We start from the raw sequence: 144,179 nt of genomic DNA on the forward strand, positions 1-144,179 counted from the left end.
CCCCATCTGGTACTGACTAGGTACTTTTTTCCAGCACCACGGTGCTGAGTATGAACAACACCGCTACTACCAGTTCTTTCTAAGTAGTGAAAGGGATATTCTGGTGCATCTCTAATTCTACAAAATCACATTCAACTACCTTCTTATGCTGTGCTTTTTGTTATTTTGCTTAAAACAAGCATTCTCGCAATGATCTTGTATACCTTCCCCCAGATGTCATCGTTCACTCCATGATTAAAAGCTTTCACTTTTCGACTTTATCTTCCTTATTAGGTTTTCTAAATTTTTTTTGTCGATTTGTATTCTTAATTGTAATAACTTCTTATTAAATCTATATCCTCCTATCGTCTTTGTGCAGCTTCTCTTCCTCGTGTGATTTTCCTTTGGGCTCTAACACAGTCTTTTTTTTTGGTGATTTGATCTCCATTTTCTCCTATTTAAGGTCCTCTCGCGTAATCGTGTTATATTTTTGCTAGGTTCTTTGCCGTTTTTCATTCATCGTCTCAAAGAATAATCCCTCCCTTTCTTGTAACATACCAACTTAACTAGAACCCAATAAGGTTGATCCGTAACGTTGTTTAGCATACTTTGTATAAATTACAAAGAGATATTTTTTGGGTCCTGTTATTTTACACATTTTTGTGGTGATGTTTCTTTTGCAAAGTTGTGTGGTGCCATATCCCGCTGATCGGTGGTACTTGATGTTACATGAATGAAGAGATCTGTATCGAACATTGTTTAAACAGGACGTTGACAGGATGTTGTAAGACCTTCAACTAGAATTAAGGAAACTACAAAATAATTTTAAGTCGATTGCACCTCTACCATTACTCACCACATTAACCACATATCTTAATAAGCGAGGTATTAGGATCATAAAATAACAATATGTAGTTGTAAAAGTAAATAAATTATGAATATCAAGTGAGAATAGTTACAAAGTTAAAATGATTAAATAATAAGCATATCAAGTGTTGATTTAGTATGATTTATTATTCGGAATTTGGCAACTTATTTACGATATTTTATTAGTATTTATTTTTTATACATACACATTACTTATTAGTACAAAAATTTTATAATATTACTATTTTTTAACACATTTTAAATAAAATTATAATTGCTTCGATAAATTTTTAAAAAATTACATTTTAATACTGCCTACAAACTACAACATTTAATTTTATTACGATTATAAACCTATTGTTTATTTGGTATTTTAGACACTTATAGTTGGTTAAATTAATCTGATTTAATAAAGCGGTTTTAAGCTTCAATTAATTGACCAACTATAAAAATCTATCCATAAATCTTAATAATACATTTCACCAAACCTCTCTAATTTATTCCGATTATATACACTTATCTTTGGTATTTTTTCCTTTTTTGGAATACATAATGGTCCCAATTAATTTTAATAATTAATTATATTTCAAAGTAAACTAAACAATATAATTATAGTATAATTTATTATTAATTTGCGGCAACTAAACTAACATCGCTGTCAAATATCACATAAAGAAAATAAAATCAAATTTTATTTCGATACATCACCGGCACGATATTTTGATTGTCCGTCTTTTCTTTTAGTCCATCTCCATCTAGAAATAAAACAATTTTTATTAGAAAAAGTAAACCAATGCAGTCTCAACACCGAAATACCTATAAAACAGTAAAAAGTTTTCTTTTGTGTTGTGTTTCTTGTCTGTATTAACGTTTTTAGTATTTATGTCAGCGATGTTAGTAAAATGCCATGCAACAATTAAATGGAATAAGAAAAATTGTTATATTTTTTAACTTACAAAGCTTACTGAATACTTACTCATATATTATAATGTTTTTTTTTGAGGAAAGATTTGAAAGAGATTTGAAGAAAATATATGTGTGCGCGTTTTAATTCATTTTATATTTATTAATGTTAACATGCATAACAGGAAAGAGTGGTAGAAAAAAAGATGGTAAAAGAGACATTTTTTATAAAAAGACATTTAAAACACACCGACATTTCATTTATAAAAAGAACTAAATGTGCTCACTATTTATTCAATAAAATAATGAAGTATTTTCAATAAAATCAAATTTTATTGAAAACACGATATTTTAATGGCATGCTTTTCTTAAATTATTTAAAAAAAAATTATCAATTTTAATAATTTTTTTGTAAAAAAACAACTTTCATATTAATAACAAATACATTTAACATTAACATCGAAAGACACAACAACATTTCAATTTTTTGCGTATCGTGAACGAAGCAACGTTTCTTTATATCAAAAGAATTTATTTAAAAAAATTATTTTATCTAATTTTGTATTTTTCTTTTTTTTTAATTTTCATTGTACGACACATGTATTTTCCACTTTTCGCCACGTGATGACCGAATTCGCGGTCGTTCCGTTGCTGTCGCCCATACTACACGTTTTCGTACGCATAATCATCAGATCTGTCCTAATGCTAGGTCTTCGTACGTTTGGGGTCACGACACCGCAGGCATCACTTAATCGTCGTTTCACTGACAACGTGTACCTTTTCGAATGGTGTGATGGTTGGGGCGGTGGTAAAGGACACGGTGAACCGAAACTTGCGCTCACACGTTTATGATGATTCGGTGCCATCTCTAACGGTAGATTAGCCACGATGAAGAGTTGATAAAAAACCTCGTCAATTTTTAGGTTTTTTTTTGATGATGCTTCCACGAATACGCACGATGAATCTTGAGTTTCACAATATGCTTGAACTTCTTCTACAGTTACAGTCCTAATAAAAATAAAATATAAATCATTTTTATTAAATCAATACATTTTGCCTTTCTAATATGTTTTAACTTATAATTATTGTGAAAACGCAAATAGCTCATTTATTATTAATAAATAGAAGGTCGTATTATCCATTCTATTAACCCCTAATAGTTAGGGAGTAGGTCGACTTGCCAGTTGCTCTGTATAAAGAAACAAGAGTATAATTAATTAATGCATAATAGTTGTTTATTGATTACAGATACAATATATGATTTTGTTACTTGTTATCACATGAATAACATGCCAGGCCTAGATCCCAAGAGAGAAAAAGATGTCAGGAGGCAATGGGAATCTGGATCAGCAAAAAGAAAAAGTAAAGCTGAAAGAGCTGTAACAAACCAGATTTTAAGTTCAGGCATGATGATGAACTTTCTCAATCAAGCTGCATCTGGTAGCATAGAATCATATGAATCGATTACTTCGACTTCTAAAAAGCATAGAGTCACTTCCGAGACTCCGATGAATTTGGAAAGTACTTCAGACGCTCTGAATACGGATTCCGAAATACAAATAGGATCAAATTCTAACCAATCAAAATCTGACGATGTAATTCCTGTGTTGAAATTGAGCAATACAATTCACGATCACGAGAAACAGATTGAGATAAATTCTCCGCCAGTTAGTAGCAACACGTGTGGATGTTTCCCATAACGGATTCTGAGCGTAGTGATATAGTTCAAAGCGGCCCCACACAGCAGTTAAATACCAGTGATGAAGATTATCCCCAAGATGATGATCATAGGCACTTTTCTAATTATCATTTCTCAAGAAAACTAAATAATGGTGAAAGTCAACATCGTCGCTGGTTGGTTTATTCAAATTCTCAAAATAAAGTTTTCTGTTTTCTATGCAGACTATTTGGCAAACTCAAATAGTATAGGGAGGGTGCAGTGACTGGAAACATTTCGGTAATATTTTACATAGACATGAGAATACCAATGAACATATGACCTCTACGTTCCAATGGATAAAATTAGAGAAAGAAATAAAGCACGGAAAACCAAGAAAACGAAAAGTTTATTCTTGAATCTCAAAAATTGGCGGAATTTGTTTGAAAGATTAATTGATATCATCAATTTCTTAGCCTCTCATAATCTGGCATTTAGAGGTCACAGACAATCTTTCAAGACAGACAATGGCACCAGAAACTTTGGTAACTTCATAGACTTATTTAAATTGATATCTAAATTTGACAATACGTTACGAGACAAACAACTTACACGCCATTATCTAAGCCACGATATTCAAAATTAATTGATCATATTGATGTCAAAACAGTTATCGAAGAAGTGATTCGTAAGGTAAAAGAGGCAAAATATTATTCTTTTTTGCTCGACTGCACTAGAGACAGTAGTAAAGTTGAACAAATGTCAGTTATCTTAAGGTATTGTAATACATCAACTGGCACAATAGAAGAAAACATTATTGGATTTTTTGCTGTCACTGAGACGGCTGGAGAGTATTTAACAAATGCAATACTGGAAGATCTAAAAAAAAAACTGTCGTGGCCAAGGATACGATAATGGGCATTTTTTACACCTTGCGGTTGTCATAGCTGGAATTTGCTGTTGGTAGACGCAGCTAATTCTTCTGTGGAAGCAAAAATATTTTTTTGGTTTTATTCCGAAAATTTATTTACTATTTTCAAGTTCTAGCAAACGCTGGGATTTCATCAAAGGCAAATTAAAGTTTACTATGAAGCCTTTATCAGACACAAGGTGGGAGAGCAGAATCGAGTCAGTGAAAGCCATATAATTGCAATTTGATGATGAATGCATTGAAAGCTTAAAAAATCAAACGGAACAATCAGACACACCCAGTGATTGTGATTCGGTTTTAAACGTAATGCTCAGTTTAGAATTTATCATGTCATTACATGTATGGTATGAGATATTATCGCGTGTTAATGTCATAAGCAAATTATAGCAATCTGTACAAGTCCATTTAAGCATTGCTCTTGAACATTTGCGTACATTTTATGCCTGGGTCAAAGAATATCGACAAACTGGATTCGAAAAATGCTTGTCTAACGCTCTTCAATATATTGAGAAAAGCAGTTATGATTTGCCAAAAGTCTTTAAAAATAAAAGGGTAGTTAAAAAGAAAAGGGCGTTCGATTATGAAGGCAGCGATCAACCTATACAGTTAACCAGTTAACCTTAACAACCTTACGAGCTATATGAAGAATTACTAGCAATGATCCCAAATTTACCCAACTTCATTAAAGATGTGAAACTTCTGCTCCAACACATAATTGAAAATAGCTTGAAAGAAATTTACCCAAATAATTACATTGTCATTTTAATTTTGTTAATAATACCCTTAAGTACAGCCTCTGCTGAAAGGAGCTTTTCAAAATTAAAACTAATAAAAAATTATTTAAGAAGTACAATAGATCAAAAGACTTTCAGCTTTGGCAGTTTTATCTATTGACGCAGATATAGCATCTAAGTTGAATTACGACACAATTATTAAGGAATTCAGTAAAGTTAACAGCAGGAAGTTTCCATTCCTTTAATTTTTTTTTTTATTTTTTCAGAGGGCCTCGCAAAATTACCTTGCCCACATAAAATTTGGATCTTGCCCCGCCACTTTATTAATAAGATTATCACGAAAGATAGGTACCCATTACCTGTTATTGAGGACCAACTAGACAGATTGCAAAAATGAGAGATATTCAGTACGCTAGATCTGAAGAATGGTTTTTCCATGTCCCCGTTGAGGAAGGAAGTAGAAAATTTACATCCTTTGTAACTCCTGCTGGTTAATATCAATTTCTTCGAACACCATTTGGTCTTTGCAATTCACCGGCCATATTCCAAAGGTTTATTAACAATACCTTCAAAGATTTGATAAGGGATAGAATGATTCTGACATACATGGATGACATTATAATTTTAGCTGAAAACGAGATGAAGGCTCTGGAAAGATTGAAAAATGTATTAAAGGTTGCTGAAGATCACGGATTAAAGATTAATTGGAAAAAATGCCAATTCTTGAAGTCAGAAATAGAGTATTTGGGTTACGAAATAATTAATGGAAGCATTCGACCATCTCCGAGCAAAATAGAAGCTGTAACCAAATTTCCAGATCCTAGAAATCTGAAGCAGCTCCAATCATTTTTGGGCGTTGCTGGTTATTTTCGAAAATTCGTCAAAAATTATTCGCTGAAAGAATATATATTAATGAAAGAGGAGATCACCTATTCTGTTTTGGAAGAATTCAGAGAGAAACTTTTGAAAGATTAAAGACCATCTTATCAGACCGTCCTGTCCTTAAAATTTATTAAAATGATGCTAAAACTGAATTACATTGTGATGCATCTAAGTTTGGATTTGGTGCAATACTGATGCAAGAAAGCGAAGATGACAAAAAATTACATCCTGTGTATTGTATGAGTCGGAAGACAACACCTGCTCAACAAAAGTATTCCAGTTACGAGTTGGAAGTACTAGCTATTATTGAAGGCATCAAAAGGTTTAGAGTTTATTTATTAGGCATTAACTTTGAAATTGTTACAGATTGTTCAGCATTTACTAAAACATTAGAGAAAAAAGAAAGAGTTATGTACCAGAATTGCAAGATGGGCACTTTTACTGGAGGAATTTCAATATATCATTCGTCATCAACCAGGACACGTATGAAGCATGTTGATGCTCTCAGTCGTTACCCAGTGATGTTAACCTCCATCAAAGGTACAAGAGATCGAATCGAAAATGCTCAAAGATCCGACGATACGCTGAAACAAATTTTTGATTTACTTGAAAATGGTCCATACGAGAACTATGCTATTGAAGATAAAGTGTTGTACAAGTATGAAAATGGTCAACGATTACTAGTGGTACCAAAAACCCTACAATACGAGATCATCAAGAAATGTCACGACGATAATGGACACTTACGTTTAAAGAAAACGATGGACATCTTTAAGCAAGAATTTTGGGTATCAAAACTTAGAAGGAAAATAGAGAATTGAAGAGAAAAGCAGGTAATCCTGAAGGTTTTCTAAATTCAATCGAAAAAGGATCTACGCCGCTAGATACTTATCATATTGATCACCTTGGTCCTTTAGTTGTTGTTCAGCGTTACATTTTGTATATTTTTTATAGAATTAAAACTAGAACTAACAGTAACTAGAAACTTTCTAATTCTAGATCTAGTGATAGTTCCAGTTTTAATTGTTATTCAGCTTTAGACAATGTAAGCTCATATACTGGAACGTTCATATAAACCAATTAAATAATATAAAAAATTTTAATCTCAAAAGATGAGTGATAAATCGAAAAATAAAAATGTTGACAACGAGATACACTTTTGTTGGCGATGTTTTTCGATAGTAATTGAGTTAACTGTGAACTTTTTGTTCCCAAATTGGGTGAAATGAAATATCTGTGGCAATCTGTAGAGTTTTCGGGTCAAAGCTTCGTACTTCGTAGTGAAGCTTATGCTTCTTGTATTTACTTGTGTTCATATTTTCTCATGTATGTCTAATATCTATATGCTTAAAGTTGCTTTGTATGCAGAGATGGGTAAATATTACGCTATTACATTTCAGTGAATTTCGAGGAAATATACCTATTCCTATGTTTAATGTAAATAGGAATTTACAGACGTTCAAAAAATATATTTTTTTTATTAAAAATAAAATAGAAAAATTGTGTTATTAAGTTATAAAGCTTTTCATGCTCACAATGTTCAGCACGAAAATATTAACAAAAGGTTCAGGAAAACGTGCAACTGACAGTAATCTGAACTATAACAAGATCCTCTAAAAAGCAACATTCTCCTCACAAATTATCCATGGTCCATAGTGTATCCATAGACATAAACTATATAAATAGTAACAATTTTTTTTAATTCACTTTCAATTTTGGCTCTTTTCAAAATACATCTTCGGATAACATCGATCCATTTAAGTTGGTTTAAGATGGATACAAGTCGAAATTCCAATGTCAGCTATCTGGAGATGTAATAAGGGATGGGTGAAACGTATTTGTGACATTCGTAGTAAATCGTGCCGTCACATGACCCCCCGTGAGAATTTTCCCCTCAACCCCATCTGCTCAACGCAAGTTTGAAAAAAAACTTTAAAAAAATCTTTTACAGTTAAAAAGAAGATGCAAGTTTTCCGAAAGTTATATTTGTAAGAAAGAAACATCTCTTTATTCATTTTTTCTTATTAACTCCTCGTTTCGTTCTCTTTGTCGTTTGCTTTCGTACTCGGAAACTTTTTAACGCGAGGACGGCTATATTTGAGATGGAACCACAAAGTTAACTTGCTTTCATTAAATAGGGTTTCAACGTAACGTTTGAAGGTTACGTATAATTACGTGGGGTGTATACGTCTACTTGAAAGGTAAAGGATAAACAAACATTATTTTGAAGTTCGAAAGTAATATTACGGTAAGGCTGAGATGTTTAAACAGGCTAAATTAGCTGGAACTAAGTATAGGATGAGAGAATGCCAAAGATTATTAGTACTGCAATTAGGTGTAAGAAAAACATATACTTTGAATTTGTTCATAACTTATGTACCTGTTTTTAAGTGTTAGAGTAAAAGATAACAACTGGGATTTCTTTTTATATAAATGATTTTAAAGTTGTTCTTTCTCATTGCAGGATGTTCATAACTTCAATGCAATCAATAATTTAACAAGTTTGCAATGTAACACAATGTAGGAATGTACTTGATGAAAGATTAATATTGGTGAGAAAAGAAGCGTCTAAATGCTGATTTAAGAAAATCGATTTCACCGTCTTGCCCACAAACGATTTCAGTTACTATTTATCAACTTTCCAAGAGGTTGAAGCCAAGATTATAATTTCTGCAATTGTAATCTTCTACCATAATTACACCTAGAAGATAATAAGTTACTAAAGTATTAGTTACTCAATCAGTTTCATGGCGATTACACAAATAATTTGGGTTTTATCATCTATAGTCTCGATTACTCAAAAATGTTCTATGAAGAAAAGATCTAACTCTAAATACATTTCCAACAATATCTAGCAATTCAAAAAGAAGCAACAACAGTTTGCTTTATCTACCTCCGTTGTGACATTGTGGTTAGATATGGCATAAACATTTTCTGACTTTTGCTGTACTTTTTAGATTAAACCAGAAGAACAACCGAATGTGGTACTTTTTCCTGCTTTTAGTCCAATTGTGGTAAATAACTTCAATTTCTGCATTTTGTCATCATTGAAACTCGGTACAGCTTCTATTGCACCAAATTTTAGGCTTATAAGGTAGGAAGTCTTGCAAAACTTACTTTTGAAATGTATATCCAAATCATATTGATGGTAAAATCACGGATGAAGAAGACAGCCCGAAACACCGTAGTACCTCACTTTACTGACAGGAGACTACGACAAAGCACTGAAGATGTCAGGTGAGATCTTGGCGAAACGTTTGCCCCTTACCAAAGGGAACCAACAGGAAGAACGGATAAAATCTCGGATCGACCACAACAACAACTCATTGACATTTTGTATTCTGGGCTTCAAAATTATTTTCAATAACTCTAGTCTAGATAAATTGATGATGAATGGTTTGATAAATATCGTTACGTTTTTGGGGTAAATGAAAATATTTGGACCGATTAGATTTATCTTTCGGATAAAACTAAAAACGAGATGGAGAATCTCTACAGAATGTGTATTTCTCCTTATTGCCAGGTTATAATAGTTGTGCAATTGCTTCATCGTAGTTTGCATCAAACTATTTCTGCAACCTAGGGTAGTCCTATCTGGTAGCTTTTCAGTCTTTTCCTTGACTTTTCTCAATCTGGCCCCATCTTTTTCTGAATATAATCAACACCCTCAACTTTTTTTATGTCTAACTCTTCACCATAGGACTCTTCATCATATACTGTTTGATATGCGTTGGACTCACAAACCAACTCAACCCAAGTGCTTAGACAAAATATCATTATCGACAATTTTTCCAGTCATCAGAAAAGACAGAGTTTTTCTCTATATCTTCTTTTTGCTTTATAGACTTTTTCAGATATAGTTCCAAGATTAAATAATGAAGCTTTCTTCATATTTGTTAAGAGAAACCTCGATACTAGAGTCGAGGTTGTCTAGGTTGAAGGCCAGATAGCACTACTGTGCATTGATTCCTAAATAAAGCTTTTTGCACATACTTGATGACTAGAATAGAGGTTGTTATAAGTATACACATACCTAGACTTATATTGATGTATAGGAATACGTCGATCTCTTAACATTACAGTTGCAAATCTGTACGTTATTAAAGATCAATTAATATTGCAATTAAATATCATTACATCGATGTTAATGATATAATCATTTGTACAGAATAAAATATATCGATCAAAATATATAGAACTTACTTGAAAATTGACGACCTCAAGAAGGCTAGGAGAATCAACACTACCATTAAGGATTTTATGGAATGTTAAAGCATCACCATGTTAAAGATAAGAAGTTGAAGGAGGCACAGGCTGATACGTAATTAATGTAAGCGATGTTGCTGTTAAAACATAAATACTTTAGGAATTTCTTTTGAATAATTTCAATTCTGGATATATATGTTTGTTATTGAGGATTCCAAACGGAGCTGCAGAAGCTTAGAACGCTATGCACATATGCAAAATACAATGTTCTTATAGCATAAATATTTGAAAAATTTTGCGTGACTCATATCGAAGCCAAGCAAACGCCAAGCCTTAGCAACAGCTCCATCAACGTGACCCTCAAACGTTAGTTTGACATCAAATGTGACGCCTAAATCCCTGACCTGAGTCACTCTAGGTATGGTATCATCACCTAGGCTATAATCGTATCTGATCGTGTCTACCTTCCTTGTAAAAGAAATAACATTACATTTTTCATGGTTCAGTGTTAAGTAATTTGAGCTGCAATAAATACGTAGCGCATCAACGTCGCGTTGTAGCCTCGAACAATCCAAAGGTGAAGAAACTAGTGTAAAATTTTTTAAATCATCAGCATACATCAAGCAATGAGGGTGTTTAATTATTGAAAAAATATCATTGATATAAATATTAAATAGAAGAGGTCCTAAGTGACTCCTTTGCAGTACACCGGAGGTAACAATCATGCTGTCCGAAAAATGACCATTGATATTCACTTTTAGAGTCCTTCCACGTGTATAGGAGGTGTATGTGATCTTTTTCGATCTTCTATCAAGTTCAAGCCTATACCATGTCATTACTTGTTCCTCCAAGTAAGTCATGCATTTTGTTCAAGACGTCAGTTTACACAGTGGGCTGAGGTGTCTATATTGAAAGGTTTTTTTCTTCACCATGTCCATCTTTACCTATATATTTATTGTAATGTTATTTGCAATTCGTCCAAATCTGTTCAATGGGATTGAATTCACAATGATATGGAGGTAATCGAATAACTTAGTGACACCACTCATTGGCTTAGGGACGTCTTAGACGTCTGAGGGGCAATGAGTCTTTTCTGCGTCCTTAAACCGCACCTTCGTACTGTATACAGTAGTTGCCAAAACCTCACGAGCTTCAGATGGTCTTACTTCATTAAGAATATTCGCACTTAAATTTTTTTTAATTTGATGTAAATAATTATGTTCATCGACATTACCATTGCTTTTTTATTCAGCACTCTCGTGGTATATAAAATAACTTTCTGAAAGCCTAACTGGTAAAAAATAAGGTTTGCGGTTAGATTTTTAGATATTTAAATAGTATGGATCAATATTTTATGAATATGTACTTTAAAAGATTTGGGGGTTAGGGTCGAACATCACCATGCTAAAATGTCTTATCCACCTGCTGTAACATCGCTTCCCAAACTCTAACCCATAAATAATTCCCACCTTAATGGCACCCTAAACTTGTTACTGCTGCAGCTTTACTCCGTGCTTCTGCAGCTTGCGCTAATTACATAAAAGTGTAATTGGGCTCTTAACGAATTTTTCTTTCGAAAATTATGAAAATAAGTGCACCATTTTGTCATTAACTAAAAACATCTTTTTTGGTTATTCTATTTTAATATAAAAAAAATAAAATAAAAAGTTCTCGATCGTTTTTCATGGCTTCTTGAGTAAAGATGGATTTTATGGAGGAAAGAAAATCTTGGATCGATTGAAAATGTAACCAATTTTAACCGAAATCTAAATTGTTTTCGTGTCCACCACGAATATAAAAATGTAATAAAATTTTTTATTAAATAATGAAACAAAAAGATTTAATTAAATTTTATAGTTTCATCATCGTTCACGAAAATTCTCATTTAAGATCGGAAATAACCGGAACCATAAATCTGCAAATGACATGGAAAAACTCATCAACTTCCGAAATTTTGACAGTAAATACCAAGGAAGACTATGTGATATACTCATTTGTCGTAATAGCGTCTGTGGCGATCATTAAAGGGACGATGAAACCATGAAACAGAGCGGTATTTTCGCGTGCAAGAGATTACCAAGTTTAACGGGGCGTTCTCACTAAACGCTTATCCACACTGTCCTGGAAAACTTACTTCATCTCCTTGTCGCATTTATTGCCTGCAAGGACCATCGGCACCCGAGGCACGACCTTCTTGCGCGTCAAACCGCTATTTGATGCAGCTCCCGCACTTTGCTTCGTCTCCAGAATCTGTTCTCTTAAACGAATCGCCTCCTCGAACGTTTCCCTGCTATCCATGCTAAACACTATTACGAAAAGATCACCTGTAAATAAAATATTATTAAGATTTTTTGTGTTGATAAAGAAATTTTATAAAGAAATTAATATTATTAATTAATAATGAACAGAGTTGAATGTGCTGAAATTCGTGAGATTTCGATGCAACTCACGCATACTTTTATTGGTTTAACTGCAATAACTTCTGCTTCTCTGAAAATATGTAAATGTTACTACCAAAGTTATCTTGTTTGAGAACTTGTTCTCAACTCCTTAAAACTTAATAACTAGTGAAGACGCTTGGGGATTTAGCACATAAAAAATATATACGCGAATTTATTGCTGAAATGACGCATAATTGAGCTCTATATTAAAAAATAAAACCTGTTTTTTTGTATAAAAACTTCTCGACAAATTTAACAAATGTATTCTATCGAATTTCAGGCGAACGACCCTCGAACTCTGATATTTTATTATTCAGTGGCTTGCGAGTTCTTCAAATCCCGTGTTTATTTTCGTTTCTAGTAAACCGCACAAAATCTAAAACTTTAAAATGAACTTGTTAACTATTAAATGGAAAGGATTATTTTACAGTTACACCAAAAAATAAAATGTTTTAATAGGAATATATATGTTAATGTAAAACAGTAACTTTATTAATAAAGTAAGTAATTAGTGAATGTCAACATTCTCGAGCTAGTAACAGTAGAACTAGAAAGATTCGGGTTTAGCCGTCTTAAGAGACGTGCGGCTATTCAGGAATGTTTCTAGTTCTAGGTCTAGTGTTGGTTCTACTTCTAATTCAACAAAAATATACAACAATCTAGAACTGAATCACAACTAAAACTAGAACTAACACTAGATCCAGAACTAGAACGTTTCGGGTTTAGCCGTACGTCTTTAAGACGGCTAAACCCGAATCTTTCTAGTTCTGGATCTAATGTCAGTTCTAATGGTAGTGTTGGTTCTAGTTTTAGTTGTTATTCAACGTTTTGATTGTTGTATATTTTCCATTGAGATAAAACTAGAGCCGTGCACTATTAGCCATGCGTCTGAAGACGCACGGCTAATCCCGAATATTTCTAGTTCTAGGTCTAGTGTTAGTTCTAGTTTTAGTTGTTCTTCGATGCTAGATTGTTGTATATTTTTCTTCAATTATAAGTAGAATCAACACTAAATCTACAACTAGAAACATTCGGATTAGCCGTCTTAAGAGATGCACGGCTAAACCCGAATGTTTCTAGCTCTAGGTTTAGTGTTAGTTCTAATGCTAGTGTTAGTTTTTGTCTTAGTTGTTATTCAGCGTTAAATTGTTGTACATTTTTCATTGAAGTGAAACTACAACTAACACTAGATCCAGAACTAGAAAGATTAGGGTTTAGCCGTCTTAAGAGATACACGGCTAAACCCAAATGTTTCTAGTTCTAGTGTTAGTTCTAGTTTTAGTTGTTATTCACGCTGGATTATAGTTTTAGTTATTCAGCGTTAGGTTGTGGTATACTTTTCATTGAACTAAAACTAGATTCTATCCTTAGAACTAGAATCATTCGAATTTAGCCGTCTTAAACACCACAGCAATCAAACAGTTTAAAGTGTAAATTAAAATGTTATGATATAAAGGATCTTTCTTCCCCGTATTAATCGAAGTTCTGTATTTCATTTTTGTTTCTCAATAACAATTTATTTTATTAAACAACACGTTTCTGCCATATATGAAATCCTATGTGGACTTTCATAAAAATAAGGGGACTTGTTTGGGTATAAATTTTGAATTCGGCGAAACGCGTTAATTTAATTAGGGGTATTGTCACTTTTCCATTTTGATTTTAAATATTTAGTAAAATAATTTTCTGAAAATGTTTTATAACTCAACATTATTGAACTAAAATTAAAAATTGATAATGACGATAAATGAATGAAGTTTTCAATTTAAAGTGAGGTTAGTTTCCAACAGTTATTGGTAATTTAACTTTTACAACTGAACGTATTCACCAAGTTTTCAACGTTGCACAAATTTCAACATCATTTACTCGTTGTTACCAACTCATTACTTTCGATCAATTGATCTAGTTTGATTAAAACTTATTGTTCTCGTTTCCTCAAAGAAAACTACCTATTTACTTATGTGTGTTGGGGAATTTACTGTCTTTTATTTCTTCCGAGAATTGCGTTACTTTTTTTTTCTTTTGGTACTTCTAAAACCTTTTGGTATTGGAGCTTTGATTCTTTCTTGAACTTCTTAGGATTGTTTTATTTTTAAACGAGGGTGTATTTGCTCTTCTAGTTTTAAGTGGAATGAATTTTACACAAGTATGCATGGTGTTTTCATTACTTGTTGCTCATTCACAGGCTCGGTTTATCTGTTAAGAATTATTTTTGATTTATGTGTAATTTTATTTTATAAACAAAAAAGATTCTTGATATCCGTCCGTGTTATTCGAAATAGTTTTTCAAACCCTTGAATCAAGGCCAAAGTTTGCCCAATCATATTAATTTGTAGATATCAATATGATTGAAATGGGCAAAAGTGATTCTAAGATTATGTTTTAACTTAGGATAAAAATGCGTATTTCTTGTTTACTCTTGATCTTGATTCATCTTTCATTATCTTTTATAAATGATGTGCAAAATCAATTTTTCGAAGATATCGGAAGACGATAAACATAAATCCAGAAAAGGTTACGTAATCCAGAAAAAAAGAGCAAACTTTACTGTCTTTTTAGTTATTTCTTCAATCTATATATAAAAGGTCGAATCCTACAGAATGAGAATGATACCCAAAAATCCCAATATCAAACATTTTACCACCCCATTTTCTTGTATTAACCACCCCCGATTGATGGCAAGTTATTGTATCCTATTGTTCCCTTCTTCTTATATAGTGTTCGTCGAAACTTGAAAGAATTCTCGTCGGATATCTTAAATCCGTCGTAGCGCTCAGAAAATGACGACGTACGACGTTGGAACAAAGCGATTTCTGCGCTCGTTGCGATAGCTATTAAAGATTCGCCACGGGAACTTGGAAAGTTCCTCTCGCAAAACCGACCGAATGCAGATTTAGTTCAGACGTCATCACCGTCATTATTATTTCGATCTCAACCGTCTTTTCGAGTTCGTGTCGTACTGCGAAGATCAATTCGGTCGAAACGCGCTCTCATAAATAAGACGACGCGCGGCTCTTTATAATGCGAGCTGAACGTGGAAGGTCGTGATTTTCAACCCGTGACCCACCCAGCCGTTCACCGGTAATGAAATTTTAAGCATAAAAGCTCCAATAATAATTCGTAATAAATTAGTTGATATCTTAAATGATTTTGAGATGAAATGTTATAAAAAAAAAATAAAACAATAATGCATTTATAGGCTTCGTTAAGGAAATTGGATAGTTATTACGTCCTGGTTTTCCATTAAAAGTAATTTCTTTTCGATATTTCATTTTACTCGACGCAGAGTAGCCATAAAATTACAATAAAATCCATTGGAGCCTAATAAAGTCGTAGTCTGGAGGTTGGATATAAAAAATCGGGTCGTTAAGGGAAATTATTCGTTTAGTTTTTTTTTGAGATGAAGAAATCTTCAGTTGCTTTCTACGAATTGGTCTTATTTACGGCTATTTTTGGAGAAAGTGGAACATCCTATCTATTAGGGGAGAGATGGAGTAGCATCTGTTGCCTGGAGAAACCTAATATATCCCATTTGATTTCGAGAGGTTACTCGTTTGAAGTAAATCCGCATTCTGGGGATTTCTATTTTTATTATTTACAATAGTACAGTAAAACGTCGATATAACGGATTAATATGGGGAAGGGAGTGTGTTATAGCTAAAAGTTCGTTGTATGAAAAATTAAGCCGCCTTAAAACATATACGGCTAAACCCGAATGTTTCTATTTCTATGTCTAGTGTTAGTTCTAGTATTAGTACAATGAAAAATATACAACAATATATCTAACGCCGAATAACAACTAAAACTAGAACTAACACTAGCACTAGAACTAACACTACACCTAGAACTAGAAACATTCGAGTTTAGCCGTCTTAAGAGACGTACGGCTTACCCAAATGTTTCTAGTTGTAGGTCTAGTATTAGTTTTAGTTTTAGTTCAATGAAAAAGTAAAACAATCTAACGCTGAATAACAACTAAAACTAGAACTAACATTAATATTAGAACTAACACTAAACTTAGTACTGAGCTTTAGAACTAGAAACATTCGGGTTTAGCAGTGCATCTCATAGACGGCTAGTGTTAGTTCTACTTTTAGTTTAATAAAAATATACAATAATCTAGCGCCGAATAACATCTAAAACTAGAACTAACACTAGACCTAGAAAGTTTCGCGTTAATCCGTGCGTCTTCAGACTTGGATTATCAATTGATGGTGATGCGGCTTTCATTGGTCAAGGAGTAGTTGCTGAAACTTTAGCCTTAAGCAATATTGAAGGTTATAAGCTGGATAGCATTGTGCATATTGTCATTAATATTGTCATTTTATTGCACTGACATAGCCAAAACAATAGAAGCCCCAGTGTTTCATGTAAATGGACATAAACCCGGAAGCTGTGAGTTTTGCTGCAAGTCTGGCGATGAAACATAGTCAGAAATTTAAACAGGACCTAGTAATTGACAAATATGGTCATAATGAAGGCGATGAACCGAATTTCACTCAGCCACTCATGTATAAAGTGATATGAAAACATAAATCTCCTGAAACATTGTATGAAGAAAAAATGTCTGCAGAAAAAGTATTAGATGGCGATGAAGTAAATAAATTACGCAGTGAATTCAGGGGAAAATTAGATACAACTCTTGCTGAATCAGTGACTTACACTCCACAAAAAGCTGACTGGTTCGGTGGAGGTGCTCAAAATTAAGAAAAGCAAGGTTGAACGATTTCAGCGAATATTATACGGATTCTGGTGTCTCGCCTAGTGAGCTGAAAAAAATTGGGTATGTATATGAATAGCAACATCTCAAGCAGCTTTAACTTGAACAATAGGGAGGCAATTAATTGGAGGCGGCTCAAACCTGCACCACTTGCACCCCATGCCTCACTGTCCCTATTTGCATATTTATCCAATTCAATCCCTGTTTTATAACAATTGTATAACATTTGTTATTTATTGTTAAGCCACGCTCAACACGTTACTTCTGATTGCCTAATTTTTATTAATTTTACATTCTCCGCTTTGAACTCGCTCGGTGGCTACTACTGCCTTAAGTTTCTAGTTGAGTTACTCCTCTGTACTTGTTCCAACCTGCTTTGCAACCTCAGTTTGCATCTTTGTATACCGAATGTTTGCTACAAAACGAGGAAAGACGTAGAAAGTTCTGTAAGTGCGAGTGGAACAGAGATTTGAGTTTGGAGGCGGCTCAAACCTGCACCACTCGCACCCCATGCCCCACTGTCCCAATCTGGTTCATACTTGTCCAATTCATTCCCTGTTTTATAAGAATTTTATAACTTCATTTTACAAATTTGCTTTGCCGCGATTAACACATTGCTTCCGTTTATCTGGTCTATTGTTCGATTTGCTGCTTACTCTTGAACTTGCTCGATAACCACTGATAATTTTAAGTTTTCAAATTTAAATTGCTCCTATCCAGGTCTACTTTACCCACCTATTTTAAAACCTCAAAATTATCAATGTATGCCGAACGAACTTATCCCATCATCCATGTAATTGAATTAATTTGTTCATTCGGAGTTTGAGAATGTTTGTCTTGTTGTTTTAATTTGAAGTAAGTTTGCTTTGATTGTTTCATTTTAATTAACAATAGTTGCATTTAGATTGAAGAACGATGTAGGTAACTTTGTAGGGTCTACCGAAGGCGGGCAAGGTCCCGAAACCATGTCTAGACAATAAAATAGAAAATTAGTCACCTTAGTATGAGTTTTTCTAATTATATACATTCTGTTTAACAATAAGGTTAGAAAAATACTTGATGGCAGAATAGACAGTATAAATTTCAATAGTAGGAAGTGCGCTAATTAGGGCAAGACTCTGACAGTGGCACTTTTTCCCACCGTCATTCAAGGCTTGTTGATCCGATAACAGAAGAAGCGTTTATTCCGATAAACAATATAAACAAGGAACAGGCTCACTTGAGGTCATAGATAGCGCTTTAATAAAATATGCTGTAATGGACTTTGAATAGGAAGAACAATTCGTTGATTTTGCAAATGATGCGCAAATTATGATTGACCACTTTATCGCATCTTCAAAAACAAAGTGGTTCCGATGAAGCGGTCTAGTTTTGCTGCTGCTTCATGGTTATGAAGGGCAAGGATCTGAGCAAAGCTCCGCACGTATAGAGAGATTTTTGCAACTCTGCGCAGAAGATAACATGCAAGTGGGTAGTTGTTCAACCTCAGCAAATGATTTTCGCTTTACGCAGACAAATGCATAGAGACTGTCGTAAGCCTCTGGTGTTTACACCTAAATCGCTACTGCGTCATAGAAGAGCAGTTTCTAACCTATCTGACTTTGAAGGAAAATTCCCCACGGTGATTCCAGAATGTTGAACAGGTTTAATTTCGAATGATAAAATATGTAAAGTTGTAATATAATATAATACGACATAATTGAAGTATGTAAAGCACAAAAAATAAACGATATAGGAGTAATACATTTAGAACAATTCTATCCATTTCCTGCCGCTAAACTAAGCAGTGAACTTGAAAAGTACAAAAACGCTGAAATTATATAGTGTCAAGAAGAACCAAAAAATATGGGAGGTTGGTTTTTGCTCAACCCATTAGGAGAAGAAGTGTTGTCCAATCTCGATATTCAAGCAAGAAGACCTAAGTATATCACAAGCAAGTTTTGCTGCATCTCCTGCTTTGTCCGTTATATCCGAAGTCCGTTCTAACGAGGTTTTACTGTAATAGGTTATCGGTGATCATTAGCAGGATTATTGCAAAAGTGTTATCTTAAAGAGCTAGTTATTAGAAGGAAACTCTTGAAACTAGAAGGCTAATCATCCCGTTTAATTGCACCCGGTGCAATTAAACCGTACTGCAGTGAACATTACAAGGCGACTATAGAGAAGGAAGTGGTACGACCAAGCTAGGAAATTCTCGTATTTCACTGGCTGATTTATGTGCCCAATTTCGTTCAGTGTACGGCCTAGATATCCCGTAGGATATCTAAATTTTCTTCGCCGTTATTACAAACGTTGGCTACATTTTTGACCGATAAATTTTATTTTTCGTTTTCGCGGTCACAAGATTTATGTGTTTGACGAATTCAACTGGAATTATTGAATTCTAAAATTCTCGAGAATACATTCCATTCAAATAATTGTATAAACAAACATTTAATTGAAATTGTATTGAAATACTTTCGTGAAATGATTGAAATTCTATTACCAACAAATCATATTAAATTAAAAGTGTGAAAGCGGTGGTTAACATGTTAACATATTAAATTGTTTGGGGGTAAATTCGTGTAAGTTATGGAAAATTTATTAACATTTCAGGAATTTCCTGCATATTTAGTGGCATAATATGACAGCAAATACCGAATCTCAACTATGCAATACCTTAAAGGTAACTCTAAATAATTTATTTCTTTGTGTGCAACATAACATTTCTAATTTGAAAATAGATTTTAATTGCACAAATCCGATTAACTAATTATTTAATTATGCACGTTTGAAGCGAATCCCGTGCATGTGACGTATAATTTCCAGCCTCGACTAATTAGGACACCCATTCACGATGCGAGCCTTGCATCCTTATCTGGTCTTTTAATTTCGCATTTGGGGAGAAGCGAACTACAAAAAGGGTTCTTAATTAAAAGTGGAGTATCATTCATAACCTAAAGGATTTTATTCTCTACGTTTACCGACTACATTTTGGGACGTTCATAGAATGGAACGAGGATACGTCCGTATTCACACTATTTCTATTCATACAATCGCGTGAAACACATCCCCCCAACCCTAAAGGGCAACGTCATTAGTAGCGAAACGTGTGGTTTAATCAACGTTCGACAAACGGGCGCTGTTTGTCGTTTATTATGCAAATTTTGGTTTGTTTTTTGATGGTCCAATTTATTTTGATCAACGTTTTCAATTCCGAAATGTTATCTAAATAGAGATTACTGAATTATGTTTACCCTATTTTATAGTTTATTCGTTATAATTTATTGATTGAATTGAAATTTGTTACCTGTTAAAAATGAAAGTCTTCTCATTGCAGGAAATGGGTGATTTCCTGATGTATCCAGTATATCTAATTGGTGTATTTCCCCTCTAATCCTATACAATTTCCGGTGGAAATCTTCAATTGTGGGTGTGTAACTTTCTTGGAATTTGCCACCGAGAAATCTAGCTACCAAGCAAGTTTTTCCTACTCTAGCGGAACCTGAAACAAAAAATATGCTTGTAATAAATAATTGAACCCTTTTCAATTTAACATAACTTGACATCGGCTTTGATTAACATGATTGCAAATCTGGAACTCCATCAAAGTCTAAGCGCGATGGTAACTAGTTCCTAGTCCCTATTCGCTGTGGCTCGAACATATTAAACTCGATAAATTATTCGGTTTCCGGTCGCTACCTCCTCGACTATTGCCATGCAATTATTCGTCATCGCAATTATAGCGCCGAGAGCATGCTAATTGCCACGGAGGATGTCAATGGAAATACATCATTTACAGATCTAAACTGGTTCTTGAAAGGTCTGAGTCGTTGATAGAGGTTACCTTTGTGCATCCAGTTATACGTAAATTTACGGATATACACGTGCCTCTGCAACTAACTCGAGTAACATGCCTCTAGAGATCTTGATTTAACTAATTAATTAAATTGCCCCATATGATTACTGCATCAAGATCACGTATCAATGAATGGTAATTATTATTGAATAAAACTCAATTAAGTATTTATTACCAAATTACTAACTACCTCTATGTGTTAACGAAGCATTTCATTTCGCTTGTGTAATTGGGTAATTCCGACGAAATCAATTCGACGGTAAATGTGAGTATAGAAATCAATATATATAGAGAGAGAGAACAAAATTTAATTAAGCCAACAAAAAATAATTACAACAAGAATAAAAGAAGAAAAAAAATAAAGGCTACGGTCGATAGCCAAAAAGGGCTATCATATTTGATATCATATTTGATCGCGTTTTTTCTTGGCCTATATTTTCCACCGAAGTTTTGCATCCTGTGTCATGCCAAAGGTTTTAGCTCTGTCAGAATATGATGTAAAGTTTATGTGGGTAGTTCATTCATCTTCACTCGCCTAATTTTATTTGGTTTACAGCACTCTTTAGCTTTTGAGTCGTTTCTCTAACAATACAGTGGTCGTTTCGGTATATCACTGGTATACATGGGTATAACAGAATAACTATTTATAATTTTCGGAAATGATAGTGTTATACTGAAATAAACAATTTTTATTAAAAACTAGTGTCAGGATATTTCTCGGTGTCAAAATAAACTATAAATTTTTAATAACAATCTCAGTTACAACAGGAAGAGGTTAAGTTAAGGAATATTTTCGTATTACCATTTTCCATGCACAAGTTGTAACGATTTGCAATCGAATAGCTGAGGACGTTCATAAATATATAATACATGGTGAACGTGTAGGACAAGAAATCGGTCCCCTCTTCCGATCCATCTGTTTGGAAATTGTGCATTTAGATAGTTTCGGCAATTTAATCCAAAGTGTGCTGGTGCGCAATCATGCTGGAAAACAATATTTCTTTGAATATTAAGTGGGATATTTTCAATTCTTTGCAATTCTGGTAGAGCTGTTCGAGAAAAATGGAAAAAACAGAACGGCTGGGAATTCGGAAATACGCACGATTTCGACTATAGAGCCATAGAAGTAGAAGAGGATTTGTACAAGTTTAAGTTGTACCGTATTTCAACTAAACTGATTTGGACATGAAAAAAGTGATTAAATATAAATAAGTTAGTTACACCAGCAATATCTTCTATATACATCTAACGGTGCAGGTAGTAAATATAGTCCCACTACATAATGGTCAACAATCCTAGCCCTGAATAATTTTCATACATCATTTCTGAAAATTAAGAATAGTTATTCTGTGACACCCTGTACAAAATTGGACCAAGTGCGCTGCCCTGAGATACTCCAGCTTTTATAACATAAGCTTCTTGTTTGGCTCTGAAGTATAAAGTCACTAATATAACTAAATAATTTTATAAAGTCACTATATTCCATAGGAAGTAGTTTTGTGATTTTTTAACTGTCCTTCATGCCAAACTTTATCGAATTCTTTCTTCGTACTTATGTTATACTTGATATCTTGGCCAAAAAGTCAAGGCCCTTCAATTCAGAGATCGATATCTTCGCAACCGTTTGATGAAAGAATTAGCTGTAAAGTTTGTTACCACACTGAACATTTCTACGTAGCACGTGTGAATTTTCGGCTCCGCAGTTTTCTTTTTATCGCAAGTTAAATGAGAAAAGTTCCGATTTCTGAGAGTATCGGCAACTTTGCCCACTTTACAATTTTCTTTTTTAAAAACTATATGACGAAAAAATTTCAATTCAAATACGGGTTCCGTCTAATCGGAAAAAATGGTGCTGGTGTGTGTTCTATATAGACTGGACGTCGGGTTTTTTATTTTTTTTGTATAAGTAAAATAATAATGTATATTATTACATACATAGTCCGCTTCAAAACACATGTTGGATGAGTTAGTTTTCTTAACAAAAATCAATCACCCCGGGAAAGAATGTTGGGTAAGGTTAATTTTGTTTATGAGCATCTTAAGTTAAAAAATTTTGAAAAATGTTATGATCGTTTCGAAATGCCAGGTAGTAACAACGATGCGCTCCTTTTTCTCAATCCTATATTAAGTACTACAGAAATGTTCAATGATTACAACAAACTTTACCGCTATTTTTGTCATCAAACGATTGCGAAGATATATATCTATCTTTAAATAATATTACGAAAAGAAGGGGCGATCTGTGTAATATGGGGAAAAAAGTTATTAATATTTTTTAAACGTATAATGACTATTAACGCTGCCAAAATCGGTTGAGTGGATTTTAAATGAGAGATAGTACCCCTTCTAATTTTAGTATACGTGCGATACATTGATGGAAACCTCTACAAAGTGAATATTAATTTGCATTTACCACATGTCGATAGCAGATGTCGCTTTTAAAATACAAGGGAATAAATACTTTTCCCTTAATTTCCTACCCTCATTACTGGGCCCAGGGATTTTTATCGCACGCATAAAAAATACATAAACCTTATTTCCGTTCATGAAAATGAATGTGAAAATTAGCTGACATGAACACCCAATTTTGGAATGATTAAAGAATTTACTTCTACAGGGTGATTCATAAGTAATGGGCCAAATTGTAAATGTACGTTCAGGAGGCCAAAATAATAATATTTTCATTAACAATAATGGGTCTTAGTCTGCTCCTTACTGAGATACAGGATGTTAAAGCGAAAAAGATAAAATAGATTTTTGTTAATAGATCAGCTACTTTTCTACATAATGACTCATAGTTGACTTATAGTTTTTGTAAGGGTAAACAATAATGTGTGAGAGGATTTGAGTTAACTCGTAGATGTCGCCACATGCGCCATATGAATTAGATGAAATCAGCTACAAATTTTTTATCGCTCATTATTTTACAACATACTTGTTTAATTTGGATAGCCCCATCATTTCTGTAGAAAAAAGCTATACTTCTTTGATCTTGAAAATATTACCGATTTTCGAGATATTTGAATTTTACTAATTCACTACACTACATTTCACGGTGGTCGACGTAGCATTAATCTGTTAAGACACAAGCATGGCATGGAATGTTGACATTTACCTAACCGTAATTGATAATTGATAACAATATTAAACTGAAACCATAAAAAAATTACGTAATAAAACAATTTATTGTACGCCAGTTAATAAAACGAAATACAACATTAGAACAGACTTGAACTAAGACCACTTACGACAACTGTTATCAAAACCTACATGTTAATGTTGTGCGAAGTTAAATTAAATTTAAGCTTAATTATGAGCTACTGCAAAAGGTTTTCAACATGACCACCACCAGCATTTATACACGCATTTAACCGTTTGGTTAAGGATTGTCTGACTTTAAAAAATGTAGCAGGATTATTTCGTATTGAATTGGCTGCATCTTGAATTCTATTCCATAACTCGTCTCGTGCATTTATAGTAGGTTCAGCATAGACCATTGATTTCATGTAACCCCACACATAAAAATCAAGTGGATTAAAATCGGGACTGCGAGGTGGCCACTGAAATTCACTACCACGTCCAATCCAACGGTGAGGGAATGTTTCATTCAGATGTAACTATAAGTCAACTATGAGTCATTATGTAGAAAAGTAGCTGATCTATTAACAAAAATCTATTTTATTTTTTTCGCTTTAACATCCTGTATCTCAGTAAGGAGCAGACTAAGACCCATTATTGTTAATGAAAATATTATTATTTTGGCCTCCTGAACGTACATTTACAATTTGGCCCATTACTTATGAATCACCCTGTATATTCGACTTTTTATATTCAACCTTGCTATGTTTGTGGTAAGTTGAAAATTTTAGCACATATTGTCAACTTGAAACAACAATATCTAATTTTTTTTTCATATAAAATGTGTCATGGACATCATCTCATCTTTGTAAAATATGTTATTTGTATTCACATGTACAGTGTGTTAATTAATTATCGTACCCGACGTCAACATTGCAAGTATGCAACTAATATCACAGTATAGGTATTGAAATACACGATTTGCGTATTTGATTGCATACTTGCAATGATGACGTCGGGTACGATAATTAATTAACACACTGTATGGTTTCAACGAGTATTGTTATGCGTGGATCAATAAGTTATTAACCAACTCCACTACCAGATACAGAGTTGCGAACCTATGCCAGCCAAATATCGGTAGATTTAAACATAAAGTCAGAAATTGTTGTTTAATACAAAGACGGTTGAATCTAAGAGGACTGCTACGTTCTGGCCCGTTCGTGACGTCACGCATGGGTAGGCAACTACTATATCACACTTTGAATTAGCAAATGCTTAATTTATTCTATTCGTGTTTTGTAATGTTGTTAGTTTGGGAGTTAATAAGGTTCATAATATAAAAGATCGAGTTTAGGCAGTGCGTCTCTTAAAACGGTTAATCACGAATGTTTCTAATTCTAGGTTTAAGTTCTACTTTTAGTTCAATAAAAATATACAACAATCTAATTTCTAATTCTAGGTCTAATGTTAGTACTAGTTTTAGTCCAATGAAAAATATACCACAATCTAACGCTGAATAACAACTAAAACTAGAATTAACACTAGCATTAGAACTAACAGTAGACCTAGAGCTAGAACATTATTATGTTAAACCATCATCTAAAAAACATTGTATAATCGCAATTTAAAGAAGTGTACTATAATAGATTAGAAATGTAGAATAAAACAGAAAGCTCACGAAAATCGGTAGATGAAGTTGTATATCGGAAGTCTATCTTCTATATCGGAAGATCTATCGATAAATTGGTTTGGCGGTTGGCAACGCTGACCACATATCAAATGAAGCGAATCCATCAGAGTTAATTGAAGCATCACTAGTCGCCGTTTGCACATATGAACCTTTAGAATTTAGTGTAGTGTACAATCGTATTCTAATTACTTAATTGCACTTGAACCACATGGTTCATATATTAAAACTATATAGCGTAAAGTACAAATACTAAGAGCACTGATTGTATTACGTCTAGATATGAGAATAAGTTGTTTTCGTTAACAAGTATCGTTTTTAAATTTTTTTATTGTATAAAAGAGCGATATAGAATGTATTATTAAAGCAATTTTGTTTATCAGAATGCTTTACATCAATGTAAATTTCTTATTATACTCGTTATTCGAGGCGCTCTAGGAATCTTTACGACCAATGTAATTCTTGGAACGTGATTCGTGGAGCGTTTTCTTTTGAATCATGGACCGTTTTCTATTGTGCAGTGATCTTTTTGTATGCTTGTTATTAAAGAATTTATAACCTACTCAGTTATATCTCACCATTACTATTAGTTGCAAAAAAGATAAGATTTAGTAGCAACCCTTATTAATTTATATTTGATATTTCATTCGATAACCGCAAATAATATGAGCCTCATATTTTATATTTTATTATCGACTGATTAATCCAGACATTTGGAATTTCATTTCGATCTGAAACGAACGATCGAACGCGTTCGTACGCATACAGGCGAGCACACTGTCGGCGATAATTAGGGTTTGAGTGGGTGCGCAGGCACGAAGGCGAAGAAAATTCAATTATTGAACGCGACTTCCTATACGTTTTCGTTTTTTTCTTTATTTGCCATTGTGAACGTTAAGGGGAAAGAAATAAAATGGTACAAAAGAAAAGGTTAACACTATCCATACTATTAAACACTTAAATTGTAAAGAAATAATTACATACTTTCAAATCATAAAAATCCTTATAAAATGGACCTAGGTTTCAAAGTAAATCAAAGGTCTTTTTAAAAAGGACTCCGATAGTGGTTGCAAAAAGGTATTGTTCTAGAACAATTTTACTGGGAATGACTGATTACAGACGGGTCATTATATTCTTCACAAAACCACTCTCTTTTATTTCATTTTATGCTTGTGAGTATGTATATTTTTCTTTTAGTGGAACGGATTATATTTAGATTTAGTTATTTTGTACAGCTGGCGAAAGCTCTTTTGCCGTCGAATTAGTCGCATTTCGTGTTCCAATTTAGCACTCGACACTGTTACAAACTGTAACTCGTCGGTGGTACCATAGTTTTAATTACTATTTTAATTAAATCTTTTGTTGGATACCTCACTACGAATCAAGTTCCGGTTTTAGTAGCAGCAACGTCCTTTACGTAGACGCGTTGGCTTGACTAATTCGGTTTAGTTCCGGATTTACAAACCCCAAAGTAGCTGTTAACTGTTGACGTAGACATAATCAATATCCAATTATTTAATTCAACAATTTCCAAATAACAAATAAAAAGTATTCGATTAAATAAATATAGCAACAAAAAAAAACAATTTGTTTTAGTTTACATATATATCCGCATAGATAAAACCTTGTCATCTGAAAAATTGAATTTTGTGATTGAACACGTACGGCGCAAAGTAGGTGAAGCGTAAAAACAAAATTTAGATTAAATTTTAGATTTTTCACGGTGCCAAGAAAGAACGATAATATTTTTACGCTACGCTTTATCCGGATGACCATAAAGCACAACACTGGTGTGAATCATATCGGGTTGGTTAGTGGCAATTTCGTCCGAACAAACCTCATCACGGCTAATTCGGATTATCACTAGAATTTAATACCAACAATGCTTTTAATAGGTGCACGGTAAATGGAACACAAAACCACTGCGGAGAAAATTACAAAACAACAGGTACAATTTGAAACATAAACACATATAAATATTATAAACAAGACGAGCGATGTAAAAAGGTGGATTAAACTTTTAGAAAAACATAAATTATCTATTTGATCATTCAAAAGTTAGATATACACTTACATCGTATTTTTTAAGAGTAATTATCTCAAAAGCGGCATATTTTAAAGAATTTACGCAAATTTACGTTAAAATAGCCAATAAATTATTTTATATTTTCTCCAATTGCGTGATGCAGTTATAAATCACCGTGGTGTATTGTTAAACATCTCGTGTCTACTATCTCTTCCGAGAGATTGATCAAAATAAGGTCACGCGCCTGAATGGGTTGGACCTTCAGACTGGTTAAAAAAGGAAATAAAAAGCGAGACTGCATTGTATGAGGTATTAGTTACTTTGAAGTGGTTAGATAATGTTTCGAAAGTATTAGTTGTCTGTATTGATTTCGAATTAATAAATGCAGCCAATAGTAATTTATTTAAGAGAAAACAGCTCGTCAGAAACTAAAGGAATAAGATTACGTTATCAAGCTGCATTCTCTCTGAGAAAGAAGCAAGTTGTACTCGACAAGGAAAAGAATTCCTCATTACAAAATAGTAATTGCCAAGCAATATCAGTGCATTGAATATGAGTAGAAAGTGCAGCAAATATCAGAAAATGATTTTTCCTGAAGTAAAACAAAACTACCATGATTTCTTAGGTCAAGGATTCTTTAAAAAATAGCAGATCTATGTCAAAGTCATGTTGTAAAAGAGAAAATCTTCAGCTTTAATTCCATAGGAAATAATTTATCCATTTTATAAAAACCTTTCCATGATTGTTAAGTTTTCATGTGCATTTTAATATTTTATGGTTAAGTTGATAACGTAGAGAAAACGTTTTAAAGGATTAAAGAAATGTTTTATACCTTGTTTAAAAAGAAATTTTTCAGTTCAAATTTACTTATTAAAGTCATAAAAGATAGCACCTGAGTAGCGACCCGTAGTTCGTCATTGATAGAACCACAACATATCGAATTTATTTTGGGTAGGTGTACTACAATAACGATGTTAAACAGGAACCTACTGTTCGAGTCTTCATGCTTGATACTTCGACTAATTTAGACAAATTTAGCTCTCGGGTGAAATGTCGGTGCACTGGAATGATGCTTTTGAGTGGTGCTTTTATCAAAAGTTGCCATGACGCAGATTACGTAACTTTTGATCAAGTCTATAGAGAAAACATTGTAGCACTTTCTGAACCTAATGTATTTATTAATAGCGATTCATTTGGATAGCAATTCATGAACTCATAAATGTGGATACAGAATCAACTTATCAAAGAAACAAATGCTCCCACTCGGTGCTACGTAAAGGACTTTATCGTTGGTGAAGAGCCTTTTGTTACATACAGAAAGGTCTAAGGAATGACTGATAAATTGGCTGGTCAGGGCATGAGTGGGGGCACTAGTGCCGAATTGTTGTCTCTAGTAGATATATATTTACCAGCCCCAGTGGATGTTCCTGCTAAGTTGACAAGTTAGCGCTTCAAAACCGGGACGCCTTGGCTAAAAAATAACACCAACAGAAGGGTTGTTAGGTTGAAGGGCCTTTAGGTTCGAGGTTGAGCATAGGGCCAAAGACCCAACCTCGCAAAAAAGTTCTGGTACGAACAGCTCAATGAATGAAACCGGTTAGTCTTTTTGAAACTGACATAATTCGCGAAATAAAGATGCGACATTGTATTACAACTCGAAACTTTTAAACTTAGAACGTCTACACCATATTACGGCCAGGCTCAATGTGGCCAAAGAATGCAATAAATATGGAAAAGCTTACCATAAATAAAAGAGATTTTTCGCTGTATTTCACTGAGAACAAGGAAAATGCGGAGTTGAATTCATAATAACCAAAAGAATTCGCGAATCAGTTTTGGAATTCTGAGTATGACGGAAAACCCAAGGAATGAATAGTGATCTGATAAAGAGTGTGGAGAGGCTATCAGATAAAAAAGACAAGCCGACCAAAAACGTTTCAATAGAACACCAGAGCAAATAGACACAACTATAACCGAAGAAGAAATACGGCGTCTAGAATCTTTAGAAGAAAGAAGTGAGGGATTTAAGGTACCAGAAAAGTTATTGTCAAAACAGTTTTTAGGCATGAGATGGGAAAATGAAAAGGAACATATTTTTGCGCAAAGGAATGACATTTTACAGCAAAGTAAAAAGTATTTTGAGAGTGCTCTCAATGGAGAGACCCGAAGCAGCAAATATAAAAAGTATAATTGGAATCCTCAGATATTACAAGGCACCAGGAAATGCTATATATTATAACGTCAGAGCTCACATTTGGGGAGAAGTATTGTGGAGGACAATATATGAACTAATAATATCGATATGGAGCAAAGATAGATTCTGTGTCTTAAATGTGTCTTATGCAATAGGCTAATAGTCGAGAATACCTAGCTAATCAGGGGCGAGTATCAGTCTCGCTTTCACCTTAACCACTCAAGTTCTGATCAGATATTCGCCTTACGAGAAACACAAGGAAAAGCCTTAGAAAACAACATAGATTTATAAATATTATAGGTAGACTTTAAACAAGCCTTCAATAGTGTTAGGAAGCGAGAAATATTAAATGACCTCCTCACACCGACTGAAATGACAACACTGTTTAATATGGTACTGGAAGCAGCCATCACAAAATTAGTTGGATATTAGCATTGGGTATATTGGTGTGAAAACATCGCAAGTATGTACCAATGACGCCGGTGACATCGCAATTATCAGTGGAAATGTAACAGAAAACTTTACCATATTGGTCAGCGAACCGCAGAAAAGAGGGTTGGAAATAAACGAAAACAAGACTAAATACATGACACCACAATGGTACACAGCAAGGAACAACTATTCAGGTTTAAAAAATCCGTTACATGTTTAAAAGAGTACGACAGTTCCCCTACCAAATTTTTTTTCAAATTTGAATTTTGTATTATATTATACACATAAGACCTCGCTTTAATCAGCAAAAATTTTACATTCCTCCTTTAGAGATTAACTGTGGTCGCTTACAGCCGATGCGCTGCTGTTTGTGTTTACCAGCTTCGAGTTGATATGATATTAATTGAAGCACCTGGGCCGCAAGCGAATTCTGCTTAATCGGATAAAATCAACTGAGGATTGATTCCTGGTTTGGAATCAATTATTTAGTCAAGGTATTACCAACCCTAAATAACCAAGATTTCTGTAGAACTAAAACTCTCTAGATGTTTGTGCATGATTTTGCTTGTCTTTAGAGATATGATCGAAAAATGGGAAATTTGAAAAGGTTAGAACACATTCCTGGTGGCATTTCAAAAATGATTGTCTTCAAAAATGGTGCCCCTATGTTAATCTAGCGTTGGTTTCTATCATAGTAAAACATTTATAGTAAAGTGCCCTATAATTGTTATTTCGATAAAGCAAAAGTTAGAAATTATTTTAATAATTAAATTGATTTAATTTTAGGCTCTTTTAACCGATTGTGTAAACAAAAACAATATATCCGTTACGTTTGTCAACAGGAACAAAAACCTCTGAAATAATTCATACACATGAACTCTGTATTTTTATTACAGTCATGTATATACCGCCGCATTCATAACTTCGCGTATATCTTCCTTGTTTACACGAAAATAAAACTTTGAATTTATACTTCGCCTATGAAAATAAAACATTTTATGTACACACAATGTTGTTCACTGTAAATAAAGTGACAGACATAAAAATCAATCTTAATACATTCGGAACTAATTCCAATCAGCCCTGTTTAATAACAAACATCAAAAAGTTAGTTTTATACCCCATTACAACCATTAAACTCAACGCCACAATTTACTAACAGGACTCTAAACGATAGATGCATCCATTAGTTCGATAAAAGCAATTACCCGGGAAATAACTACCATAACAGCTGTGATGTAACATATACACAGCAAATTTTGCAACCCTCACTAAAAAAATAAAATTCATACGAATAAACTACCCGAATTCATAAGTATATCTTTTAAAATTCAGAACGTGTTTGTCTTTTCTAACTAGATCCCTAAAGCCCGCAAGAAAAATCAGCATCCCATAACATTACCATATAAAACCACTATCGTTGTTCTCATTTAACAGAGACACTCGTAACACGTCTCCTTTAATATAACACGCGATTATTAACTTCAATAAAAACTAATTAAAACGATAACATAGTGAAGCCATGCATAAAATGACCATTACGAAATATGGGATTCGATTTTCCTTGCAAACTAAGCGGAAGTAAAAACAAACAAGAATTTATTCAAACGAGAATTTATACATAAAAGCGTCGAGTATATTACTTTTAGATATGAATTTAAGTTTGCTCGTCGTTGATAGTCTCTAACGTTGTAGCGCGTTTTGTGAAATTCGTACTGAATACGGTAAGTGAATTAGAAACTATATCAAAGGTAAATATACAGGCGAGTATCTTGTTACCCGGAGATATATTATTATGTTAAAGTTAGATGTTGAAGTTGTTATGCGTTGGGAAACTAAATGATGAACTTTATAGTGTGAACTTGAATTTATGGAAAAGGTAATGACATAAATTGTTGAAGAACATTATGCGAAAACGATTCTTATTGACAGACAAGATTAACAATCCTTCCTTATATCAACCTTCTAAAACTTGTTTAAACCTGCAATCCATCACGAACGTCAACCCATCAAAAACTATTTGGGGTAATTTCAAAACTATTCTATTAACTTTAGAACAAAGCTTTCCACTCCAACATTTACATAATCGAGATTTTTACACACTGAAAATGAATGAGTGCCTTTGTCTCTTCAGTACGACGAAAATAACAGCTTAGAACCATTTCAAAACTTCACCTTCTTACTAATTAGATACTTTAAACGATTTAATTACTCAACTTCGGAATGAACCGCGGCACTTGAAAGTATCAATTAAGCTTTACTAAGTTACTTTATTGCGACGAGCGAACAACTTCATCTCTTCGACCTTTTCATCTTCGCATTTATTGCCACGCTTAGTTTCAAACTTGTAAAAGGATTATTTCGTATATTACAAATTTAAATAAAATACAAAAAAATATTTTTAACGAAATAAGAGTCTTTAGTTAAATTTGTTCTCGTAATTGTTAGTAAACTCGAGATTAACAATGCGACTAAATCCTGTACAAATTGATGGATGAGGGACCCATTTAGCTCAACCATTAATCTTGCCTTCCTATTAATTACATCCTAATGAAAGGATTAAATCGAAGTATCGTTTCCGGTTTGGGAAGGATCGTTAAACTATTTGTTTTTGTCGGTGTAAAAATACTACGGTAAATACAAGCTATTTCTATTTAAAAAAAGACGAATTTAGTTGAAGTCATATTTATTTTATAGCGATGCTCTAGAGAATTCAGCTTATTTTCAGTACTACGTCTAATACTTCCTCTGAAATCCCCTTTAGGATTGCATTTTCAGGCTGGAGAAGTGGAAGAAAAGTCGATTATTCTCGACATGAAACAGAGCAATGTTTTGTCCGATAATTCCGTTAAATAAGGGTGAGTGGGATTTACCAGGTCCACAATTTCCAATGGGGTTAACATATTTTTTTTTATTTGTATAATTGTGGAAGTAAGGATTAGGTGTACATAATAAGATTGAAAGATGAAATTAGTGAAATAATTATAATGTTGGACGATAGCAAAACGGTTGAATATAAATCAATTATTAATGAAAGGGTTTAGGAACAAATAATTTTCGAATTTTTGGTGAAATGCAGAAGATGTGTGAAGAAGATGCAGAAGACTGTGGAAGTCGTTTAACATAACTCCATATCAGTGTACGCGATTTTTAGTATTCTAACTGAAAAAATTCTTCGTTTTGTACCTTTGAAGACTATGGGATATATCACACTGACATACTAGTCTCAGTTGGACTGCAAATTAGAAAATATACATGTATAACGAAGTCTGCATATGATACAGTGCGAGACAGAAACGTAACTTAGTGGTACATAACCGCTACATAAATGTTTTGCTAACTTCTACCACATATGTCAGAATCAGAACAAAGTCTGGGTTAAACCCTGATTTCTGACAGTGTCAGAAAGAGGAATTTGGACAAAATTCAGTGCAACACTGTCGTGCAAATTAGACAATCTGCTTAGAAGAGATCTAAAGTCAACCACAATGGACTTCGTTTTCATCGGGTATAAGAGTACATTGCTGTTCGTTGCTGTGTTCCATTATAGTGTCATGTATTTAGTCCTGTCTTTATTTATTTCTAACAATTTCTTCAGCGCTTCGCAGGCCAATATGGCAATGTTTTCTCACACACCTTCACTGATAACTGTTAAGTCATCGACATAGGAGCATACTTGCAATGTTTTACCACCAATATATCCAACGCCATCTAACCTTTTAATGGCTGCATCCAGCACTAGATTGAACAGTGTAAGCTCATCATCCTGTCGCAATAAATATAGATTAGTTTTCCGTCAACTCTCACTGCAGCCATGACACCAGCTAAGTTGCTTCCATTCATCTGTCATATTTCAACGGTATTCCTAATAGGAGGAAGTTATTCAATATTCTAGGTTAACACACGGTTACTATCTATCTTCCATAAATCGTTTCTTTTTTTTTCTATACCAATATTATCATTTCTGTACATATTCGTAATTATGTCAATATTTCCTAAAACTGTCTAAAAAGTTACAAAAGATTTACAGATATGTAAGGATTTCCATGGATTTCTAAAAGATTTGTAGCCATCGATTATTTCTGTAAAATATTAGGAATGTTTCATAAATATCCAAGGATTTCTATTGATTTAATGAGTTTTCTATGCCTCCTAGAAGATTTGTAGCGATTTTCAACAATTATGAAAGAGTCTTCTGACTATGCTCACAGTTATCAGTGGTTATTTATTATTTCCTAGCCTATACAACTACATATTTCTAAGCTCTTTCATGTATTTGTATCAAGTTTGGAGAAATTCTGAGCACATCAAGTCATTATTAGTGGAGATCAGGATAATTTTCGAAAGTATTTAATATTTATAATTATTTAAAGTGATAGCAACATATTCCAAGACTTAAGGAATTTTAACAATTTCCAAGGAATGCCCAGAAATTTATTAATGCCCGAATTTCCATCGATTTTCGGATGACTCATACATTTCACAAATATCTAGAATCTAAAGCATTCCATATAATTACCTATCATCTCCATAAAATATTAAGAAATTTTTATGGATACCCTGGGATTCGTTTGACCATTTCTCAACATATTTTAGGGATTTCTAATCAGTAGCTACGTTATACAAGAAAATTTAAGCTCTTTATGGATTTATATAAGATGTGCAAAAAGTTCTGAACACATCAACTGATTATTAGTGTATTTTCAGACAATTTTCAATGGTTTCTTAGTGCATTACCACGACTATTCAAGAATCCTAACAACTTACAGATATATTAATATGTTTCCAAGGTATCGCAAGGATTTTTAACGTTTTCAAGAAATTAAGATTTGCACCAATTTTTAGTTATTTCCAAGAATTCTCTGGCTATTGCTTAGAATTTTCAGGAATTCCTAATTATTTCCTCAGTTATACAGAGTTTATTCTGGCATGTATATAACCTTTGTTATTAAACATTTATTACTTATTTAACCTTAATATCCTTGGAAATAATCATAAAACTTTGAAAAATATTAGCAGAACCTGACTAATTTTTAGACGCCGGTCATGGAAACTCTAAAAAATCCACTATATCACTATTCGAACTCAAAAACGACAAAATGAATGGAAATAAAATAATGTTTCGGTAGTAAATAAATATTGTGTATTCTAAATCTATATTCCGAATCTCTTGTGTACGTCAGCTTCCGAGATAAAGCATCAAACGATTTTCGCAAAGCACAGGAAACGCTTAAGGCGCCAGAAGTAAAAGGAACTCGTTCTAAAGATGAAAAAGAAGGTGCGATAAAGGTTAGAATGATGATTTGGATGACAGAAAACAGAAAGTACACCAAATTGTAGAGAATTTTGAACCTTAATTAAACCTTAAGAGACATCGAAGGGTTATTCTCACAAATATATTACTAAGTATTGAAAATGTGTATTTCCAATCAACTTTTATAAATATTTTATCTGTTGTAACAACCGTAGCAAATTGAATTCAGGTAAGATTTTATGACGCCATTCGTTACCATGGACAAGGGAACACACAAAAACAGTCGTTTAACGTTTTAGGATTTTACCACCCCAAAAGTATTTCTATAACAGAAACGATTTTCCGTTATCCTAATACTCAAAGAAGTGTTAAACATGAAAGGAGAAAGAAATAGACGAAAAAACCCTAAAGATTTACAATAAATCTCAAGAATTTGATTATTACAATAAAGTGAATTTAGTTAGTAGATTATCCTTTAAGTGGATAATTTTACCCCTGTACAAATACATTAATTCGAGTTATGTTTACGTTATCAATACAGATTTCTGCGATTGATATTAAACACTCGAAGCGACGTTGACACTTCAGTGTTCAAACCATGACAGGCAATCGAGAGGTCATTAAAGTGCAATCAATACCTACACCAGTTTCAACGGAGAACGCCAACGTTGTCAATCGATTAAACCATAATCTTCTCAAGAACGGTGCATAGTAATATCAATTTATTAACAGTGCATATCAAAGCGTTTGAGTTAATTGAACCGAGTCTCTTTCATATTTCATGCGGAAAAAATATTTCAAGAAACAGTTTTCGGTTTACGTTAAAATGTAAAACATTCACGCCCTCCTCTATTTCATTATTCATTCATGGTTTCCACAAGAACATCCCGAACCCCGATGTTTGGGTTATATTCTATTCAAGAATATAACTTTGAGTGTATCGTATTTCGGATCGAATACATATTCGTCTCGTGACCTAAAAAACTTCGTTTTAAAACTTCGCTCGAAAGATTTTTTTGTCTGATCCGAAAATCCCTGGAACCTTTGTAATTTTAATAAAATTAAATATAAATAGAAACCTTACTATAATCCACCACTTCAATTTTAGATCATAATTATCAGACGCTAATTGAATTTTTAATTAAATGTAGTTTTAATTAGCACTCCCCGAATTATCGAGTGGTCAATCGAAGTCGGTCGTACTTCGAATAAAGTTTGCGGAGAAAAACCATCGAGAATATTCCGTTCATTAAGAGCCTAGTTAATGGGATCGTTTCAAAACAAAAAGAAAAAGAACGTTTTCTTTAGTTAGCTTTTATATAGCTTAAAAATGCAGACTTCGTATATAAGATGAATTATTCAACACGTATTTTGAGCAATAAAACTATTTTGAGTAAAAGACTCAATTTAAAGTAGATAACCAATGTTCAATTTCGATTAGAACGCACAAAACTCGTTTCGTCGTAAATCGCACATACAGTCGATTGACATCGTTATAACAGTATTCAGGAAGGTACGTGACGCGGTTTTGTAAAACACAAGAGAATTCTCCGTTAACCCAAAATCGATGGAACGCAATGTCCTGTTCGGAAATGAACAACGCGTCGTTAATGTTGTATTCGTAAATTAGTAACGATTTTTTTTAATAACTAATACTAATAGTATTATACTGGATGTATGGTTGTATTGATCTTTTTTAGAGTAGATGTCCAGAAATTTCAATTGATATTGTCTCTCCAAACAAGAGTAAATTAGCATTCAGCAGAAAGGGCACATGTATGAGCCTCTTTCCTCGTGAAATATTCATGAAATTCTGCTTTTGCTAGTATCAGCAGTTCTATTGAAGCAGTATAATCCCCAAACGCGAGAGCTTAAGTAAATAAGTGATAGCGTTTACGGGTGCGTAAATAAATCCACTTCAACAAGTGTATAATAGTAATGTTTAAGCAGATATAATCGTGTAATATATGCACTGAAACGTAGACACATCCTTTTATATCCTTTTTTTTATTTTTATTTCAATAGAACGCTCGTTTCCGAGTTCCAAAAAATCGAAACTATTTACCAGCGAGTTGATGTGACAAAATAGAAATGTCGTTGAAACTGCATTTCATGAAATATGGATCAGTGAAGCGTATCGATTACTTTGGGGCAAAAGTTATTTCTATAGCTTTGTGTAAGGGTTAAAATCAGTCAATCTATCCCTTTAAATAAAATTGAAGAATTAAATGTTTCAAATAATTTGGAACAAGGTTTATTTTGAAAACTTACGAAAAACATACATCATAACTTTTTCGGGGAAAAAGTGGGAAATGTTGTGAAATTTATTGCTTTATTACTTGAGATAAACGTAGAACAGTACCGAAAATTTATTATCAGACTTGAGGGAGAAGAAAGGATAATATTAAGGAAAAAAGTTATTTATTTAGGAAACGTATTCTACAAACAAAACTTTTTGTCAAATTATTTTTATTTCAGATCGTTCTATTTGTCTAATAATATATGCCTAAATACAGAGAACGCTTTAAACAAAATTTCTTGATATATTTTTTTTTCAATATTGTTAAGAATTTTAAAGTAGAAATTGAAAACTCTTTATATCATCAAAAATGAATCAAATGCATTTTTTATACCCAGTTTCAAAAAAATCCTTGGATGCATCTCATCTCTACCGTTCTTAGCTTCTGCTTTGTTCTTTGTGTTTCACCTCTAGTCCCTATTCCCTAAATTAGCACTCGCCGAACTATCGCAAAGTCAAAATATACAAGATTTTGACATTACTTTCTGCCTCCTTGTATGGGCTTGGCGATCGCTTGAAATTTTGACTCCAAGGTAATTGAAGGTCATCACCTGTTCTATGACTTTGCCTTCCAGCTCTATGTTTTAGTGTTGTCTGTAAAATCCTAAGATTGTTTTTGTATTGGGTACCTATCATCTTCATTCTCTTCTCATCGTTTGCATAGCAAGTTATGTTTATCTTACCGTTTTGTATTTTGCACCCATACAGAGGTTTGACCTTTTCTGATAAATCTGATAATCTTTTGCATAATTAGGATGAAGAGGATCAGGCGTAGTAAATTCCCTGGGACACCGCGTTTCCCTCAGTGGCATAGTTGTGTACTTTAATTTTTGTTTTGTTGTCTGTGTTTATCTACTCAACCCGTATTATAGTGTAAGATACTTTTCTGGAGTTTAGTATATCGAGTACGTCCTACAATTGCTGGACATTACAATTTTATTGCACTTCTATTCTGTCGGAATCCCAGTTATTTGTCAGAAATTTCTGTTATTGCCTGGAACATTTTGTGTAAGAGGCCTAAAGTTATGCCTCGATAATTTTATTACTTCTGCTTACTTCCTTCTTTGAGTATTGGAATTGAATTGTCTTCCACTCCTGTAGTATCGCATATGTTGGCATAAGTTTCTTAAAGAGTTTCTCTATTTGACTCGTCCAGTTCTCGCCTTCACATTTAAGTAATTCGCCTCATATTCCATTAAATCCCGTTTTTTTTCTGTTTTTTAACTTTTATTGTCAATCATATATATACTGAACCTAACATTCTCCTGTGAAGCGAGGAGGCTCCTGACAAACATATCTTCAAGAAGGTTTTTGGAGCCGCTTTCAAAATAACTTCCTTCTTGACTTTTACATTGGCGATGTTTTTGTGAGTTACCTTTGATTGAATTACATTTTCTAGAACTATCATTACCGGATGTGGCAGTGATATAATCAACAGTTGTTATGCTGCTCTCTTCCGGAATCAGTTCGAGCTAAAAGTAAATCAGGAACAACGACTGGGAGAGGAGATTCGGGTTGATGGAGATAGAGGAGGGATCAAAATTTCGCCTTGCCGTTGCATATTAGTAGGTAATCCCGACAGATAATCGTTCTTTTTGATTTTCTTTGCTATCATGTTCCAGGATATGATGTGCCAAGTGAACAGTCTTATCAAGTTTTTCCTTATCTTATTCCTTATCTTTGCCATAGTCGTCTTATTCTAATCAGTCCATTGTCTTTTGAACATATTTAGGTTTTTTCTGGATTGCTAACCTTTCCACCACAACACCTACTCTGTCGACTCGGGCTTGGGACTGGCTATGGTAATTACTGGGACACTTGATCTACACTGCGCTTTCTTAGGTGGTGTGATGGATATATACCTTAACAACACTTTGTAAGGAATTGTAACTTTTTTATTCAATTTTTTTATCAAATCGTTCAATTTGTCAAAATGAACCCAGAGTTATATGTTATATTTTCTCAAATTTGGTTCAAAATCATTTACTACACACAAAACAAATAGTTTTACTTTTTTGGTTTCATGGGAAGATACTGCTTTAAGTAGTACCGAACCTTGGTAGAACACAACCTTGGTATGTGTACATCCTTTCAAACTTCAAGTGGTCAATATTTGTCGTAAATTTATAGATACGATCACCAACATACCAACAGTCAACAATGATGTAATGCTTTCACATCATTTTTGTGTTATCTACAAAATCAATGTTAGATACTGTCAAAGCTATATTGGCTCATAGGTTTTTTAATTTGAGATATCTCTATGTTATTCGATCAGTATCAATAAAGAATAACGTACACTAGATAAATGGATAAAATATCTAATAAACTGGAAAAACATATCAAGTTTTATTCAAAACCAAGTTTTTATTTTTCTGCGTATCATACATGAAACAAATAATTAATTTTTGTTTAAACAAACTTTTTTTTATCTCTAACAGTTGAAATAGTCGTTAAATGATACACACTACATTTGCAGCAATTATCATTTTACTTTGTACATAGTAAATCGATTTCTAATTTGTATCATATCTGATGCAATGAGTGGTGTAGGGTTAATTAATATCGGACACCTATAATATTGATTAAAATCGATTCAATTATCGACGGGTTGGTTTGCCTAAAGCAAACGTGTAAGCTTAATGTAGTTTGCAAGTGACTTCACTTTGTAGGTTTAATAGGTACTATACTTAAACCTACTTAAATCGATTATAAGTCAAAATCGAAATTTGATGGAGATTATTTATAATAAAGCTAGGTTGTTCAGTAATATAACCGATAAACACTTCAAATATAGTTCTTATCATTGTCTATGTACGAAGTTATGAATTCTCAATATCTTAAAACTGAAGAATTTCGATATGGAAATCAGCTATAACTCAAGAACTAAAAGTGATAAGATAGTGAATGAAAATAATTCATGAAAATAATTTACAATGATAACATAGATTACAAACAACGTTGATTGGAGGTCATTCAACTCATCCCAAAACACATCCCAAAACTCTTTAGCTTTACAGCTATGCGTTGATTTGCTTACAAAAGTTTTCCAGTAGAGTGGAGACGATGCGATCCAATTTATGACCTCCATTAAATCAGACCAAGCAAAGGCCTTGGGTTGAATGATCAAGGGTTCACTCGTGAGTACGAAGAATGATTTTTTTGATATGTTTCAATTCCCAAAATGGTTGAGGTAGAAGTTTATTTATGGTTCAATCAATAATGACAATTGATACGTTACAGAAGATAAACTGGTACAAAATCAAATGCTACTGTCTTATTCCAACAGCTCGACATTCGGTCAATAATCAATACTTCCAGGTGATGTTTAGCTATCATAAAGCACAAGATCATTAATTGCAAATATTTAGAAGTATCAATATTCGGTGATTCGGTGATGATTTGATGTCAGGATGGTTTCTACAGGATGTTGTCGACCATGCTCTAGGAATCTATTAAAGCTGTTATTCTATGGCATCTTCCAAATCAGATCTTCGATATCATTTTTTGGAATCGGAAAATGTATTTGATTGCTAAAGTGTTCTTTTCCAAAAAATGTACGACTTTACTTAACCTTCGCTAATTACAAGGAATGCAAGATTGAAGTTTTTGAAAAATTCTAAAGAAGTTTTCGCTGATTTTCAGTTATTTGATGAGCTAATTTCGGAAATGATCCCCATATCCATTGCGCAACGATATTTTGTTAATTATCGAATTTTTGCAACACTCTGAATTTCTTTGTAGTATATGAAGCTAAATGTCTCTTATTCTGATATTCATTGTGTAAGAGTATCGAATAATTTTGCGTACAACTTGCACCGGCCAGATCATAAAACTGAGTATAAAATTATAATTGCAGAAGGAACAAGAACCTTGAGTTTAGTTAACTTGAGAGATACAACGAATTTGTCAGGTTTTTAACTATCAGAGGAGCAGACTATCAGCATGGGTTATTGCCCATGTATTACTTGGTGTAACAAAACAGCGTTATTTTATTATGGCTAAAAGAAAATTTTCCTCCTAGCTCTATTTCTCGTGCAATATTCTTCGAAAGGTTGTTAGGCTGAATATCATCAGTTATCAAAAATATTTTTGTATTTTGGCGATCAGAATTTCTTTTGTTATTTGCAACTAACTCAAATGTTCTCTCCTGCTTTCCATAAATTGCAAAGAGATTTATTGACTTTAAATCATTACAAGAGCTCGTTGCTCAGCAGTAAATAAGTTAAAATAAGGAAAGTAATACTGACGTTTCCAAAAGCTTGACATTATTCATCTGTTTAGAACAAAGCGTATAAATTAGGATAAATGTGGTGAAATACAAAGTGATAAAACTGATATATTACCTGTTGTTAATCTACCAGTCAGCACATGTCACCACCAGTCCAGCTCCACTGTTTTACTTGAATGAGAACGCTGGGACTAAATGGGTGAACCATTTATGCGGTACAATTTTAAAGACGTTCTATTAATCAATTTATCATCTTTTAGCATCTTTTTAATAAATTGAAATTATTTAATTTAAAATATAAAAGTAAATAAATAAGCAGCATCATCTGCATAACGACCAATTTTAAAAGCAACGCATTTTTATGGAGACCTTTTTATATCCCAAAAATATTGTAATACGAAAACGCTTCAGGAACCCTATTTTTTTTTTCGTAGCACCGTTAACGGATAAAAATATTCAACAGTTTATTAAATTAAACTTTATACAATAAGGATTATATTTTTATATTATATGCGAAAATTATTTATTTATTCACATAAAATTTAAACGAATTAAACCATAAAACGCAGAAACATAACATATACACACTGTACGGGAGCTGTACAAAGGAGTAAATATGGATTTATATTGGGTTAGTTTAGGGGTCGGGTAGAAATAGACTTCCGCAACGCTGCACTTTACGGTTGAGTGGAAACAAAACTTGGATTCGAACAAAGGTAACGGCGAAACCTAAATGTTAGGACGAAAATCAGAAATCACCGAAATCGATTTAAATTCGACGTTAACACGGTGGCATTAACCTTTCCCTTGACGAGCCAGCCACTCACTCAATCAACCACTCATTTGTCAAGCCCAATTTTATTGTTAATTTATGCTTATCACTAAAACCATGTCCGAATGATTTATGATAGAGTGGACAAATAACTAAATTAAAAAAAAATCTTTTTATGGATTTATCACACTCAATCACAAATTGGACGGTTTATATTTCTTTACATACTTGAGAAGTGAGATGAAATTTTTTAATTTAAAGTCTTTATGAAAAGAAGCGTTTATTAAATTTTCTCAAAGGTTTTCTGTAGGATTCTTTGTAGTATATTTTACGTGAGCAAAATGAAAATACAGGAAAACCTCGTTATAACGAACTAATGCGGGGAGGGGAGTGTCCCTTATATGACAAATTTTGAATACAAAATACATTCTACACAGTTGTGTTCAGTCTATCTGGCTTTATACAGTGCTAGCGTAAAGTAACCCCCCCCCCTGCTTAACTTCTGAACAGATTGAGATATCAATATGAACAAAAAAACGTCAGTTTCTATATTTTATCAGCACAAATATTTTCTTATGGAAAATTTTGCTATCACTTTTAGTTTTTCCGGAAAATGGAACAGCTTTTTTTTTAAATGGAACACCCAGTATATTATGGTATCTTTCGAAAGAATAAAACAATACGAATTCAACGATACCTCACAATCAAATATCGGTTTATTAGTTTTTTACATAAAAATTAAACAAAATGCGGAATTTCGCCGGAAAAACCAACGTATCTTCGTTGACTACCTGTCGAGATACAATGAACCAGATAAATGGTGGACGGTCAGTTAAAGGTCGGTCTACGCTTGGGTTAAGCAGGGTTAAAATCAGCAATTCTTTTAGAATGTTTTTATGAAACAATCAATACAAGGAAAAGATAAAAAGAAAGTTCTTTTTTAAACTTCTAAGAAAAAATTGTCATAACAACAATTTTAAAGTTTGTAGGTACTTTGAAATTTTGTATTTAAGGCAGCATGCAAATATTTTCCTTCATTTCTATCTTTGAATTCTACCCGACCAAGTATAACCAAAGAAAGGCGAGATCAAAATGGCTAGAAGGAGTTTAGAGCACAAAATCGAAGCAATTTTAATATTCGCTCGTGCTGACAGAAATCTGCATGAAACAGAGCAACAATTTAAAGGACGATTTTCTGAACATCCAATTAGTCGAAAATATTTAAGAGAACTTGTGAATTAGTTTTTGGAAACTGGAAGCGTCGAAGACCGCAAAAGAACTGGTCGTCAGGTATTAACAGAAGTAGTTAATTCGCCCATGATGTCGTCTGCTGCTATCGCATCAACGTGTGATGTGTTAAATATTTCCGCGTCGTTGTTGGACGACGTAGAAATACTTAAAGAAGAATAAATGTCATCCATTTTAAATAAAAATGGTTCATGAATTAACAGAAGATGACCCTGATATAGAAGAACAGAATTTTGTGAGCTAATGACAAATATGATTGAACGAAATCGATTATACTTGAAACATATTTGTTTCAGTGATGAATGTACTTTCTTTTTGGGTGGAAAATTGAACCGGCGTGATGTTAATCCACATGAATATCGTGAAGTTATCACTCAATTTCTCTAGAAAGTAAATGTTTTTTTTCAAGACTTTTGCAAATTGTACAACAGAATCCTGACGATTTTGAAATGGAATTAGTGTTTCATCAAGATGGAGCACCTCCACATTATACGCCAATATTACGAAATTATCTTGATAAAAATTTTAATGGACAGCAAGATCACCAGATCTGACACCTTTAGATTTCTTTTTATGGGGTTAGTTAAAATCCAAGGTATATGAAATTCCGTTGGGTAGTATTGAGGATTTAAAATTATTGACGTCTGCCAAAATATTGATCATCACATGTTAAGCCGTGTGAGAGAGGAAACACTACAAAGATGGTACCACTGCCTAGAAGTTCAGGGTAATCATATCGAAGAATTTACTTAATAGTTGATTCTTAATAAATAAAAAATTCTTTTATTATTCAATAACAACACTAAGCCAATTTTTCAACCGTTACCTATACTAGCAAAATCTTTAATAAGAAAATTTCATTTCTTATATTGACTTTTTTTCTTTATAAATATTTTTTGATAAAATATGATTTATTCATAAATTTAATATACTTCCACCCAACTTTTATTTCATTTCTAAAAAAAATAAGTAATTGAAGTTGCAATTTTAAATCCGTCTTAGCTCGAGCGTATACCGACCGTTAACCTACCGTCCACCATTTACCTGGCCGATTGCATTTCTATAGGTAGTCGACGAAGATACGTTGGTTTTTCCGGCGAAATTCCGCGTTTTGTTTAATTTTTATGCGAAAAACTAATAACCCGATATTTGATTGTGAGGTACCGTTGTATTCGTATTGTTTTCATCTTTCGGAAGATACCATAATATACTGGGTGTTCCATTTAAAATAACAAAGATGATCTATTTTCCGGAAAAACTAAAAGTGATAGCAAAATTTTACATAAGAAAATATTTATGCTGATAAAATGTAGAAACTGACGTTTTTTTGTTCATATTGATATCTCAATCTGTTCGGAAGTTAAACAGGGGGGGGGGTTACTTTACGCTAGCATTGTATTTATATTAAGGAGCGTAGAATTTAAGAGGACTGCAAAATCCCAGGAACAGGTGTACAGTTCGAAGGCCCGTTCGTGACGCCACGAACACAACTGCTATTTCACACTTTAAATTAGCAAATGCTTAATATATTCTATTCGTGTTTTGTAATGTTGTTAGTTTGAGACTTAAGGTTCATAATATAAAATAAAGATGTTGATCGAGTTTAGACCTAGAACTAGAGACATTAGGGGTGCGTTACTTAAGTCGGCTAAACCAGAACGTTTTAACCGAACTTTTAGTTCAATAAAACTATACAACAATCTAACGCTGAATAACGACTAATACTAGACCTAGAATGTCTAGAGTTTAGACCATCTTATTGGTTGGGATATAGAAGAAGTGCTTAAGCTAAAACACGGATACAAGATGGGAAAAGACGAACTAAAAGTTTTATGCTACATGGTCGACGCATCATTGATTGTAGATGCAGAGAATGGACTACAATGGTTACTGCAGGTTTTTAGAAAACAGACGGAAAAAGTCCACCTGGAGATAAATGTTACCAAAAGAAAAACCATGGTAGTTGCTATAGAACCGCGCAGATGTAAACTAGGATTGAACGACCACATGATAGAGTAAGAAATACACTTATTTGGGCGAAAGCATATTTTTTTATGGAGAACTCAAGAACAACGAGAGATAACAGATCAACAAGTCACCCAACAATGACAACCAATAGAGAACCAGTAGAGGCCAATAGAGAATATACAAAGCCTGCGTCAAGCAATAGGATTGGAAACTAATGGCACTAATGGCATCAGAGAAGAAGCAAGGAAATTCTGGCGGAATACGGTTCGTGTGGTTCGTGCGCACGCGCAGGAGACTCTGGAACAAACACGTTTCACTAATACAAAGGAATAGACTGTCAAGAATTGACAGAGATTGCAGACCTGCATCCTAAAGGCCATCAGGATAATCTCCAAATAGATGAAAGAATAGCAGGTCGTCCGCATTACTAGATATGGAGGCAAAACAGAATGGCTTTAAGTTCTACTTTTAGTGTAATAAAAATATACAATGATCTAGCGCTAAATAATAATAAAATTAAAACTAGAAGTAACACTAGACCAAGAACTAGAATGTTCTAGAGTCTGAAAACGCACGGCTAAACTCGAAACTTTCTAGTTCTACGTCTAGTGTTAGTTCTAGTTTTAACTCAATCAAAAATATACAACAGTCTAACGCTGAATAACAATTAAAACTAGAACTAATACTTGCACTAGAACTAACACTACACCTAGAACTAGAAACATTCGGGTTTAGCGGTCTTAAGAGATCTACGGCTAAACCCCAATGATTTAAGTTCTAGGTCTATTGTTAGTTTTACTTGTTGTTCAATAGAAATACAATACCCTTGCGCTGAATAACAATTAAAACTGGAACTACGCTCCTTGATTTATATAACATATAGACAACTCGTGGAATACCTCGAGTTTATCTATGAACATAGAATAGAACAACTTGGGGAATAACCCGAGTTGTATTCTATCTATAAGCTATATACTGATGTATTAAATAGATAAGATTAATAGTATGACAAAAATATTTTGTCCGTTATATCCGAAGTATATTAATAATGTAAAGAAAACTTATAATAATGACATTATCGATAACACATGCTCTACCTTTATTACTGCAACATGTTTGTTTTATAATATAATACTATTCCATGTACATGCTGTGCTCATAACAGTGGTTTATCGATTATTATTTCGCTTTTGTGCTTTAACTTGATATTATTATAAATATATTGATGTTAGTTTGTTGGAAAGCCTTCAAACTAATCTGATAAATAAAATCGAAATAAGCAAAACAAAAATTTTTGTTCAATCAGCAACTATAAGATAAATTAACAATAACAATCGGATGAATATATCGTGCTTAATAGTATCTACCTACTATTGGTTATAAATTTTCTCGAGTTGTTTTAAACTTACTTTGTTTTAAAAATATTCATGATATATTTCTGCGCTATCGGACTCTATGGAAACGGTATGAGAACAAAAGCTAAATTCGAACAAAGGGTGTACCGCAAGAGAGAAAAGCGTTGTTCTGGACAGGCACATCGAAATTTATAAATACGTTCATATTCTCACCCGGGTTTAATTCGAAAACTTTTAATATACGATGTTAAATTACGTCCAATCGATATTAAAATTAATGGTTAAAGTTTAAATTATTATTATTTTTGATTACGTTGTTATTATTGCATTATATCTCGCACCCTCAATCGCTCTCCGTCACCCCACCAATAAACCGTTTCAATATAATGTAAATGTATCAAGTTTCGTCGTTACTCGAATAGGGTTCCTTTTCCGCCAAAAGCTTTTTTATTAACCCTTATTGCGACCTGTCTGCCCGAATCGCCGCCGCACTTATCCGTTTCATTGCCATGAAACAATATTTTATATAGCGGCTGGAAAATGAAAGGCTTTATGTTCTTCGTCGGCAGACGAAGTCTTATTTCTGTTTTTATTTGATCTTAAATTCAGTTGAGAGGAATTACATACAAAGTCTAAATCAATTTAGTATTATCTTTTTAATGTAAAATCACTTATTTGTAAACTTATCTGAAAATGTAATTCCTAGTCCGTGTTGCTAATTGATAGGATAATTATTGCGCAATTTAATTTGATTAATTAAATTCAAGTCAAGCGTTCTTAGTGAATTTTAGCTTCGTCTTATCAAAGGTTGTTTGTTTCGCTAATATTTAATCGATACTCGATGTAACACTCGAATATTAAGTTTGGATCTTATGCTCGTTTATTTTAATTAATTTCGTAACATATTAAAGCATATAGGTACCTCTTCGGATAAGTTTTCATCTTGGCTTGGTAACTGAAACCTTTATATCTTTATTTCTTGTTACTTTGGTTTTTATAGACTGGTTTCTAAAGCCGGTTCCTCGAACTGCTCCATAATGCGTGTAGAATTCTCAACAATCTTCCAGAAATGAGTTTTCATCGTAGACATTACATGGCCGCATAATGACAATTGGGTAATTTAGTAAAAAGTGATCGCATGTCGAAGCTAAATAATTTGGAAAATTTTGACAACAGCAAAAATAACATATCAGCGAATATGTAACCCACACCAAAGGAAGGAGAAGGTCTAACAGAACAATTCACGGAGCTGTATAGTAAAATACTGCAGGATATACAGATTCAACCGTATCACAATTCCACTCTTTAAGAAAAGAACATCCTCAGGCAAAAATTACCGCGGAATTTCCCTCCTAGACGCTAAAAAAACAAATCGACGGTCGACGTGACACTTCTGCTTTATACATTTGACGAAAGTGATCCACAGAATACGACTGCCAACTTAATACAAACAATATCACCACAATTAAAACAAAGACACTGTAGAATTACCCTTGAATGAGGATGTGAGGCAAAATAACAGCCGCTTAACTGCTCTTCGCCATCTTAATAAACAGGATATAGAACAAGTATGTAAGCTAAAAGACGGATATAAGATGAGAAAAGACGAACTAAAAATCTTATGCTACACGGTCGACGCAACATTGATTGTAGCCACAGAGAATAGACTACAATGACTACTATAAGCTTTTAAAATACTAATATACATAATATCGCTACAAATAGAAAATATACAAAGCGTGCGTCAAGCAATAGGATTGGAAAATGGGGTCAGAGAAGAAGCAAGGAAATTCGGGCAGAATACGGAAAGTGTGGTAAGATAGACGCAAAGGCGCAGGAGATCTGGAACAAAGACATTTCACTAATGCAAAGGAATAGAATTGACAGATTGCAGACCAGCATCCTGAAGGCCATCAGGATAATCTCCAAATAGATGAAAAGATAGCAGGTCGTCCGCATCACTAGATATGGAGGCAAAACAGAATGGCTACAATACGTTTCCATAAAAAAAAGAGTTTTGAATCTTCCAAATGTTTCGTAAGATGTAGGTGAGTTATTGTGATTATGAATTTTTGACTCCTGCTTACAGAAACAGGATTTTCTTTTCCTGTGTTTGAATATCTTTTCCATTTTGTTAACTATTTTATCCGTTTTAATTCTCCTGTTAGTGTTTAAATCATGTAGAATATTCATATTATCCTCATATCATATTTTGACGAATTTAATAATATCTTCTATGTTTGGCTAAGCCCCATCTCATTCGCTCTGTCGACATTATTCTTATGACCGTAAATTTTAGTACCTTCTCTGGCTACTTTCTAATAATAGTTGCTGTTTCTGGTAAGTATTTTTGTTTTATCAACATTTATGTCATGAAGGCGTTTAATACTCTTTGGCTACTGAGAAGTCGGCTTTTTCCCATCTGTGTTCCTTTGTACGACAATTATTTATTTATTTTATACTAGAATCTTACACGATTGCCCATATGACTCTCCTAAACCTTATAATGACGAATTCTTTTTCAGTCTTGTACCTAACTATTCATTCCGTTACAAGACCAAGAACTATTATAGTATTAATTTCATTATGAACAAAAATAGCTTCATTTCTTTTCTCAAAAAACAGCGCTTGTTTAATACGATAAAGATGATCTGTCAAAACAATATTCGCCATACTTTGTCCAACATTCAACATCGAGACGTAATGAAACAGATCCAGAAATGATTAAACTGTCATATTGCTTCCAGGCTAGCGACAAAATTCCTTTTTCTGAAGAAGTACTCGAAGAAAAGCGAGCTATCACATGAAGTGAAACATCTTATTTACGAAACATTAAGCTTTGTCGTAGTGACAGCCTAGGAGGGTAACCAAGTATGTATCAAACATGCAGGACGCAACATCAAGTAAAGACTGCAAGAAGAATTGCAGCGTTTAAAATGATATGATATTCTGGATGTGCACATCAAAGCTTTCAGTCTTTGCAAGTCTTTCTGCAGTTCTTGTTTCTTATCTAAATGGGAATGGGAACCTTTTCAGCCAAGCCTTTTCCAAATTTTTTCAAGATATTGAACATCATGTCTCGAAGGATTGTGATAAGTGTGAAAAGAGAGATGTAAAAAAGAGATAAGTAAGAGTAGTACATTTTGGCGCCTCTCTATAAACAGTTTTAATTTTGTCAATTATGTGTAGACGAATTTTGCATTGCCAACATAATAACAATAAAAGGAACTTTTTTCATTCCATAAGCATCAAACGCTCAAGAGATCCAATGATGTGGCATCAATTTTAAATGATTACATTCGTCCCAATATTACAAAGTAACACAATGATAAAGTTTTTACTGGTATTGAAATAGCTGCTATTTAACGAGTAAAACCTCTTGAAACAAGCTGATCATTATCCAACAAATCTACACCCCATTATTAACTCAAGCTACGGGTTTGAACTCGTCCAACCAGGTCTCGTTAAGTAACACTACTCCGTAACATTTACGATTTTTTTTTGTTTTGGAATTTTCAATGATCGCTGAAATATTTACATAGCATTGCAGTTACAGCGATCGATTGAATGAAAACCCAAATTTACAAGGTCTTGGTTAACAGTATTACTGCGTCGATATTCAAAATAAAAGTTAAATTAGGTCATGAGGTCCCTTAAACATTATTAATTTATTCTCAAAACGACGAAAATTTTAATATTTGTTACCTGCAAAAACCGATAGCCAATCAAGTTTAGGAGGGTGTTCAGAAATTAATTTTACCATTTAAATAAATTACCCTTCTAAAAATATCTACGCTCCGTTTTCTTTTAACACCATAAATTATTTTATAAACGAGTAAAGTTTGCGTGCATTATTTATTCGCCGTACAAGTTAAGTACCTATTAATTTTTTTTATTGATAATCGATTTTAATATGGCATAAAGTTGATTAAAAAATTATTCTCATCCAAACTTAATGCCTTTAATATATTCCTAGTTCTTTGTAGGGTTAGATAACTTTCTAAACTCGAACTTTGAAACTTTCCCAACAAGCTTAACCAACACTAATTAATAATAAGCTGCAAACTGACCATTAATAAACGAAAATGTTGTCCTTTTATTCTCCAAAATTACATTACATAAGATTATTCTGCATTTGATTGAATTGAAATTCAAAATTGAATTGAAAATTGAATTTCAATTGTAAAACATATTACATTCCGAGATTATACCGGTGAATCCGTTTTGAAAATCACACGATTGATGCAAATCCATTTCAGCATTCGAATTACATACCGTATCCGTACGTGAAATACCTTTCTGTGAGGCCTATTTCTGTATTCCCGAGTATATCTGAAAGTTCCGAACGGATGAATCTCAACGTCGATTATCACAAAGGACATACTGAAAAAGCCAGAATGTAACCACCCTATCCGCTTACAACCCTTCAATCCACTTTGCCCCTCTACCTTTCAAATGCACGACAAAAACATTCTCTGTGTCATAGTTTGCTATTTTATTTTTTTATATAGAACGTTTTTAAATTTTATTTAACACTTACCTAACACGACCAATCGATAACAATTCTTTTGGGGTGGAATAACGTCATCACAAGCATTGGAGATAGCCGGACTTGGACCAGGTGTCGTTACGGTAACGGGAGTTTGTTCTTCTTGGTTTCCCCCATCCTGCTGCTGCTGTTGCTGCTTTTCCGAGTTGTTGTTGTTCCGACACAACCAACTCGTGCACGCGCCGAAGTTCATCTCCTCTTCCTGGTAAACGTCCGGCACAACCGCGGTTATCTCTCATTACGGTTCGCTCAATGCTGCAACCAAATCAGATAATTACCATTCAATGTAACGTAAATTGGAGCACACATTCAAATTTCAAATTACAAGATACACAAACAACTATACAATTGATTTTGGTCGTTATAAATATCAATGTTTACCTTTAAGCACATACGCACGTTGAATTTGCGGTAGTTTGAATAAATTGATTGTAACCACGTTTTAGGTATTGAAGTAAAAGGGGGTTAGACAAGTCGTAAGTGGTAAAGGGCCGAAATTGGAAATCGGGCGGGATGTGGCGCAATTAGTTCAATCTGTTGAAGGGTGGAAATTTGAAATTTCGCTATTCGACTATTGTAAAATGGGGAAGGAGAAAGGGTTGCTATAAACGTTTGATTACAAACGCGCAGATCTCTCGACCCGTATGAATTTTAACGGTTACTTTACGAGGCGATAAAACTTTATTGAACGATCTCTATTGTAGATCGTGAACTTAGCAAACGTCGTTTTTCTAAATGGTAGGTATTAGATGAGAATATCTAACTATGTAATAATCTACCTGCTGTGTTGGCCATAGAAAACTTACTTGCTTAAAAATATATTTAAAATAGACACAAATATAACATATAGTGATTTAATACACTGTATACTCCAGAATATTATAAATGAAGAATATTATAGAAGAAGACATTGAAATTATCGCTAAAACCATTAATTTTAATATGAATCATAAAAATTGGGGCGTTAATTATCTGGTTTCTAAGAAAAATATGTTGATGCAAATACAAAAGCTAAAACCATCTATATTAATATACGCTATAATTAATAATCTAATTTCCCAGGAGAGCTTGACAAAGCAACTGAACGAAAAATTGAAATTGGATACATGGCCCTTAAAACATCCTTAATAAAAAATAATGACTAAAAAAATTGTTAGTCACCGAAAATATGTTCTTTGAATATTCTAAAAATCTAAAAATTTCCTTGACAAATGCAAACCCCCTATAAATGATAGAATTTAGTTAATTTTTTTAATAATCTTATTATTTCAATTTTCGATAAATATGCTCCACTAAGGAATAGACGATTTTCTAAAAGACGTAGTCCTTGGCTTACGCCGCAGTTAAAACAAATGATGTGTTTGAGGGATAGGGCTTACTCTAAATATAAGCACTCTAAGAATATTAATGATCTGTATAGTTACAAAGATTTGAGGCGGTACGTGGAAGGAGCGATAAGAAGAGAGAAAGAGGCATACTTTGATTCGCTGGTGGCTCAGCGTAGTTCTGCTAAGCTATGGCGGGTCCTTCGTGATTGGGGTGTCGCCAGACAGACCATTGCCTGGGAGTTTGGGTAATGCAGATGAGATAAATGATTATTTCGCTAGATCTTCTGAATTGGGAGGGGTTGTTGATCAGGATGTTGTTGACTTCTATAATAATTCTAAATTAAATCCTACTAATAATTTCCTATTTGAAACGGTAGATGAATTCATTGTCGGTTCACTACTTTTGAAGTTAAAATCAGGCTCTGTTGGTTTTGATGGTGTTTCATCCTTAATGTTGCATCTTTGCTGTCCCCATATTCTACCTTTTGTAACACATATTATAAACTACTGTTTAGCTAACTCAGTTTTTCCAGACGCTTGGAAAACTGCTAAAGTGATCCCACTGCCTAAGATAGCCAATCCTACTTCGTGTGGTGACCTTAGGCCGATTAGTATTTTGCCTGTTTTGTCTAAGATTTTGGAAAAAATCATGGCCTTTCAGATGAGATTTTTTGTTGAGGGTTGCAGTGTTTTGCCGACGACACAGTCTGGGTTTCGTAAAAATCATGGATGTGGTACAGCATTGATGCATATAACTGATGATATACTGCGGGCAGCTGATGATGACATGGTTACGGCTTTAATTCTTTTCGACTTTTCGAAAGCATTTGATACGGTGAATTATACAGTTTTGGATTCTATTCTAAAGTACATTGGGTTTTGTACTAATGCTGCTGCCTTAATATTGAATTTTCTTTCTGATCGAAGACAGGTCGTTTCCTGTGGCATGATCGTCTCGGCTGCCCGTGGATTAATGGCCGGTGTACCACAAGGTTCTGTATTGGGTCCGCTCTTATTTAGCATTTATACTTCTGGTCTCCAAAATTGTCTCAAATATTCTAAAGCTCATTTTTATGCCGATGATTCTCAGATATATTATTCTTTCAGACAGGATGATGCTCCTGTGGCCCAACTTAGGATTGCGGGTGATGTTGCTCGGTTTACCAAAATGGCTGCCAGTCACAACTTAAGATTGAATCCCTTAAAATCGGTTATGTTGTTGTTTGGTAGATGCAATGCCCGCAACGCTTGCTTTCATTTTAGAATTGAGCTGGATAGTGGTGACTTGGGTGTTGCGGGTTGTTGTCGTAATCTTGGCCTCCTAATGGATTGTGATGTCAGATTTAGGGATCATGTTACTTTAAAGGTCCGTAAATCATTTGCGGCGCTGAAGCTTATTTATAATATTAAAAACTTTTTATCTAGGGACATTAGGGCGAGACTGTGTGACGCCTTGGTACTCAGCCAATTTAATTTTTGCGACACGGTATACGGCACTTGTCTGGATCAGGTAACTGCCGGCCGTATTCAGAAAGTTCAGAACGCCTGTCTGAGACTGATTTTTGGGTTGCGTTTGAGAGATCACGTTACATGTTTTTTGAAGGAGGTGGGTTGGCTTAATATGGCTAACAGGAGGAAATTACATCTGTTAACTTTTTATCATAAATTACTTTTATTTAAGTCGCCTTCTTATCTTTATAATAAAATATCATTCCGGACTGATGTTCATAATTTGAACATCAGATCCAAGGGCTTGATTACTCCACCTCAGCACCGCACGGTTTTGTTTCAGCGGTCTTTCTCTTTTAATCTACCCAGGCTTTACAACCCGTTGCCAAGTTCTCTTAAGTCGTTGCCACTGAGCACCTTCAAAAAGGGCTCCGCGAGATCATTGTCTGTGACCAGAATGGGGCTAATGAGTAATTTATATCATTTTCGATTTTTTTACTATGAGTGTTATTTTTATTACTTTCTCTCTGAATGGCTGTTTTGTTGGTATTAGTATTATTGTCAAGATCGAATGTTTTATGTTTTGTTTTTGAATTTTTGATTTTTTTTTTAACGCAGGGTTGGGTGGTAGAGAGGACTATGGTCCTAACTCCGCCCTGCGCACATTTGTAATCTTTTTTTTTCTGTTGTTTCTATTAATAAAGGCATTATTATTATTATTATTATTTATCTAGAAAATCGTGGGATATTCAGGAACACTCACTACAAATTAATTCCTAAAAACACCAGAATACTTTAGATTTCAGAATTTCCTTAAGGGATTAGTAGAAATCCGTGCTTAAAATGCTTAACAATCTATAAATTCTTCCTCTCAAAATGCTTTTATATTCCTTGAACAAGATTAAATTCCGTGAGAAATTCTTAGATTGACTTGAGATATTCCCATAAAAAATAGTTATACGAGTTCAAAATAGTCTGTGTAACAAGTTGCCCCTTCTTATGAGTATTCACAATCAGACTTGTAGGGTGAAAAGGCCAATTATGCTATTTGAAGACATCGAACACCAAACTGTAACTTTGGCCGAATGGAGAGTTTGTTTGTGAAGTTGATGATCTGCTGAGGTGGAAATGAGCTTCATCACTAATCCACAAATTATCGATGAGCTGTAGGTTGTCTTCAAACATCTGTAGCATGCGCTTACAAATACCAAGGCTACGCTCAAAACTAACGTTCACAGGTTAATCTTGTGGGTGTCAAAGCATGGACTATTTGAATCTTGTACGGATGTAGGTTATTATATAAAATTCTTCTTACTTAATCTAGTCGGAAGTCCTAGAGCAGCGAGACACTTTGCAGATCAGTGAGGATTTCTTACAATCACTACTCGTACAGTCTCTATATTCTTGGGACTCCAGTACTGTCTTGTTTTCTTAAGGTGGGTTCATGCAAAGTGTTTTAGTTTTAGTCATAATCATAGTCATAAGCGTTTCCTGTAGCTGTAGTTATAAGGAAAGATTTTGACATATAAACAGCCGTGCCATAACTCGTGCCAAATTAGAAATCGGGAGTGAAACTGTTTTGTTTATTATGAATAAAAAGAAAATTGTTGTCGCTGATAGTGTAATGTGCTTGAATGCAGCTCTATTAATCGCACAAAGATTAAGAAATAAAAGACGACGGCGTTATGGCAGAAGACCAATCAATAAAAATAGAGAATTAGAGAGATATTATGCCACTCTGATTAAAAACATGTTGGAAAAACAGGAATACGATTTGCAATTTTTTATATATGTTCGCATGTCGTTCGAAGAGTTTAAGGAATTGTTAAGACTGGTTGAACCTTTTTTAGAAAAAACACCAAATAAAGGTGCAATTTCACCGGCTTAAAAGTTGATAATAACCCTACAGTAAGTTTTTGATTAATTTTATATTATAAAAAAATTTAAATTATGTAATAAAATTATTGTAGTTATTTGTCAGAAGGAAGTTCTATGCAAGAACTAGCTTGGAATTTTCGAATGTACATTATATAATTAAAGAGACAACAACTGTTCTGTGGGACGTACTACAGCCCAGAGTGTTACCAGAGCTAACAAGAGACATATATAGCCTCTCTTGAAGATACATTCTACAAACGATGGAACATGCCAAGGAATATGCAAGCACCAAGCATCTGGATGTAAGTTCTTCAATTATAAACATACCTTCAGCATTGTTTTAATGGCATGTGTAGATGCGGATTATAATTTCATTATAGCAGATATTGGAGCTAGTGGAAGAAATGATGACAGCACTATCTTTAAAGAATCTCTTTTCGGGAGAGCTTTTTTAAATGGAAACATAGCTATCCCTTTTCCAAAGAAATTGCCTAGAAGCAACATTATACGTCAACATTTTGTTGTGGGTGATGCTGCGTTTCCTCTAAGGGAAAATATAATGAGACCATATCCCGGACAGCACTTAGGGCTAGAAAAAAACATTTTCAACTATCGTTTATCCAGGGCAAGGAGCACCGTTGAAAATGCCTTTGGTATACTCTGCCAGTGGTGGCGAATTCTACGGAGGCCAATCATAACTAGGGTAGACATAGTAGAAAATATTGTAAAAGCCACACTAGTTTTACATCACTTCCTTCGTATTGGATACGTACAGGATATGGTGATACTATTCAGTCAGAGTCAAGGGAAATTATAAATGGTCAGTGCGATCAATGCCACTGCAAAATATAGGACGGGTTGGAAGCAACAATGCGGCAAGAAGGTTCCAGAAGAACAGAGACTTGTTGTGTAAATATTATAACGGTATTGATTAATACAATATTCATAAATAATGTTTTTGTGTTTAATTTCAAAACAAGAGATAAATAAAAATAACTCTTTAATTTTGAGTTAATTTGGTCCGCATTTGACTCCATTGAAATAATTGTCGAAACAATAACGCACAACAACCTTAATATAATAAAATACAAAACCTAACTGACCTAACCTCAATTTATAAAATAAAACAAAACACTGCTATATTACAAGGACACAAAAGAGAAAAGTGTGCATGTGTCACGTTACGACCGATTGTTTTAGCTTTAAGAAGTTAAAAGTTGGGCAACTCTTGGGACTAGGACAAAAACCATTTTAGTTGTAAGGTGAACATGAACAGTACTAGTATAACACAATACCTTAACCTTCCACTCTTACGACTATGCCAATAACTACGACTAAAACACGTTGCATGAACCCACCTTTATTGTTTGGCCTACTATTTTTAAGTTCAGAATCCAAACAGAAATGGATTCCTACTCGAAATGGACTCTACCTTCCTAAATGTCGGTGTAATTCGCGTTGTACTTGCATATAATTTGACCATTTTCTAAATAAGCTGTAACAGCAAACCACGTTGTTCACCAGTCCAATTAAGCATGTTGACTTAACAGTCAAATGTATTGAATATGATAATCACTGCGAATTAACTCATTATAAAAGCCTCAATATTCAAAAAGTGAAACTTTTTGCTGCTTCTATACAAAATTTATCTTTTGTCTTAACAATTGTTGCAAAACAAAATTAAATGTATGTTTTATAATACTTTTTTAATAGTTTTAAATAGCTTGACTGCCCCAACCTGTATATAAAAAAGTTTATACAACCTGGTGATTTTTCAGTAATACCAGAAACCTCAAAAATGTTTGAGAACCCTTTAGAAGTCTCCATAACACCTTAATAATTTTAGATATCTGAAAATCTACTGTAAATGCTTACAATTAATCTTCAAATCCACATCGGTTTGCAATTTAGTCTTATTGTGGCTAATGAATAAATTGGTTAGCATAAGAGTCACATTTAGAGATGTTTGAATATTGTCGTGGTAAAGGTGACGATTCGTTATAGAACCTTGACGGCGATCACCTGTTTTTGCGCATTATAATTCATCTTTGTTTATGATTAAAGACCTATGATTTATATATAGGACAATATAAAAATTGATTTAAATTTAAAAAATTTCTAAAACTAATTGATTTGAAAGCAAATGCAGTGAAGACCGGCTATAACGAGCATCCAAGGGAGCGGAAGAATCGTTCGTGATTGCCTTGTTATAGCCAAAGTTGCCAAATATGTAATCTAAACTTATTGTTAATAAAAAGTAGTCACCCGTGGTTCTTAAACGACAAAACATACTTTTATCATTTTGTTATTACTTAATTTAACAAAAATATAAGTATGTTATACATACTATTCAAACTAAAACTATATGCAATCTATAACTAAACAAATATACTTTTTTTGACTACAAAAAACTCTTCTTTAGTGAAATATTATTTGATGTTTTTTTGCAATAATTCCTAGCGAATATTACTATTGGACATACATTCACTTTTATCTGTATAGTTGGTTTCAATGTAACGTGATACAGTAAATAGTTTATGCATGACTTTACCTCATCCGCTCGTTATAGGCGGTACAAAACATGCAAAATTAGTTATAATAATTAATTAGTTATAGTAAAATAATTATAGCCGATTTTTAGCATCGTAAGGATAAGACTTTTGACAAGACTTGAGACATGCTCGTTATATCGCTTGTTCGTTATAACCGGTCTTTACAGTATAATCTAATAACACAATCTAAAACTAAATGTAAACAATCTCCAACAATTAGTGGTATTATAGCATAAATTTTCAAAATTTTCTTGTTAAAAAAAATGACCACGTTTTCCGTTCGATATTACATATAACGCGAACATTTCGTGTGCAGTTTGTGTAAGTAATCGCCACACGTGTGACGAATGATAAGGGGTGCGAGTAAAGAGGGTGTGATGTTTCAACATGAAAAGAATTCGTTTCAACGATCGTTTCCGATCGAGTTTACCACCATTTTTCCCAAAAAAACCCTTAAAACAGATTTCTTTTCACATTTCTTTATGCAAAACAAACATTGACGATAAAAAACGTCAAAGTTGGTATTTCAAAATTAAATCAGTTGAGTATCACGAGTACCAACTCAATTTTAATTGAAAACGAAAATGTAATCACAAATATCCCGTTGATAATAATTAATAAATTAATTACATTATTAATATAATCTGGTTAAAATAAAACTTATTTTTTTGTTTTTTGTTTGAAAAGTAATTAAATATAAAATTACAAATATAAACTACGATGTTAAAATGTGTTATATATAAAATAATAAAATTGTAATAAATATTTATTATTATTTACCATTAAAGCGAAACTTTCACGTTTTTGTCTGCAATTAGATTTAAAAACCCAGCTTGTTTTAAACACTATTAAGTCTTTATATTGATTTTTTGTGAAAGTTCGAAAAGAATTTACGGAAAAACACGCTATTTTATACGGATCATTTTTATATTATTGTTATGAACTGTTCGCGTCGCGGCGCAGCGCATATTGTTGTCTCTTACCGGTCACGAAAACGCTCCAGCTTCTACAAAATTCAAGCACGCGCCCTGAGCTTTACAATTACCTGAAGTTAGGAACTATTCGTTCAAAAATATAGTGATATAATTATTTGTAAATACATAAATCTTCGACCTAAATTTAATAATAAGTTAGTGGTGCACAATAATTGAGTAATTATAAATAAATAATAATTTGTAATTTTTTTGCTACCTTAAACTGTCACTTACTCACTTCACAATTATTGAGATTTGGATTTTTTAAGATTTAGCATTTATTTAGCAAATATATTAATAATGTATACAAATAAAATAACAATATTATTAAAAATGAAATACAATTAAAATGATTTGAATTAATAAATCAAATAAAGTGAATAATTCATTTCTTACTATTAAGAGCGCCATCTATTGCAAGATCTTTAATTGAATCTGACACGATTAAAACGGTATATAGAGTTCTTTTCTTTTGAGATGTGTTTGTATAGTAAGTTATCTTGTTTATACCAAAAATTAATAAGTTGTGAAGTAAGAGTTAAAAAATAAAGAAACAAGCGAAATTAAGTATAAAAGAACTCTTCCGATGTGAAAAAATGTAATTCTTTTTGAGAACTTGGGACTGATTGTATGTCGAAATCCCACCGTAAGATGGCACTAGCGTCTATACTGAAATAATTTAATTAAACTAACAATTTTATTATTAATAATGGGAATGATGAGAGACAACAATAATAATTATTACCAGTATCATTCTTTTAATTTAAAAAGTATAGATTCCAATTCGTGTTATATTTTTGAATTTGCCGCTAACTTCAACTTTTAAAATTATAAAGTTGAAGTTTGTTCAGAATGACAGATGAAAACGTCATTTTAAAGTGATTTTTCGGTAAGAGTATATTAAAGTAATAATGGTATGATTAAATAATTAGATTATAATTGACATTATAGCTTTGTTTCAGCTAACGTGATAAGTTGTTAGAAGCTCGTCTCACATGTCATATGATGCAGTGATATTCAAATGTGCGGCATTATTTGACAGGTGTAATTGCATCTGAGGGATTCCCAACCAGTCGGAACGTTAATTGGAGCCACATAGTGGTTCCAAACAGTTATTCTGTGGTTGGAGCTTTTATATGTAAACCCAATCCAACCTATATTCTAGTGGTTCGATTCTTAGCGGAATAATTCTAAAATATCCCCAACAGATGGCGCCATATGCGTTCAATTTTTAGTAAAAAGTTTTTATTTAGAGAGTTGCATTTCTACAAAGCTATTTTCTATGATAGATGGCCCTGATAAAGCAACATTTGTAAGTCAAAAATAAATTGAGCAACGAGAATGAATTGGTGTCTAATTTAAACCATGATAAATCGTACGATTATGTACTGGTATACATGAGTCTTTGGAACACATTATGAAGTGTCGTAGTCTATTTTTTGGCCTATTTGTTTTAATTTGAAAAAACACATGACCATACAAAGTAAAATCAGCATATACAAGACCTGCTTAAGACCTGTAATGACATACGCTGCGGAAACTCTAGAACAAAAAGAATTATTCGAACAGCAGAGATGAGGATGGTCCGGAACCAAACGTCGCGCATGGAGGGACAATGTTGAGCGCATGGATGACAACAGATTGCCAAAAATTGCAAAGGATGATCCCAAGATCAAACAGACTTCCTGTACGCCCACCCACAAGGTGGTATGAAAGCTGAAATTCATCATCACAGCCGCGTCTCGAGATAATAGAGTACAAGGCAAAGGCCTTAAAAAGAGGAAGAAGAATTATTGTATTTTTTCAAATTTGTCCAATTAGAACTGTTGGCTAGGATATGATTTGTAGCTTACAGGTCCAGATTTGATTTCTGCAGGATTGTCCGCACAAGGCAGGTATTCCGTTTCTTGAAATTAAACAAGGATGGACTGCGTGGACTAAAGATCATAACAATAGACAACACGGTGATAAGCGACTAAAACGAGTTTTCTTGGTGTAGACAGAATGTTTACAATAATTTTTTTATTGTTTCTGTTTCCTAAACAGGTTGCGGCAATCAGAAACAAAATGTTTGGTGTGGACATACCTTTAGAGGCAGATTTCGTTCTTTGGCTGCAATTGGTGTTGATTGTATAAGAGATCTTAGGCAGATAGTGTCGCGGAGAACTGTGTCCCTACCAACGAACTTCATTTTTTAATCACCACTCATACCGACTTTTACGACGTCTTCTTTTGACGCAACTTCATAAAAGAGCCAGACTTCTATGGTGCCAAGAAAGACAACGTTGGATCGATGAATGGGATCACATAATGTTTGGTGACGAAGCCCTGTTCTGTTTATGGCAAAATATTCGACGGATAATGGTAAGAAGATTCCGTGGCGTTCGACGCAACAGGATAATGTCCGAACTCATTTCGCCCAGATCTATGAGAACTTCCTACACGAAGAACAAGTACAAATTCTTCGATGGCCTGCTCACTCTCCGGATTTAAACCCGATCGAGCATATGTGGAATATGATGGGTTACTACATAAAGCGTTTAACACAAACAGTAAACATCTTGCAGGAACTTCGTCGTCATCTACAGCAAGCCTGGGATAAGATTCCACAAGATACCATTGATAATCTCATTCAGAGCATGTCTCGCAGAGTAAGACAGTGCATAAACAATTATGGGGATATAACATTTTATTGACATAAATTGTGGGTATTTTTTTAATTGTTATGAGCTATATTTTTTTGTGACTCAGGTCTTTCGAGGTGTTGTATTTTTTTGGCACGTAGTTTATAAACGAAAATTCAACAATTACATAATAACAAAGGAGCAATAGATTTAAAGTATCCTTTATTCTATAAAGTAAACTGAGCAAAATAATAAGATGGTATATTGCGTGTACAACGTGTCTATGTAATTTGGGGATTAAACAATTTAAATGATTAAAACAGGAAAGTTGTTAGCAAGTATATTTATTAATAAATCTCTGTCACAAACTAGCTCTCGAGAAGTTCTCGTTTCCCGTAGTGGGTTTCCTAGCTAGGTCCACGGAGAGGCTCGCGTACCCAACTGTCCACGCACTACCGTTTTCTTGATAGCTAGCAATGACTGAGTTAGGGTTTGGCACACTGCATTCGTTCACTTGAAAGCGAACGGCAGTAATTTGAAATTAAGAATAAAAATAGATTGAAAGAAAACGAAATTTCACTGCTAAAGAATAAGTTTGCTTTATTTTTGAACAAGAACGTATTATATTATATATATAAAAAAAAACAACTGACAAAGATTTTAAAAAGTAAAAATTACATGACATAAGCTATTCAACAACATCATTACGGAATTTGCCGAGGTGGTTAGCAGGTTCAATGAGAAATCGGAAGTTTAAGATTTTAATAACGCTTACCCGTTTGTTAAAGTAAAATATTCATCGAAGAAAGAGAATCCAATTCAACGAATTTTATAACTAAATTGCTATAAGTTCAAATCGCACGACTCGAATTTAAAAACACAACAAAAACTTTAATTTCCCGGTTTCGCCCGATGCTTTTCTGTCCCAATCCCGTAACCGACTCCCCGATTTTTTCTTCATTTCTTCCCTGCTCCATCTACTCTAACTGCCACCTCGGCACATTCCTGCCAGAACCGCCTACGTAGTATTTAGTCTGGACCCTCGGTTCTCAAGACGCAACTTCGTAATTAAATTACAAAGTTCTGCCTGTATTGCGTTTTATTATTTTTTTTAATCGCTTTCGAATCCCAAAATGCGGTTTGTTACATCCCTCCCACCTTTTTAAAAGAAGGCTCCCCTAAGAGCCTTATTTATGATACCAAAATGAACAATACAAACCGCATTCTAGTATTTCCGATATCTACTTGAAATCTTAAGAATCAACAATCTCAATCGTTACAAAAAGTCTACATCTAAACACTTCTCAGTAACATAATTCCAATTTTCACATAATTTTAATTACGAAAACACATTTTTATTGATATTCTTTTGAAACAAAAAGTCAATTTTTTTTTTTTTTTTTTTTTTTTACATATGCATTTTAGTCACTTTCTTAAGAGTCTTTCACCGATTTTAACACTTAATTTATTAAAAATTATTTTAAAAGTTGTAACATAGTCCTTCACACCAAAACGTTTAAGAACTACCACGCACGCACAGTCAAGTAGTCGAAGTAGAGAAGCTGTCATCACATCTCGGGGCGACCTGACGGGTGCTACTACATTTCTTCGGTGGAAAATAAACATGTTCTCAGCTGGCTCCATTTATGTGTCGACGATAAGACATTGTTGATTTATTTAGAATGTTTTTTTTTTATTTAATGATTATTTACAAATGATAGGAATCGTATATTTCAGGATTTTTTTTGAATGAAGGACAATTTCGGAGTAAGTATTCTTGGTTTAATAGGATCTGTAACAGACGAAGTTGTCTGAATCTTGGTTACCATTTATTTCCGCATCCAACTTGGAGAGGTCGGTACCTCAGAATATATATTTGAAACCATCACTTCAGGGCTTGTGGAATTGGTTGCCTCAGGAACTATGTTAGTCGGAGTTTCTGGCGAAGCAAGATCCTCACCCCTTCTCTGATTAAGAAGCCACATCGTAAAATTTTTCCACAACTGGCCAAGATGACGATACCGCATCCCAAGGTTTTATATATTGCGTAGCCATTCAATATCACGCTAGCGAGTCCCTTTACGAAACACAATAAAACAATCACTCGTGCGATAACGTGCTCTTAGCAAATTTACGCAACTCTTCCGCATGAAATAGTTGAATCCAGTTCTTATTTTTCTGTCTTCTTTCCCTGGATTTTTCTAATAATGACATTGTTTATAGCTGATCGTTCCAAGCCGACTTGTACTATTTCTTGTGCTTGTCTGACGTCTTCGTTGTTATAAATTTCGGCCACTCCCAAATTCATAATGGTACTAAATTTTGATTTCTGAATCTTCATAAGGTAGAAGTCCATCAGGAGGTGTCTGGGATACCTGCAGTGGAGTTAAGGCTACCCAGGGCTTTTCAATCTGATACATTGGTGAATTAATGAGGTTGCGGTCAACCTGGTCTGCATAGTCCAGGAGTACATGTGTCATTGGCGACTCAAAATAGGACCGGTTATCCGTATCAGAGACAGGAAGTTCATGGTAGCAAGTATACGTTTTTCTTACTTGCACTCTCTTTGGTACACATTTCAATATGTACAGGACTTCTCCGATTGCACGGCCGACATAACTCGTTTCATTCTTAGCGAGCAAACTAACGGTGGTTGGTGATAACGGGGCCAACAATAAGCGATTTTTATGTGTTTCTATATACGATTTGTCGGTGAATCCGGGCTCTTTGGACTATTTGCACTTGTAACATGTTTTCTACATAATTGGACCTTATTTGTGAACAATTTCCAACGTTTTTTTTTTTTTAGCGATATGAGACTAATATTAACACTACGGGTGCTACAATCGTATGTGATAATAAATTGTTAATCCTATATTTATGTAGGCTCCAATCGCCAATAAAGTAGTTAAGAGCGCTGAAACAAACAAAAACAAAAATCCGATTTTCCGGTGTTTAGTAATCAACAACAAAATAGACAATAATAAAAGCTATTAATTATATATTTTTTTTATTATTTAAAAAAAAAATAAATAAATTTATTTTCTTTTTAATTTTAGTATTTAACTTATTAATTTACTTATTTTAATATTAATATTTTTATTTATTTATTAGTTATTTATTTATTTTTTTCTTTTTTTTTTTTACCTGTATACCTTATACTTTACCTATACCTAGCTGGAAGTTTTATGGCTCTCCTCTCCCGTCGTATTGCCAACGGTTCTTCAAGGGGTTCATCTATTAATTCTGGTGCCTTAATAATAATGCTATCGTCCTCACGTTCTCTTTCTATTTCTGAAGGGTTTTCAGAAGGTTCAGCTATTGACTCCAACAACTCCTTACTCATACATTCATTTTTCCCTTCCAGATTTTCTGCTGTACTAGTATCATTACTCTCTTCTAGAATTAATCGTCTCGGACATATATTAATTTTTGGGCAGGGGGTCTCATTTAGTAAATCTGTTACTCCTGTATTTTTTCGAAAAGTCAGATCCGGTGTATGTAAACTGATTATCGGCATATGTGGATCAACATACCGGTCTTCGTTTATTTCTTCGAGGTGTACATTCGAATCTAGGCTTTTACACTCTTTCGGGGTTGAGTCTTTATTAGTTCGAAATGATTTCAATCTATTACTATGTACAATAGATTTTAGCTTTCCGTTTACTGATGTAATTTCGTAGTTCTCTGGTCCTTTAATTTTTGTAATCATGTACGGTCCTATCCAAGGTTGGGCTAATTTTCTATTTAGACCTGGTTTTATAGATGTGTCTTTTAAGAGTACCAACTCTCCTACGTAAAAATCTCTGTGCTTACTTCTTTTATTATAATACTCAGCCTGTCTTCGAGCGGCAAGCTGCAAACTTTCAAAAACCGTCTCATACACGTGGTTCATTCGCGCTGCCAATTCCGTCACATAGTTCTCATCACAGTCGTACTTACACCTGGAGGGTCGGAGAAAAACATCCACTGGTAATTCCATTTCCCTGCCGTATAACAAAAAGTGGGGGGTATAGCCCGTACTACTATGCACCGTTGATCTGTACGCCAGAAGAACATAGGGTAGCCATTCATCCCAGGTTCTTTGGTCCTTTTTAACATAGTGAGATAGTACGTCCTTGATCACCCGATGACTTCTCTCGATAAGACCATTGCACTCGGGATGATACGGTGTGGTTTGTATTTTGTCGATATTTAATAGCTTACAAATTTCCTTCATGAGTGACGACACAAAATTTGTACCCTGATCGGTGAGCAACTGCAGAGGAGTACCGTGGCGACTTACTATTTGCGTTACAAAAGCTCGAGCCACAGTATCAGCCTTCTGATCAGGTAAGGCTACTGCCTCTAAATATTTGGTGAAATAGTCCTGGAACGTAAGTATATACTTGTTTCCTTTGTATGTTGTTGGTAACGGACCCACTATGTCCATTGAACTTCTTTCGAATGGCTTTCGAACAGTTGTAAATTTTTGCAAGGGTGCTCTAGACATATGGGGGGAAGTTTTACGTCTATTGCATGACTCACAATTCGAACAATACTTTTTAACATCACGTGTCATAGACGGCCAAAATACCCTATCCTTAAGTAAAGCTAATGTTTTCGCTTGACCGCCATGACCTGCAAATGGTAAATCGTGGTAATCATGCAAAGCCTTCTGCACAAATGATTTCGGCAACACTAGTACTTCTTTTCCTAACTCATCAGTTTTAAATAAGAGCTTATCATTATCTATGAAATAACTATCCCTAAGATCTTTGTTTGATGAAAGCGAATCCCGTATTTCAATGCAAAACTCGTCCTTATCTTGTTCTTTCAAAATAACATTTTTATCCCAAACTGGCGTTGCTATATTTTCCTGTATTTTACATAGTGTTTTATTTTTAACGAAAGGTAATTTATATACCATTATCATGGTATTCGTTCCCTCAAAACATTCTCTTAATTCTTCTTTAACTAGGCTCCACTTTAGTTTATCGAGACCACATCCTATTCTGGGTATTGCCAAATATCTCTCCCCAGATTTATTCATTTCCTCCCGTAACGTTTCTAGACACTGTCTCAACATGTGGTACGTTGGTTTATGGTAGTATTCGTCCTTTGTAATTAAATGGTATATTTTTCGTTTCTCCGCTATTTGCGGTACTATGTCACCAACTCCTTTCTCCTCGGATCTTAATTTTTCAACGGAGCCAAATCGCTTTTTAAATTCCTTTGCAATACCAGCTCCCATCGCAAAATCAGCCGAAACGCAATGAGCTAATACCCAACCTTGGGGAGCATCAAACAAATTTCCCTCTACTTCATTAATGCATAACTTATCTTTCTGATCCTTTCGGATTAGGGAAACTATACTGTTTCGGCTGAGAGCATCCACGTTTCCATGCTTTCGGCCCGGTCTGTGGATAATCTCGAAGTCATACTCCATTAGCATTAAAGCCCATCGTGCTAGTCTCGAGCTCGGGTCTTTGATATTCATCAACCATTTCAATGGTCTGTGGTCTGTTATGATAGTGAAACGGCGTCCATATAAGTAGCACCGAAATTGCTTTATCCCAAATATGACAGCAAGACACTCTTTTTCGGTAGTCGAATAGTTTAGCTCAGCCTTCTTTAGTCCTCTACTAGCGAAAGCCACAGGGCGTTCATTTCCCTCTCTCACCTGGCTAAGTATAGCACCTAATCCTGTGTTACTCGCGTCTGTAGCCAAGATGAAAGGCTCATTGAAATCTGGGAAAATTAATACCGATTCTGATGTTATCGCGGCCTTTAAGCTTTCCACCGCTTCCAATTGCTCTTTTTCGAATTTAAACGCGACATCTTTGCGCGTTAACTTCGTAATTGGGGCCGCTAATCGGGTAAAGTCCGGTATAAATTTCCTATACCATCCCACCAGCCCTAAAAATTCTCTACAATTCCTAACGTTTTTTGGAACGGGGAAATTCTGTATCGAGTTGATTTTTCCCGGATCCGGTTGAACGCCTTGGGCAGATATTATGTGACCAAGATAAGACACCTTTGGGACCGCGATCTGGCTTTTCTCCATCTTAAGTTTTAGTCCTGCATCTCGGATTCTATCAAAAATAGTTTGTAGTTTGTTCACATGATCGTCGACACCCGTTCCATTGAAAATTATTATATCATCTAAATAGACGAGGCAATGAGTACCTAATAATCCCGAAAATGTAAAATTCATGAAGCGCTGAAACGTCGCGGGGGCATTTACTAGCCCAAACATCATTCGGTTGCTCTCATAGTGCCCGAACGGCGTGGAGAAAGCTGTTTTTTCTCGGTCATTCTTCTCCACTTCTATTTGATGGTACGCCGACGCTACATCAAACACGCTAAACAGATTAGTCTTCCCTAACACATCTACTGTCTCTTGCAGATTCGGCAACGGGTACACATCTTTCTTAGTTACCGCGTTGAGTCCTCGGTAATCTATACATACTCGGGGTTTTATCGATCCGTCTGACATCTGCCGGTTAACGATTACAACCGGCGCCGACCAGGGTGAATGAGATGGTTTAATAATATTTTTCTTTAACAGCTTATCTATTTCTTCCTGTAAGAACTCTCGTTGATGAACTGGTACTCTATATGGACGTTTACTAATTGGTGGTACATTCTCAGTAATAATTTGATGTTTGACCTTGTGAGTTTTCGTAAAACTTTCGTCACCATTGTCGAAAATATCTCGATAATCTAATAACAATTTTTCAACTTTCTCTTTGTCTGTTTCTGATAGATGAGCCAATGAGATCGATTCCAAAAATGTTGATGTCTCTTCGTTTTCTCTTATCATTGCAACCATCTCGCTTTTTACTTCTGGATTAACCTTCTTATTCGGTATTATACAACTATACGCTCTAGCTATCTCTGTATGCTTTGGAATCGTTATTGATTCTTCTCCTATGTTTGCAACCAATACTCGTGGTTTTTCCCCTCTTGGAACAGCACATCTTCCTATTAATATATTTGGATGAAAGGGCGTTTTACTTGATTCAATTACAATGTCGTTCTTTTTATTATTATTACGCACGTCAACCGCTAACACCTTCTCTGTAAACGGTTCAACGATATCTTCTTCAACGGTGATAACAGGATTACATTGACAGTTTTTATCATTGTTTATTTCGTTTTCTTCCGTATCTTTCATATCAGTTTCATCCTTAATTTCTTCTTCATTTTCGCATTCCCTTAACTCATTATTTTCTGCAACAATTCGTGACTTCTGCGTCACCAATCCACTACTTCCGCTGGGGTCTTCTTGACTTTCGCCTTCTCGGCTCTCCCTTTGACTTTCTTTAGTCTTTAATTTCTCTGTTTTTTTTTCTTCTTCTTCTATTCTTCTATCGTGACAATCCCTGTCCACATTTACATCGATCATTCGGCGATACCCGGTTTCATAGTCATCGTTGCTATCTGAACTTAACTCCCCAAACTCTTCTACCAAAACATTTACCTCGAGTGGCATAAACCTCGTTCGTTGATTCGTCTCCTCGGTTACGTACTTTTCTTCGACTTCACGTTTCTTTATTAGATACTCCGTCCTCGTTACTTGCGGTTCGATTAAATTTATTTCCGTTGATAATTCTGATACATAATCATTCGCGAGTTCCAAATTATCTACCTGACCTACACCCAAACCTGATGTGGTGGATTCTCTACATTCAAGGGAATCTGTAGACACAATACGCTGCGACCCCAAATTGACGTTCATGATACTTGAAAATCTAACATCAATACCTCCTACATTTAGGCTACCTTTACTAAAATCAATAATTACATTGTGAAATTCCATAAAATCGCGTCCCAATACTCCATCTGTGGTTAAAGGCAAATTGTCCAAACATACATAGCACGAGAAATCTCCTAAATTCGATTCATTCCCCAATGAAAAATTTAACTCAGTCGTACCTAGCATGTCAATTCCGTGTCCCGTTATTCCCGAAATACTAAAATCTCCTGACATAGGTTTAATTGCTTCTGAAATTACACAAGAATGTTTAATTATCGTAACAGGAGAACCGGTGTCTACTAACATCGTTATTGGTTTGTTTTTATTGAACAATTTAATAGAAAAAGGTGTTTCAAAAATGAGTCTCATATGCGGTATAATCTTATTTACAGTTGGGTCATAATTTTCGACAGGCTTTATTGACCTATCGTAACCCTTTAATTCGAGTCTCCTGCGGTTCGGGTATTCACCGCAGGACGATATGCGTTTAAAGAGTTCGTCTCATTGTACCTGTTATTCGCGGGAATTTGCGGTGATCTAGTAACCCGCGGGGGCGATTGTCGATCCGTATAATTGTTATCGTTTACATTACGTCGCGGTTCGTTTTGATAATCTCGCTGTTGGTAATAAAAATTTCTTCGGTCGCGGTTGTTTACCTTATCGGATGAATGACCCTCTTGAAAACTAACACGGCGTGGGAGGTCACGCCTTTGGTCGTAGTTCGGTTGCATTTTATTTGAAGGTAACCTACATTGTTTACTAATATGACCGGGTTTTCCGCAATTATAACAATTAAACACGGTTGTCTGTGCATTACAAAATTTCGCAAAATGACCTGACTTTCCGCATCTGTAACATAATCTAGTAGTCGTATCCACCGCTCCTATATTAATTCGATTTGGACGATTTCGGTTTGTAGCCTGATTTAATTCTTCAAATGATGCGATCTCTTCCGCTTTATCTAGAGTTAAATCCGTTTCACGCATAAGTAACGTTCCTACCATTTGACTTAATTCACGTTTCATTCCCACTTTAAATTGACTTAGTGCTAATTCATTAATTTTTATAATAACTCCCGGTAATTCTGCTGCTGTTACTTTCGCTTTGTCCTCCTCGATAATCTCATTCGCGATAGACTTTATACTGGTTACGTAAGACGACACGGATTCATCGTGTTTTTGGAACGCGCGCATTAATTTCCCTAGTGCTTCTCCCGGTAATTTTCGCGGGGTAAACTTTTTAATTAATTTTTCCCGTAATTCTACATATGTGACCTGATTACTCTGTAAGTTTGTTTCCGCCTTATAAAATTTATAAGCCTCTCCACTCAATCGATACCTAACAATATGAAGCATTTGTGTTTCATTCCAATTATCTAAGATCGCACGTTGCTCTAACCTTTCAAAATACAGTTTAACATTTTCTCGACCTGAAAAAGATTCTACCGTTCCTGCTAACATTCCTAAAGAAATCGGTGTAACCATCATTGGTGTTGTTAGAATAGAACCTTCAGCTTCGCCCGGAATTTCTGCTACGTTATCATCGGCGTTCATAGTGATTAAGATTTTTATTATTTTTAATGATAGTCACAAAATATTCACCTACTAACCCCTGCACGACAAAATTTATTACTTTATACGTACAAACAAAAGAATGATTGACAAAACATTAAAGAAAATTAACTCGAAATCTTTAAATTTTGAAACAGGAAATAGTAACAAAAACAAAATAAAAAAATAACAATTAGATTTTATTTCTACTTTTACATCAAATTGTGCCAACCCCACACCTGACACCAGTTTGTCACAAACTAGCTCTCGAGAAGTTCTCGTTTCCCGTAGTGGGTTTCCTAGCTAGGTCCACGGAGCGGCTCGCGTACCCAACTGTCCACGCACTACCGTTTTCTTGATAGCTAGCAATGACTGAGTTAGGGTTTGGCACACTGCATTCGTTCACTTGAAAGCGAACGGCAGTAATTTGAAATTAAGAATAAAAATAGATTGAAAGAAAACGAAATTTCACTGCTAAAGAATAAGTTTGCTTTATTTTTGAACAAGAACGTATTATATTATATATATAAAAAAAAACAACTGACAAAGATTTTAAAAAGTAAAAATTACATGACATAAGCTATTCAACAACATCATTACGGAATTTGCCGAGGTGGTTAGCAGGTTCAATGAGAAATCGGAAGTTTAAGATTTTAATAACGCTTACCCGTTTGTTAAAGTAAAATATTCATCGAAGAAAGAGAATCCAATTCAACGAATTTTATAACTAAATTGCTATAAGTTCAAATCGCACGACTCGAATTTAAAAACACAACAAAAACTTTAATTTCCCGGTTTCGCCCGATGCTTTTCTGTCCCAATCCCGTAACCGACTCCCCGATTTTTTCTTCATTTCTTCCCTGCTCCATCTACTCTAACTGCCACCTCGGCACATTCCTGCCAGAACCGCCTACGTAGTATTTAGTCTGGACCCTCGGTTCTCAAGACGCAACTTCGTAATTAAATTACAAAGTTCTGCCTGTATTGCGTTTTATTATTTTTTTTAATCGCTTTCGAATCCCAAAATGCGGTTTGTTACATCTCCAAATGATACATTTCTTAAACATAAAAATAAATTACAATTTTTTTAGAGTTTATAACAATTATTACTGATTTATTATTGAGGTAATGATTCATTATTAATTATTCATTATTAATAATTAAGGTTTTTTTTACATTTTCATAAAAAGTTAATTATTAATTAATTAATTATTAATATAACTCCCAAACAAATCAGGATTTTTCTGTTGAAGTCGTTTCAACGAAATTTCAGGTAAACTTGAAACGCTTCCCGATGACTCGGACGATTTCGAATTTAATTTCAATTTTGGAATTTCTATCCTTCGTTTATTCAATTCTTTTTCTACTGCAGGAGGTAGTAATTCATTATTATCCTAAAATATTATTTAGAATAATTCATTTATGTCAATTAATTAAAGTTGTTTTTTACCTTTTTCATTTCTTCCGGATTAGTCCAAATGTCTCTATTTTTAAACGCCAAAGAATATTCATCATCATTCAACGTTAAAAGATCATTTGCTGACATAACAGGTCTCACCGCGATATTCGGCGATCTTACTGTGACTCTCTGTGCTTCTTCGAGATTTCGAACCAATTTTTCGTTTTCTCTACTTAACAATTCTTGGTCCCTCAACATTTGATCTTTTAAATAAAATAATTGGGCGTTGTCGTTTTTTAAATTTTCGTTTTCTTCCGCGTACACTTGCACTAATTGGATTAATTCTTTGTTGTCCATATGGACTATATCATCAACGTTTAATTTTGGTACGTTTGAATTAACATCTTTTGAAACTAAAATATTTTTTTTTAAGTATTTTTTGTGATAATTTTAAAGACTTACTTAAAGTAAAATCTGATAAAGGTACTGTTGATAAAGCGTTTCTTAAATGCTCGTTTTCTAATTCTAAATTTTCCACGGTTTGTTTTAGCGATAAAATTAAAGCTTCTCTTGGATCCATCATAACGACCGGTTTTAATTTAATCTTTTTCGCTCGGCTTGCGTATCTCAAAGTGTTTAAAGTTTCGTTTAAATTTGAACGAGCCGGAGATATACAGGCTATCATTAAAGTGACGCCGTTTCCCGCCAAAGAATCTGCTAATAACTTTGTTAATTTTGAGTCTCTGTAAGGGATGTAGTTATTTTTTTTCTTTGTATCGCTTAACGTTGATATGCAATAACCTTAAATATAATCAAAAATTTTAAATTGAGTAATCACTTGATTTGCTTTTTACCTAAAACCATAAGGCTTTTATTTATATTATTCGCTTCTTCTAAAGTTTTTCCGGCGCTTTGCGTCTTCTTCGTCATTTCGCTCCCCGCTAAATCCACAAAATTTATTTTACCTGATCTTGATATAAAAACACCTCCTTCTGCTGGTTGTTCAGACGTTATATACACAGTTAAAATTGTATGACTTCGACTGTAAATAAATTATTTATTTAAAAATAAAGTTGTAAAAGAAAGTTTTACCTTGAAAAGTCATTCATGTTATGATAACCCATCGATCGATTACGAATCCCTTCTTCTAAAACCCCAATCAAATCGTCCAACTCCTCACAATCGACCATAAATAGATTCTCGACGAAAAAGCCGCGATTTTTTTTGCTCCATCGAACAGCCAAAGGTTTTCTTCGAATAGCCGGGTTTAATAAATCGATAACCTTTTCATTGTAAATCTCCAAAAAACTTGCTTTCAATATAAAATTGAAGTTGTTTCTTTTTTGGATTTCCTCAAATATGTGTAAAAAAGCTCGAAATATCAAACCGTGATGTTCACTGTATGGGGAAAGCTTCTTAAACTAAAATTCAAAAATAGCAAAAATCCAAAAAACAACATTTTAGATTACTAATTTAGGTGGTCCAGTTAACGTGTGAGTTTTCCCACTTCCAGTTTGTCCATAACAAAAAATTGTGCACCGAAATCCTTCAATAGCCATTTCAATCAATCGCTTAACCCCCGAATATTGCAAAACATCTTCTTGCGTAGCCGTTGGTTCAAAAACGGTGTTATAGCTAAAAATTTTCGGTTTATTCCCGAAATTTTCGATCATAATTTGGCCGTCAGGGAGAAGTTGTACGATCGATGGATCTCGAACTCTCTTCTCTTTCTCGCTTAGAGGTCGTACCCTGTAAATAATATATTAAAGGAATATCTCCTAGAAGACATTCTAGAATTAAAACGTTTCTACGATCTAATAAGGTCAACTGTCTGTTAAAAGTGGGCGCGTTAATATTTAATTCGAAAAGTTGGAAAAAAAGGTCACCTTACTACCACGTTTATGTTACCGTCTTCTTCGCCTGCGTCACTTAACACTTTTCGCAGTTTTTCATCCAAATCTAAACACTCCAAACTTCCACTTCTATAATAAAAAGTTCTTTTTAAGTATTCTTTTAATAACTTAAAGTTATTAATTTTAAAACGTTTTATGAAAGAAAAGAAAAAAAGGGGTTGTTTAAAAACTATTGAAATCTATATGGTGTAAGTAATGTATTTGTCAAGTACTACACCATTACAATTATTAATCTTATGTCTAAATTTACGGTCAAGGTAAACATCGAATCCATTGATTTATGATTATGTCGGTATCTGTACATCGCGCGTGCATACACTTTATAAAAGTTTCATTAAGTTAAACGGGCAGTTTTCAGCGCTCAATTGACGTCATTTTCAAAGAAAAAAAAATTCCATGATAAAAAAAAATAATCAAAATATTAATTCAATTTTGAAATCTCTTTACCTACTGCTTGTAGAAATACTCGAAGCATTTTCTGGAGTTCGATTACTTTTCCCGCCAAAAGAATAAATCGAATTGTTGGGACTTCCCACCAAACTTCGACTGATGGTCTTTCCAAAGTAATTTCTACGCGACATCGCGACTTTTTTTTCACTAACAATTTAAAAAAAATTTTTTTCAACACCAACCTCAACAGTAGTCGACGAGGTACTGAATAAACGCCCGCGTAAATCGTCGCCTCGTTGTCTTTCACCCTGTTTGCTTTCCAGACTCGTTACCATAGGACAATGTTTAATACAAACCCTTTTTCCATACGTGTTAAATGAGTCGCGTCCTTATATATCAAGCCATCAGTTTTGAAAACATGCGTAAATATAATGTGACGGTGAAAAAACAGTCTTTTTTTCTAGGAATTGATGGCTATCTTTTTATTTAGTAAAGTAGGGTTTTCATTTTATGGGTGTTGAAAGAATATTAATAATGATTTGAAAATTGATGTTTTTAAAACATTTCAATTTTAGTCAGTCACTTTAGTTTTAATGTCCACGTTTCCAATGTATGCGTGGTGTTTGGAAAAATTAATGACTTAGCAAGCAACCCCTTGGTATTACTACTAATAGCTCGGTCTTTCCAAATTTTGGATAATTTTATCATGGCTACTCTAGCCATAGCTATGCGTGTTTTCATTTTTTCACCGCAACCACCGGTGTTAGATATAAGAGTACCTAGGTACACGAATTGGTCAACTAACTCATACTTCGCAACATCGTTATTTCCGAGATAGCTATCTGTTGCCATTACTTTAGTTTTTAACTTAGCCATGCGTTGAGGTCGTGCGATTGCTGCTTGCTGCGTGTCATTTTCATACCTCAAGTTGCTAAATTTCTTCCCACCAACCGAGACGCCGCCGTTCCAATTAAATAATTATATTTGTTCTCGTACACGTTTACCCGGCATAAATCCACTTTGTTCTTCCGATATCTGTAGAAATAAAATTGCTTTTAGTATTTCATTGATTATGTGCAATAATATCTTGCTTGCAATCAGTGCAAGAAATGGAACTTTGACCTCCCATGGCTTTGAAGATCTCTGCAGGAATTCCATCTATTCCGGATGAATTGTAATTTTTTATGTGCTGTATGGCTCTTTTCCTTCCGTTTTCAATTTTGTTCAATTTTGGAAACGCTTCCCCCAAACCTCTGTCATATCATCTGCATCAATTACTGTATTTCCATATTTGTTGTTTATTATTTGGGTACGAGACTTAAACTCTTTTGCAAGGAACTTAACTTTTCTGTACAAATCGTGTGATTCATTTTGTTGGGATTATTGTTATATTTCTTCGCAAATTCTTCTTACGTAATGATTGTGGTTTATTCTGTGCATTCTTTCTTTGGCCTGCAGGTTTGACATAATGAATCCTAAGCCTGATTTTTTTTTATTTTCTAATGCTCTTGATTCTGCTGCTTATTTTATCTAAGTTCTGATAATGTAATTGTATTCCATAATGTGTCTTCAAAGAATTTCGATTATTATATTGTTTCCAGCTAATTTTGCAGCTGCTACATCGCTGGCGCATTCATTCTTTTGTTTTTACTTCGCTTCTTGACTATTTGTAGTTTTAGAGCTAAAGTTGTTAGTAGAAGATTATGGTCCGCATCGCATACTACACCTGGTCTTGTGTTAGTATGTCTTATTGTTCTCCATCTACTTTGTCCATGTTGATAATCGTCGTGGGTGGTGCTTGAACAGTGTATCAGCTATTACAAAGTAGTTCCAAGACCGTGTTGTTCGATAATGTTGCGAATGTGACTCATCTTTTATGTTTGAAACTTTTGCATGAAAATCGCCGGTCATTAGAAAAATGTCGTTGTTGGGTACATGATTGATTGTTTATTCGAGCTTTAAATATGTTGGTAATACCGACGAAAATATCACCGTAGACAAGTAATTGGTGGAAAGTGAAATGGAATATATTTACATAGTCAAGATGGGCAAAGAAAATCAGTCAGCTAAGAAAAAACGCATAATACAACTGACATGGGCAGCCTTTAGCAAATTAAAACACATGCTGAGAACCGGAGACATGACTCATGCGTACTACCATTGGCGACCTATGAATTGAAAACCATGGCGATGACAAAAAATAGTGCAAACCAATTGAAAATCATGCTTTAAAGATATCATGCTTAAAAGATAGAAGCAGAAATAAGACATAATTGCAAGACCACTTTAGATGGACAGCGAGGATAACGTGTTAGCGGCTAAGAACATCAAAACGCAGTACGGGCAGGCCTCCCAGAAGATGGATTGATGATATAAAGAGAATTGTGGGAAGCAGACATATTGTGACATAACTCGGTTTTGAAGGTTTACTTTACTATAATTAAACAGTAAAATCGTTGGAGTATAAGAACACATAGTTTTATTTCACTCCTTTTACAATTCCTGTGTGGGCATACTGGCTTATAAATTATAAAATGTACTATTAAAAGACGCATCAATAAGCAATCCTTCCACCGGCGTCCGATGTCCGATAGTTCGAGCGATAAACAATATCCATTTCTTTGTTTCCCTTGCCCTTCCTTATACTTCGCCTTTGCCTTGTTCTTCGAGACTTCTTTCTTTTAAGAGGAAATAATAACCGCTTGTTGCTAAAACATATTTCTTTCCTTGATCGAACTTCTATACTTATGTACTTTATAATAGTGATGGAACGGATAGTGATTTTGCGACAAGACGGATATCCTCTTCGTCCGATTTTCCGGTTATCCGGCATATCTATCCGGCCATTATGGTTCTAATTTCTGGTACATTTCTGAAGTGATACCATACATTGCAACATCATTGCGAAATTTGAATAAAAATGAAATTAATAAGAAAGCTGATAAGATATGTCAACTTATTTAGATCCAAGATACAACATGAGCTTTTTTGATGCTGATTTAACTAACGAAGCAACTCTAAAAATGAGATACTTTAATTAATAATATATCCCCACATCCTTCAAGAAATGAATTTTATAGCGAATTTTGAATATTATCGATGAAAATTGCAACATCGAAAATTTTATCACAACTTCAAACATTGTTTTCTCAAAAACTAAAAGTTATTTTTCAAAACGGGTTGGTTCATTGGAAAGAGGACACTCTTATTAACACTTTCGGAAATTTTCATGCTCGTAATCCAAGAACTGGAATTTATACGAATTTTTAAGACTTAATCGGCGAAAATAGAAAAATTCGAAAAAAGTGTCGATCATTTCAAAAATTTATTTCGCAAGAACTGAAAGTGATTTTTCAAAACGGCTTGTTGCATTAAAAAGAGGATACTTTAATTAATAATAGGTGATATTTCCACAAGGATCCTTCAAGAAATTAATTTTATAGCGAATTTTGAAAATTATCGATAAAAATTACAATATCGAAAATTTTGTAAAACTTCAAATATTGTTTTCTCAAAAACTAAAAGTTATTTTTCAAAACAGGTTGGTTCATTGGAAAGAGGATACTCTTATTAACACTTTGGGAAATTTTCATACTCATATTCCAAGAAGTGAATTTTATGCGAAAATAGAAAAATACGAAAAAATGGTCGATCATTTCAAAAATTTATTTCGCAAGAACTAAAAGTGATTTTTCAAAACAGCTTGTTGCATTAAAAAGAGGATACTTTAATTAATAATCGAAAGTGGTAATAGCGACAATTCCGTTAGTAATGAATATGATGATGAATTACAAACGAAGAGAAGGAAACTAGACAAAACTGCAACAAGAGATTTTATATATCGTATTCGGATTGTTACAATGAGGTTGCTAAAGACAAACCTGATTGTATTGGGGTTGAACTTGATTAATCTGCAGTGTTCAACACGCAAAAGAGATACTAATTCCTGTGAATGGTGGAGTACTAAGTAATAGGTTTTTAATCGGCCAAAGCCAAATATTTAGTAACTATCCGGTATCCAGTCGGATTTCAAACAATGGCCGGATAGTTGCCGGATATCCGTTCCACCACTAGTTTATAATGTTTATAATGGATCCCGGCATTATTAATACACATAGATATATTTCTTTGTTTTAATTTTTTAAAGGTTTTAAAAGATAATAAAAATAAATTTCACTTTGGACCAATTTTTTTTTATTTCAGATTCTAATAATAAATAGATTATAGACGTTAACAACTACAAAAGCGTATCCATTGCAAAAATATATATTTAAATATACGTATAAAGTGTTTTAAATATTTAAACAATGAAAATTAATTTCAACTAATTGACATCAAATTTGTTTTTGGAATTTTTTAAAACACTTTTTATAAAAGGAAGCTTTTTTATATTGTTGCTTTTCTTTTAAAATATATTTCTTTACTTAATAATAGCTAATAACGCTTTTTTATAATCACCACCCGTTTCGCCCTGCTAAATTAAAAGAAAAAGTGATTAAAAATAATTTTAATTATTCAAAATTTACAAACCTCAACGTAGCTAGTTAAAGTTTTATTGTATTGCCTCTCAAATTCTTCTTTGATTTGCTCCAAATCGATTTCTGATCGACTCACAATTATTCTAATCAAAGTTTTATCATCAGTACCTAAACCATGCATTGCTTTGTACAGTCTTTGAGCGAAATAAGCCGGTGGACTTTGAATACATTCAACTAAAAAAAAGTAAAACATAAGAAGAATTTAGTTACATCAAAAATATATACCTATTGTTAACAAAGCATCCAAATAATCTCCATCTAATTCGTGTTTAAGCGCTTGTTCGATGGTATTTCCAGAAATATTTTTATACTCATCAAAAATTAATCTAAGCTGTTTGAAATTTTCGTGCGCCAAAATCGCTGAAAAAGTACTTTCGTGAGTACCCCAACGACCTTCGCCGGCTTCGTACAAAGCTTGTGCTTTTTCTTTTGCCTCTTCCGCATTGATTATTTTCGAATCATCACGAGTTCCCGTTAAGATCAACGTTAAGAGTCTTCGCAATTCACCGCCGGTTTCACTGCACATATGTTCAGTAAGAGGACGTTCATAGACTGAAATTTAAAAACGATCAACATAAAAAAAATTTAATGTTAAAATTATGGTACCGCTTTCGTATGTATCAACAATTTTACAAATCTCCCCATTTTCTCTACTGCAAATAATCTCAATTAAAGTTTCTTCATCCGTTCCTGCCCCATCCATAGCTCGATTAAGTTCACGACATAAATATTCGGTAGGTGGCATTATTAGAGCGACTATGACGTCTTCAAAATGACCGCCAAGTTCACTTTTTAAATCATCGATTAAATCCTTTAAAACAATATATTTAGAAAAATATATATACAGGTGTCCCGAAACTAAACGTCAAGCGGGCACCGGGTGAGAGGCGAACCCATACCTGTTCTGGTAAAAATAAGAAAAAAATTCTATGTATCTTAGTTAAGTGGTAATAGACATATTTTTGAAAATGTTAAAAATCGTTCCCGTACATCATATCTTTACGTACTACAGTCAGAAATGTTCGCAATTTAATAGTGATTTTTTTAATAATGTATTCCTCATGAACCATGCTACTATAGCAGTCACTAATCGAACAACAAAAGTCGTTAGTTTTGCAAGAAAAAGTATTAGTTTGATTGAGTTAAGGTTGAAAGAATTTATGTCTATTAAGTTTGACACACAATTTCTAAACAAAGGACTAGTACAACACCCTTGGCTAGTTATTTTAAAAGATGGCCTGTTTAGTCAAGATTCCAAAATGGTATAACACTTACCATTTTTCTTTTCCTAAAAAATATTATTGCCTGTTTTTGCCAAAAACGCGTTATTTAAAAAATTCATACTTTCGTATGTTATTTGTATTTCCTCCAAAATGATTTAACAACATTGTTAGATGTGCCACTCAATATCTACAGAGAAATGTGGTTTCAACAAGATGGTTGCCCAGCTCATTATGCTTGTCCTGTACGGGATTGCAAACAGATTACCCAGAAAGATGGATTGGGCGTCGTGGTTCGATTACGTGGCCTCCTCATTCTCTGGGTCTAAATCTAAATAATTGATTTTCTTATTAGGATTACATGAAAGAAACGGTGTATTAAAAACCGATTGAAAATCTTGCCGAACTGCATCACAATATTTATACAGCAGCAGAAGAAATAAATGCAAAGAGATTTGCACAACTAGTAAAAAGATCTTTTATGTGACGATGCAGAGCTTGTATTAGTGCCGACTGCAAATAATTTGAGCATTTGCCTTAGTTTTAAGAAAATAATGCTATAAAATTAATAATAAATAAATTTGTTTGTTTAATTTTGTTTTTAGGTTAACCTTGTTTGAAAGAGACTTTTTGCAAGACATAAGGGCAACCATCTTGTTGAAACCACATTTTGTAGTTCGTAGATATTGACTGGCACATCTTCTAACAAAGTTAAGAGGAAATAAAAAGTAAATACAAATAACATACAAAAGTAACACATACAAAGTGAATTTTTTAAATAACGTGTTTTTTGCAGAAAAACAGGCAATAATATTTTTTATGATAAGAAAAATGGCAAGTGTTGTACCATTTTGGAACCTTGACTAAACAGGCCATCTTTTAAAATTACTTGCCAAGGGTGTTGTACTACTCCTTTTTTTAGAAATCGTGTGTCAATCTTGATAGACATAAATTCTTTCAACCTTAACTCAATCAAATTAATATATTTTTTTGCAAAACTAACGATTTTTGTTGTTTGATTTGTGGCTTCTACAGTAGCATGCTTCATAAGGAATACATTATTATAATAATCACTATTAAATTGCGAACATTTCTGACCGTAGTACCTAAAGATATTATGTACAGGCCGATTTTTAACGTTTTCAAAAATATGTCTATTGCTACTTAACTAAGAGACATGGAATTTTTTTCTCATTTTTACTAGAACAGGTATGGGTTGGCCTCTCGCCCGGTGCCCGCTTGACGTTGAGTTTCGGGACAGCCTGTATGTACAGTAAAACTTCGATATAACGGATTAATATGGGGAAGGGAGTGTCCGTTATAGTCAAAAGTCTGTTATTTGAAAAAATTTTAATTTGCAATTTAAACTGTTTGAATGAATAATTTTAATACACACAAATTCGAACAGCTATCCACATCGTTGCGTTCTTTATTAGTTAGTTCTACTAGAACTTAGATACATACTTCGAACTACAAACAATGGGGTTTGAGCAACGTGCGGCTAAATCCGAATGTTTCTAGTTCTAGGTCTAGTGTTAGTTGTAGTTTTGCACTAGCTCTATCACTAGAACTAACACAAGACCTAGAACTAGATTCATTCGGGTATAGGTGTCTGGAGAAACGTGTGGCTAAATCCGAATGTTTCTTGTTTTAGACGCACGGCATGTATAGTCAACTCGGGGAATACCCCAACTTTACCTATGAACATGGAATACAGCAACTTGCAGAATACCCCGAGTTGAATTCTATCTATGAGCGCTAACATTTATATTTAAATATACTGATGTATTAAGTAGATAATAATAACAGTATGACTCAAAAATATTTTGGCCATTATATCAGAGGTCCGTTATATTGAGGTTTCACTTTTAATACAAAAATTTACCCTTTCCAAATCATTTTTAAAATAATTAGCGATAGCTTGACGTTGATTATTAGTTCTAGTGGTTAAAATATCAATAATTATATCTTCATCAGTTCCGAAACCCTTCATGGCTTCTCTTAATGTTGTTGCATCTTCGGCGACGTTAAAATTTGATTTTGCAGTTATTGTTGCCATTTTAAGAACGGTTAAAAACTATTATCTAAAAGAGAAATTTTATTTACACTTGAATGAGAACAACCTTGAAAATAGAAAAACGATCTTGTGAATCATAATAGTGTTACTATTATTCTAAATACAATGATAAACGTGATTCATGCAACATTATAAGATTTAATGATTAGTGTTTTCTTGGAAAGCATGTCTCATCACCTTTGACACAAAAATTGATATCGCTCTATGTTATTTAAAGTTCACACGTTTACCGTTAATGTAAAAGAAGAGAAACGATGTTAAAGGAATTAAATTTCATTGACACACTATGTATGCTGTATCATCCAAAAACAATCGATATTTAATATGAGAGTGTCCTTTCATTACGACCTAATTTATGAATCGTTTTACTCACCGTTTATTATGTGGATAGTGTAAGGAGTAACTGGTTGCAAAAGTTCGTTGTACTTTTAGCAAAGGAAACACCCAAACTGGACAGCGGGACACCGTATTTCTACAGAGTAATTTTCCCCCACTTTTCCGGAGAGGTCACGAGTTGGAACAGTACTTTTAAGATGGATGTGAATTAAAATCGATACAATTTAATTAATTAAAAATTAAGTAATTATATGGATGGAGATGCAAATTTTTCACCAATTTCGGAGGCACCTAACACATTGCAAAAGAAAAATGTGGTTATTAAATGATTTAGATATATTTTTAGTGTAGTAAAAATTTAAACCTCTACTATTTTGGGTAAATTATTTTCACTATCGTATAATAATTTGCCTTGAACTTTAAAATCTGATTTTTCTTGTTTACATTTTAAAATCAATAACAAATAAAAGTACAAAAATAATTGAAAATAATGTGTGTGTAGACAACCAATTTAACATAAAATTGAAATGTACAGAATATTCCAGAATTGAGATACGACCCCTATTTGAAAATAAATTAAGAATATTCCCGGAACTTTAATCGAATTTATTCCTTACTTTATGTACACAGTGTATAACAAATAAATCTAAAGACATCACTGATTGGCCTGCAACTTTCAATGCTCAAAATCGCAATCAATAATTGATAACAATCAAGTCTGGGAAACATAGAAAGACCGAGAACAACATAGAATGAGAGGAATGAGACAGTGACGCATATTGTGGCAAGTCAAGAGAAGACTATGCAGCAGCTCAAGGATCTTGCTGGGGAAAGGAAATACTTTAGAAGCATATTTTAGATGGATCAAAAGTTAGAATAACTGCATCACTAATAAATATCAAACCTTATGAACAATTTCAAACTGAAAACACCAACTATAGTTGAAAAAATGAGAGCAGCAGTGACTCGAAAATCATATTATTCTATTTAGAAATAAGTAGCAACATTCATACTGCTTGAATAAGCTGCTGATTAAACGGCAACTGTATGACAAGTATTTCACCAACCGTTTGATGTTGCCGCATCTGCTATTTACATTCAATTGATGGTATAATTGTTATCTTTAAAATTTTATTCAAAGCCAACATAAGAAGGACAACAGGATGTTCATCAGGAAGAAGTAATTTGAATTTTAAAAGCGTTGAAGTATTTCGCACTTTAATTCATTGACGTAGACAATGACTAGTCTGGTGAGTTAAGAGTGATTACCCAGAGCATAGGGTGCCACATAGGGTGCATAAATTCGATTTCGTATGTTCAAACGAATTTTTGAGCGGTACGGTAGATATAGTGGTTCCTCAGGTTTAGTCCTAAATCGCACTTTGACATTTCCTCGGCCCACCAAGAACGGAAACTCTCTACCTTTGACCACGTTAATTGTCCTCACCTCCTGTCATTAGGGATTACCTAAACTTTCTGACTTGCCACGGTGGGCTCAGTGTGTTTAGGGCTTTTTATAAGCCATGCTGAGTTTAGGTTATTCCACCATTCTATGATCATTTGGCAGTCCTTTAAATTGGCAGTTCTGTTAGTAATTTTGTTGTCTATCATTCTATATTGTAAATTTCTCTATCATGAAACACCCAATCATGGATGGTCCCTGAGGTAACAATTCTAGCCAATTTAAGGATGATGACGGATAAGCATAAAGGAGAATAAAAAGAAAAATGAAAATTGAATGGATTTTTGAATATTTTTTATTTGTTTGAGTAGCTATGCCCCAGCACCCTTCCCACTTCAACACAATCTGCCGTATATATTTCACATATTATTACCATATAGTTCTATAGTTTCGGTGTTTCCACAGTTGCAAAATTATTACTCGAGGAGGTGCCTATTCAAATAACTTTGCTTAATCAGGTAGGTTCTCTGACATTCACCTTCCAAACCGATAAGTAGCTCAATCATTTTCCCTACGATTCCTTAAGTTTTGCCATAAGTTAAAGATTTCTAAATAGTTTTTGCAAATACCAATGATTCCGCTCGCACGATATTTTGACATAAAAATACTTTTTATTGCAACATAAAATACTGTCTTAATCGAAATATATAATAAACCAGAAACCAATAAACGCAGCAAGTATTTCAAAGTTGTTTCATGAAACCTAATTACAGATAGAAACTTTACAACTTATTCCTAAGATGATATTATGTTTCTATATCTAAAAGTAGGTTCACTTGGACTATACTATTGCTTTTCATGTTATTGCGTAATGTTTTGGGTAGATATTAATAGATCATTAAAAAATTCAACTGAGATACAACTTTCATCAACAATTTGAAAGCTGTAGACTTTTGGAAAAATATCTGCTAAAGTGTAAACGGAGATTTGAAAGTATTTGACCCACAACTGAGGCTATAACAGAGTATATTTGTAGAAAACCTTTACTCTGGGAAGAAAACATTTGACGACTTGTGTGTCTAAAACAAACACTTAAAATAAAATGCGTTTTCAACTTGTAACTATATTGTGTAACCGATAATCAAGTCATTAAACCGCTTTAGTTAAATTGTGACATTATCATTTATGTTTTCTCACTAGCTTTTTTATAATGTACTCTAAAATTACAGTTTTACAACAATTTGGAGAAGATAAATTGGAGAATTTCCCGAAAAACAAGTCGATTTAAAGAAATGTTATCCTCACTTCACTCACATTTTCTTCTTTTTATTGGAGATCTGTCGATCTGTTAATTCTGAGGTCGTTGCTTTTAAACCATTTCCTGAGATGTCGATTTCCATCTGTCACGCTATCTCTTTGTGGGACTCTCAGGTCGTCATGAACCGGGGGGTTATTTATAAACCCATTTTTTGGAAGTCTATCCTCGTTCATACGCCTCACGTGATTATGCCATTGTCTTTTCCGCTGTCTTCCCCATCTCACTATGTTTAGAATGTTGCATTGATCTCTAATATCCGAATTTCTCACTCTGTCCATTCTCGTTTCCTTGCAATTGATCTTAGTTTATCTCGGCCGGTCGTAGCATGCTCTTAGTTTTGTTTGTTTCTGCCCTCACTTCTATTCCGTTTGTCATTATCGGTCTATTCGCATATACGGGTTCGACCAGATTGTCCTGATATTGCGGATGCTTTATTAATTGGACTTCACAAGTCTTTCACTGGATCATGACTGCTAGATACATATGTATACGGCTAAATAGTTAAATTGTATAACTTGTTCTATTGACTTATCATCGATTACGAGTTTACATCTGATCGGCTCTTTTGCAGTAGTCATGGACTTAGTTTTATCAACGAAGTTAGCCATATTAAACTTACAGTTTACTTGAAAGAAGTAGTCGTAGGTCGTCTTCTGTTCCTGAGACTATTTCTGCATTATCCGCGTAGCACACCATACTAACTCTCTTGGTGCCCATCATATACCCCACATTTAAGGATATGTTACTTCCTCTATGATTTTATCCATCAGGAGATTAAACGAAAAGGGGCTAAGACTGTCTAATTCCTCCCGGGGTGTCAATAGCATCCGTTACTAGATTCCCTGCCCTTACTTTAGTTGTGTTATTCGTATTCAACTTATGTATTATCTTTACTATGTTGGCTGGCGCATTCTTTTCTTTTAAGATATTTAAGGTCAAATGGACCTTTTCGAAAGCTTTCGTAAGATCTACGAAGCAGATGAACGCATGTTCGTCAAATTCGATGGATTTTTCTTTTATCTGTTTGATTATGAATACTGCATCGGTTACAGATAGACATTTTCTGAAACGTTCTTGTTCTTCAGCATTAGTTATTTGGTTTTCAACGTTTTCCTTAACAATGTTTGTGAATACTTTCATGAAAGTGTTTAGCAATGATATTCCTCTGTAATTTTCCGGACGCATCTTTTGTCCTTTCTTAAATAATAAATAATAATAATAAACAGCCTTTATTTCCAGAGTAAAGAGAACAAAACAATAATAATACTCACTATAATGCAAAATAAAGAAGTTCGTGAAGAAATAGTTCACCCACGCTAGTTCCACAGAAGTAGAGGTAAAAAACAGCCTTAAAATCTACACTGCTGGTTCAAGTAGACGGGAAGGAGCTGGAACCGGAGATTTCTCGTACGATCTCCGACTCCACGTATCTGAACCTCTAGGTAAAAGTACCACCGTCATACAGGCGGAGTTATTGGCCATACAACTTACCACTGACGTTATTGTCAGATCCAACTTAGTAGGTAAGACTTTTACAATTTACACTGACAGTAGATAAGTTATTTTAGCCCTGAGTAGAATAACAATTACCTCGGGACTTGTTATGGGCTATCACCTGACATTGGGGAAGGCCGCAGTGAATAACTAAACTAACAAGTATCTTTATAACCTTAAGCTTGCTATTAGTCCTCTGTGTGAAGAGAGCGAGGAGACGGTTCGACACATCTTGTGTGAATGCGCGAGAGAAGAATGGCCGACCACAGATGGCATCACGAACACACCTCTGAGCTGTATCCTAGCCTACGGAAATTCCTTGGGCTGGTTGATGTAGCTGGAGAGAGTGCAGGAGGAATTACAAGGGGCCAGTTGGGGCCTAGGTGCTGTATGCGGAAGCAAACCTTCCCCTTTCCTACATACATAGATACATATGTATGTATTGAAATAATAAAGTTTTTAAATTGGTAGGAAATAACTTTTTCCAGTACTTTGCTCAAGGTAGGAAGAATAGAAATCGGTCGCAGATGCTTAAAGTCAGTAGGTTTTTCGATTTTCGGTATTGGGATGACCACAGCAGACTTCCACTGAGAGGGGAAATGTGACTCAATTATGCAGCGGTTTATGATATAAACAAATATTGTTAAATATTGGAATGGTGATCTGTTATGCCATTCATCTGGTACTTTTGAGTCATAAAGAATCTTGGTCAACATTTTTGATTATGTTGATCAATGGATATGTTATCAGTTCCACACGACTTTTTGTACTTTAATTTTGTCACGTTTGTATAATTTCTATCCACTCAAAACCGATATATCCTTAATTTTCTTACAAAATATCATTACAAATTTGGAAAAATTTCCTATTTAAAGCAATAGATGGCGCTTGCAAACGTCATCAAAACGTTTTAATGGACGCATAACATAACCTCAAATATTTAAGAAAAGTAAATATTAAAGGAAAATCTCTTTCTAAAAATGGAAGAACCTGAAGCAAAGAAATTAAAGCTTGAAGGTAAGCTAAATAAATTTATCTTTGTTTTAATATTACACATTTTTCTTAATTTGTTTAGTTAAAGAAGAGGAATTAGTTGAAACAAAAGGTAACCTAAAAATTTTTACTTATAATTTATTTTACACGTTTTTAAATTTATAGCAAGTATTCAATTATGCCCTTATCTGGATACAATCAACAGACAATACCTTGACTTTGATTTTGAAAAGCTTTGTTCTGTTTCATTGACCAGAATCAACGTGTACGCTTGTTTGGTTTGTGGAAAATATTTTCAGGGTCGAGGTACAAATACCCATGCTTACACTCACTCTGTAGCAGAGGGACATCATGTGTATTTAAATTTACATACACTAAAATTTTATTGTTTACCGGATAATTATGAAATAATTGGTAAATAATTTTAATTAGTGTTATTTTACACCATTAATACAAAAATTGCTTTACTTTTCATAGATTCATCATTGGATGATATTAAATATGTTTTAAATCCAACCTTTACCCAAGATCAAATTGAAAGGTTAGATAAAAGCATGAAATTATCAAGGGCGATCGATGGATCAATGTATATGCCTGGAATTGTTGGATTAAACAACATTAAAGCTAATGATTATTGTAATGTTGTTTTGCAAGTAATTTAATTTACATTTATTTTGTTTTATTTCTTACAAAGATTTTTTTTTAGTCTTTAAGCCATGTAATTCGATTACGCGATTATTTTTTGAGAGAACAAAACTACAGCAAAATAAAAAGACCCCCTGGTGATTCAGCTTTCTTATTGGTACAAAGATTCGGTGAATTAATGCGAAAATTATGGAACCCTCGCAATTTTAAAGCTCACGTATCTCCGCACGAAATGTTACAAGCAGTTGTATTATGGAGTAGAAAAAAATTTCAATTTACACAACAAGGCGATCCAATCGATTTTTTATCTTGGTTTTTAAACGCTTTACATCGAGCTTTAAATGGTTCAAAGAAAAAAGATAGTTCGATAATATACAAGTGCTTTTTGGGTTCGATGAAAATTTATAGTAGAAAAATTCCCCCAACTGATTTGGATGATAAACAAAAAAGGGCTCTTATGGCTACTGCTGAGTATCAAGAAGAAATTTCTGAATCGCCTTTTTTATATTTGACGTGTGATTTACCTCCACCTCCTTTATTCATTGACGAATTTCGTGAAAATATTATTCCTCAAGTTAATCTTTACCAGCTTTTAACTAAATTTAATGGTCAGACTGAAAAGGAATATAAAACATACAAGGAAAATTTTATGAAGAAATTTGAAATCACGAAAATGCCGCCTTATTTAATTTTGTATATTAAGAGGTTTACCAAAAATACCTTCTTCATTGAAAAAAATCCTACCATAGTGAATTTTCCAGTAAAGTGAGTTTTTAATTTTAGTCAAACTTAAAATCAATTTTAAATGATAACATTTTTTTATAGGAATATTGATTTTGGAGAATTATTAAGCCCTGAAGTTAAAAAGCAACACAAAAACACTATTTATGATCTTATAGCGAATATAGTTCATGATGGTGAACCTGGAAAAGGAACTTACCGTGTACATATTTTACAAAAATCTACCGGGAAATGGTATGAGATGCAAGATTTGCACGTTTCTGATATCTTACCTCAAATGATTACTTTAACTGAGGCTTATATTCAAATATATGAAGTGAAGACTCAATGAAATTTTAAATAAATTTATCGAATTATAGTTAGTTTTAATTAGACTTTAATTCTTTTACTTTCTTACATCTACAAATTATTAGGAAAAAAGTATTTTAAGTGTAAACATAATTCAAAATGCAATTTGATACAAATTTTGAGCTTATCTGTCAACTAGAAAAGGCATTTTATATGAAAGCATATCTATAATAGGTTTTGTGGAAGGAATTGGATGATGAAATTAAGTAGCCCTTATTATTGGAAGTCTTAAGTAGTATTTCTCTAAATTATCTAAAAATAAAGTCTCTTAAGAATCGGTGTGATTTCTTTAAGTATGATGAATATTTAACTTTATCATAATCCAACGTAACTGGCTTTATTACAAGACTATTTTTTAAAAATATTTATATCTTACCCAAACGTCTTTCAAAAAATCGATAAAATATGTAAAAATAGAAAGATTAGTAACTTTTTCAGATCCTAATATTGTTTAATTTTTGTAATAATTAATATTAAAATTCAAAATCCCCTCTATAAAAGCTTTGGTGACGTTTACGAAGTTTTCGCGAAGATCAAGAAGACACAAACGTGCATCGTTCGGATCTCTTCTTCTAGCGCATAAGATTCTGGTTGCATCTCGCTCACGCACCTTTTATTGATTTTTATTTCAACCAACCACGTGCTAAACGACGCACAGTGGTCCACAAGCGGTAAATGTGAACGAAAATCAAATTTTCGAAATTTTTCTTTTCGTTTTTTTTTTACATGTTACATGTACTTTAAGTCCTAATAGACTGAGAGGTGAAAGGAATAAAGTCTTATGTACTTTCTAGTGCCAACTGTACGCAATAAAACAGTACTACAATTCTTGTGTATTAAATATCATAAAATGCTACAACTTTAGATGAAGAAAATATATTGTGTTCCACTTTTTCAAGACAATGCGTTGTTGCTATCTTGAACAGTATAGAAAGGTCTTCATTTGGCACTTTTCTAATTTTTAAAATATTTTTGCAGAAATACGTAATAAGCACTTCTTTTAAAGCTAATTAACACCTACTTGAAGTTACAACCAAATGTTTTAACATATATATCTCGCAGAAGACGCAAGAAGAACTTTTGTCGCTAGAATATTCTTATTGTTTGAGATGTGCTCTATATAACATGATAACCACATCTTGCTTTAACTTGCTCCTTACCAAGATATTAGCGATCAAAGATGATCAGTGCCTGAGTGTGTTATTTGACTGTTTTCATATAAAATGCTTATATTCTTTTTCTTAAAAGATAAATCTCGTATATTTGGTGTAAACCCGCATAACAATAATAGAATACCAGACTTAAAGTTTCAGGCATATTTAACAACCGGAAGTGGTTGTTAGATACAGTGCGGCAAAAAACTGGAACACTTGAAATATCTGCTTTCTTTATAAGTACGAAGGTTTTCACGGCCGGAGTTAAATGAACTAAAATTAGAACTAAAACTAGTACTAACTCTTAACTAACTAAACTGGTTCGAAGTGTTTCTGAAGAAGGTTGCAACATGGCATCCGAAACGTCAAACCTTTTCTTAGAAGACGCACGACAAAACCCGAAAGTTTCTAGTGTTAGTTGATGAACGGTAGAGCTAGAAGGTTTTAAGTTTGATTTGTCTGTTCTCCATGCATACATTGGGTTTTTTGTGTGTCTGCTTCACATTTCATATAGATTAAAAATTAGAACTTGCAAGGTGACTGGTTCATACGTACTTTTACTAAATTATCATCAGAGATTTCATTAAACAGTGGGTACAATATTAATTGCAATGAATTTGATAAATACTGTTTCAAAACTGCCGAAAAGTACGTCCATTTTATGGTTGGTACTATATGCCAACCAGCGTTCATAAAATTTTGATATATGGATCTGCAGTCATTAAAGAACCTCTACTACCTATTGGAGAGTTGTTGGAAGAAGCGCAAGAAGCTAATAACAAAAAAATCTGAAAATTTAGAGAGAGCCACACAAGGAAATGTAGTAGACTGGATACGAATGAAGATCTATTTAAAAGACTGCTACTCAGCTCAGATCCATTTATAAGTAATTTTCAACAGCACATTTCTAGAAAACATAAAAAGATGAGTATGGAGACTAAAAGATTACTTATAATAGACAATGTAGAAGACCAGGAAGAAGAAAAAGATCGCGAAGAAGAAGATGAATATGACGAAGAACAAGAATCAGAACAAGAGCTATATAAGGCAGGATGCAACGAAGATGAAGATGACGAAGAATGGTCTGAAACAGAACAAGAAGAAACACACATTGTTAAGCAACGTAGATAATTTATAGAGAATTAAATTCTCTTTCTGATAGGCTAAAAAAGCATGGTGCGTTCCATTTAAAATTATCTACTTTCTCGCCATTGAAAATGGAGAAACAATAATTCAATTTTTGACCACCTCTATAAGATACTCCGATACAACAAATGACAATCTATTTGACAGCATCTGAAAAATAATCGTACTAATTTAGACCTTTTTTGAATGAACGTTGGCTGAGATATGGGGTTTTAAAGAGCATGGTGAAATTTACCAAAAAAAGTTTAGAACCAAAATAACTCGAAAACGAAGAACGCTAGGTACCAATAACTTTTATCAAAGTTAACCTATTTTTTTACGTACAATTAAATGGTGTAATAAAAACTATAGCATTCTATTTAAACTAACGAAGTTATGGTCTACTTCCGGTAGACCGGAAGTGGCAGCCATCTTGAAAATATTTTAGATTGAAAGTTCCGAATGAACAACCCATGCTACCAAAATTTCAAAATTGTACGAATAGTAGAACCTGAAAAAGTTCTAACGAACCAGTTACGTGATACACTGTGTAGTTAAAGATTTATTTATAGAAACCTTACATCGAAGTAAACTATATAACGAATTTAGTTTAAACAATTTTGTATTTAGCTATCCTTCACGATTTAATAGCGTTGTATAAAATTTTGTATTTATCCAATTCTAAGGACCTAAATTATATGAAAAAAATAGAATGTGACCTCAAGTAAATTAGTACTTCCGGTTGCCATATTTGATCCAAAAGTTCACAAAGTCTTTAGCATATAGTCCTATAGCCACATACCAAGTTCCAAAAAATTATCTCAACCCAAACTGCGTTAAAATATTTTTGTTCGGGTTTTTTCGAATTTAGACCACTGTGCGACGGTGACGTTTCCAAAGTTTTTTCAAATTTTCATTATTTTTTTTTTGAAAAACTAAAGCCAAGTTTGAAAAATAAAAAATTATACAACTTTTCAATTTTGCTAAACTATCGAATAAGCCAATAAAAAAAAAGTGTTACGGCTCCATTATTTCTATATCTTAATCAAATATAAAATCTTTAATATAAGGTAATAATTCTTTCAGGACCAAGCCGGATTTAGTAGTTGTACATCAAGGATCGGCACCGACTGCTATGTGTGTTTGTACGCTTCTGGTCCTATGGAACTCATTGAATATAGTAACAAAAACATGTCTCAAGTAACAACACAAGGAGATCTATCTAGAACAAATGAAAGCCACGAAGGGAAATGGGCAATCGAGATGCAAGATTCTTAATATACGAACAATATCCAACAAGTCAACGCAAATCTTGGTATTCGCTGATAAGATAGATATTATAGGGAGAACACAAATGAAATAAAGAAGGCCTTTACAAGGCTGAGAGGATAGGCTTAAAGATAAAATTCACAAAGACCAAGTATATGGTGGGAAAGATTAGGGATGATAAGATAGAGACGGTTAATACTAGCTAGTTAATACTAGCTATGGGTTGAAAAGATGGACTTTAGTGAAGAAAGACTAAGGTGCTAAGGAAATTAAAAAGGAAAGTGCTTAGAAGAATACATGGCGCTGTTAATGATAACGGTGTCTGGTGTCAGCGTTACAATTTCGAATTGTATCTTTTATATTGTAAAACAGAGATAGTTAAATTTATGTTGAATTTCTGTTAGGCTGAGATGGATTGGTCATGTAGCCAAAGTGATACCACAAGAATTATCTTTGATCGACGATTTGTGGACGGCGACCTAAGAACGTTGGAGACCAGAAACGCGTATTGGACAAGTTTGGAAGGAACTGTTAAGACAGGCCAAGGTTTACAACGAGCTATAGAGGCAAGCAGGATGATGTAGATAATCCATGTATAGGCTTATTTCACACATATCGTTAAAAAAAGTGTTTGTGATAATCTGTCCAAAAAGAAAATTTTGGCGCCACATAACGAAAAAAACCATATAAACGCAATAGTATGGTCCCGACACATGCGTCCCATATTGCGTGTAGATACGGCTTTAGTATATGAGGCATTCTAGACAAAAATTGAACGGGGGTGGTTATGTTTAGTAACTTAGAAGAGTAGGTTGAAAGTACAAATAGGGTCAAAACGTGCCCTATTATGAGTTAAACATATTCCCCAAATTTCATTTTCCTAGCGTTTATGGTTTTTGAGAAAAAAAAGTTAAACCAAAATTTTCGGCCATTTTTGGAGGGGTGTAGCTCCTTAGGGGAGCCGAACTCGCCCATGGTTCATATATCAAAGTACCCTTAAAATTCACTAAAGAATCACCTCTTGAAGTTTGTTGCAGTCATTCAGATACACCCTGTATATACGGTCTTGGTCCTTAAAGGGTTAATCATTTTCAAAGCCCTAAATAAGATCGAAGTGATTTAATAGCAGGTCAATTTTGACACATGTGTGTATGTACTTTGGTACTTAATTTTTAACAACTGCTAGTCTCCTTGATATTATTTGTGGTATTCCCTGGTTGCACTTTAATTTTTATTGTGTTCATTCACTAAATAAAGAAAAGTTTCAAATAAAAGTTATTTATTTTGACAGGTAGATCAGCATAATTAACGAAATGTATTAAGTTTATGAGGCAAAATAATAATTCTATGCCTAAAATTCGTTCAACCTAAAACTGCTAAGCAGATACTAGTGTCTCAGCCGCAAGTCGGCCAATTTTCAGCAAAGAACATTTTTTCGTTGTATATGACTCCAAGCCATAGTGGTGTTCATATTTTCATGATTTTCCTGATCTCTAAGAAGATGGTCACTGCACCCGCAGCATCCCAGCCAATCATCGGTGTTTCGCCTCGGTACTGATTAAGCGGCTGTATTGGCGATACCTTTAATTGTGATTGGAAAAATTTTGAAAATTTGGGTTTGACTGGAATTAGGTCTTTTCAATAACAACCCCATCTAATCATTTTAATATTAAGTCTCTTTAGAGTTATGTTCAATTCAAGTTATCTCGATGCTACTCCAAATCTCTACACCAAACACTATACAGGGTATATTTTACTCGGCCAAACTTCACCAGCGTGATGCAACAATATTATGAAAAACATTCTTGTCTGGAAATACTTCCTTAAAAACTTATACTTAACAAGAACAAATTTCACATGGTTTACTTAGGATTTTGCTATGGTTAGACATTAGAATTGTCGAAGTTGTCAAGAATTCCGGGGTAATCCGAAACTACACAAAAACTATTACTGATTCGGTATCACAGTTCTTCTAAAGTATGAATCGGTGTAGAGTACACAAGTTGTTTTAGGTGGCCCAATAAAAAGAAATCATAAGTCATGGAGTGTTTCCAACGAAACATCAAGTAAGATAGGTAGATTATTATCAAAGAATTGTCTGTAGTTTTGCTAGTAGTAGGTATTTGCCAATTGACGAACGTCAAGGTCACGCCGGGTGACCTTGAGGGATATCATATCTTTCCTAGTCAACTACAGCTTATTTAGTCATCTTTGTAATTCTCACAAAAATTAACAATGACACAGGTTACTTAGAACACTCAAACTGGTGAATTGATCAACACAGAATACAAACAAGAGTGAAGGTTGAAATGATGGCGAGAGGAGTTGACTTGCATTTTGATTTGCGAACCTCCTCTTGGAGCTTCAATGTCAAGGTCACCTATATCTATTTGCTGATTGACGAACTCTCTCCTCCTGGAACTCAAGGTTATCCGGCGGGGCCATGACCTTGAGATTCCAGGAGGAGGTTCGTCAATCGGCAAATACCTACTACTTTTGCCCATTTAATCAGTCTGGTAAAAACACCCTATCAAATAAGCACCAACAATGCCAGGTTAGATTTATGGATTTATGGCTAGATTGGAAGTTCTAAAGATAATTTCCTGGTACTGGTTTTAGAAGTGTCCGTAATTCTATCGAATACGCCTTAGGTATTCTTGAAAGGATTAACCCTTTCACTGTTATTGTACCTTGAGATGGATACGGTTTCTTGCTGTTTTAATGATGGTACAATGAAAGAGTTAAAATATCCTGTTTAGCCGTTCGTCTTAAGAGACGAAGCTAGCAAAACGTTTATAGTTCTGTCTTCTTAGTGCCCAAAACATCCAAGAAAGGTAACTATTTAGCAGCTTCCGTTTCCATAGTAAATGTGGTCAGCACTAGATTGTTGTATATTTTTATTGAACTAAAAGTAGAACTAACTAATACAAAACGCAACGGTGTTAATAGATGTTCGAATTAATTTTTAATTTTGAAATTGGCGCTTAACTTTTTAAGCAAGCATTTTTAGAGAAATGTTTACAGGAACTTTTTTTACAGTTTTGTTCCATACATCACGTTGGTGAAGTTTGGCCAAGCAATTCAAATTCGTTAAGCTTAATTTTACTCCTATTAGAAATAACTAAAAGAAATACACTACATTTTTTTTGGTTGATTTTGATGTTGAGAATAATTCATTTAAAAACAACAATTTACATCAAATTAAAATTACACACAATCACTTATTTAGTTGATTCACCGTCGACCTGCCTCTCCGATTCCTTTTCAACATTATTATTCAACGATTTCGTCTTGTTATATCGAACAACTGGCGCAAAATACCGATGTTCAAGAGCATCCTTAGCCGTAATACGTTCCATATGATCGTAACGCAACAAATTCTCTAATAAATCCAACGCATCCTCGCTTACTAAATATTCATTTTCCGTTTTGATAAAACGTTCCCACTTTTTACGATTATGTTGACCAATTAACTCTTGAAAATGCGAACTAATACAAATATTATATTTTTCCATGTATTGATAAAATAATTGGGTTCCTAATACCTTTACAATACGAACCAATTGATCGTAATTATCGTTACCACTGAAAAACGGTTCTTTACGAAAAATCATTGAAGCAAACATACAACCCAACGACCACATATCCAAGGAGTAATCATAGTAACCATATTCAACGAGTAATTCGGGTCCTTTAAAGTATCTCGAAGCAACACGAACGTTGTATTCTTGTCCAGGGTGATAAAATTCGGCTAAACCCCAATCTATTAATCTTAATTTACGTTGAGATTGATCAACAATTATGTTGTGGGGTTTTACATCACGATGCATGATACCTTTACTGTGACAAAAATTTAATGCTTTTAATAATTCGTAAAGGTAAAATCGTGTATCGAATTCGGAAAGTGTAAAATAAATATGTTTAAAGTCGACGTTGTGAACTTGTTCGAAAATTAATCCGGTGTATAACGAATTGATTGAAATAACGCCGTACAATTTGATAATATTAATTCCGCCACGTAACTCTTCAAGAATTTTGATTTCCCGTTTTACTTTGCGTTTTTTAACCGGTTTGAGGATTTTGATAACCACCTTTTCATTGTTAAGTTCGTCGAGAGCTTCGAATACTTCGCTATACTTGCCTCTTCCTAATTTCCTAATGAGACAGTAGCTTTCGATCGCTTGATATTGCGGCGTAAAGTTGTCATAATCCCAAAATTCTTTTGGTTTGTTCACGAGGGCGTCTGAATAAATCTTTGCAATCGTTCGAACCGGACACGTTGTCATATTTGCTGTTAAACAAAACGGAATGAAAATAATCTGTAAACGAAATTTATCTAGTTTTGACAGGAAAAGAATTTTTATGGATATTTTTACCTGGTTTTGACGTCTACGGTTTTTCTTTTTGGATTTGGGCTGACGCGATTAGATAATTTTGCGTAAAATTTAACTGTGTAAGTGATTTTTCGCTATTAATTTATTTACCTACAAGCTACATATATATATTTTTTTTCAAATTTGCTTTTGGTTTTCTTTTCAAAATGCGTATAGCGAAGTCGGCAACAACTTGAAGTTGCCAACCAAACATTATTAAAAGTTACCAACAGTGACTTATAATTCAAATTTGCAATTTTACTTCTTTATTTTCATTTAAATCAATAAATCTATAGATTAAACAAACAAAATTATTTACTAAACAAAATAAACAATTAATTTTTAATCGCATTATAATTTTATAAATTCCAAGTTATGTCAACTTTGTAAGATATTAAATTTAAAATTAATGAAAAATTATTATTAATTTCATTTGTGCTTTTATTTAGGCGAACCAAATACACAAATTTAGATAATCTAATATTAATTCTAATTAAGTAATAAAAAAATTGTGATTTTTAGGTTACGTTCAGAATTATCTGTCAATTTTTTAAAAGCTGATTTTCTAATAGGTGCATGTATAAATAAAAAACGTTTTATATGGCGTATAGAATAAATATGTCTGAAGCAGCCTCCAAAGAAACAATTAATTCGGAAAAACGTAGCAATTTTTTAAAGAAATCTTCAGAAACCGACAAAAAAAATCGTACCACTGGTTTTAATTCAAAAACGGCTGTTTACACCTTAACTAACGATCAATCTGGGCATGATGATATCCCATCGAGATTTATATGCTGTTGTTGCAGTATTCAATAAATATTTCTTAAAATAATCTTTTTAATTTAATATTACCAACATAAAACTTTTTTGTAACAAATAAAACTAACGGTTAATTTTTGTGTTTTTATTATATTACATTTTAAAAATTATTTCTTTGTAATCTACATATTATAATTCAATAAAGGATTTTAAAACAATCTTTAAACCACAAGAATTATACTTATTATAGTTTTCTGTAATTTAAAAATTTCCCTCAAATCAATGTAGCCAACATAAATCACTTCACAACAAATAAGATTTTTTTTATTTACTAACAACAATGACATCAGTGTGTTTATTTATGTTACTCAACTTTTATAGATGATTTTTTTGTCAACTAAACTGTTTTGCTTAAAAATCAAGAGATTAAATTCGTAATAAGTCATCAAGTTGATCAAGTCACCTTCGGATATATCGATAAAAACGCTGCTACGTGCATTTTAGTGCATATTGCAAGTTTAACCACGAAACTGTTTGTATGTGTTCAGTTTATTGCATCCGTTCAGCAGGTATGAATTTTATGATTTTAATAACATTGTTACATGATTATTACTCTATATAAAACTTTTACGCTTGATGTTTAAACTTCGTTCAAGGACGAATTTAACCTTCAATTATTATGTTCATAAATAAATTGTAGTTGCTTTCAATATTGTTATCAAATACTTATCCTTCAATTCAGATCTAATTTTATACTTTAAAATTGTTAAATTGTTGTTTTCATTTAATTTTATTTTCTCATATACATTTGTCGAATTACAGCAACATACGAGTATGAAGCTCTTAATATCTACAATAAATTCATTTATTTATTGATTACAGGCCCATTAAGATTGGACTCATTAATGAAATGACTCAGTGTCCCATAATTATCACTAAAACAACAGGTAAGTAGAATAGATTAGTCTATATCGATAAGGATGATTTTCAAACTTGAAAGAATGATAAGAAATTAATAAAAAAATTGTTTATTGAAGTGTTTTAAGAAATAAAATGAGCTGTTTTTCTTATGAACTAAAATCTAACGAACCCAGCCTAGATTATTTTAAGAGGTAGGCAACCAAACATACACATCCGTATATTGTGCATAAAATAATAGAAGAGAATAATATTCAAAGATACCAAAACATTATTTTTACTTTTAAAATCGACTATCCGGGTCTTTGGGAAACAAGAAGAACCATTTTGGGGAAATATGAGGATATATCCCTATGAAAAACAGAAACAGGAGTTGTAACTGAAGATAAATAAAGGCAAAATTGAAGTGTTTATAGATTATTTGCAAGAAAACTAAAAATATTCACACCAAACATAAACAATTTTCTACAACTATACAATAATTTAATAAAAATCATCTTCACTATCATAAACGATGTAATTCTAAAATTTGTGCCTACTAAAAAAGCTTTTGGGAATGATGTTACCAAATGTAGTATTGAAAAACCTGCCAGATAAAACAATTTGTTCTATTTATAACTCCAGGTAATTGATATAATTGAACAAGGGTTTGAAGATAAAAACTTCACAATGACTTACTTCTTAAACATAACAAAGAATTTGATTAGATAGATTATAATAAAATTAAACAAAATATCCAAAGTCATTCCAAGCTGCAATAAACCAAATCATTTATCCTAAAACAGTGACGACAATCAGACCTTTTTTTCGTAAAGTATTGTCCAAACAAGGTCCTGAAAGAAAAAACGACGGAATTAGACCACTCAGCAACATTTCTGAAAGACATTGGCATTAACTCAAGAATTGAGTGCGCACCAACACAACCACTATACGCATAATCTTGGGGATTTATTCCTTCTACTCTTCTGCGCCGTCTAGATAATGTATTTCTTGACCTATCCATCGGTCGAGATGATTTTTACTTTTCGAGTCACTTAAAAAGCAAAGTGTAAAATTAATACTGAGCAAATATTACAAGAGCATTGTCTGCTGCCCAGACAATCAGCCAACATACTAGTTTAGGCCGCGCTGCTGGTAGAATGTAGATTTGGCAAGCCCAATTGATAGAAAATATGAGAAATAACTTCAAACACTTGCTGTAATGTTATTTTAAAATGCTCTATATATTCTTGATTTGAAAGTAAATATCACGGATATCTATGTAACAGAAAATCTTTTGCTACAAATTTTTTCGCCTATTAGTCATTATTCGTCATGAGGAGTAAATCCCCAAGTTTATGTGTATAGGTTGAGAATCACCCTGTATATTTATTAAAACTACCTAGTAGCAATATTTTCAATTTTTGAAAATCACACCTTTCCTGTACGTATTAATAGCTACACCTCAACCAACAGAGTAGTGAAAGTTGGAGTTCTTCAAGGAAACTTTCTATCGCCAATGCTGTAAACATATGTTTGCAGAAGATATGGTTATTATATCACAAAATACAAATCTAGAAGAAGCAAGTAATCGGCTCAACGCCCACTTTATTATATAATTCGACAGGGTCATTTGAGATGACACTTTTTGCTTAGATTAAACTCAAGTCTGGCCATTTGTATATTGCCAAAGATTCTCCTAAAGTCTATAAATATACAGTGTAAGTTAGTATTATGGACGAAGGGTGGGTCTCAACTAAAAAGAGGAGCCTTTGCCTGGTACACAGATGCTTCAAAGACAGTTGGATCCGAAATAGGCATGGGCATTAGTGGACCAAATAGCCGCATTAAATTGCCCCTCAGCTCGGACATAACCAGTTTTCAACCAGAAGTTCTTGCTATAAACTTCTGCACCGCTTTGAACTTACAAAAGGGACAGACAAGTGCATCCATAAACACAGATAGTCGTGCCACCCTAAAGGGAATTCAGGCCTTCACGTGTGACTCCGCACTAATCAGAGAGTGTACCAGCAACCTGAGAGAATTCGCTAGAGGCAATGATGTTACTCTATGGTGGGTTCCAGGTCACAAGGTCACGAAGTATGATACAAAAACCTCGAAGGTAACATTACGCTGGAAAGAACTTCCAGGTCACAGACAAGCAAAGAGTATGATAACTCCGTTTCAAAACAAAACCAAAGAGGTGTTATGCCTCAGCAAAGGGGATCTAAGGACGCTCTCAGGTTTCCTGACTGGCCATTGGACAAGCTGAGGATCAAACTTGTTAACTTCGCAACGGCGAGTCAGAAACGGCTGAACATATACGTGTAGTTGCGTCGTCAGAGACTGTCTAAGACACAAAATTTTCGGTAAAGCTCTTTTGACACCTATCGACATAAAGGAACAAGACCTTGGACCAATACTAAGGTTCATTAAGGACCTACATTTGCCTTAAAGTTTTGGAGGGCTAAAGTTACAATACATCTTATAGGTCACAGTGACGAGAGGGGACGCTCCCCTCAGCCCGGAAGCAATAAAAATAACAATAAGTCAGTATTATACTACATACGGTGTTATTCTCTCGTAAATCACATTTGACAGTACGCTATCCTCTAAAGTTATCGCAGCTGGTCTTAGCCCCCTCTTTATGTATCGACATAAGAATACATACACTGTTACATTACAGTGTAAGTAAGTAAAAGCTGTCATTAGCAAATTTAAAACGTTCATTGGTTTTATTACCACCATTTTCTCTGTTAATTGTTCTGAAACTGATTTGTAGAAGTAATTGACAAATCTAGAAATACGCCGAAAAATTTCACAGAGCTAAAAAAACCTCTTTTTTTAAAGAAAGATATGAAGGGGCACCGCATACACAAAAAAAATATGTACGTGGATACATATGATTAAAGTTACCAATACCGACAAAAATGACCAAGTAAAAGAACACATTAATTCATTTTCCCGGGTAGAAACTTATTACTGTCGAGCCAGCACTAACAAAGGCTATCTGGAAGAGGATCTAAATCTAAAACAAAATTTTTTTGAACTGTAGAAGATAAAATTTCTAAGTTTCCTTTTGAAAATTCAAATGTTTATCGACGTATTTTTAATACAAATTTAAATATTTCATTTTTCAAACTCAAAAAGGATAGGTGTGATTTTTGTGAAAATTTTGGACCAAATGGTTACAGGTTTTCGGGAATAAAAAAGCTAGTCATTTGGTCTAATTCCTGTACTCCCCAGAATATGAATAGCATTATGTCTCTTGGATTGCAATATTTCATCAAAGATCATCCACAAATAGAATGGATACAACATAAATTTTCCGAACCTGGACATAGTAAGGACCTGCAGTAAAGACAGCTAGCAAGTCTACAAAATAGCTGGTTGTAATGCGGATGAAACCATAAGATTTTTTTGATCTTCAAGAATCCTGGAGAGGCGTCTAAGCACTAAGTGACATGAGGCTAGTTGCAATACCAGGATTTCAATCCCGCGATCCCGTACATATTTAAATCCCGGAAGTTATCCCAGGAAATCGATTATGATTTTGGGATTTTCGGGATTATGTTTATGTCATTAATTTACTATTTTTTGAAGAATAAAACTCGTTCTATCGGTTAGCCACCTGTCCAGTTAACTAAGAATGCACTCTTGATTTTTGCACATTGATTCAAGAAATTGATATATTCAATAATGGCTTTTGAATGTTTGAAAACTATTCCACCAACAAATGTGAAATCGGAACGGTGCTTCTCTTCAGCAGGTTTATTAAACACAAAACGATGTTTTTTCTGCGCTTTTTATTTCTTTGAAAATATTTCTATGCAAGGTAGATGAATATAAGGTATGCTCACACGGTGAACGAATTAGCTCTCGCATGTCATAACGGCGTCATAGCCATTGTAAACAAACCTACACTTACAATAGTAGAGAGTAGTTGTTGCTAAAGCTAAGTTTTCACATGTATGGATTACTGGCGCCAGTACGAAGTCAGTTTAGTGGCGCCAATTAGCTGGCGCCAGAAGTTGTTTCCACATAATGTTATAATAGTGAACCCGTTTTTACGTTTCCAGATAGCCGAGATACAGAAGGTGTTTGAAAATCGTAAATTTCAAACACTTCCTGTATATCAAAAACGAAGGGGGTAAGTTTCACAAAAAAAGTATCTCAGATTCGCGAAAGCCGCAACTTTCTATCTTTCATAATAACTGAGATACCCTGCAAACCTATCGAAATTTGAACACCCTCTATACGTTATTAACAAAAAAAAAGCGAAAATATAGTTGTTGGGTTAGATCGTGGATTGTACGTAGAAATAACCTAGGTGCGTCTAGTACTTTAATTAGAGAATTATGCCATGAAGATCAGGAAGCATTTTTTAATTATTTAAGAACGACTGAAGGTTTCATGTTTTTGTTGAGGCAAGTATCCTGTAAAATACAAAAACAACATATGCATATGAGAGATTCCAGCTCACGTAAAACTGCACGCAATTTTAAGATTTTTGGCCTCTGAAGATTCTTTTACATACTTGCAATATATACATCGTTTGCCAAAACGTGTGAAGTGCTTGATGCTATTTACGAAGCTTTTGCCGAGGTTTCGTCAAAATTAGGAACTGTTTTCTTCATAATTTCAACTATCCTTCTAACAGCTTCATTTCGTGCTAGTCGGTCCTTATATTGTAGAATTTTCTGATTCCACAATCAAGGATATTGTTCGTACGTTTTTAGAAATAGTACTGTTTGTTCTGATGCCCATTTTTTGGACGGTTTATTAGCGGATTAGTTCATTTTAGTTGGACGAACACGTTAATAGTACACGTTTTCTTTATAAATACTGCTATTCGCGCCAAAAAAGTAGAAGTAGCGTCAACTTTATTGGCGCTATGATTACTGACACCAATTTATTGGCGCTATTTTTTCTATTTTCAAGTCATTTCCCGAGACAATTCGTTCACCGTGTGAGCTTACCTTATATTCATCTACTTTGGTTCTATGGATGGTAGATTTTTTTATAATGCTTTGTATTATGGTTAGAACACCTTGAACACTTTTCGTTTATAATTACATATATAATACATATGTAGCCCATAAAAGCTGGGATTACCCGGGATAGAGAATTCTGATCCCGAAATCCCGGGATTATAAAAACCCTTCTTGATTATAATCCCTAAAGGACTTGCATTAAAGAACTGGATGAGGAGCAGCTAACTTTCATACCAGGGCGACAAAGACAACATCTGATTTTCTCCCTGCCCTGTATAACTGATAAGTGGATCAGCAGTATCATCTGCGTTTGATTAGGTGCCAAGGCAAAAGATCAGGATAGCACCAGAGAAGAAACTCCCCCACAACTGAGGCCATCAGATCCATGTTCCAGCGAGTGGAGGGAACGGTGAGCGTGAACGGGAACACCTCTGGCATGGTCGTCATAGAAAAAGGTGTTAAACCGGCGGACAGTTTATTTCTTTGCTATTTGTAGCTTTTATGGATGAAGTGGTGCAGACATGCAAGAGAAGAACAGAAACATCGTTGGTCGACATGCTCAACCTCAGACCGATCACGTGCTACACTCTGATATATGCAGATAATGTAGTCCTTATCGCAGACTTGGAGACTCTAAAGGATGATGTTGAACAAGGTAAAGAGTCAAGTTATGGTGGTGACGAGGACAGAGAATGATGATGAATGTGATGGTCAACTCCTCACCCAAGTCAACAGCTATCAATATCTGAGCATGACTATCCACCAGATGGGCAAGCTTACTGAAGCGGTCTTTGAGCCTATACTTTAACAGTGAAAGCTGTACCGCAAATACAAGGCATATTAGTAATATTAATGCGGTCTAAATGAAATGCCTCCTCACAGCCGTATTCGAAAAGAACTTTGTATTCAAGAAAGCTGTCTTGGTTTGGCAGAACTAACACTTTCTATAAAATTAACGTCATTTCCGTTTTAAACGCGTTTTTTTTTCGCATGGACATGGTTCACACATTTTTGCAGTTAATGTGTTTTAAAACCGTTATTTTTACCTTTAATAATATCTTAACATGAATTAAACTTTTACATCTAAAGTACTGCGTTGTCACTTAAGTCACTTGGTCAAAACAAATCTCAGGTGACGTTAAGTTGACGTTTGAGTACCAATGTATAATAAAATTGATCTGTCATTTAATTTTTTTTTCCATAAAAAGTTAATTTGTTTCTTACTTTAATTTCGTTTAATATTTTATTTAGCTGAAGTTGGATAATTACGGAACACTCTATATCTGTAAGCTTACCGACAAAGCTGTTTGTGTAGACATAATATAAAAAGGACCAACGCTCAAAGTAAGTGGTTTTTGCGCTCTCATCATAACAAGCATCAAACTCTTCTTTACGGATGTGGTGTAATTCATCCAATCGCTGTCCCAAATAGCTGAAGCTATACCGATACTCTTGAAATTATACACAATTTAAATAGAAATGACGATAGTTTTGGTGAAGAAAAGTTTACCTCGAGAATGATTTCGTTGGCGTGCCAATAAAATAAAAATAATTGGACAAACATTGCGCTTAAATATTCTAAAACGAATAGCTGTTGCCAACCAAATCCAACCTAATAATATAATTGAAACAAAAAAAGATTACAAAATCAATAATTACATACAACAACAATTTGTATTCCCAACATAGCCATTTGAAGTGATGCTACAGAAAAATCGAACAACATTAAAATTCTCATTGCACTATCCAACGTTTTAATATATCTAAAAAAGAAAAGTCAATGTGTTGTGCTAAATTTAAAAACAAATTAAACATTACTTGATTATAATTTTATGCATTCTTACACAATATCCAATTGTAATAACGATAGCTTCTTCTAACGGAATACCAGCATTTTTCGCCAAGTTTTCAGCCAATCGTCTCGAATTTCTAAACGAATACTGCAAAATTTTGATTTGTCCAATAGCAAAAGTCATCAAACCAACAAAGAGAATATCTGTTGAAACTGTTAAACTCCCACCAGCCATCCCAGCTAACATATGATAAAGATAAGCGATCGGATAATATTGAAATCGATTAAATGGGAACCAAGTTATAAACGGTAAAGGTCTCATTTCGTAACCATCACCATCATACTCCTTTACATAATCATCGGAAATTTGAATTAAAATCGGAGAAACATAAAAAGGTAAAACGGTGATACCACCGACCCATATTAATAATCTATCGGCTTTGTAATTCCATTTAACATGATCGTAATAAATTTCCTTTAAATCGTTGTTTTCGTATGATAAAATTCGAGTTTCTGTCTCTTTAATTTGATCGATTAATTTCATTATTTTCGGCCCACCACAAACTAAAGCTTTACAAATCGTATCTGAGTAAAGTAATGAGACGCCTAGTATCGAAACGACGTAAAATGGGCCGTAGCTTAAATTCGTTAGAATCTCCATGTATTGGGTTATTACAAAACACATCAAATAACCCACTACCAGCTTTGAATAAATTCGGTTATAGATAAAAGATAAAAATTTGTTTTTAAGTTTTAAATCGTAAGCACCCACAACGTACATACATTGCAAATTTATTTTTAAGTGAATGTGATTATCCATTTTATTAATTTCCTCGTAACTGAATGTTGATTCTATCATTTCGGTGGTTTTATAAAGGTTTTAGCGGTGAATTTTTTAATAGATAATTGATAAAAGCGGGGTTTCGCAGAAGGTGTAATTAAAACTGGAGAATTGTTTTTAATAATAGGTTAAAGTATGTAATTAATTGATAAATACAAAATCTTTTTCAAAAAAGACGTTATAATTAAATTTGAACTTTAATTTGAACTAATTCATTGATTTTCCTTTTTTCTAGGGTTTTAATTATGGATGTCGCAACTTGTCTTCGAGCACATAGCAACAATGAATCGGCTGAATTCCAGAGTTGCTCATCAGATTCTGACGGAAAAAGCGATTTAGATGAAGATTATTATCAGAATTTACCTCCGCCTATTCCCGGAGAAACTCTTTTATCCTCATCTATTTCAATTAATAAATCTTTAATGCAAGGTAAAAACATCAAAATTAAGGATGGTAGAATCTAAGAGGACTGCTACATCCGTGACGTCACCCTTCCGCCTCGAAATATCAGTCGTGACACACCTCAATATCATCTCCTTATCATAATCAAATTTGCTGACTGAGTGTGACACGTGATATAACGTATTGGTCCGATACTGACGTCATTTTCTGGATTACAAAAGAACAAAGGATTAGATTCTACTGTCCTTGCATCAAAATAATATATTTTATTATCATTCTAAATCATTTTAGAATCCAGACCAAAACTATCATCTTACAGTGACATATTGAAGTCATCACCACAAGAAAAATCATCGGATTGGACTCCAATTAAGAAGAAAAGAACGAAGAAAAAAAATGAAACGAAAAATGACAAATTATCTCAATCTCTTTCGAATCTTTCCCTTAACGAAGGACGTCCCCAAATTTCAACGCCGATTCGTAATCATCAAAACGAGAAACTGTTGCTTGATACGAATAAGTTATCGAAAATAGTACGTGAGGAAGTAAAGAAGCAGTTTGATGAATTAAAATCGGAATACGAATTGAAGCCGAAAGTTGAGAAGAAATCGGTAGAAAATGTCGCAAAGCAAAATCTTGTTGCAGCTCAATCAAAACTTGCAAAACCGGTTCAAAATAGTAGTGGGAGTGTTCGTCAAGGCGATGGTGAGAACGTTTTAGTCGAGAAAAAGAAGATTAGGAAAATACTTAATTATATAGATAATGTAGAACAATGTATGAAGGCTATCGTGAAAAGTCAGGACTTTAAGAGAAAACCGGAAGAGCATAGAAGGATGCAGCATTGTTTAGAATCTTTAAGATATGCGTATGTAAGTTTAAAACAGATTCAAGATTAAAACAATTTTACTTTTTTTTTTTGAAAATATTGTTTTTTTTATATTCCTTGTTTATCAAATTTGCAAAAATAATTAGTTATTTTAACACGTTGGCTGCCATGAGGATCACTGGTGCTCCTCAGAAAAATTTCACTAATATGCCACGAAGATCACAGTGGATCCTCAAGTCGAAACAAGTTTTGAGGTTAGTTCCTGAATATTTTCTTCACTTTCTGTTATTTATAACGACCAAGTGCTGAAGTGATAATTAGAATTTATTTATAATATTACAAATTTCATCATGGATTCCAAACCTAGACCCAGTGGTGTAACTAGACGTAAGCCTATAAAAAAATTGAAAGAATATGAACTTGCAGCCGCACTTGAGAATGATGATGATTCTGAAGGAAGCTTATTCTCATCATCCTGCTCAGAATTGGAGGTGGATGATGAGTCATCGGACTCTGGAGATGAAGTGGATCTTGAAACGTCAGTTCAAGAGGAAACGGAAGAATGGCAAGAGATACGTGTGGACAAATTACCACTTCATATACAGTTTTTAGACTCAGAATCATACAAAATTGATGACATTGATACACAAAATCAAGAAAGTGTAACTGCCATGCAGATATACCGGAAGTTTTTTGTTGCAGAAGTTTTGAGTGTTATTTTTCGCGAAAGAAGTAAAAATGCTGCAATTACTATTCAAAACAGTCGACCAAGTCACTCGGCCAGAATATGTGCCAGGAGAAATGATAGCTGTTGATGATACAATGATTTCTTTTCGTGGCCGATTATTATGTAGACAGTACATTTCCAACAAAAGCCACAAGTATGGAGTGAAAACGTTCAAGTTGTGCAATCCAATTGGATATACATTGAGCATGTCAGTGTATTCTGGACAAACAGTTACTGGACTAAAGTCTGCTGGACTTGCTGAAAGAGTAGTTATGGAACTTGCAGAACCATATTTATCTGAAGGAAGGCTTATAGTAGTGGATAACTTTTATACACCAGTGCCATTGGCAACTTCACTTTTACAGAGAGATACCCTTTTATTAGGTACCCTCAGGAAGAACAGAAAGTACTTACCAAAGGATATCACGGCAAAAAAACTAAAAAATGGTGAAGTGGTTGGTAAACAAAATTCGAAAGTAATTGTCGTTGAAAAGTGGAAGGACAAACGCGATGTTTACTTCCTAAGCACAAAACATACTTTGGAAAAGATGACAACTGGACGAATAAACAGGTTGGGAGAGGAAGTTTGTAAGGCAGTTGCTGTTTTAAAATACAACAAGGGCAAGCAAGGGATAGACCTTTCAGACCAAATGTCAAGTTGTTTTACGCCCTTGAGAAAAACCATCAGATGGTATCACAAAGTAGCTTTTGAGGTTCTATTGAATACTGCTATAGTCAATGCGCTTTTCATTTACAATCATTTTCACAAAAGGAAAATTCATATTGCCCCATTCAGGGGATGCTTGTACTTGAGATGCTAGGTATTGAAAAGAATGACGTTACACCAAAACGTTCAGATTCCCTGAAACACAGCTTAGTGCAAAGTGAAGAAATGGATAACAACAATCGGTAAAAAAGAAGATGTACAAATTGTTACGCAGAAGCTGCAAAAGAAGGACGTTCAGTGGCACAAAAAAAGGAAAATTAGTTTCCACAAGATGTTATGTTTGTGACAAGTATATGTGTCTTCCATGTTTTACAAAGCTTCATTGAAAAGGCAAAGATAATAAAGATAATTTTTGTAATTCAAGATCTCATTGCACTTGAGTAATCCTGGTGATCCTCATGGCACTAAAGTAAAACAGTTGTTACTGCAGTGCTATGAGGATCACCGGTGAACTCACCTTTTTTTGCTTTCTATTCATATATACCATTTACATGTAAAAGAGATGTCGTTTTTCAAAAAAGAAACTCTAGTGTACCATTTTTTTACAGTGGCCCCTAGGGAATTACTTAATTGGTTGTATGGTGGCAGCCATACAAATTTGGCACATTAATATCTTTCAATCGTATTCAACAACAATATTTAATTTAACAATTTCGTGTTGATTGTAGTTAAATCAAATATTTTTTGTAAATTTGCTACATTTTTGCACAAAATATTAATTGTTTATGATCAAGATGGTTGTTAAATTGTACACTTATTTAACGCTTTGTTGAGTAGTGATTTTAGCTACCCACCATAAAGGTAATAATACAGTCATAGACGTCATCATTGAAAGTATGCAACCAATATCACAGTATTGGTATTACAACACCAATTACTCACATAATTTTGTCATATATGCATAGTCGATTTGTCCAAAGTATTTGACAATGTGCGATTGCAAGACCCATTGAGTCAGACCATTCTTATTTAAGTTATTAATAGACTTAAAATGGGCCAAAAGAAAATCTTTGATAAAAACTGCGATAATTACTAACTCTGAACTACATATTATGGCCTGGCTATTCGCAGAACTTTATCAGGAACATCAAACCCAACGGATCAGAGAGAAAGGAAGAAGAAGAAAAGCTAATTTTAATTAAATTTCCATTAAACTTAGTTGTTTTGCTAATAATGAACATGTTATCAAAAATCTAAAAGTACTTAATACTTATTTGGGTGCCAAAGCCGCAAAGTATTATGTTCAGTTGGGTGACGACTGAGAGAATTGTAGCCGAGGCACGGAAATGGTTTTCTTTCGAAGCGATGGAAAGATAATATTTTCTCTTCATATTCTTGTGGCATTTTCTGAGCTATTTTGGTTTTGGTCCGTATACTAAGTCCATGACACGTCATATATCTGTAACATCAACCAACTCTACCCTTAAATTCTATTAGTTAAGTCTATTAAATTCCACTGTAGCGCCAGCTTACAAGCTTCTATTTATCATTTTTGCATTAATTCCAATGCTATTTTGACGGTGTTCTTGTATCTATTTCAATACGTCTAGTTTTAGCCATTTGGCATTCAGTCTTCTATTTGCACATTTAACTAATCGCAAAGTGATTTTTTCTATTAGTGGAGTGCTGAAATGCCGCTCAAATGCTACTCTGTTTTCATGTTCTTCAGCATATGCTATACTTTCAATTTATAGCCCGCATCATATGAGTACCTTTTATTTTTTCCATTACGGAACTAGCTACTAACAAAGATATTGTACTATTACCAACAACAGTATTAACAAGTTTGTGAATCCCCGCAACTTATAGTTGTTACATCTTGAGATGTTTTAATTTATTATAATGATTTTAAATATTATTGTAATCTTGGCAAAATAGTTTTTGAAAATCACAAATGTTACATATCAAATTACAACAAAGCGTTGTCTACTCAATCCAATTCTCCAAGTCTCGCTATCCTGCGTATCCTCTACCTTGAGTTGTTTCTCTCGCATTGCCTTTGGATTGCCTTTATTCCAGGATATCCTCGGTCTTCCACGTTTCTTCGTAGTTGGCGGAACCCATTTAAATAACTTCGTCGGCCAGCGGTTGTCATTCCTGTAAACCTCTTACTTTGATTCTATCTATCACTGTTAACGTTGTTTTCATGCGATTTCGAATTTCGTCATTAGTTATTCATCGCATTCTTGACACCTTGGCGATTCTTCTCAAATAGTCCATCTCGAACGCCTGAAGCCGTCTTTCTAGATCTGCGTTTACTACCCATATCTCACTACCATAGCCTAGGACGGACTCTACTAGTGTACTTCCTAGTCCCTTTTTAGTTCCTCTTCTTATGTTGAAGATTGTTAAAGCATCCTAGAATTTTTCTGCTTTCAGTTATTCTATGTTTTATCTCTCTTTCCCCTATACCATTCCTATCTACAATTACTCCCAAATTCTTAAATTCCTCAACTTGATTAATTATTGTGTCGTCATTAATTAATATTTGAAATTTGGGATCGCTATTAATCACTAGATAAATTCTAAATCATATGCGACCTTCACCAACATTACCTGGTTATTCGTATATTATAATGAAAAAAAGATTCAAGCTTGTAACTTGGACTTTGAGACTTTGTAACTTGGAATACACAGAGTATAGCACTAAAACAAACACAGATGATAGATGTGAGGAACTAGAAAACTATTTTTAAATTTGCTCAGGTGTCTATAAATCAGAATGTTATTTTTAATAATTTAATAAATGTAATTAATTTTATTTGGAAGAAAAGGGTATATATTTAAAAAATGAAATTCAACAATTTACATGTATAATATATTTATGTAATTCTGTTATTGATTTGACTGCACTGCCGTCCAGGCCTTACAACAAACATTTACAAGAAATTCAGCAACACCTTCCATTTATTTTTTATCTCAATAGAAGTTTCACTTCATATTCGGTTTTTTTAATTATCATATAATCAACAACAATGGCACTCTGTACATGTACGTGTAAAATAATATATCTATATATATTCATTTATTATTTATAATTATGTATAATATAGCTGTACATCTTTTAGCATTGTTTTCATTTTTTTTGTTATATTTATAATTTCTGTATAATATAGATAATATTTTCCCATTTTTATTTTTTTTTTAATTTTAAATTTACTACAATTTTATTTTCTTTATTAATTGCAGTTTTTTGAATCAAATTACTTTTAATTATCGTTATTCGTTTAAATCATTTACTGCGGAATAATAAATCATTTTTTTTTATATTCAGTAAATCTACGTTCGAAGGCACTTCTTTGTAACAAATTTCTCCTCCAGAAACAACAACATATTTTTTGTTTTCGTTTTTGTTTTGTTTTTATACAGGACGTGAGATTACACAATAATAACCAAAAACCGCACGTTTACTAATTATTTTATAAATTAAGTAACGAATCCCAAGTTTAAAAATGTAAAAAAAAATCAATCGACATGATTCGTTACCCGCACACCAAGTCCATATTTTTTAATTAATCCAAATTAATTAATTAATTAATTACAAGTTCGCGCCATACATTTTTTACATTTTTTTTTTCTTATAGAAAAGGGAAACCTACACCGATGACTAGTGCAGAGATACTGGCAGCATTTTCGTATGTAATGCAAGCGGTTTTTTTTATTCGTTTACAATAAGAACGGACAAGTGAGGTACATGTAGGTTGTAACGACTTTATTTTACGCTTGCTTTTTATTATTATTTGAAAAAATCACAAGTTTCCTTTTTGTTTTTTGTTTTCCTGTGTCATCGAGGTTATATTTAAAACGTGTGGAGTAAAAATATTTAAAAATAACTTTATATATTCTTGAATTAGTAAAAATTAAGAACTTAAAATTCCCCGGATATTCAAATTACACATCTAGAGAATATTTAAATATAATCTCGATGGCCTTTGTTTTGTTTATCAATCACTTTACATTTATTTTTAATTTTTCTTTTCGGAGGGAACTGTCACTAAAACCCACATACAAATTTACTGTTATCACAGCCAAGAATTCACGAAAAAATAACGTACAACATTTTGAAACAAAAAAAAGCTTAAAGAATTCTTACCAGTAAAGTACTTGTATTAGTACACAAAGTAGTAGTACACGGTACACAATTTTTTTTTTTAACAAATTACATTTTTTCTATGTTACATAACAATTATTATTATAAAAACGATTACGTCATCCTTAAATCCGGACGAAGTGTGTGTGTGCTTTTAAAATTTTAACAATTACAAGACAGATCTTTAAAAAAAGATTTTCAAAAACAAAAAATTGGTAATTCAACCAGGTTAAATTGATAATTTCGTAAAAAAACATTAAAATATTATATTGTGCGCGTTTTTTTTAAATTATTTAAAGTAAAAAAAATTTTTTTTAACTTCTTTTGCTTCCGCAAAGAAAAGAAAGCAAATATTTATCACACCTCTTTCATGAGATCAGTGGTGATTTACTGAAATCCAATTCGTCGTCTCACCTGATTCCTCTACATTTATTATAATTTTTTTTTAATTAATTATTTTTTTTTTTTCACTTAAAATAGATTGTTCGCAATTAAAACGATTTCTTATTTATATCACTTGTCATAATACTCCGGTTCAACTTTTAAGCACGGTCGTCTCCCCGTAAACCCACAGAGATTTTTTTTTTAATTCTTTTTTTATTTTTAGAAATAATCCCAATTCAATTCTCCATGCATTTTTAGAAACACAAAGATATATGCGCGTTTTTTTTGTATAATATTGTCATGTATACCGTTTCAATTTCTATCTTTAATTTATGGATTCATTGCACACGCGATTTCATTATAAAAAGACTACTTTATATTTCTACGTTGGGTATTCCCCACGTAATTTTGAAACAATTTATTAAACAGATTCTCTTTGTATCTGACTGAAATCCCAATAAAGGACAAGAAATTTTGAAAATTCTGTGTAATCTTGTAGTAAAAGAATTATACAGTAAAACCTCGATATAACGGACTTCGAATATAACGGGCAAATATTTTTAAGTTATACTATTAATATTATTTATTTAAGATGATATCAATACATTTAAATATAGATGTTAGAACTCATAGATAGAATCCAACTCGGGTTATTCCATACTCATAGATAAACTTGTGGTATTCCCCCAGTTGTCTATACAATTTATAAATCAAGAACATTAGAAACATTCGGGTTTAGCCGTCTTATGACGTACGGCTAAACCCGAACGTTTCTAGTTCTAGTGTTAGTTCCAGTTTTCGTTCTGACATCAAAACTAACACTAAACCTAGCATTAAAAACATTCGGGTTTAGTCATCTTAAGAGACATGTGACTAAACCCGAATATTTCCAGTTTTAGGTCTAGTGTTAGTTCTAGTTTTCGTTCTGACATCAAAACTAACACTAAACCTAGCACTAGAAACATTCGGGTTTAGCCGTCTTAAGAGACATGCGGCTAAACCCGAATATTTCTAGTTCTTGGTGTAGTGTTAGTTCTAGTTTTCATTCTGACATCAAAACTAACACTAGACCTAGCACTAGAAACATTCGGGTTTAGCCGTCTTAAGAGACATGTGGCTAAACCCGAACATTTCTAGTTTTAGGTCTAGTGTTAGTTCTAGTTTTCGTTCTGACATCAAAACTAACACTGGACCTAACACTAGAAACATTCGGATTTAGCCGTCTTAACAGACGAGTGGCTAAACCCGAACGTTTCTAGTTTTAGGTCTAGTATTAGTTCTAATGCTAGTATTAGTTCTAGTTTTAGTTGTAATTCAGCGCTAGATTGTTGTATATTTTTCATTGAACTAAATGTAGAACTAACACTAGACGTGGATCTAATACTAGACCTAGAACTAGAAACATTCGGCTTTAGCCGTCTTAAGAGACATGCGGCTAAACCCGAATATTTCTAGGTCTAGTGTTAGTTCTAGTTTTGTTCTGACATCAAAGAACACTAGACCTAGCACTAGAAACATTCGGATTTAGCCGTCTTAACAGACGTGTGGCTAAACCCGAACGTTTCTAGTTTTAGGTCTAGTATTAGTTCTAATGCTAGTATCAATTCTAGTTTTAGTTGTCATTTAACGTTAGATTGTTATATATTTTTCATTGAACTAAATCTAGAACTAACACTAGACGTAGATCTAATACTAGAACTAGAAATATTCGGCTTTAGCCGTCTTAAGAGACGTGTGGCTAAACTCGAACGTTTCTCCACTTCTAAGTGTAGTGTTAGTTTTAGTTGTTATTCGACGTTAGATTGTTGTATATTCTTCCTTAAATTTGATCATTTATCATATAACGGACACTCTCTTCCCCGTATAAATCCGTTATATCGAGATTTTATTTATTTATATTATTATTTAAATAGAAATATAAAGTGTCCATCATTTTTTACATAAAGGTGTCCCAAATTCTTTCAATAATTTTAAGACTCCTAATTACAACAGTACCGATCGGAATACCTAGTTATTTTGATTAAAAAAACTTCTCACTCCCTTTGCATCTCTAATCAAATATTGTCTAATTACACATTTAATAGCACCATTGCGGAGAAGCTCTACTATCAACAATACGACAAAAACACCGCTTTCTTTCATATTTTATCCCCCTTCTTAACGACTGAAAATCAAAAATTAGGTAAAAAATCAAGCGGAAAAAAAACAGCTGCGGTTGTTCTCGTCTTCTACCGATTTGTTTCGTACAACTATCTACAAATAGCGTTAACGATAATAACTATTATATCTACACGAGGAGGCCCCTGCCGTCTGACCGATGTTATTCAACTTTTACCGTCTTCCTAGATGCTGTGACGGTACCCTCATCTTCATCGTCTTCACCGATTTGTCCGGGTGCCGACCACCGTCTCTTTTTCATTAACAACACGGAATCGGGAGACTCGGCTGAAGTTGGGACAACACCGGTTGTGGCCGCTGTTGTTGGTGGTCTCCCGGTTATGTGACTGATACTGTGATTCGTCGGAACTTTTGGTTGCTGCAGGTGATGAACGTTTCCTCCCGTTTGAACTTGTCGCACGGTCATCGCCGTTGTGGTGGCCGTTGTCGTGTACGTGGCTGCGCACGTGGTGGATTGAGGGACCATCGTCGACGTCGATGTTCGTGGAGTCAACGAAATTATCACGTCTCCTACTTGCAAACGATGTACCTTTAGGTTGTACGTTTTTAACGTTCGGTCTGGGTTACAGGATGCCCAACCTTTTCCATAAACGAAAAATGGATGTTCTAGTGGATATTCCACTTCAGCCTAAAAACAATAAAAAAAATTATTTAATAATTTATATAATTAATTTACTATAATAAAAGTCGTTATTTATAAACTACGTGACAAAAAAATTGCTGAGTCACAACATGTAATTTATATTTATTTCAATAGTAAATCATAATTGAAAAAAAAAAATACCAACAATTTATGCAAAAAAAATGTTACAACTCCAGGATTATTTATGGACTGTTTAACTTTGTGAGACATGCTCTGAATGAGATGATCAATGGTATCTTGTGAAATCTCATCGAAGGCATCATATCCTACATATGGTCGATAGGGTTTAAATCTGGAGAGCCAGCAGGCCAGGAGAGAATTTCTACTCCTTCTTTGTGTAGGAAGTTCTGAAAGATGAGGTCAAAATGAGGTGGGGCGGTATCCTGCTGGAACATGACGTCAGGGCGTTCATTTAGCCTGGGTATTACAACGGGCTGTAAAACCTCGTGGATGTATGGGTGTGCATTTAAACTGCCATGAATGATAACTAGAGGTGACTTATACCCCATCGATATGGTACCCCATACCACAATACCAGGTGTTTTGCCGCTGTGACCTCGAAGGGCAATATCCTTCGAGGCTCGATCATTTTGCCACAAACAGAACCGGGATTCGTCACTAAACATTATGTGATGCCATTCAACGATCCAGCGTCGTCTTTCTTGGCACCATAGAAGTCTGGCTCTTTTGTGAAGTTACGTCAAAAGAAGACGTCGTAAAAGTTGGTATGAATGGAGATTAAAAGATAAAATTCGTCGGTACCCAGTTTTCAGCGACACTATCTGCCTCAGATCTCTCATCTAGCCAACACCAATTGCAGACTCATTTGTCTAAGGCAATCTTTACGTCCGTTAGTCGCTCGAGGACGTTCGCTTCCAGGACGACGGTGTTGGTTATGGTCATTGATTGTTTCGATTCAATCTTCAATCCTCGTGCAGGCCAACAAATCGCTTTCTTTCAAAGTCAGATAATTGGTTAAAGCGCGGTCTTCTACCAATTCTAGGGATTGTTAACAATCGAAGAAACAACGTTCACTTACCAAATGGCATTTACTTTCTGATGCAATTTTTAACATTTCTGTTACAGATTGTCTGTTTCACAACAAAAAACCATATAAAAACTTGCAATTCTTTATGTACCGATATGATGCTTTTATCACCGACTTTTTACATGCATCCAGTTGTTTTCTTAAGATTCCAGCTTGATGAGTCATATTTTCGAGATGTTGGACTTTTTTGACACGTAGTGATTGATAAGTTTGTTATAATTTTGTTTAGATGGTTGATGTTCATTAGACCCCATGCATTTTTTCAACTTGTAGGTGGATCATTGAATTACCTTTTAGTATATTTTTTTAAGTAACACACGTACTATCACTAGATAACATCAGTGATGAGCGCTGGGTAAATACCCGGCGGGTAGATATGTCTAAAATGGGTATTTATCCGGGTATTTACCCCGGCCCAGGGTAAATACGCAAACAGTGGGTATAAAAGTGATACCAGTAAAAATATATCAGATTTAAAAAAAAATGGAGGGGAAGATGATCAGGACGTTGAAGACATCATTAACATTATCATTAAACGAATCTGTCGTAATTTAGATTAGATCAAATTATTATGATTATTATCATCAAGCAGTCCTCTGCGCCCATTGTTGGACTTAGACCTCCCCTAATGCGTTCTATTCGATTCTATTCTGTGCTGTCTGAATCCAATGTGTAGGTCATTCTTTTGACGTCTACTTAGTCTGTTCGCTCGCGGTCTCCCCTCAAGCAACCGTTTTGTCCACTGCTCATTCTTCATACGCGTGACATGACCCGCCCAGTTCCACTTAAGCTTTTCCACAATGTTGATCACATCATTTACGCCAGTTCTTCTTCATAGGTCTTCATTTCGTATGTACTCCTGGTTAGAACCAGGATCGACCTCTCCATCTATCTTTGCGTTACTTGGATCCCCCTGGCAGTGGCTACCGTTAATGTTAAAGTTTCGGAGCCTTTTGCCATAACCGGAAACACGCATTGATTGAAAACCTTTCTTGCCCTTTTCTCTTGAAGATGTCTCTAAGTTTCCCGTAGGCTGCCCATACGAGTGTTATCCTTCTGTTTAGTTCGCTTGTTTGATTATCTCTCGATACACCGACCTCATAGCCAAAATATACATGGCTGTCAACCCTCTCAATCTCATTATCCCCAATGTTGATTTTAGAGTTGGAAACAAGATTTATCATAAATTTTGATTTCGCCTCGTTGATATTTAGCCCGACTCTTTCACACAATTCCTTTAAGTCGTTCAGCATTAGTTTAATCTCTCTTAGGCTATCCGGTATAAGAACTATATCGTCCGCGTAGCGCAAATGACTTAAGCATTTGCAATCAATGTTTAAGCCTTTTTGAGTCCAATCCAGTAGTTTAAATGCACTCTGAGGAACAATTTGAGTTCAAAAGTGTATCGCCTTGTTTTACTCACAATCAGTACTTTACTACTTCTACTTCTTCGGTAGTTTCATGCAATTTTACCGTCATTGTAGCATTCTCATAGATGTTATAAATAAGTTTGGTATATCGATAATCGACTCTGCATTCTTAAAGTGCTTGCAAAACTGCCATCAACTCAATTTAAATGAAATTTTATAACTACCTCTAAATACCCATCTTGGGTATTTACCCTTGGAAATAAATGGTATTTAACAACACTGGATAATATACAATGCCTCAAGAAAGTCTGTGAGCACTCAATTTTATATTTTTTTTCGAAGAAAAGTAAAAATATACAGTGATAGAAGGTGATGAATCTTGTTAGGATTGATAAGAAGCTCTGCGAAGAATAAGCCTTCGTACATCAAATTCCAAAAGTATTCTTAATCCCAAAAAGGCAGTAAGTGCACAAACTATTGGATATGCACCTAGGAAGAAACTTATTATACGTTTGTTTTTGTAAATGTTTATTTACAAAAACCAAGACATTTCCAAAGACAATGATTTTTGGAAACCAGTAATTAAGGACTAAAGCTTGAGAAAAACGTAATGAAGCCTTCAATAAAGAAAAATTTGCTCAATTAAACTCACAGAACCGTCGTTGTAAGATTTGGACGCAGATAAAGTAAACTATTTACATTGTAACTTCCTTCCTATGAAGTATTTTTGATCAAAGAAGTTGTTGAAAACTCATCATTTGCACGACTCATAACAACAAACCCATTTTGATTACCATTCTTGTGTGGAACTTCATCTATGGTATACACATAATTGTACATTAATCTGATTCCTTGAAAATACTGATATTGAAGGATCTTTATGCACTCATGTTGTTATGATGGATAATTTTTTGGAGTTGTTTCAAAATCTGTTCCCAATTAGTGTGCGCTATTGGCAGTTGGAGGTAATTTTAAAAATACATTTTAAATTATTATTCGTGATTAATAAAATATGAATGCAAATTGGTTTGGTGCCAAAACAATACATTTTATATTTAAATATGTACTTCTATTTTACAAAATATATTTCAATTTCTGTTTGAATGGAAAATCAATTTTTAAAACAATATAAATGTTGAATTTCGCCTCTTTATTCAAGCGATAATTACAGATTGCATCTACAATGTTATGAATAATGTATTTCCCCGCCTATATAATATCTTCTATTATAATTTACCCTGTTTATTATTTAATTCTAAAACCTGTAGTTTTTTCTACATTTTTATGATTCGTAAAAATAATTATTTTAATATCAGGCGTAAAAATCTTGCGGTATAATAAAAACTTTATATTGAAACGACTAATGGAATTGTAGGAATGAGTAGTGGAGAGAAGAAGTTCGCGACATAAACGGTACACACGCGAAGTAAACGATAACGATCCGGGAATAGTGGATGAGCGATCCTCTATATTTAGCAGCGAAAGTTCCACGCTCGTATCGTAATATTTTCTGTTGGCAACGTTCCCGAGGGGGGACTACCGCCGCCGCCTTCTCTTCACACACACACGTAGTAGCCGGTCGAGCGCTAAAATAAACGCGAGAGTTTATTTATTTTTCGAAGGGGTCATCGTCGAACTGATTCATTATAAACGACGATCGCCTCTCTTTTCGTCTCCACCCGTTCGCAACAACGTGGTTGGCCGCGCCAGACTAATAAACAGCCCATGCGTAGCACGCTTTGCGATTGACGGACCGACCCAATTTTAAATTTCGCTTTTACGCAATATTAAAACGTACGCAGTGTAAAATGCCAAAGGTCGAAGTCGAAACATACTTCCCGTTCAAATTATATTTACTCACTCGCTAGTACATTGATGTAAAAATGTATCTTATATTGATACTTCAATGTTAATATCATATTAACGATGTCACTTTCAGAATGAATTGGATCATAATCAACTAGCATAAGAATCCATTTCTCATTGTATTAGTCTGCGCAAGTTAATTCAGCGTTGGATTGAATTGACTTCAATTGGAATAGTTTAAATAGTACAGCAAAACCTCGATATAACGGATTAATACTGGGAAAGGAGTGTTCGTTATAGCCAAAAGTAAGTTATATGAAAAATTGTGTTAGTTCTAGTCTAGTTTTAAAACAGCTCTAGATTATAATTAAAACTAGAACTAACTAACCAGAATGTTTTTCTGCAAAAAGGCAGTAGGTATATAGCAAGCTACAGCTTCAGCTGTATACCTACACCATGGAGAAAAGTAAAGGTGGTAGGCCGATCCCAAGGCATACAGACTAAATTACCCTAATTTCATTTCTCCTCAAAGGGATGGAAAAAGTAATTGATCAATACCTTAGAAATGGAGTGCTTGTCACTCACTAATCCACTCCATCAGAGTCAACATGCTTACCAGAAAGCAAAATCAATAATTACTACTCTCCATGCTTCGACAAGCACTTTAGAGGAGACTATTGCAACCAAAGAGATAGCCCTATGTGCTTTCATAGACATAGAGGGTGCTTTTGATAACACCTCCTACGAATCTATAACGAATTCTCTAAATGTAAAAGATATACATCCATCAACGATCAAATGGTGTATAGCCATGTTGAAGAGTGGGCAGATCGCAGCCTGTCTGGGAGGCGAGTCGTTGACTATTAAGGCGCTAAGAGGATGTCCCCAAGACTTCCCCTCTCACCTCTCCTATGGTGCCTGGTTGTTGATGACTTGATAAACACGTTAACAAAAATTAGATTCATGATTCAGGGGTATGCTGGTGACCTGGTAATCACAATCCGAGGTAAATACAGGGTGGGGCAGAATGTAGTCACTGATTTGAAAGGTTTAATTGTAAGACAACGGTTCGAGATAAATAAAAAAGGTTTTATTGCTTAAAAGTACATTTTTTTCACGATGTTTTAAAAATAATATCGTCCAAGTGGAGGCCTTGGCGAGCAATACACATATTAAGTCTTTCAAAAAACTTTTCGGCCACTGTTCCCAGTATGTATATCTTGCGAAATTCCAGCGATAACGTCCTCAATCGCCGCCTTCAGTCCACACAACAGTGCCGGGGGGTACAGCAGTTAGGATTGCATTACAAGGGTCTCTACGTTTCACAAAGTCTTGTGGGCTCAATTCCTGTGCACACATCATCTTGTAGGGGTGCAGGTGAAGGTCTGAGTGTAAGATTCGCCTTACAGATCTGGACGATATTCGCAGCGCAGCAGCATGTTTTCGTGCAAATCGGGTTGAAGATTGTTAAATTGGCTCACTTTTTGGTCGCCCAACGGGTTTTTTAGAAACTGCAGATCCTGTCGCCCTTACATTAATGATCCATTTCCGAGTGGTTTTAGGTTTTAAGCCCTCTGCGTCGCCACAACACTTACACCGTTTTTAAAGAACGCCTCCACAACAAAGCCTCGTTGCTCACCAGACCTCGGCATGGTGGATATTGATAACGGTATTGTTCCCTCTACCTAACGGCACCTGATCCACCCCTCTATTCGATCTGGGCGCCCTACAGTGATTTTTGAAACTAGGGACTGCATTCTGCCCCACCCTGTATGACACAATCATAACTCAAGTAATGCAGAAAGCAATGGACTCAGCATCAATCCAAACAAAATCGAAATAGTTCACTCGGAGAAGGAAGCTACTATTGAAAGCAGCTTCCATTAAAGGCAGAACTATTAACCTCAAAACAGAAGTTAAATAACTAGGGTTAATATTAGACTGCAAATTAAACTGGAACTCTCACATAGATAAAGGAGAGGAAAAAGCCCATTATGGCTATCGAGATCTGCCGCATGCTCCTCGGAAGGAACTGGGGTATTAAACCACGAATGGCTCTGTGGGAATACGTAGTAATAATCAAACCCATGGTCGCCTATGCCTCACTAATTTGGTGGACAAAAACAAATCATAGGACAGCACAACAACAGCTTTCACAAATCCAGCGGTTAACATGTCTTAATACAACAGGTGCAATGAGATCTCGTCCGATGGTTGCTCTAAAAAAAGGACACTGAAAATATGCTCTTCACTCAAGTTGATGCAGAGTAACCTCAGAGGACACCTCGAAATCCTCAAGGACATATGTCTAAATCACTTAATTGAAATTAAAACGGACCTTATACTGACAGAATACAATTTCGAGCAGCCGTATAAGGTCATATTTAGAAGCAAGGATGATTGGACGAAGGACTCAACTAAAAAGAGGACCCTTGCCTGGTACACGGATGCTTCAAAGACAGTTGGATCCGGAGTAGGCATGGGCATTAGTGGACCAAATAGCCGCATTAAATTGCCCCTCAGCTCGGACATAAACATTTTTCAAGCAGAAGTTCTTGCTATAATCTTCTGCACCGCTTTGAACCTACAAAAGGGAGAGAAAGGTGCATCCATAAACATTTTCACAGACAGTCGGGCCGCCCTAAAGGCAATTCAGGCCTACACTCCGCACTGATCGGAGAGTGTGGTTCCAGGTCACAGAGATATTGAGGGCAGTTAGAAGGCGGACAAGCTGGCCAAAGAGGCGCCCTTCATTGGACCATAACCCAGTTGTGGACTACAAAAAGCCTTACGCTGGAAAGAACTACCAGGCCACAAAATGCCGTCGCAAACCAAAACCAAAGAGGTTTTATGTCTCCGCAAAGGGGATCTAAGGACGCTCTCAGGTTTCCTGACCGGTCATGCGACCCTACAATAATACCTCTTCCACATTGGACAAGCTGATGATTAAACTTGTCGACTTTGCAACGACGAGTCAGAAACGGCTGAAGATATAATGTGTAATTGTGTTGCCAGAGGCTGCCCAAGAGAATTTGGAAAGTTTCAATAAAGCTCTTTTGACACCTACCGACATAAAGGAACAAGACCTTGGAGCAATAATAAGGTCCATTATTACTTACATTTATCCTAAACTTTTGGAAGGTTGAAGTTACAATAGATCTTATAGGTGGCGGTAACGAGAGGGGCCGCTCCCCTCAGCACAGCGGCAATAATAATAATAATAAACCCGAATGTTTCTACTTCTAGGTCTAGTGTTAGTTCTAGTTCAATGAAATATATACAACAAATTAGTTGAATAACAACTAGAACTAATACTAGATCTAGAACTAGAAACATTTGGGTTTAGTCGTCTTAAGAGGCGTACGGTTAAACCCAAATGTTGTAGTTTTAGCGATGAATAATAATTAAAACTAGAACTGCCGACCTTGATTTATACATTGTATAGATAACTCGACATCTATGAGCGCTTACATTTATATTTAAATATACTGATGTATTAAATAGATAATAAAGTTATTAATAGATAATATTAATAGTATGACTTATATCGAAGTTTTACTGTATTTTGTTTCTAACATAATATGGCAGTGAAAAAATCAATGTAATGTCTGATATGAATGTTTAAACTATTGAACTAGTGTTTTGATCAGATCAACGTACTAAAATGGTTCAAAAGGAATCAAAAAAGTAAGATCATTTAAGTTAAAATTTAATCGTGCCATAAATAATGTGAATTGATCATTGTTAAAAATTTTGTTAAGTAATGACCAAACGCTATTTTTATTTTAAACGTTTGCGATTGTACTTATAGATTGTGCTGGAAGATATAACGACGTTACTACGTACATGTATGGATACGTGACAAAGTTAACCACCTGCACGTGAAAGCAATATCGCATTTTACGTTACGATAACGAGATCCTTTAATGAGAAAGGATCGTGTGACGACGGTGACTACTACTACGGCATGAAACGGTGTCGTAACGTGGTCGCCGACCTTGTGATACCTTGCCTCCGGGCACTTTACTGTAGCTATTGAGTTCTCTCAGAGAGAACGTAATCTGCAAACGAACTCTCATAACATCGCCGTTCATTGTTACTGGTTTTCCAGTAGATGAAGATATCGTAAACTATACGCGTTTTTGGCCTATGGCTAAAATCGATGACTACATCATTATCTCTATTATTAATGTTTTAATACATTCATGTAGGTTTAATGAATCATTTTTAATAGTGGATATTAATAGTAATGGAATCTTTGTTGTAAAAAATTGACTACAAAAAATGTTAACATAAGTAATCATGGACGATGTTGATGAGTGTGCGTGTATTACATGGGTAGCTTAAGAGACGCAGGTGTTACCAGTTGCTACAAAGTGTTGAAAGACGATGTAGAAATTAATATCGTAATTACAGTGGCTTCGGGAACCGAGTTCCGTAGAAGAGAGAAAACTCCGGTAGCCATTCTCACTTATCTCTCCACTCGACTCGGGTCGATAAATAATGGCCGCGCGTGGAATGCAAGCGTAAACCACTCTCTGGGATAGGAGACGGGGAGCGCCGGAGGAGGCGGCGTAGTAATGTAGTACGCGCGCGTGTGCGGTGTGGAGACGAACGGGACGAAGAAAGCGGTTCTGGTTCCGGGACCAGGTGACCTTGAACGGACCGAGCACCACACCATTACGGCGGCGGCACGCTAAGTTTCTCCTTCCCTCCAGAACGACGACGATCTCTTTACGATTTCCACGTTTCTTCTTGTCGCGTCTGGTGCTTGGCCTGGGGCCTTCTCCGGTCGGTGCGCTTGTGTGTCGTAAAACCGGCGACGACGACGTCGCCACGACCGTACGATGACCTTGAGTAGGCGACTGAGAAGAACCCGGGGTCGCTGATCTCGGGAACGTGCTGTGATCGGTACGCTCTCCTCTGTGTTTTTGCCCCCCCCCCCCCCCCCCCTCTCTGCTACCTTCGCTTTGAGTCCTCACACTCTCTTAGAACAATAAACAACCGTTGCCTCGCGAATAAATCACACTTAATGGTTGTTTTCAAACTCTCTGGATTTCTATATTCTCAATCCAAACCAAATGTGTAAATTAAGAGACTATTTATTACTTCTGAAACAATTAGAATTAAGTACAGCAAAGTATAAGTATATGAAAAAGATTAGATACAATTGATGGATTTACTTCAAAACTTGATAAAGATCATATTGGCTCAAACTGGTTGAGAAACTGGTCATTATAGAGTCGCTATATCAAGTAATGCTCAGAAGATTTGTTTGCATTATTTTTCGTTATAGGAATATTTTTAAATTTACATGACATTTATAAACAGGTTTTCAGAAACAAAAAATGCACATTTCTGCTGTAACGTAATGGTTGCGTTGATGTATTAATAGACATTTACTTTAAATATTTCACTTAAAATTGCGAACATATTTTTTTTTGTCACCATCAAAGAAGACTTAGTTGATGACAAAGGAACAAATAATGCAGAAGAATTCAGTCGGGGATTATATGCTGTGAAGATCAGCGTAATCACAAAAATTGTGTCAAATACGATTTGAAGTCTATATAAATTATATAGGTCATCAAACATAAATGCACCACGCATATTGAGGAGCGAATAAGTGAACTCAGCGCGCAATTCCAACAGCAGTTATTCCAACAAGATGGAGCGCCACCACACTTCAACAAGCTTTACTAAATCAGTTTTTGACAAATTGAAGCAGTTATGTATAGTGACCAACATGTATCTATAAACATATATACACAATTCTTAATCGAAATATATTAGATAACTAGTTAAGACTGATTAAATTATATCTTCTGAAAACAATAAGTGTAACAAAATTCATTCATAATATACAATATATAATTGTATTGTAATATTAAGAAAGTTTCGACTTACCTCTGCACGTCTTTGGTTATAAGTGAGGATAATGGCGACACTGCCAGTAATTGGATTCTCTCCAATTTTAACAACGGTACTATCGGCCAACCTAAGTTCCGGACTGATTTCGGCCGAATGTACAAAGTCCTCAGTTTTCATGTCCTCCAGCTTTTTAAAGTCGCCGTTTTCGAGTTGGATCAGACAACCTTTCGAAAAATTGACGAGAGCCGGGCTGCTGCTGTTGAAGGCAGTCTTTGAGGCTGGTGACCGTGGCGGCGATAACGCAGTCGCGGATAACTTCTTCCTGAGTGGTTCTTGCGCGATAGACTTGTGTAAATCTATGGCACATTTTTGCGTCTCTTCCGGCCTTAGTAGTAACCTATGCTTCAAAGAACCTTCTTTTCCCGAAGGTACTTTAAAATTTTGCTGCTGCGTCGTCGACGACGGAGGGCTCCGGCTCTGCGATATCCTCCTTTCCAGTTTGGTAGGTTGGAGTTTCGTCGGTGGACTATAAGCTGCTGGAGGTGAAAGAAACGTTCCTGAATTCGTTGTGGCTATGGGTGTTGTAGGGTTGTTATAATTTTCTAACGGGATCGTTTGCGTTTGGACGTACGTTGGCCGGAACATCGGCTGGTGGAAATGGTGGTTCTGATACATTTGATGGTGATACTGGTGGGAGTAATTGGCGAATGTCGAAAACGTTCTTGAATAAGGAGAGTACTGCGGGAGGTCTTCAGTGATTTCTTCTTTCATTTGATGCTGGGTTAAATTTACGGGAGCGGCCGCCGGCGGAGAGTATTTGGTCGGGGGACGTTGTTGCGTGTGGATTAGCCGGGTCCCATTTGGACCCGACGTCGTTGATGAGGCGCTCAACCCATTATATTTGTTGAGCGCCAACGGCTTTGGTTGGGGTCTGAGGAATTCCGGCTGTTGTTTGGGCGTTCCTCGCCAAGGGTCTGGATAGGTCATGTACGTGAGACGACTGTCCACTTCCGCTGAAATCATCGGCTCGTACCCTTAATACCACCTCTAATCTGAAAACAAAAACAAATGTTTAGATTTTGTTTTGATCTGGAAGTCTCTTCTTGTATATATTATTGATAAGATTGTTTTTGAAAAATTATTATTTGTAACTTTACATTGTATTTCTTTGTGTAAGGTCTTGCGTTTTTTTACAAAGTCGTTTGTTTTTCATCTTTGATAAAATCACGACCGACGAATTTCACGCGTTAATTGAGAAACCCCTAACTCAAATTAACAATGCCCAACTTCTTAAGCACAATATGGTATAATGGTTTTGCAAAAAAGATCCGCAAACCCGTACAGAAAAGAGAATAATTAATCATCGTGTTCTGTTTTTATTTGACAATTTCCTCAAAACCTCCAAAACTTTCTGAGTCGTTATGAAATTGTTCAATAGGTGTTAGTGGATACCATAAGTAAGTTGAACAATAAGCACAAGCTAACACAGCCACTAACTCATACGGTATATGAGACTGAATGTAAAAAATGACCCCATTGGTGTGCTCCTAGAATCAAGCCTGCCTCTACGCACACAATTCCAAGAATTCCTTAGGATCTTCACTACTATCTTTCTCCGTTCTTCCAACATACCTCTGATGAATAACATTACCTTAAACTTGATACAAGCTTAATGACATACCTAAACCATGAAAAAATGTTGCTGTAACGATGTGAGTCTTGGCAGATAGTGATAATTGTAAAGAGTGTCAAAGTAAATAATTGAAAATTAATGCAGTATACTCCAAACATATAAGAGTAAAGAAACGTAGGTAAATTAATGTCATAAATAATAAGTTATGGCAGGTCGAACACCAAGCAAATAGCAGCACTAGGAAACAAGATCTATCAATATACCTTCTATAAGCTTAGTACACCTTCGCCATCATCTCTATTGGTAGTATCACAATGTCTATCAACTTTAAAAACAATATAGGTAGTTGTGAAAAGTTCTCCATTAAAACCAGATTTATTTAACCAATTCAAAAAATTTCTGTACATAGTCCAGGAACATTTTGATGATAAACACTAAACAACCAAAAACATCTGTTCGGCATTTTTCTTTTCCTGGTTCGGTTTATCCAAAGTAATTGTCAGAATACCTAATTGTAAGTCCCACTTCATCCTAGCAAGTGAATGCCTAAGCATTTACATGGAGCAATCTGCACCAATATCAATTGCCATTAAATTTGTAGTCTCACCTATTACAAACAGAACATCAAGTTCGAGTTCTCACATTTAATCCTTTAGCCAACGAATATTTGTCGGCTTTAAAGCAGCATTCCTCTCTTTAAGTATATAGGATAAATCAGCAACAACGGTATTGCCAAGAATTTTAAATGTCTCCGAGGAAAAGACACCAATACAATCTATGTTAAATATCTTAAGACAGTTAATACAAGAAATAACAAGCTGAGAAGCAAACCTTGTTATTACAATAAAAGCAAACAATTTCAATTATTGTAGAGTGGACAAAGAAATACGTTATCGGTGAATTTCGCAGGTATTTATTTAAGTGCTTGAGGACTTCTTAGAACAAAAGAACTTCGATATTATGGAAGTTCTAGGTTTTTTACAACACATGACGCATTGCAAAAATACCGCTTAATAATTTTTGAATTGTAATATTGCTAATTAGTGTTAAAAGGTAAGTGTTCACACAAATGCCTAATATTTTGAAAGAAAGAAATTTAGAAACGCAGTCAGACCGTGAATTCTGGTGCGCTTGAAGCACAAAGAATAAACAATACAAAAAACCTGTAAATTTAACAGTTTTTGTGTGTTATATTGAATGTTAAATATGATGGAATTAAACATTGCTGATAGTTCCCATTGATCGCTTTAAACCAATCCATATCTTTTATAGTTAAGTTGTCCTCTATTGGGTAAGGTTATGTGTATGGAGGGGGACATTGCGCGGTATACATCGTAACGTTCAACTCCCCCACCGTTTTCCGTCACATTGCGATAACTATAACCTTCGCCTTGTACTGTCGCGACCGGTACGACCTTCTCGTTAATTCCCCCGCACCAAAACCGTCTCCATCGTTTTAGGTCCCCCTTAATTCGGACGTCCGTGAGCGTGCTCTAACTTGTTTCGGTATTCGCAACTCCGTGACTAGTAGACGGGGCGATTTTGATTCATGAGAGTTTCTACAAAGAGCAATATTCTACCGCCGCCGCCGTCGGATCGATTTTCACTTCAGCAGCGTACGTACGCTTTTGCCCATCTCTCTCTGCAACGCTCCGGGAAACTCTGGGTCACCGGGTCTCCAACCCCCACCCTTACAATAAACCCTCGTATTATAAGTCCCTTAAACTCACCAACCGCACCTCCATTGATGAATAACCTCCATGTCTATGAAAATAGTTCAATTAATGCAAAAATATATTCTTGTTGAAATATTAAATCGTCAGTGAAACGTATCGAAAAAAAAACACTTGATACTAAATAGAAAAGCGTGTCTAAGGCCGCGAACTGATCGAAGTGTTCCAATTTCGCAATTCGTAATACGCGGTTGTAAGGAAGGTCGATAACCTTTCATGTCTTTACGCAACCCCGGCTCGTAATAATAAAAGCAAGCGTGCGGACGTTTCGGGGCGTAGCCCTCAGGGGCCCCGACGGAGCGTCTCCGGAATGCGAGACGCGTCTCGTCGTCCAATGTGGCCATTGTTTCGCGTTCAAGGTCAGGTGCCGCGGTTGGGAAACAATCCGTTCATTGTAATTACTATCCGGAACGAATGCCAAGCGACCGAGCGCCTTTTTAAAAAGTTTTAGGCTCATACCTCTGTCAAAATAAATAATAAAATTATAAATCATTCAATGTCAGATTGTGGGTTATAATATTCTTTTCTTTTTTTCAGCCAAATGAGTTGGTTCTAGCATAATTAACCCACTTTACAGTTTTAACACATAAAGAAATCATAATTAACATGTTAAGAATTGATCATAATATTTATGACAATTATTTCTACATAGTGTGTTAACATATCATGCCAATATTGGTGCATTACAAAGTGTCAGGCATCTTTTTGTAATGTTTTCTGCATAATTTTCCAAATCACAATCTAGACCCAACTGGAGCAACCCAAGAACATTTAAGGATTCAGATTGAGTGGGTTTATAAAGCTCTTGAAACGAAGTGATCAACCCTAGATCCAAGATGGTAACCCAATCCAGAGAGGGGAAAAGTCTTAATTTTTTTATGTAGGTAAAATAACGGCGCGACGTCCTGTCTAGAATACGCACCAGTATCACATTTCGCGATTAGATGGAACCTCCTCTTCCCGCATGGTTTATTTCTGCTTGATTTATATTAATTATTTATATTAATACAAGCCTGACTATGAGTATAACAAACATCTTCAATCATATTTATGTTAACAATCACGCAACGTTCTTCTTTTTCGCTGATTCACGTTGTTTACTGAGGTTTGACGATGAAACAATCTACAACAAAGTAAGTTTACATACTACGGACATCGTAAAGTATTCAGTTATATATTAATGTCGAGAATCGCAGACACGAAACCATTGTTAATTCAATCACGCGTGTGCGAAAGTAATCACAAACGAATGAAGAGACTCTTTGGGAGTTGGAACTAACTAGGAAGCCTATCAAGTTCACATACACGTTCTATTCAATTGAAACCAACGCCTTTGCTTACTAATAAAATTTACATTTTAATTAAGATATATGCTTCAAATTCTCTTTATAAAAGAAATAAGAATGATTGCTTAAGTAAAATTGTTAATATATTGTTGTTATTGTCTAGGTTGAAAGAAATAGGGAATTTATGAATGGAGTCGTAGATGAGAGAGGTCGCGCCCGGAATGGAATAACGGTGAGGGAGGAAACGTTGCTACGGCCGGTGGTGGCGGGTGTAGGAGGGTTGCGGTACGGGGGTCGTCTACGGTAGCCCAGGAGTATTGTAGTATATAGGCATAGTGGGGGCGGCATCGGGGCTACGGCCGGGATGAATGGACGCCGTCGTCCTGGCGACGACGCCACACGCTCCAGCTGCATTGATTTTCGTCTCAAGGTCGCAGGGGGCGCGGGCCTCCGGGTCGCCGCCGACGCCGCCACCATCGTACACACGCGCCATTCAAAAATAAACCCTCGCCCCCTCGTACTCCAACCACTTATCATATCAACCCGTTCAACCAACAAAACACAAAAAAAGTTTGATCAAAATGTTTGCATAAACGCTAGACTCAAATTTAAATAGAAATTAATAAACGTGACCGGTAAAGAATGTTATATAATAATAATAAATAAAATAAAATATTGATACAGTAAAACCTCGCTATAACGGATTAATACGGGGAAGAGTGTCCGTAATAGCCAATGAATAATTTTATTGCACACGAATTTGGACATCATTGTGTTTAGTCTACATTGCTTAATATTTATACAAAGGGCGGTAGAATCTAAGAGAACTGCTACATCTCAGGAAAAGGTGTATAGATCGAAGGACCGTTCGTGACGTCACGCATGGGTAGGCAACTACTATTTCACACTTTGAATTAGCAAATGTTTAATTTATTCTCTTCGTGTTTGGTAATGTTGTTAGTTTGAGACTTATGGTTCATAATATAAAATAACGATATGGATCGAGTTTAGCCGTACGTCTATTAAGACGGCTAAACCTAAATGTTTCTAGTTCTAGGTTTAGTATTAGTTGTACTTTTAGCTCAATAAAAAAGTACAACAATCTAGCACTGAGTAACAACTCCTTAGATGCACGGCTAAACCCAAAACTTTCCAGTTCTAGTGTTAGTCTAGTTTTAGATGAATGAAAAATATACAACAATCCAATGCTGAATAATAACTAAAACTAGAGCTAACACTAGCATTAGAACTAACACTAGATCTAGAACTAGAATCATTCGGGTTTAGCCGTACGTCTATTAAGACGGCTAAACCCGAATGTTTCTAGTTCTAGATCTAGTGTTAGTTGTACTTTTAGTTCAATAAAAAAGTACAACAATCTAACACTGAGTAACAATTAAAACTAGACTTAGAACTAGAAACATTCGGGTTTAGTCGTTTTAAGAGACCCATGATTAAACCCGAATGTGTCTAATTCTAGGTCTGGTGTTAGTTCTACTTTTAGATCAAAAAATATATATATCAATCCACGAATGAATAACAATAAAATTAAAACCATAATTACCGTCTTTGATTGATGATCGTGCAGGCAACTCTGGGAATACCCGGAGATTATCAATGAACATAGAATAGAGCAATTTGAGGTTGTATTCTATCTATAGCGTAACATTTCATAATACAACATTTAATAATTAAATGTATTGATCTATTAATAGTATAACATAAAAATATTTTCTCCATTATATCCGAAGTCCATTCTAATGAGGTTCGTTATATCGAGGTTATACTATTTCATTTTTCATAACATATTTTTCTTTATTATACAGAAAACTTTTCAAAAACATAAATTTTCAATGACAATTATTTGTCTCCTTGAATAATTTGAATCGTCTATAATTAGAGTTTGGTCGCCGTCGTCAAGTAGCGGTTGCATTTCTCGACCACGTGACCTTGTACAATTCTCTCCTATTATTTTTTTTGTCTCACTCGTTCAATCCGAAAACGTGGAAAACATCTGTCATCTCTTTCTTGAGTGTGAACCTTTTAGTATAGAGAAACTCATTAGAAAAGATGAACATGTTACTTTTTGTACTACTACGTGAAACTGTAAACTTGTAGAGCGTAGAAAAGCGTGCGTTTTAGTTAAAAAAAGGAATAGAATGCCGAGCGTGTCTTTGTTGTATCGATCCGATTTTTCTTCCTTGAATAACGAAGGCTCGCCACTGAGAAGCGATAACGCCTGATGACAGATGACCAAATATCACGCAACCTCGCACTATGAATACGTTTTTTTAAAGTATACTGCATTAATTAGTGGATAATCGAAAAAATAAACTTTACTTCAACTTTAGAAGTAAAGTGAATTTCGATAAAACAATTTTTAGTTTCCTAGTTTAGAAAAGAAAAGGATCAGAGAACCAATCGATTCGGGTCGACATCACCGCTCCCAAAATAGAATTTGCTACGTCGACTGCGGAGAATTGTAACCTTAACCGCGGGTCTCTGAGTCAGAAATGAAAATACTGGAGCACCACCGCCGCCACTATTCCTTTACTCACACTCCTCTCTCTACTACTATAGAAGCGTTTTCCTCGATATTTATAGTCGGGTCGGTCGTAACATGGAGTGATTTAAGGTTTTTGAGGCAGCAGTTTTGTTTATTATTGCCCACTAAAACTAGTCGCTTTCAAATTGAATTCGCACTTTCGAACACTGCAAACGCAAAATCGACCTATAACGGATAAACCGCTTGTGTAAGTCGTCACACCTTTCAGTATTCCATTTAAAAACATTTATTTCAATTGAACATTTTCAAGTGCAGAATAGTTTACGAGATCTCAAATGTAAACACAAAGTTATTGTCATAACAAATTTTATCTTCTTTTATATAGTTGGCTCCGTTTCGAGTGCTTTAACGTTTCACATGAATACAAATATAAATTCTTTCCGGGTTTTCTGTTGTACTTTTTCCAAATCTAAATAAACATAAATACTTTTTACAACAAAATTACATTGTGTAGAACTCCACTACTAATTTTTGGAATTCAAACTTTTTGTTTTGTCAATTTTCAACAATAACTGTTTATTAAGTTAATGCATCGTTTGTTATGACTTATGACATATAAATTCCATATTACTACGATTGATTATATACTTGGATGATATAATAATATTTAGCAAAACTCTTGAAGAAAGAGAGAGAGAAAAGGTAAATATGCGGATCAGGAGACATCAAACATTTTTAGGTTTTGCAAAATTAGTTTTGGAAGTGCAGAAAGTATCATGGCGCTACAAGCACCACATTCCCATAGGATTACATAATCGTTCTAAAGATACTCACACCAGTTCTCTGCATCATTCACCACAACAACATTGCCAACGATGTGGCAACCTAATATTTATACAGTATTTTCCATAGCAAAAGTTAAAGTTACATAGGTATAGGTCAGTACTACGCAGAGTGCTTAAATTCTTTCCACCTTGAGCACTGTAATTGACGTTTTTGTACAGTCTGGTTTATGTGCCTTGAAGAATGATCAACTATTCATCGCCTATGTGATACATTATTATTCTTCCATGTGTGGGTGGTGCTCCAACATGATGCTCCTGTTGTTAAAATTGGCACACCAACCATTGATTTGATGGGGGAAGAATTCTATGGGACTTCTGCTTTATTGGTGAAAAAATACAGTTACCGAAAAAATGTGCGGTATTCTTCTGTTATCTCAATTTAATTTTTTGTGCAGTTTATGGTCGTTTTCAATTAGCATCATCCAATTATCAGTAAGATGGAGAAAATCACTGATTTTCGACGTAACATCCCGTTCTATCCATCGTTTAAAACGAAAAATGTGGTATATTTTTCTAGATTCTTTGAATCGTCATCTATATCGTTGTCAAATTCCAAATCACAGTATACACAATCCAGCGTAAATGCTTTCAAATTATTACTTTCAGAAATGTTAATAATAATTAATTAATTCCAAAAAATAAGCTGACAAAATTAGATAAAAGTTGGTATGACAATATCAAGCGCCGAAATATTTGCAGCTACTTATTCACAAAGTTTTACCACGTGCGGGAAAACCACCAAAGAGGAGTAACTGACGTTTAGACTCTCCAAAATGTTGCTATAGACTCACATTGATGAAGACCTTCTATGTAGTCTATTCAGGCTATATGATGATGATAGCAGGACTAGGAAACATAACTTACAAAGAAAAATTAACATCTGGAATCTGCTTAAAAGAAAGCGGGATGTAAATAAATATAGGGAAAAACCAAGATTATGCACATAACGAAAGGGGAAGAAGATGAAATCATAAGCAGTAAACGAGGAAAGACTGAAAATAGATTATAACAAAAAAAGGAAAGGCTGAAATGAGATTCTTAAAAAGAATCGGAGGGGTAGGGAGAAACTAGAAAGAATCAAATTAGAAACAAAACATAAGAGATGATTTTGAACAAAGGAGAATTCCAGAAGAAGAATCCCCAGGAAAATGATGCACAAAGCTGAAATGGGAAGATAATATAGAAGAGATAGTACACAGCAGACGAAGAAATGTTCAAAAGTAAATAATATGGTAACTATGATATATTTGGAAACGAATTTTCAAAAATATGGGTAGCTACAAAAAGAGTCTTATCTGAAAAAAATCAATGGAAATAGTATTGATAGACGAAATGGATATCTGAATTTGTATCAATAGATGAAATAATATAACGTTATGAATGAACATAATGCAACATAATTTGATTGCATTTGTTGATAAGTTCAATAGATTGAACAATTTTTCAAGATTAATCCAATCAAAACATATATGTATAGCATATCGATCAATATTGGTGGATGTTAATGAAGGTTTTTTTTATTTCTAAAGATTCTTGGATCAATAAAAAGATTCTTAGATTTTGTATCCGAGTGTTGGCTATGCCACGAATCTCCACGTGGTGTGTTTCTATTAGAGACAGTGTGGTGCAATTTCTGCACTAGTATTCTGTGTGTACCTAAGCCAACACTTGTGAATCAGTATTCTATCAAGTGCGATTGTGAACTTGATGCTATTTTTATCTAGTTAAATTTGATTGGAAAACATATTTGAATCATTGAAGACTCAAAATGTATACAATAATATAAGATTTTATTGGGTACTGAAATAAATAAAATTGTTGACTATTTCCAAATTGTGTTAATCATAATTGTTTGTTTTGTATGAGGGTTAATCCTATAACATCAGCAGGATGTTATAGTTTGTTTTAGTTTCGTTGACGAATATCATTACGACATAGTTATTCTGCATTAGTATAAATAATCTCTTAGGCATTTTCTGGCACAATATCGACTAAAGACGCATTCGTTATTAGTTGAATTTTATGAAATATGCGTATATTATATGTTTCTATAAGTTTCTATTCAATATATTATATGTTTCCATTTGTCGGTCTAGTGTTAGTTCTAGTGATAGCACTGTATTAATAACATTACTTCAACTAGATGTCAAATGACAGCGCAACTTAATTTAATAATTATTTCCTGAATACTCCAAGATAATTGTTGAGCCAACTTCAGTCTTCTGATGACCTTTGTGTAGGCTATACAAGGGAAATAAACGCGGTATGATACTTAACTAGTCTCACAAATACAGATGAGGGTTGTCTAAACATAAAATGTTTGATTGTGTTTCGCACATCATACCATATTAACAAATTGCCATCATTTATATTATTTTCGAATCTACATACATAATTACAAGTGACATATCTAGATGAAACGATTTCATATCAGACGCAACTCTCGTCCGCTTTGAACATATTGATTAGAACCCACTCGCATCGAACGCAGAAAAAACATCTCATCTATTTTTTCAGTCTGTGTGGCTTAAATCTTACTTGGAACCATCATTATCTATTTTATGTTCTCCTTTAGCATTCAATGTAGATCAATTAACGTTTTTGATGGCTTACAGTACATTTCCTAGTCTCTGGGTTGTCTAAAAAACACGTAATGACTGAGTTTCAAAGAAGAAGACCTTCTGTACTAATTGGTTTTCTAATTAAACAAATGCCAGAATAAATGTTACGATAATTTTGACACTTGTTGATTGATACACTAAAGCCATCTATGATTAAAACCAAAACCAACACATAATATTGTACAACAGAAGCAAATAATTATAAGAGATTTCCTTAATCGATAAGATTAGATACAATCGAGATAATAATTGAAAATAAAAAAGATAATTAAATTATATACAAGGAGCTCCATTTTATATTCCAAATCTTTATTGCATCTTACATAAGTGAGCTCCGTAAACTCTGAACAAAATGAGAAAGAGATACGGAGAAAGAGAAAGAGTTATTGACCCTGGACATCCCGATCGGACGCAAACATATTAAATTCGTGTTCAAAGTTCGTATTTGTTGCTCTCTCTTAGATAACATTAACGACAAACGCACCGCTAATCAGAACGTAGTAGAGTACTATATATAAGCCCTCCACAATTGTTTGTGTATATACATATTTGTATATATATACATATCATTTCCAGAAATCAAGTCGGCCAGTTTCGCCTCAAAAATATTTGTTTAATTTTTGGGGGCGATAACGTTTTAGACCTCGGTACAACGCTATCTCATGCATAAACGCGATAAGTTCAAGGAGGTGGTAATTTTTGTTTGTTGTTAGGCGAACTATGTCAATTATATCATCGTTCCATTACAGACTGAGTGGGTCCGATAAACTTATAAAATTGTATATTTAATGATGGTTTGTAAATATAATTATGTAACGTCCTCAGATGTAAACAAAGGAGCTTTGTAGTTCCAAAATGATTTTTTAATATACAATATGTTAAAAAAAATTATTTATCTTCTGCACGGTCATTGTTGTAGTAAAACGATGGTGTCGTACTAAAGGTTACTGTGTTATCTTGAATAACTTCTTGTTAATGTCTAATAAATAATAGAGAATAGTAAATAATTTTTCCATTTTAAAATAGTGTGCTCGATATCTTTGTATATGTCAACAAAGAGTTGGAATCTATATGTGGCAGCACCATTGTAAGATGATATCATTTAGTTTAAGATGTCATGTGATATGATTTAACTATTCATCTTGGTGCTGCCACCTACTAATTTGTTTAAAAAAATTGTAACGATATCATTCAATAATGTTCATGCACAAATAGAATTTCTATGAACGAGAATACGTCGGGAGAAAAGATTACCGAGAGTAGTAGTGAATACAACACAAGCGTGCTGAGAGCGATGGCCAATGAAGTTCGCTTGGCAACAAGCGGGTCCGCGGTGCTGGGGTCCTGCTGCTTATGATCGTCGAAGTTGCGATTATTGTTACATACCTGGTCGCCGTCGGTGGAGAAAACGGAGGCTCGTTGGGCCGACATCGGGTTCGGCGGGGCGGCTCGGACGGTGGAGCCCAGCCGACGACAGGGATTCCGTTCTCGTCGGGGGGAACACTTTCGCACTCTGGTCCAGGTCGGGGGGCCAGCTGATTGAACGAACGACACGCAGCGCTCGCGCCTCGACTAACGACACGTACCCCACACGCGGCGGTTCGCTCGCGACTAACTTAACCGCGACGCGGCGACCATAGTATTTTATTGGTTGAGCGCGCGTCGCGGCGCGGCGACCGCGGCTGCGGCTGCGGCAGCTCCCCAAAGCTGCTGCGCCTGCCGCCGGATCTCGCTTTCGCATAACACGCACGCGGCCCGACTTCAATCGACTCGCTTCCGTAACCACCAGAGTAAATCAACTCGTACACGCTACAGAGTAAATATTAAATGTAAATGCAAATCAAATCCAACCTATTCTACATGATAGGGTGGTTATTGCTTTATTATATGCATTTTCATATAAATTTGAAACTGGATTAACTCATTTTTCGATATCAATGAAAATTTGACAGTCAGTGAATGAGCTTTTAAAGTTAAATACTTTTAAAGTTATATATACAAGAATACAACTCATTACTATTAGAAGTAATATGTGTTATTTTAATTTGACATGAATTTAATTAAAAACTGTTGAACCGTCCTAAACCTGATCGCAAAAATGGGGAAAACCAGGTGGTCTGAGTAGCTGTAATCCAAGAATAGCAGTCGGCGGGGCAGTTGTCATGACAACCTCGTGGCCACAACCACCATTGACGTGCTTCTCGTCGTTCCCGGACTGCTGCGAGCGTCGTGGTGCCCGCGATAAAATCGTAAACGCTTTCCATCCCCTCCCAACACCCTTCAAATCGGCACAAAAAATAGTAGTATTCATGGCACGTGTCGTACGCGACCCTAGCAAGGTCATAGTGCACGGTTTCTTACTAGCTAAACGCAGGTGACCTCCCATCAAGTAGGTTGGAAAAACAAAATATAATTATGACAGCGAAAAATTGATGTTGGCTGTATCTATATCAAAACTGAATAATACAAGCAGATACAAGCCTTCTCACACCACTAATTTCATCGTAGGATTAGTAACTTAACCAACATCGAATTTTCACCGGAAGTATATAAAATGCTTAATATAGGACAGAAACAGTTCTGCTAAAAATCCAACCTAACCTTAGCAGCCATTGATATGACCATTTCCTCAGCTTTCAAAGCAGCTTAAAATAATAAAACGGGGTCAATCACACCGACAGCGGGAACAGCTATGAAAATGAAAAAAAAAGTGCTTTCTGCACTGATGATTTTGCCAATGACAAAACACCTCTAGTTCGTTTTTTTTCGACACTATGTATTTCGAGATGATGGTTATTTACTGTCATGGAGTTTGTTCATGGATCAAATATTAATCGAAGAAATCAAAAAAAACTTAACTGAGTTAGCTTCTGCAAAATATACCTTTGAAACTTTGCAAAAAAGTTTTTTACGTAATCCTGCATCTTCCACTCGCTAGAAAGCCATTTTTATTAATTAATCATATGTACATAATAAATTGCGTAACGCTGACTATGCCGTCTTAATATCCGAATTTGAACACAACTTACAAAGGACTATACAGGGTGTTTCATGAGGAATGTACTACTACTAATACGTTAGAGATTTGTTCATTTTAAGCAGAAAAGTTCTCAATTCTCAAAGGTACAGCCAGTTAATGCATTAATTGATATCACGCACGGCTGTTATGAAACAGTCATTTGTCAATGTTTGACATTTAATGCCACATTTAATTTGATAATGCCACATATTGACTCATGCAGAATATGGTGTTTTGTTACGGTTACTGCAATGGAAATGCACCTCATGACTATAGGAGACGGATTCCTAACCGAGATTCCAGATTGCACCGGTTCTGTTCCAAGTAGAAATAATGAATAATTACGTGCAGGTGTGCAAACTCTGAATGAAGTTGAACAAATTCTTCAATCGGTAGAACGCGGTCCATCTACCAGTACAAGAAGACTTTCTCCTCGTCTTGGGGTTCTTTTCATTAACTCTTGCTCTTTTCATTAACATCATAATCAAGTATAGTTTGTATTTAAAAAAATACAACTTTGTGTTGTATCTCAAAAATCATCAAATATTTTTAAAATTTTTCAACGGCAGTATATTCAACTTAAAAAAGTGTCTTAAGAACGTATCAACCCCATTTCTCTAATTTTAAAAATAAACGAAATATGAGCATTTTTTGAAATCAAGAAAATTTGACTTTTTGGCTATAACTTAAAAACAAAAAAAGATGGAGGTTTGGTGTTTGCGGGATTAGGGTAGTCTCGAAAAAAGAGACCGGGACATGGCACCTACTTTTTTCGTATCTCTTATAGTTTCTGAGATAGCCTATAATAACACCCAAATTTGCCCACCTATACATATTTAAATAAATTAGTTTATGCATTAACTGGCTGTATCTCAGTTACCTTTGAGAATTGAGCATATGTTTTAGGAACTTTTTTCCTTAAAATGAACAAATCTATAACATATTAACGTATGTACCATTCCTCATTAAACACCCTATATAATAAATTCGAAATAACTGCAAAAACATTTAGCATGACTATTTCGCGCAAAAAACACAATACATTACAGTTTCCAGAGAACTAAGAAAATGTAAGCAAGCCATATAAAATCAGTACGCAACATGTAATGAGTTTCAAATACCTGGGCGCCTGCGTAACTATCAATAGAAATTTGAAGATAAAAGTATAGACTCAAACAACTAAAGTAGCAATTATATTTGGGTTACAGATTATTGAAATGAGAACACTAAGAGCTATAACCGGATACACTTTAAACGAGAGAAAAAAAACATATGTGTTATTGAGGATATTGTTAGCGAAGAAAGGATTGAAGAGAGCATGTGGACAGAATGGCTGAAAAGAAAGCTGGATATCGCAAGATGGACCGTAATGTGGCACATATTAGTACATACAGAACAAAGTGCCAAGAAATCTATAAACATATATTATGCGTTAAAAATGAGTAAGAGTTGTAAATGAAACGATTATTGATTTCTGAAGCAGATTTATCTTTAAGAAATTTAAAATCTTTATTCTGTATTTTGATTTCAATTTTCTAATTTCATTCCAATCCTGACATCAAGTCTATAGATTTATACAGGACACTTCGGAGTCGCTGTAAGCAAGGGGCGCAACGTGGATTTGTCGTTTCGTCCCTCTCGCAAACAGATCGCAAAATTGATTATAGAAAGATTATTCAACGAAAAAATTAAAATTATTAGAGATATTGAAAACGTATTTAAAATCTCATTGGCTGATATGGAGACAATTCACCAAGAATTCCCTTGTATCAGATTTCATAAAGAAAAACAATATTTGCCACCTCTTAAAATAATAAGAAAAGAAAATTATAGAAGAAGTAACAATTTCTATTGTCACATTTTATCGGACAAAAAGTTAAAGTTCCGTCAAAGTTGACCAGCTTTATGAAGATTGGTAATCGACTGCGGAATCTCGACCGCAAGCCTCAGCTAAACTACTCGCAATCATGCATTTTTATCAAAAATAATTTGTATTAAAATGTTATTGGACAAAAAGAATAGGAAATAGGAAGCAATCTCTCGGGTCATCCCTCGGGTGTTGCAAGAGCATAAGTGATTCAGAATCGTGTAAAATC

The 144,179-nt window shown here is 34.3% G+C and overlaps 8 protein-coding genes and 1 long non-coding RNA gene across 15 annotated transcripts in view; 3 read left to right on the forward strand and 6 right to left on the reverse strand.

Moving 5' to 3' along the window:
* Positions 1 to 974: 974 nt before the first annotated feature.
* On the reverse strand, positions 975 to 60,421 carry LOC111414879 (GTP-binding protein Rhes). Of its 2 annotated transcripts, XM_023046342.2 has the most exons (6): positions 60,242 to 60,421; positions 52,246 to 52,509; positions 20,610 to 20,804; positions 12,294 to 12,483; positions 2,527 to 2,757; positions 975 to 1,601 (listed from the first exon to the last, which is right to left on the reverse strand). In XM_023046342.2, the coding sequence occupies exons 2-6, from the start codon at positions 52,445 to 52,447 to the stop codon at positions 1,538 to 1,540; spliced, it is 882 nt and encodes a 293-aa protein (XP_022902110.2). In that variant the 5' UTR covers positions 52,448 to 52,509; positions 60,242 to 60,421; the 3' UTR covers positions 975 to 1,537. The 2 variants fall into 2 exon arrangements, with proteins under 2 accessions (XP_022902110.2, XP_022902109.2); XM_023046341.2 differs by lacking the exon at positions 975 to 1,601 and having other exon boundaries at positions 1,888 to 2,757.
* Positions 60,422 to 73,407: 12,986 nt separating this feature from the next.
* Positions 73,408 to 78,862, reverse strand: LOC111427110 (kinesin-like protein KIF12). Its single transcript, XM_023062098.2, has 8 exons — positions 76,110 to 78,862; positions 75,636 to 75,731; positions 75,219 to 75,498; positions 74,842 to 75,170; positions 74,604 to 74,791; positions 74,212 to 74,550; positions 73,801 to 74,162; positions 73,408 to 73,744 (listed from the first exon to the last, which is right to left on the reverse strand). The coding sequence occupies exons 1-8, from the start codon at positions 76,241 to 76,243 to the stop codon at positions 73,556 to 73,558; spliced, it is 1,917 nt and encodes a 638-aa protein (XP_022917866.2). The 5' UTR covers positions 76,244 to 78,862; the 3' UTR covers positions 73,408 to 73,555.
* Positions 78,863 to 80,223: 1,361 nt separating this feature from the next.
* On the reverse strand, positions 80,224 to 84,348 carry LOC111426920 (Annexin B10). 2 transcript variants are annotated; one of them, XM_023061813.2, is made up of 6 exons: positions 84,261 to 84,348; positions 83,696 to 83,894; positions 81,197 to 81,401; positions 80,816 to 81,142; positions 80,583 to 80,764; positions 80,224 to 80,526 (listed from the first exon to the last, which is right to left on the reverse strand). In XM_023061813.2, exons 2-6 carry the CDS (start codon positions 83,867 to 83,869, stop codon positions 80,473 to 80,475), a joined length of 942 nt encoding a protein of 313 aa, XP_022917581.2. In that variant the 5' UTR covers positions 83,870 to 83,894; positions 84,261 to 84,348; the 3' UTR covers positions 80,224 to 80,472. The 2 variants fall into 2 exon arrangements, with proteins under 2 accessions (XP_022917581.2, XP_022917590.2); XM_023061822.2 differs by having other exon boundaries at positions 80,303 to 80,523.
* A 4,987-nt stretch (positions 84,349 to 89,335) lies between these two features.
* LOC111426955 (ubiquitin specific protease 39) lies at positions 89,336 to 91,174 on the forward strand. Its single transcript, XM_023061878.2, has 6 exons — positions 89,336 to 89,454; positions 89,513 to 89,542; positions 89,596 to 89,844; positions 89,908 to 90,083; positions 90,137 to 90,840; positions 90,901 to 91,174. Exons 1-6 carry the CDS (start codon positions 89,418 to 89,420, stop codon positions 91,145 to 91,147), a joined length of 1,443 nt encoding a protein of 480 aa, XP_022917646.1. The 5' UTR covers positions 89,336 to 89,417; the 3' UTR covers positions 91,148 to 91,174.
* A 5,703-nt stretch (positions 91,175 to 96,877) lies between these two features.
* On the forward strand, positions 96,878 to 99,978 carry LOC139429910 (uncharacterized). Its single transcript, XR_011640504.1, has 2 exons — positions 96,878 to 99,165; positions 99,608 to 99,978. It is a non-coding gene; the product is annotated as an uncharacterized lncRNA (long non-coding RNA).
* Positions 97,867 to 99,300, reverse strand: LOC111426963 (casein kinase II subunit alpha-like). Of its 2 annotated transcripts, none has more exons than XM_023061899.2 (2): positions 99,089 to 99,300; positions 97,867 to 99,003 (listed from the first exon to the last, which is right to left on the reverse strand). In XM_023061899.2, the coding sequence occupies exon 2, from the start codon at positions 98,996 to 98,998 to the stop codon at positions 97,934 to 97,936; it is 1,065 nt and encodes a 354-aa protein (XP_022917667.1). In that variant the 5' UTR covers positions 98,999 to 99,003; positions 99,089 to 99,300; the 3' UTR covers positions 97,867 to 97,933. The 2 variants fall into 2 exon arrangements, with proteins under 2 accessions (XP_022917667.1, XP_022917660.1); XM_023061892.2 differs by having other exon boundaries at positions 97,867 to 99,031; positions 99,089 to 99,299.
* A 195-nt stretch (positions 99,979 to 100,173) lies between the features above and the next one.
* On the forward strand, positions 100,174 to 109,693 carry LOC111427103 (uncharacterized). The gene is made up of 4 exons (XM_023062085.2): positions 100,174 to 100,413; positions 100,727 to 100,791; positions 108,604 to 108,797; positions 109,062 to 109,693. Exons 3-4 carry the CDS (start codon positions 108,614 to 108,616, stop codon positions 109,664 to 109,666), a joined length of 789 nt encoding a protein of 262 aa, XP_022917853.2. The 5' UTR covers positions 100,174 to 100,413; positions 100,727 to 100,791; positions 108,604 to 108,613; the 3' UTR covers positions 109,667 to 109,693.
* Positions 106,979 to 108,608, reverse strand: LOC111427001 (odorant receptor 49b-like). Its single transcript, XM_023061947.2, has 4 exons — positions 107,554 to 108,608; positions 107,399 to 107,498; positions 107,246 to 107,347; positions 106,979 to 107,186 (listed from the first exon to the last, which is right to left on the reverse strand). The coding sequence occupies exons 1-4, from the start codon at positions 108,384 to 108,386 to the stop codon at positions 107,013 to 107,015; spliced, it is 1,209 nt and encodes a 402-aa protein (XP_022917715.2). The 5' UTR covers positions 108,387 to 108,608; the 3' UTR covers positions 106,979 to 107,012.
* Positions 109,694 to 113,854: 4,161 nt separating the features above from the next.
* LOC111426876 (Ataxin 1) overlaps positions 113,855 to 144,179 on the reverse strand; it is a 54,507-nt gene continuing 24,182 nt past the window's right edge. For 2 of the 4 annotated variants that reach the window (XM_071196292.1, XM_071196295.1), the window contains 2 exons: positions 128,477 to 129,492; positions 113,855 to 118,330 (listed from right to left, as the gene is read on the reverse strand). In XM_071196292.1, the coding sequence (XP_071052393.1) occupies positions 117,845 to 118,330; positions 128,477 to 129,463 (1,473 nt within the window). In that variant the 5' untranslated portion in view covers positions 129,464 to 129,492 and the 3' untranslated portion in view covers positions 113,855 to 117,844. Of the gene's footprint in view, positions 118,331 to 128,476; positions 129,493 to 132,728; positions 132,930 to 140,450; positions 140,675 to 144,179 lie in introns of those variants that run through there. The other 2 variants (XM_023061729.2, XM_071196294.1) reach the window with 2 other exon arrangements.

Source organism: Onthophagus taurus, chromosome 1 (genome assembly GCF_036711975.1).
Source record: "Onthophagus taurus isolate NC chromosome 1, IU_Otau_3.0, whole genome shotgun sequence".
NCBI classification, from domain to species: Eukaryota; Metazoa; Arthropoda; class Insecta; order Coleoptera; family Scarabaeidae; genus Onthophagus; species Onthophagus taurus.

Excerpts from the sequence above, each read along its gene's own strand:
- LOC111414879 (XM_023046341.2), bottom strand. The coding sequence starts at position 52,447 with ATGAACTTCGGCGCGTGCACGAGTTGGTTGTGTCGGAACAACAACAAC. Across the intron at positions 12,484-20,609 it reads AAGACTTTCATTTTTAACAG|GTGATCTTTTCGTAATAGTG; the intron begins GTAACAAATTTC and ends TTTTATTTACAG. Across the intron at positions 2,758-12,293 it reads AAATGCGACAAGGAGATGAA|GACTGTAACTGTAGAAGAAG; the intron begins GTAAGTTTTCCA and ends TATTTTTATTAG.
- LOC111427110 (XM_023062098.2), bottom strand. The coding sequence starts at position 76,243 with ATGTCGCGTAGAAATTACTTTGGAAAGACCATCAGTCGAAGTTTGGTG. Across the intron at positions 75,171-75,218 it reads TAACTGGACCACCTAAATTA|TTTAAGAAGCTTTCCCCATA; the intron begins GTAATCTAAAAT and ends TTTGAATTTTAG. Across the intron at positions 74,163-74,211 it reads TTTATCAGATTTTACTTTAA|TTTCAAAAGATGTTAATTCA; the intron begins GTAAGTCTTTAA and ends AAAATATTTTAG.
- LOC111426920 (XM_023061813.2), bottom strand. The coding sequence starts at position 83,869 with ATGGCAACAATAACTGCAAAATCAAATTTTAACGTCGCCGAAGATGCA. Across the intron at positions 81,402-83,695 it reads TTAAAAATGATTTGGAAAGG|GATTTAATCGATGATTTAAA; the intron begins GTAAATTTTTGT and ends ATTGTTTTAAAG. Across the intron at positions 81,143-81,196 it reads TGTTGATACATACGAAAGCG|TCTATGAACGTCCTCTTACT; the intron begins GTACCATAATTT and ends TTTAAATTTCAG.
- LOC111426955 (XM_023061878.2), top strand. The coding sequence starts at position 89,418 with ATGGAAGAACCTGAAGCAAAGAAATTAAAGCTTGAAG. Across the intron at positions 89,455-89,512 it reads AAAGAAATTAAAGCTTGAAG|TTAAAGAAGAGGAATTAGTT; the intron begins GTAAGCTAAATA and ends TAATTTGTTTAG. Across the intron at positions 90,084-90,136 it reads ATTGTAATGTTGTTTTGCAA|TCTTTAAGCCATGTAATTCG; the intron begins GTAATTTAATTT and ends ATTTTTTTTTAG.
- LOC111426963 (XM_023061899.2), bottom strand. The coding sequence starts at position 98,998 with ATGACAACGTGTCCGGTTCGAACGATTGCAAAGATTTATTCAGACGCC.
- LOC111427001 (XM_023061947.2), bottom strand. The coding sequence starts at position 108,386 with ATGATAGAATCAACATTCAGTTACGAGGAAATTAATAAAATGGATAAT. Across the intron at positions 107,499-107,553 it reads ATGCATAAAATTATAATCAA|ATATATTAAAACGTTGGATA; the intron begins GTAATGTTTAAT and ends TTTCTTTTTTAG. Across the intron at positions 107,187-107,245 it reads CCAACGAAATCATTCTCGAG|AGTATCGGTATAGCTTCAGC; the intron begins GTAAACTTTTCT and ends TATAATTTCAAG.
- LOC111427103 (XM_023062085.2), top strand. The coding sequence starts at position 108,614 with ATGGATGTCGCAACTTGTCTTCGAGCACATAGCAACAATGAATCGGCT. Across the intron at positions 108,798-109,061 it reads TAATAAATCTTTAATGCAAG|AATCCAGACCAAAACTATCA; the intron begins GTAAAAACATCA and ends AAATCATTTTAG.